The 139,345-nt window shown below is 51.9% G+C and overlaps 4 protein-coding genes and 1 long non-coding RNA gene across 6 annotated transcripts; 1 reads left to right on the forward strand and 4 right to left on the reverse strand.

Annotated features, from left to right (window-relative positions):
* Window positions 1–11,517: 11,517 nt before the first annotated feature.
* Window positions 11,518–12,498, reverse strand: GPR174 (G protein-coupled receptor 174). Its single transcript, XM_064158989.1, has one exon. It carries the CDS (start codon window positions 12,496–12,498, stop codon window positions 11,518–11,520), a length of 981 nt encoding a protein of 326 aa, XP_064015059.1.
* Window positions 12,499–27,651: 15,153 nt separating this feature from the next.
* On the reverse strand, window positions 27,652–33,319 carry LOC135183783 (putative P2Y purinoceptor 10). The gene is made up of 2 exons (XM_064158985.1): window positions 33,264–33,319; window positions 27,652–29,055 (listed from the first exon to the last, which is right to left on the reverse strand). The coding sequence occupies exon 2, from the start codon at window positions 29,003–29,005 to the stop codon at window positions 27,890–27,892; it is 1,116 nt and encodes a 371-aa protein (XP_064015055.1). The 5' UTR covers window positions 29,006–29,055; window positions 33,264–33,319; the 3' UTR covers window positions 27,652–27,889.
* A 5,926-nt stretch (window positions 33,320–39,245) lies between these two features.
* Window positions 39,246–48,727, reverse strand: LOC135183785 (putative P2Y purinoceptor 10). Its single transcript, XM_064158988.1, has 2 exons — window positions 48,642–48,727; window positions 39,246–41,749 (listed from the first exon to the last, which is right to left on the reverse strand). The coding sequence occupies exon 2, from the start codon at window positions 41,745–41,747 to the stop codon at window positions 40,731–40,733; it is 1,017 nt and encodes a 338-aa protein (XP_064015058.1). The 5' UTR covers window positions 41,748–41,749; window positions 48,642–48,727; the 3' UTR covers window positions 39,246–40,730.
* Window positions 48,728–65,814: 17,087 nt separating this feature from the next.
* On the forward strand, window positions 65,815–106,777 carry LOC135183787 (uncharacterized). Its single transcript, XR_010305720.1, has 3 exons — window positions 65,815–65,871; window positions 95,893–95,995; window positions 106,312–106,777. It is a non-coding gene; the product is annotated as an uncharacterized LOC135183787 (long non-coding RNA).
* LPAR4 (lysophosphatidic acid receptor 4) lies at window positions 90,837–109,999 on the reverse strand. Of its 2 annotated transcripts, none has more exons than XM_064158986.1 (2): window positions 109,597–109,999; window positions 90,837–92,502 (listed from the first exon to the last, which is right to left on the reverse strand). In XM_064158986.1, the coding sequence occupies exon 2, from the start codon at window positions 92,347–92,349 to the stop codon at window positions 91,303–91,305; it is 1,047 nt and encodes a 348-aa protein (XP_064015056.1). In that variant the 5' UTR covers window positions 92,350–92,502; window positions 109,597–109,999; the 3' UTR covers window positions 90,837–91,302. The 2 variants fall into 2 exon arrangements, with proteins under 2 accessions (XP_064015056.1, XP_064015057.1); XM_064158987.1 differs by lacking the exon at window positions 109,597–109,999 and adding an exon at window positions 108,590–109,006.
* Between the last annotated feature and the right edge of the window lie 29,346 nt (window positions 110,000–139,345).

Consider the following 139,345-nt stretch of genomic DNA (forward strand, 5'->3'; position numbering starts at 1 on the left):
AGCTTGCAAAGCCCAGTTTCCTCTGCCTGGTGCTGTGTGGTGCAAAACCAACTTGGAGAAAGGGGAAGAGGGGACACCTCACTTCAAACCTGATCCTCCAGTGGGCAGTGTGTCAGTGATGTGTGCTGCTGTAAACAGAACCCGCCGAGTGCAGCTCTGGTGCATGGGATGGTAACTGGCAGCTGTGATGCAGCACAGGAAGGATGTGTGCTGTAATTCAGCCATTTGATAGCTGTCTTGATGAGGCTGCTGATAAAAAGTTTTTGTGTGTCTGAATGCATGGGAGTGTTGATGGGAAGTCTTTTTAGCAGATCACAATTGACCAGGGGGACTCTATTGATCCAAAGGTATCTTATTAGTCTCCAAAGGGTGGACATTAAGGGGATGGGGCCAGACTTCAGTGGTGCCTGGTGACAGAAAAGGCTGTGGGCAGAAGCTGGAATGTGGGCTGTTCCACCTAAACATAAGGAAAAACTTCGTTGTGAGGGTGCCACAGCCCTGGCCAAGGCTGCCCTGGAGTAGTGGGAGTCTCCTTCCTTGGAGAGGTTCCAAATCTGCCTGGATATGATCTTGAGCAGCCTGCTGTGGGTGACCCTACTTCAGCAGAGGAGTTGGATTGGAGGATCTCCAGAGATCCTTTCCAACTCCCACTGTGCTGGGATTCTGTGAAGGCAACAGCAGGTTAATAACAGCTTGTTGTAAGAGCTTTCAGCCTGTACCTTCGGGCTTTGCTGTGCTTTGAGCTCAGAGCTGTGAGTGCTCCGCAGTGAGATCTGTATGGCTGGGCTGCTCAAAGAGCTGAAATGTGTTAGACCCTCTTGGCATTCCTGGAAAGTGCCTTGGATTGTACAGCTGGAAGTGAAACAGTAAGCAGGCTTTCTGTGCTGGGAACTAGAGGGTGACTGTAGGAGTAGCTGCTCTCAGTCATTGTTTATGAAACTGCAGAGGCAGGGAGTAGAGCACAGTAGGAATTCTGCTGCCTTATCTTGAAAACTGAAGCAGCTCTTCTGAGATATATGGCCACGTAGTATACATGTTCTGAAATGAGCTGTGGTCTGCTTGGCTCCAAAATAGCAAGTGGAGGGGGAGTACTTAATTCTGCATGTGGATAGCTCTAATCGCTGTCACTGAGAGCTGGTATGGCACAGGTCTGTGGTACTGGGGAAATAGCTGCACTGACAAGTTCCTTCTACAGCCTTGCAATGTGCTTGGGCAAGTTACTGTCACTGATCTCCTCCTCTGGATTGAGAGGACAACAAGGGTGGGTTGGCTGACTCAGTTGTTCTGGTAATCGTGGGCGGAAGCATTTAGAAGTGCTAGGCACAGAGAGCAAAAAACATCTGCTTGCAGAGGTTTGGTTTTGAAAGCATAATGTAGGCATCCTTCCCTCTGGCTTTGAGTGACAGACTCTGGCTGGACAAGCCACTAACCCACTGGCTACCATAAGGCATGTAACAGGAATGCTGGACATGGCTTCAGAGAGGCTGAAACGGTTTCTCTTGTCTGGTAAAGATTATAGAGAAGAAATTAAGTCAGTTCTTTATGAGCTTATTAGATGTTCTAGGCAGCAAGCCAGGACACACAAAGGAACAGATTGTTCTTACCTGCTTGATGCTCTTGTGCTGAGAGAGCAGCTGAAGCTGCAGGCGTGTGTGCTGGGTTTATGATCTGTCCCTAATCCGTTTATGCTGAGGGTAAATTTCAAGCCAAAGCACTGCAGTTTTGGGGCTGTTTCAGTATTCCTAGGGTCTCCTAAAGCAGTTTCTTGATTTGCCCAGTTCTGGCCTGTCAGAAGCAGGAGTGTGAGTCCTTTACACCAGTAGATGGCACAGGTAGCAAGTCCTTGCATATGTAACTGGTTAAAAACTTGGGGTATTCGTCCTGACCTGCAGATTGCTGGGTGTTTTGTCAAAATTAGACCTAAAAATGGTTTGCTGAGAGCTTCCTCTAGGTGGTGTGTAGTATCTTTGCTTAGTTTTTAGTGAAGCACGTTTTTGTAACACAACTGGGACCTGTGTAAAACCCCTATTAGATAGCTGAGTGTGCTTCCAGCATGGGTGTGGTAGCTGATGGGGTAACCTCAGCAAGATGCAAAAGCAGACTTAATCACCAGAGTTGCTTCTGTTTATGTAGTGTTCACTGCAAAAGCAGCCAGTGTCCACAAGACCATCAGCAGCACTTGACTGACAAGTTGTCTCTAGGCTAGCTTGCAGGCGACTATCCTGACCCAGTATATTTAGATATAGGTTTTGAATACCTTTATGAATGGTAAGTTGACAGTGCTTTGGATGAGTTCCTCTTACAGTGCTACAGGTGAGGGGTTTTTGCACATTTAAATAATCAGACACATGCCCCAGTGAGGCCACAGTTGGAGTACTGGGTCCACTTCTGGGTTCCTCCAGTTGAAGAAAGACAAGGAACTACTGGAGAAAGCCCAACAGAGGTTGCAAGGATGCTGAGGGGCTGGAGAGCATCTCTCTAATGAGGAAAGGTTGAGGGGCCTGGGAATGCTTGGCCTGGAGAAGAGCAGCCTGAGAGAGCATCTTCTCAATGCTGATCAATGGCTAAAGGGCAGGGGGCAACAGGTGCAAACTGTAACCTAGGATGTTCCATTTGAACAGAAGGAAACATCTTTGCTGTGAGGGTGCTAGGGCCCTGGGAGCAGGCTGCTCAGAGAGGTTGTGGAGTCATTCTTTGGAGAGATTCCAAACCCACCTGGATGCTGTGATCCTGGGGAGCCTGCTTTGGGTGGTGATGCTGTAGCAGAGGGCTTGGATCTCCAGATGTCCCTTCCAACTCCCACCATGCTGGCATTCTGTGAATAATTATTATTAGAACAGACTTTGATTTGTGATTTGAAGGAGATGCTGTTGACCTTTGTAAGAGCCTGTTGGCTTTTTGTCTGAGGGTGACTGGTAAGATGTGGGCTGCTGATGGTGTGTGTTCCATTAGAGCAGGTGCTGCTTTATGCACAACTTCAGTGTTCTCCAGCCAGATTTTGTGAAAAGCCATAGAAATTGAACTGTTGCTTGCATATATAAATACTTTGAGGTGAAGATCCAGGGAACTAAAAATGGGGAGAGTGTGAAGACCTTTGAAGGAAGGGGGTACTTTTGGATGTACTGGTATAGTAGGCTGAACATGAGCCAGCAGTGTGCTCAGGTGGGCAGGAGTGCCAGTGGCATCCTGGCCTGGCTCAGGAACAGTGTGGCCAGCAGGACAAGGGAGGTTCTTCTGCCTCTGTACTCGGCACTGGTTAGGTGCTGTGTCCTGTACTCAGTGCTGTGCCAGTCAGTGCTGTGTCCAGTTCTGGGCTCCTCAATTCAAGAGAGATGTTTTGCTAGTGGAACGTGTCCAGAGAAGGGCAATGAAGCTGGTGAGAGGCCTCAGCCCTATGAGGAGAGGCTGAGGGAGCTGGGGGTGTGCAGCCTGCAGAAGAGGAGGCTCAGGGCAGACCTCATTGCTGTTTGCAACTATCTGAAGGGAGGCTGTATCCAGGTGGAGTTGGGGTCTGTTGCCAGGCAAGCAGCAACAGAACAAGTCTCCAGTTGTGGCAGGGGAGGTCCAGGCTGGATGTTAGGAAGAAGTTGTTGTCAGAGAGAGTGATTGGCATTGGAATGGGCTGCCCAGGGAGGTGGTGGAGTCACTGTCCCTGGAGGTGTTGAAGCCAAGCCTGGCTGGGGCACTTAGTGCCATGGTCTGGTTGATTGGGCAGAGCTAGGTGCTAGGTTGGACTGGATGAGCTTGGAGGTCTTTTCCAACCTGATTGATTCTATGAAATGCTGAGACTTCAGCTTGGTATGAAATAAAGCTTCAGTGTCTTGAACTTGATAACCTGGATGTGGGATTTATTGCAGCAAGCCAGCTTTGTGCTATGGACTGTCGCAGCACAACTGTGCTTAGTGTGGCAGTGACAAGCTCTTAACCTCACGCCCACAGGAGAAGTCATGGTATAGATGTGAATGCCTGGAGGATGAAAAAGCTGCCAAGGGCTTCAGAAAGACTGGAGTGACTTCTGGGGACTTCACTAGTTGCTGGCATTGCAGGGAAGGCCACTAAAATTACAGGCATGCTACCCAGAGTTTATGGTGAGCGAGGGCAGAAATGTCAGAGTGCTGAAATCGGCTCTGAATTTCCCTAAGAAAATTTCTGGCTTACTATTTTTAAAATTCTCCTCCTCTGTCTGGGATTTGTTCTTCCCCAGCTGCCCCAGTGCAGCTTTTGCAGCAGGCTGGGCTGAGCTGGAACAACCCCCTTGATAATGATCAAGCAGCTGCCAGCTTTAGACCTTGTAGGTTGCTGCTTGTTTTCTTGATCTTCTCTGAAGAACTTGAAGGCTACAAAGAATGAGAACATGATGACACCTAACTGAAGACAGCTTCCTCCACCCTGCCACTTCCTTGATCTGTTGCATTGCATCTTATGTTCTCCTGCCATGCCTCACAGTGAAAAACAAACTGTAGTTGAGATGAGGACGATTGTAAGGACAGCTAAATACTGTGCAGTCCACGCAGCCTCTGCAGCAGCGCAATGGATAGTGTGTGGCTGAACTACCACTCTGGGAAGACCAAGCTTGAGGTCAGGCTGGAAAGGATTAGAGCTGCTTTGTCTGTCCTGATTTTGAGCTGTGTGGTGAATGGCTTGGCTGCCAGCTGTGGCACAGAGCCCAAAAGCTGCCATTGATTGGAACTTGCATTGATGCAGCCAAAATAATTATTACATATACAATTAGTCACTTTGTTAGAGCTATTCTTTCATGAGCTGTGTGTAGTTGTGATATTACCTAGGCAATAGGAATGGCTGTGCTTCCTGTCCTGAGAGTAATTAAAGACTCCCCACCTAGCACTCCACCTCCAGAGGAAAGGGTTTCTTACAGCTCAGTTATTCTGTTTAAGCAAGCTTGCTCTCCTGTTGTGCTGTGACACCTCCAAATTCCATGTGAAAGGGAATTCAGTCTTCGAAAGTCATCCTGGCAGTGGATATGGGCATTGTGTGCCTGCTCAGGTTCTCATCAGCTTCCATTTTAGGCCTTGTTGATGTTTGAAGTTGTTCTGGGTTGAGGCTGCGTATGGACATCTGATTCTGGAACAAGGAACTTCTTTCCTTCAAACCTTGGAGTGGAACCAGCTGCTTTTACTCTGGAGTGTGGAACTCTTCAGGAATAGATCCAAAGATAGGTAAAACCCCAACTTCCACTTTGGTGATCAAAAATCCCTTAGGAGGTCAGGGATGCTGAAGGGGTTTTGGTTCTGTCTGTGGTGGTATCAGTGGCAGCTGCACCCTCAACCAGTGGCTTTGGTTTCTCTGTACTTGGTGGTCAGAGCTTCTTTGTCATCCCACGTTCTCAGCTTCTTTCACTAGTTAACCTACCCTACCCTTACTGGTGTGCTCAGTGTGAAGCTGGAAGCAGTCATGGGTTTGTATCCTCACATCATGGTGTGGGTGAATCAGATGTTCACAGCAAGTCAACGGTAGCGCTTCTGTGGTTGCAAGCTGAGCTGTAACTGCTGCTGCCTTTTCATCTAAGTTTGCAGTCTGAAGAGAAATGAAAACACTTTGCTTATCTGATACATCTGTCTGCAGTGCAAACAGCTCTCCTTCAGCTCTTAGCTCTTCCCTCTCTTGTCAAAGCTTTGGTGCTCCTGCTCTTGACAGCTGGCTGACTGACACTGAATCAGGTGGGTATCTGAGTGGCCAAGAAGCAGGAATGATGCTCCAAAGACACAGCCTCCTCCTGTTACTGACTGCCCGAAAGTGTTTTCTGCAGGAGAACTTTGCTTGGGTAGAGGTGGCTGGAAGATGTGTCTATGGGTGGAGGAGAGCTTGTACCTAGAGCTGCTGACTGCTGGTGGATTTCTAAGGCTCTGTTTTCACTGTAGATTGAGACCCTTGATTTTTCAGTAGGGAAATGACTCATACTAGAGGGAAAACAAAGGTTTTGGCAGAGTGCCTTGAGTGTAAAAAGTGTGAGCTCCAGATCTCCACAACATTTGTAATTTCCTTTGTAAATATTCTATTTCCAGATGGACTGGATGGGTGCAGTTATTTGCAAGCTCACAATATTTGTTGTTTCTTAATGGAGCTAATGGTTTCCCACTCCAAAACTCCTCCTCCTGCTTCCTCAGTGTCATTTGGTTTCTACCTCTTCTGTGTTTTCATTTACTCTTTTTTTGAGGATAAAAACAACCAAACAAAACCCACACTTGCCAAAAAACTTCCAGCCCTACGAAGATGGGTGCTGTCTGCAGAGCTGGGATCTACCAGAACACTGGCATTTGGATGAGTTCATTGAATGGTCCTAGGTTGGAAGGGGCCTCGGAGATTACCTACACCAACCTCCCTACCATGGGCAGGGATGTTTCTTGGCTAGACTTGGCTGCTCAAGGCCTCATCCAGCCTTGCCTTGAACACCTCCAGAGAGGAGGCATGTTTCTGTGACTCTGTGAAACTAGAACAGACTGGCAACAAAAGTGATCTTGAGGATCATAGCTCAGCCATTTGCTGACCATAGAGGTATCTAATCTCTGAGTGGCTTCATTGTTCCTCTCCATTTAACTTTGTTTGGCACCTCTGTGTATGCCCAGACAGGGCATTGGTACTGAGTGGGACAAGGACTTTTTTTAAGGTCTGATTTGTGCTGCCACGGACGCTGGGCATGTTGTCAGACCTGCTTTCTTAGAGGTAGTCACCCACACATGGGCAGGATGGAGATTCCTTAAAATGGAGCCCTAGCTGCCACCAAAAAGCCCCACCTAAGCCCTGCTGGCAGCTGGTGATGTTTACAGAGTGTATCCCGTGCTGGTTTGATGTAAGCTACAGAAATAGAGCTGGAAGCAGGAACAAGCACCCAGGTCTCCCCCACTGCGGAGACAGCAATAACCACCAAAAGTCACACTGATGTCTGTTCCCTGTACCCAGGACCTGTGTACTGGGCTGTGATCTTCTTTTTTTCTCCTGCTGAGGGAGGAGCAGAAGGTGGCTGAAAGTCCTGAGTAGACCTCACCTACGTTGAGCCATGATTTGTGTGGAGGAGGTGAAAAGGGAACAGGCTGCTTGTGGTGCAAGAGGAAGGGGAGGTGGAAAGATGGTTCAAAGCTACAGCAGTGAGTTTCCACCAATGCACAAACAGCACTATGCATGCACAAGTAACAAGTGATAGGACCAGAGGAAGTGGCCTCAGCTTGGTCCAGAGGAGGTCTGTGCTGGACACTGGGAGAAATATCTTCCCCAAAAGGGTTGTCAAGCCCTGGAACAGGTGTCCCAAGGAAATGGCAGGAGTCCCCATCTCTGGAGGGATTTAAAAGCTGCTGTGGTAACCTGGCAGTGCTGGGTTAGTTGTTGGAGTTGATGATCTTAAAGGTCTCTTCCAAGCAAAGCTATTCTGTGATTCTAAGATCGTGTCCAGACTGAAGGGATTGGTGCACTCAGGTGTGTGCTGGTTAAGCAGGTTGGAAAAGAGCCTTTTGTGCATCTGCAGACAGCTGTTCCTGGTCAGGATTGCTACCTACAGCCCAGTGTCCCAAAGCTCTCTCCAAGCAGTGATCTGAAAGAGCAACAGCATCTTTGATGGTCTCTGGTATGGCTGAACACAACCATCTCATGAAGGAGGAAAGAGGATAATGTGAAGGTAGGCAGACATGTGCCCTCCCGCCTCTATAGCAGGCTTTGCTTGCAAGTAGGGCTTCAAGTCCCGATGTGTGAAACCAAACAAACCCACCAGCAAGTCTTTTCTCTTGCTGGGTGTGACAAAGGAAGCTTTGAGAAGTGGTGCCTGAAGTGTGATGAAATCAGCTGCAGCTGCTGCAGGCAGTGCTTGCACTTTCCACAGCGCGTGGGTTTGGAGCCGAGCTGCTGTGTGGGAGGCCATGGAAAGGGAGGGCTGTGATGTTTGGAAACACACCAAGGGCTCTGCTTCCACCCAGAGCTGGGTCAGCCTCCTTTGCCTTGTTTCATGTGTGAAGAAGACTTAAAAAGCCCTCAATGCTGCTTCTGAACAGCTTAAGATTCCCTAAGAATCTCAGCATGGTGGGGCTTGGAAGTGACCTCTAGGGGTCGTCTAGTCCAGCCCCCCAGCTGAAGCAGGGTCATCTACAAACGATTGCCCAAAACTCCAGGGGGGTTTGGAATCTCTTCAGAGGAGACTCCACAACTTCTCTGGGCAATCTGAGCAAAGCTTCTCTCACCCTTGCAGTAAAGAAGTTTCTCTTTATGTTCAGATGGAGCTTCCTGGCTTCCAGTTTGTGCCCAGTACCCCTCAGTGGTTTCCAGCAATGGGACAAGAAGTGTCTGGCCCCATCCTCTTCCCCCTGCCATTTTGATATTGATGAACATTGATTAGATCTCCTCTCAGGCTGCTCTTGTCCAGGCTAGACAGCCCCAGGGCTCTCAGCCTTCCCTCCTCACAGAGATGCTCCATCCCCCTCAGCATCTACACAGCCTTTGCTGCGTTCCAGACAACGCTGTCCTCTCCGGATCCACTGCATGCCATGTGCCATCCCCACCTGAGACTTTGCTGGGTGGCAGAAATGCAGCAGAGCCTCTCTCTGCTGGTGTGGGATTGCACCAAGGCTCAAGCATGGGCTGGTGTAAGTAATACTTTGATTCTTCAGATAGCTGTGGCCACGTCAGACTGTGAGGTCTCTCTGACAGGGAGCATGGCCCAAGCAGGTCCAACCTGGAGCAGAAGTGATGTGGCAAGCAGGACAGGCAGGTTTCTCCTGAATTCAATTCATGTGAGCTACCACAACTATTGCACCTGACTTGCTCTAAGGAGAGGCTGTTGATGCTAATGTGAATAACTCACCTTGCTGTGCCAGCTGGGGAAATGGCTCCTGCTGCACACATGTCCTTTTCTAGGTGGGTAAAATGAAGCTTATTGAGGTTTTCCCTCACTGAACAGTTTCTGAACTTCTGATACAACTTTGCCTAACATCTTTTCCCCTCAGAAACTAAAAGTAGCTCTGGGAGGTTTCTCAGGGTCATCCAGCTTCCTTCCCACAGTGGTGGGGGGGCCAGGATGCCCCTGCATACTGCAGAAGGGGTTGGACTAGGTGACCTTTGGAGGTCCCTTTCAACCCAGACCATTCTATGATTCTACTGATGCTGGCCTTCAGCTATGTTCTGGTAAAGCTCTAGGTGGGGGGCAGATGAGCTGCTGCAGTTTGTGCTTTGACCCTTCGCAAACCAGCTGAGTTTTGTTGGGTTTTCTTTGGTTGGTTTGTTGTTGTTTTTTCATCTGCTGCAAGATAGGAATTAAATTAACTTTGAAAAAGCTTATAAAATCTTGCATGAGGCCAAGTGCAAGGTCCTGCACCAGAGGCAGTCCTCACTATCAGCACGGGCTTGGGGATGAAGGGATGGAGAGCAGCCCCTGAAGCTCATAGGGTGTTGGTGGCTGAAAAGCTGGATATGAGCTGGTGATGTGCATTCACACCCCAGAAGCTAAACATGTCCTGGGCTGCATCCCCATCAGTGTGAGCAGCAGGTCAAGGAAGGGGATTCTGCCTCTCTGCCCTGCTGAGACCTCACCTGCAGTTCTGAGTCCAGCTCTGGAGCCCTCACCACAGGAGACACAAGGACCTGTTTGATTGGGACCAAAGGAGGCCACAGAAATAATCCAAGGGCTGGCAGCCCTCTGCTGTTAGGACAGGCTGAGAGAGTTGGGGTTGTTCAGCTTGGAGAGGAGAAGGTTCCAGGGAGACCTTCTTGTGTGGCACTGCAGTACTTAAAGAGACCCATCAGAAAGCTGAGGACAGACCTGTTGTGATGGTTTGAAACTGGATGAGGGGAGATTCAGACTAGATGGAAGGTGTCCCTGCTGAGTGCAGGAGGCTGGACTAGATGGCTCTTAGAGGTCCCTTCTCACCCAAACCATTCCATGATTCTGTGATTGGCAGGGCTTACTCAGCCAACTCACTGTCTCTGACTCCTGGAGGCATGAGGTGGTGGAGTTTTTAAGTTTATTGCCTAGAAAATAAACCCCAAGTTTTTGTGTTCCAGCACTCTGTGGCAGTCACATTTGATTTATCTACAAAATAAAGGGGGTGGGGGAGTCTCGTCATAAATTAAATTTATAAAACAGCATTTCCATTAAATAAACCCAAATATGGTCACAGTATTTTTACAGTTCAAAATGCAACATTTCAGATGCTTACAGGAAAAGGAGTTTTACAAGAAGGTGCAAGTGAAATACTAGACAAGCCCAAAGCTTCTCTCATTTGAGTTTAAAAACCCCAAAATATTGTTTAGGTGCATCCACATTTGAGCCTTTCTTAAATCTCTTGGAGCCTGTTGGTGCCACCTTTGACTCTGCCTGGAGTAACTGAAAGGTTTGATACCTCTGACTGTGTTTTGATCATGCTGTGGTTAAATGAAGAGCAGATGTGATGGGGTAGGGTCAGTTATCAGTGGAAGGGATGTGGCTGAGACCCCATCCTTGGAGATATTCAAGGTCAGACTTGATGTGGTTGGTTGTGGATGCTCCTTCCCTGAAGGTGTTCAAGGCCAGGTTGGATGAGGCCTTGAGTGACCTGTTCTAGTGGGAGGTGTCCCTGTCTATGGCTAGGGGTTGGAACTGGATTAGCTTTGAGGTCCCTTCCAACCTAAACCATTCTCTGATTCTACATAGCCCTGGGTGGCCTGATCCTTGCTGATGTGTGTGTGTTGGGGCGGGGGGGGGGGGGTTGGACAAAGGTCCCTTCCCCAAGGCAGTCTGTGAGTTTGCCCCATCTTTGTGGAGAAGTGGAAGGTTTGATGGATGTCTAACCTGACTGACTGCCCTCAAAACACAGCACTAGGGGTCGAAGCTTCTCCAAGGCAGCAGTGCGGCTTCCGACCAGAGCTGGCTTTTGAGCCAGAAATGGGATGGCAGCAAAATAGTGTCTGGGTGCTTTGGTGGCTGTGTGGTGTGGAGATATGTCAAAATGGAGGGTTGCTGCTTGATTACTTAACTGGCAAGTCCTTTGGGGCCACCTTACACTTCTCTCTCTCTGGTCAGCATGGCTTGAGGTGGGCTCGTGGTGCTCTTCATAGAAATGAGTCACTGCTGCATTGTCTTTTGCTTCAGAAATGTTCCATACTGTGTCACCAACCAATTCTTTCTGCATAGCAAGACCCTAAAGTCTTTGATGCCTCTTGGTGAAACCACAGTGAGAGGCCAGGACATGGCCCAACATCAGCATCACCTCTCACCACAGGTTCACATCTCCCTCGCAGAGGCAAGGCTACCTGCTGCTGGCTGCCCAGCTTAGACGTGAGGCCTGTGGGAGCTGCCCACTCCTCAGGGAGAACTTGTAACCAGAATATTCAATCAAGACAGTTTGGGTCAGCTTTGGGTTCTTGGGAGGGTGATGTTTTGTTTGGTTTTCTCCAACCCTGTCTGAAATCAGCAGAAGTTTGTCTGAGTCAGTACTCTCAAAGTCTTGGTTGGGGCTGGGGGCAGGGGAAAAACCAACTGTGCCAACCCCCAAGATCTAGTGAACACTTAAAGCTCTGGGCACAGGTTGGGGCAGGCCAGCGCTAGCAGCCCACAGCATCCTTCCTGAGCACATCCTTGGAGTTCTTCCTCGTGGAAGCGAGGCTGTGGAGCTGAATGCTGTCTTGCAAGTCCTGCCTGGACAGGCGCCTCCTGAACTCATCTGTAGTAAAGTAGTAGATGACTGGGTCCACGCAGGAGTTCAGGCTGGCCAGGCACAAAGCCACGGCGTGGAAGACGGAGATGACCTTCTGCACGCACTTGTTTCCGATCTGTTCAGTTTTGACAAAGAAATCTAAGGGGAAGCTGATGTGGTAGGGGCCGAAGCAAATCAGGAACACCAGAGCACAGGTGAGAATCATCTTTAAAGCCTTTTTCTTCTCCCCGAGGTCTCGGGAAGCCGAATTCTTTTCTCTCAGTGACAGGACAGTCTTCCAGGAGCAGTAGAGGATGATGAGGAGGGGTGTGACAAAGCCCAGCAGTTCTCCTACGCTCACCATCGCGAGGGAGGTGGAAAGGTCAACTTGTTCTACAGGGAGGTCCACGAAACATGTGTTTGTAGCATCATTTTGGAGCCTGAGGAGCGGGAAGGGCAAGCAGCCCACACAGACCACAAGCCAGCCAGCCACGCTGGCGTAGACGTCGCAGAGGCGCTTGCAGCTGCTGGCTCTGAAGGGGTGCATCAGGAACAGATAGCGCTGCACGCTGATGCAGACCAAGAAGTAGATGCTGGCGTACATGTTGACGTACTTCAGGTAGAAGCAAAGCATGCAGAGACCTCCTCCGAATTCCCACGTGCCTGTCAAGTAGTAGAAGATCCTCAGGGGCAAGGACAAGACCTGTGCTAAGTCAGCAATGGCTAAATTGATCATGAATATGACAGCCCTTTTGGTCTCTTTCATGTAGCCGTAGAAGACCCACAGAGCTAAGGTGTTCCCTATTAGCCCAGGCACCAGGATGCACGTGTAGGTGATGGCGTAGTAGGGCTTGAGGTCTGGTTCAGTGCAGGTCGAGCTGTTGGTCATGGTTGTGTTCTAGACCTGTGCTCAGCCCAGGCATGATACCACAGAATCACAGTATGAGAGACCTCTGGAGACCGTGGAGTCAGTGTTCTTCACTCAGGCGCTGCAGCCAGACTGTCCTCAGGCTGTCGATGCTCAGGTAACAAAGTTCAGCCCTGACTTTGGTGTGTGAGGCTTTGGTTACCCAATCATCGTGTCCAGTCTGGGCAGGAGCTTCATTATGGGCTGAGTTAAGTCAAGTCCTGCTCGTGTGCTCTGCTCATGCTTTGTCAGAAGCTACCAGACCTTACTCTAGTTGTTTGCAGGGTTGGCAGGGAGGAGATCCACATCAAGAAATGCATCATTCTGTGCCAAAGTGGTCAAGTTCATCACTGGAGCTTCACCTCTTTTACTTTTTCAGTGGCACTCCAGCAACTTCTCTCAATGCAGGAGTTTGACAAGTGACATGACCCTGCAGCCAGAAAACAAAGTTAGAACACTGCTGGGAGACACAGATCTTACAAGGCAGAGAGTATGGGAAAGCTTGAAGGAATGGTAGGACACCTCTCCAGCAGAACCCTCTCACTAGTGGTATCTGTGGTGATCAGTTCTTCTGCCCAGTGAAGTGAGTTGTAAACCCACCGAGGGGCGAGTAGAAAATGTGCTTTGTTGCTGCTACCAACCAGCTCCCCATGCTGTGCCACCAAGCAGAGGTCACTCCTGTTCACGGGGTGTATTTAAGTTGGTACTGGATCTCTGCAGCTGCCCCTTCCCAGCTCCAGTTTTTCCATCCAGCTGCATTGGTCTTTTCGTGCCCAAGTGCATGGCAGGCACAGAGATGCCCCAGTCAGCACTGTGCCTGCATCCTTCCTTATCTCTGTGCTGTGGACAGGTGGACACTCTTGCTGTAGCATTCAGGAGTTTAATTCTCCCCTGGTCTTCCCAGAAAAGCCCTTCAGAAACATCCCACCCACACCACTGCTGTAGGCAGTCAAGAGAACAGCACAAAATCTGCTCCTTATGTAAATGAGCCTGATCCTGACACACACACACACCTCAGAATGGAACATTTTTCCACTGCTGCTGCTGAAGCACAGAGTGGAAATCCCAAGTTGGTGGCTTTCAGTGAATTGAGGTCAGCTTCTTCAGTTACCTTTCATAAATAGATTATAAACTGTACTTGCAGCTTGCCCAGGATCACTATGTCCAGGTGGGTTTGGAATCTCTCCAGAGGAGACTCCACAGCCTCTCTGGGCAGCCTGCTCCAGGGTTCCAACACACTCAAAGTAAAGTAGTTTATCATCACGTTTAAAGGTAGCCTCCTGGGTTCCAGTCTGTGCCCCATTGTCCCTTAGCCTGTTGCTGGGTACCACTGAGAAGAGTCTGGCCCTGTTCTCTCACCTCCTGCCCTTGAGATACTGATCAGCATTAAGAAGATCCTTTCTCAGTCTTCTAAGCTGAACAGCCCCAGGGCGCTCAGCCTTTCCTCCTCAGATAGATGCTCCAATGCCCTCAGCATCTTTGTAACCTGTGCTGGACACTCTCCAGTAATTTGTTATCTCTCTTGACCTGCAGAGCACAGGAACTGGACGCAGTACTGCAGTTATGCCTCAGCAGGATGGAGTGGAAAGGGAGGACAATCTTTCTTGATCTGCTGCCCACACTCTTCTTAATGTAACCCAAGTGAATGTTTGCCTCTTGGTCACAAGAGCACATTGCTGTCTCATGGGGAAATAGGTGTCCACCAACACTCCCAGGTCCTTCTCCACAGACCTGCTTTCCAGCAGATCAACCCTAACCTCTGCTGCTGCCCATGTGCAGCAAGGCTGGGGAGTGGCCTGGAGCACAACCCTATGATGAGAGGCTGAGGGAGCTGGGGTTGTTTAGCCTGGAAAAGAGGCGGTTCAGGGCAGACCTCATTGCTGGCTACAGCTACCTGAAGGGAGGCCGTAGCCAGGTGGGGTTGGGCTCTTCTGCCAGGCAAGCAGCAACAGAACAAGAGGACACAGTCTCAAGCTGTGCCAGGGGAGGTCTAGACTGGATGTTAGGAGGAAGTTGTTGGCAGAGAGAGTGATTGGCATTGGAATGGGCTGCCCAGGGAGGTGGTGGAGTGGCTGTGCCTGGAGGTGTTGAAGCCAAGCCTGGCTGGGGCACTTAGTGCCATGGTCTGGTGATTGGCCAGGGCTGTGTGCTAGGTTGGCCTGGCTGAGCTTGGAGGTCTCTTCCAGCCTGGTTGATTCTGTGATTCTGTGACTTTGCACCTGCCCTTGTTGAGTCTCATGAGGTTCCACAAACCTAATATCTCAGTCCTCTCAAGTTTCCTTTTTTCTTTAGCCTGAAGCATTAACCTTAATGGTCTTAAAGGTCTTAAGTGGGAAAACTTTGTAGGTGCCCCCATTGAGAGAGGCAGAATGAGTTCCAGTGCAATCCCTGATGCTTCTTCCTCTGCATTAAAATGTGATCACTTACTCATGAAACTGATGTTCAACACTTGCTAGGGTGATTGCACTGGAACTCCAAAGCAGCTCTGAGTGGAAGGAGAGCATCCTGTACAAAAGGAAATGGTTCAGGGGCAGCTTTTCTGGGTCTCTCTGTGCAGCTTCTGTTGCACACCGTTGTGTAACATAACCAGCCTGGCTGGGAACAGAATCCCGTTACCCTTCAGAGGCAATGATTAATAAGCTGCAGAGTTAATGAGCCTCTTGTTCACAGACTTTCCAATCCTTTTATTATTTCTCCACTTCACTTCTGAGCCACAAACCTGCACGACTAAACCTAGAAAATGTGAGTAATCTCTTTGTCATGCAGGGAAACTAATTGGCACTCACCTACTCGCTAGGTTCTGTCACTGGTTGATAACAGGGGCTGAGCCTTTCCATTTCCAAGCTGGAGCTTGATTAGTACAAGCCGATGGGAGGAGGCTGTGGATGTGGCTGGTCTTTGGCTGTGCCTCTGATGCCCTGGGGCATCAGAGCTCACCCTCTGTGGCTGGTTAACCCCTTTGGGGTCTCCTGACAGTGGTACCCACTTTGGGAGGGTTCCTTCCTTCTCTGCAGTACTGGGATTGAGCCAAACCAGTGGGCCAAAAGCAGTACATCCTTATCAAATGGTCAGAAAGTGCCTTGCTGGGCTTGAAAAAAACTGAGTGTAGGTACAGGCAGAGCAGGCTGTGCTGGGAAAGCATCCAGAGCTGCTTGGCGGGCACTGGCACTTAGAAAGGATGGGAGGGAAGCTCTCTTTTGTCTTGGCTTACATGGCAATGCTGAGGCCCTATGAAGATGTGTCTACTTTTACTGTTACAGCAAACCCCTCAGCATGATGTGTCCAGACTTCCTGTCCAGATCCTGGTCCTGATGAGGTGCCAGAGCTAAACAACAGTGTTGTGGATTCCTGGGCTGTGCCCTGGCAGTGAGACTGGGGTACAGGTGGCCAGGTGTATCCTCTCACAGGATCACAGGATATTAGCGGTTGGAAGGGACCCAAGGAGATCATCAAGTCCAATCCCCTTGCCAGAGCAGGACAACACCATCTAACATCTCTCTCCTGGGAAGCCTCTCTTCCTACTTGGCTTCCTAAACACCAGCGCTGTTCCCTTGGATATGGGCAGCCTGCCTGGCACAGTGAGTGCATCTCACAAGGAGCTGCACAGCTTTTCCTTAGCTTCATTTTCATTTTTCTTTTTTCCACCCTGAACTCTTTCTGAAGTTTGCTCTGCAGTGCCAGCAGTGAGGAGCTGGGGTGACTTTATGATGCCAGCACTTGCTGCCCATCGAGGTGTCCTGCTCCTGCAGAAGCCCATATGCCCAGCTGGCACCACTGCTGAGAATGATGCTTGGGCAGAGCTATGCCTGGGACCACATTCAGGGGTGTTTGTAAGACAAAGTCCTAAGCCTCATCACTCAGCTCTTCCTTCCAGGAGACAAGCTTGTCTCTCATCTCTTGCCCAGGCAGGGAGACTGAATCATGCTCCTTTTCCTCTGGCTGCATTCCCAGCTGGGTAAATCCACCCTACCTCCATCTCTGGGCCATGAGGCACATGAAGAGAATGACAAGATGCAGTCCCAGCCCCTCTGCCTGTCCACAGCCCAGTGCACACACACATCTGCACACCAGCATTTTCCCTGCTGCATTCCCAGTGTCTGAGTTTCTCCACCTCCACTGAGCAGCAGCTTTCCTGCAGTGCCATCCTCTGCTCCCTCCAGCCCAGGCAAGCACTTGCAGCATTTTCTGCCCCTCCCTGGGGCTGCAAACCTGCAGGAGGAGGCATCCCAAAGAGCCCAGCTCAAGCCAGGGAGCAGCGAGGGTGTTCCTGCAGGGCAACCCATAAATACCCCTGTGAGAGCAGCTACCCTCAGAAGAGAGGTAAAAGAACACAGTGAGTTGAGAACTGGCACTTTGGAAACCCCGAGCAGTAAGGCTGCCTGCTTCAGCCAAATGTGCTGTCTGAAAACCAGCAGGCTGCTAAAAAAAGACCTCCAGAAAGAGGAAATTTTGTTTCTCATGCTCTGTGCTCACTTCCCCTCAGCACATGGGGCTGGCTGCCGTGGTAGGTGTGAGACTCTCCCCTTCCTTCTTCCCCTCAGCCACCCCCACCCCTGCTTTACCAAGGAGACCTCAGAGTCAGCCATCAGGGCGCTGGATGGAGGCTTCTCATTTGGACTTAAGAGTCACAGCCACCACAAGGAATCAGGCTCCTCACCTGCCCAGGCCACCCCAGGACCCTCCTTAGCAAATCCTCTGGGTTTTAGGCTAGGAAGGAAAGCCACTGCAGCTCCTAAGACCCAGCCTGGTGGAGGAGAGGCTCCTCAATCAACTCAGGGGAAAGCAGCCCATGGCTGGGCACTGTTTGTAGGTGCTGTAGCATCGTGCCTGGTCCCCTCTGACTTAGTGCCATGGTCTGGTTGATTGGCCAGGGCTGGCTGCTAGGTTGGACTGGATGAGCTTGGAGGTCTCTTCCAACCTGGTTGATTCTATGATTCTCTTGGACCTCAGATCCTTTAGGAGCATAGAATGTTCCTCCTGTAACCAGAGTAAGCTGTGCCCTGCCAGCCTGTGCCCTGCCACCCAGCACCATCCTTGCAAAGCCTGCTGCTGGCCTAGGTGAGCAAGGGGTGCGTGGGCACCAGGCTTTGGGGTGGGGCTGCTACCAGTGCTGTGAAAACACAAATCCTGTGGCAGAGGTGACGTGGGCAGAGCAGCAGCTGACCTGTCACTCTCTTGTCATCTGCTGACTTACCCTTTTGGGGAAGGCTTAGATGAGCTCCTGTCTATTTTTCGCTTCTTCTTGTCCCCAGCCTAAAAGAAGAACATGCCCAAGAATGACTTCAAAGAGAAATTCAGTTTCCTGCTGAGGCTGTGTGAGCAGAGGTGGTGTGGTGGTGGCTTTGTCCCTCCCTCTGAGGGAAGGTGGTGATGTAGGAGCTGGCCCAGGGACCAGAGGTGGGCAGTGATGTCTTGTGCTGAGTTTCTCCACTTGTGTTTTACAACACCTGGAGTGCTGCTGCCCTGTTTTGGCAAAGAGAACTGCTAGCAGCAATGGTTAAAAGGTGTTCACAGAGTCACAGGATGCTAAGGGTGGGAAGGGACCTCAAAAGATCACACAGGACCACCTAGAGCAGGTCACACAGAAATATATCCAGGTGTTTTGAATGTCTCCAGAGAAGGAGACTCCACAACCTCTCTGGGCAGCCTGTTCCAACAAACTGATAATTGTGCATTGCCTTTTAGTTGTTTTAAAAGATGTCTGGAGGGGATAGAGGCAGTGTGGGCAGCAGGACAAGGGAGGTTATTCTGCCCCTGTGCTCAGCACTGCTCAGGCCACACCTTGAGTGCTGTGTCCAGTTCTGGGCTCCTCAATTCAAGAGAGATGTTGAGGTGCTGGAAGGTGTCCAGAGAAGGGCAGCAAGGCTGGGGAGGGGCCTGGAGCACAGCCCTGTGAGGAGAGGCTGAGGGAGCTGGGGGTGTGCAGCCTGCAGAAGAGGAGGCTCAGGGCAGAGCTCATTGCTGGCTACAACTGCCTGAAGGGAGCTGTAGCCAGGTGGGGTTGGGCTCTGCTGCCAGGCAAGCAGCAACAGAAGAAGGGGACACAGCCTCAAACTGTGCCAGGGCAGGTCTAGGCTGGATGTCAGGAGGGAGTTGTTGTCAGAGAGAGTGATTGGCATTGGAATGGGCTGCCCAGGGAGGTGGTGGAGTCGCTGTGCCTGGAGGTGTTGAAGCCAAGCCTGGCTGGGGCACTTAGTGCCATGGTCTGGTTGATTGGCCAGGGCTGTGTGCTAGGTTGGCCTGGCTGAGCTTGGGGGTCTCTTCCAACCTGGTTGATTCTATGACTTTTACCCTTTCTGAGGGCCTCTTCTATGTTGCAACGATTTTCTGGTAGATATTTAGGCTTTGTGTTGTAGAACTGTAGAATGCTTCAGCTTAGAAAGGACCTTTAAAGCTCATCTAGTCTAACTCCCCTGCAGTCAGCAGGCTCATCTTCAACTAGAGCAGAACCCCAAACAACCTGACCTGCAGTGGTTCCAGGAATGCAGCATCTACCACCTCTTTGGGCAGCCTGGGCCAGTGTCTTTGATCACATTGGGTGCTTCTGTGCTCCACAACCTCCCTGGAGGTGTTCAAGGCCAGGTTGGATGAGACCTTGAGCAAGCTGTTCTAGTGGGAGGTGTCCCTGCCTGTGGCAGAGGGGTGGAAATGGATGAGCTTTGAAGTCTTATCCAACCTAAACCACTCCATGGTTCTGTGATAGGAGGATTCTCTTCCATAGAAGTAGTGTTGCCTCTTCCCATCCTTACTGTGGACATTTTTATTTCCTCTAGTAACATTTGCTCACAGAAGCCAGAGGATTTTCATTAGGCATTCCCTGGACCTCTTGTGTCTTGTTGGGCTTGTCCTGATTGAGCAGGAACTCTGACCCTGTGTCATTGCCTTAACCCAGCCTGGGCATCCTCCGCATCCCATCAGCAGCACATCCCAACCTGAGTACCAGTAGAACAGAGTAGAATCAACCAGGTTGGAAGAGACCTCCAAGATCATCTGGTCCAACCTAGCACCCAGTCCTAGCCAATCAACACTAAGTGCCTCATCCACTCTTTTCTTGTTATATTTTTTTCCTTTTCATTAAAATTGTCCTTTGAGTTATTAAACTGCTCTTATCTCTACTCAAAAGTTACACTTCCCCCCCAGTTCTTATCCTCATCTTACTGGGAGGGGGGAGGAGTGAGCCAAGCAACTGTGTAGCCTCCAGAGTACCCTCCTCTTGCCCAGCATCTGTTCTACACCACACACCAGGCATGCTCTGAGCTGCTGGGATCTATGTGCTGCTGCTGTGCAGAGGAACAAGGGTGGGAGCAGTGCTTTGATTGTGACTGGGTTGTGAAGCACAGAGCCGTTTCCTGTTCATCCCATCCATTTCTGTAGTTGCCTGAAAGGTGAGTCATTAAAGGTGGTGGATGTTTGCTCCAGGCAAAAACGCAGTGAAACAGGCAGGTTAGGGCTGTGAGGCGTTGGCACAGTGGGATGAAAAGGTTTATTTCTGTTCCTTATTTCGTTCATTTCTCATTTGCTCATTACTGAGAGAGTGTTTCCCTGCCATTCCCACCCTCTGCCCTGTCCATGTGTTCTGCCGTTCTGCTCATGCACATGCTGGGAGCTGCTGGAATCTACTTGAGGGATACTCCCACTCTGGCACTGAAATTTTGGGAAGGAGCTGTGGGGCTGGAATCCTGAGCAGCTCCCAGGCAAGAAGGACTAGTCTGTGCTGGGGGGTAGTGAGTCAGGCAGACAGAGCAGGGACATCAGTGGGGGGATTTTGGCTGGGTAAATTCCAAGAATATGCAGGAAAAAAATAAACCCTCTGATTTAATGCCATGGGGAAAAACACTGCTTGGCCTTTTAATCCTCTGCAAAAGCTCTTGTCCTCCCTTCTTAACATTTATCCTGGTTAGAAAGGGAGAATAAACCCAGAGCAGGGATGTTGTGCAGTAACCTAATCCTTAACTCCTCTTCTCCCTTCCCAGTACACCCTGGCATGCCTGGTAGATGTGCGTGGTGAGAAGTACCAAAGCTGTGTGTTTCCCACCCAAACTGTCAGCACACACCCCAGCTGCTGCCTGCCAGGCTCTGAGCAGTGCTGGTGCTGGCACAGCTAATCCTGCCTCCTCCCTCCTAGGTCTGGCAAACCAGTGGCAAATTGCTGGTGGCAATTCCTCCAGCTGCCTCTTGGGAGGAACCAGGCCCTTTAGGAAAACCCTCTGGGCAAACAGAGTGAGAGGAACCCAAAAGAGACTTGGAGTATGGAGTAAATCGGACCAGTTATCCCCATGCTTGTGGGGATGGGGCTGTGTGGCCTCAAAGTCCACTTGCAAGCCCATTCACAAAGCAGCTGTGGGGTTTTCAGAGGTTGAAAACCACTGCAGTTGGTGTTATTCTTAAACACAGCTTCTTGATACTCACCTAATAGTAAGAGAAAGTAGGGCTTGACTCTTCAGGGCTGCCTATTTTGTCTTGAGCTGACCCCTTCCTCTCCCTTGGATGTGCAGAGCATCTCATGAGCACTCATAGCAGCTCACTCTGCTGATCAACAGAGGTGTCAGCTCCTTGCCCAGACCTGGGCTCAGCCTGCATCTGCTCACCACTACTCATTTACTTATGGAGATGCTCAGGGGTCGGTGGTTAAGGCTGCGCCCTCCTGACTCTTCTCTGAGGTGCCCCCACCCTCTCGCAGGAAGAGTCACCAAGTCGTGGTTGTAATAACAACAAAACCCAGTACCATTTCAACCCAACAGCCCAACCCAAAGAGGAGCAGGGATAAAAGAAGCCCAGTCCTACCTTTGCTGTCTGGAAGGGCTCCTCTGGTGTGTCCCTGTGGGTGCTGGCAGCGTGTCCCCACCCCTCGCCATGCGCAAAGCAAAAGTGCAACTGCAGCCGCCTGCGCCCGCGCAGGAGGGGAACAAATGAGGCCCTCCCCAGCCAGCACCACTTTCCATGCTGCTCCTCCTGCCCCTGGGCCCGAGCTGGGCTGGACCCTCTCTCCTTTTTCCTGTGGTTACCCCCGTGTCTGTGTGTGAAGGCTCTGCTGGGCTTGGAGGTTTTTGGAAGCTGCCACTGCAGCGTGGCCGTGGCTGTTTGCTGCAAGGCTGCTGCCCATGATGGACTCCTGGGGGAGTTTGGTGCTCTGGCAGCACCCTGCTGAAGCAGCACAAGTTCCTGTGGGTGGCACCCTGTTTGAAGGGCTCCCTGTTGCTAAGCATATCAATCTAACAAGTCTAAGGAAGCCAAAGGCTTCATCCAATGTTTTCTTCTCCCTTTCCCAGCTCTCTGGGCAAGGTTCCTTCATTCTCATCAGGATGTTTTTACCTTCATGCTTTGGAGTGGCTTCAAAAAAGTCACTCTAAAGTTTATCAGGGTCTGATCTGAGCTTCTCCAAGCCCAGGAACTTCTCCGTGGTCCTTATTTTCTTCCTCGTGGATTTCTTGCACAGAACAAACCCGGGCAAGAGCTGAAGACTCTTCTTATGCAGCTGAATGCTTGTGCCATGAAGCGGTGATGCTCATCACCAGGTTCCTGAGCCACCAGGGCCTCTGGCTCTGCTCTGCTCAGCTGGCGGTGGCCATCAGCAGAGGGCAGTGGTGGCCATGGCACAGGCTGCTCGCTTGCAGCTTCCCGACTTTGTGAAGTAGCACTTCTGTGCTTGTCCATCGGGCGAGTCAAGATCAAGAGGGTTGGTGATGTAGTGGATTAGTTATCTTGAAGTGGCTCTGGGTTTTAACCATTTCCATTACAAATCGTTCCAGGCTGAAATTTTGCTTTTTAATTTGCATTTATTCCCTTTTTTCTTGCGTGCCTGCTCAGGAGAATAGGACTTTTGCAGCATCACTTGAAGAGAGGGTTGCAGCTCTGCAGAGGGGTCATAGAAGTGCCCAAGGTTTGGGTAGAGTGCTCCTGTGCCATGTCCCCCACCACAGCAGTAGGTACCAGGGGCTCAGTAATATCAAAACATTATTGGTTTACTCATATTACAATCCCAGGGGGTTGTAGCTGTATGGACTTTGTGGTTTATAAGAAGTTAACCTCTTGGGCACACTGTGGCCTTTAATAGCCTCACTGCATGCCAGGTTTGTCACCCCTGTCGTGGCACAGCTTCTTGCTGAGGCTTTGCAGCTCCCACCTCCCAAAACACAGGCACTTGCCTGTTTCAGCAGCTAATGCTCCTACTGAATAAAGCTTGTTTGAAGCCTGCTGCATGTTTAATGTGCCTTAATTAATCTCGTGTGGGAGCTGGAGCTTGCAGCACTGTGGGATCCTCACCGCAGAGTTGCCCCTCGAGTGCAGGGATGGATTAATCTGCTGATGCTTTGGGAGCGGAAGCGGAGGGCTGGGGGTTATTGCTCAAACAGGGCTTGTTGCTGCTGCAGAGTCTCCTGGGACCTGTACAGAGCTCTCTGTGGAGGATGCAGGCTCGGTTCACATTAGTCCTGGAGTGTTCCCGTAATTGCAGTGGGATCTGGGATGCAGTGGGATACCCAGGGTCTCTAAAGTGGTGCTGCCCCACTGAACACCAGTGCCTTGGGTGTTGCAGGGTGTTTCTGACTGAGGCATGGATAAAATCCTGGCCCTGGGTCCAATGAAATCATGGCTGTCTGGAAAACCGCTTCCTGGCTTGGCTTGGTTCGAAGCAGCAGAATTTGCTTTCTGTGCAGTTAGGCTGCACTCAGAACTGGAGTTGTTGGTGTCTGTTCCTGTGCCAGCACTTTCCCCTCTCTTCAGTGCGAGGTGGGTGGATGGAGAAGCTCATTGCCAGCAATGGTGGCTGCCAGTGCTGTGCCAGAAATCATCTGAGCCTGACTCTTGCTACAGAGTTGGTGGTGTGAGCTCTGCAGAGAGCTGAGTGGTTTTCCAGAGGCAAAGTCTTTTTGCCAAGGCTGGGCGGGAAGCAGGCAGTCATGGAGGGAGGCAAAAGGTATTTTTAGCAAAGAGAAAGGCAACCTTCCCTCCTTCCTTGTGGTGCATTAGAAAGTATTGTGTGCATAGATGGCTGCTGGGATATTCCAAACAGCTGTGCACAGAGAGGGCTGCTTGGACATCCCAAAGTGCTGTGCACAGAGAGGGCTGCTTGGACATCCCAAAGTGCTATGCACAGAGAGGGCTGCTTGGACATCCCAAAGTGCTGTGCACAGAGAGGGCTGCTTGGACATCCCAAAGTGCTGTGCACAGAGAGGGCTGCTTGGACATCCCAAAGTGCTGTGCACAGAGAGGGCTGCTTGGACATCCCAAAGTGCTGTGCACAGAGAGGGCTGCTTGGATATCTCAAAGTGTTGTGCACAGAGAGGGCTGCTTGGGTACTCCAAAGTGCTGCATAATTTGGGGTACAGGTGAGGGTTATCTGTGCATGTGTACATGCATGAACACATCTATAAACCATTGACCTGTTGGAGTGGGTCCAGAGGAACCCACAACAATGATATGAGTAACAGAAGCCCTCTGCTGTGAGGGCAGGCTGATAGGATTGGGGTTGTGCATCCTGAGGAGAAGATTCCAGAGAGACCACCTTGTAGCCTTGCAGTGCTGGATGGGGCCTCTAAGAAAGATGAGAAGAGATGTTTTAGCAGGGCCTGTTGTGATAGGACAAGAGTAATGGGTTTAAACTGAATGAGAGAGAGATAGAAGGAAGACATTGTTGACACTGAGGGTGGTGAGACACTGGCCCAGGTTATCTAGAGAAGGGGTAGATGCCCCATCCCTGGTACCAGTCCAGGTCAGATTGTATGGGACTCTTAGCAGTCTGCTCTGGTTGAAGATGTCCCTTCTGACTGCAGGGAGAGAGGACTAGATGGTCTTTAAAGGTTCTTTCCCACTCAAACCTCACTGTGGTCCTGTGTCATTGGTGCTGCTGGAGGTCTGGCTGAGCAGCCTGATTTGCTGCTCTCCCTGCAACCTCTTGTCCTTCTCAGGAGGCTATTTCTGGAGCCCTCCTGCAGCACACCATTGGACATTGCCATAGCTTATCTGTCTGAGCTCTTGTGCTGGCTGAGGCTACACCAATCCCAGAGCATTGTGCCATATGAAGAGAGGCTGGTACACAGGGCTGAGAGAGCCCTGGCTAAAGGATGTGCTTTTGGTGCTTCTGCCACTGGAGCTGCTTGTGAGAGCATGGGCAGAGTCTGTACTCACCTGGAAACTTCCCTGACCTGAGCATTAATGAGGCTAAAGCACAGCACTGGGGTTGTGACTGCCTGATTTTGTCACGTGAATAAAAGGTTTAATGCCTGCAGCTCATGGCTTTGAGAGACATGAAAACCACTTTGCTCAGCCTGCTCTATCTTCTCCCACACATCAACCCCCAGTGCCTTGCTGCTCTTTCTCTTCAGCCTCGAGCTTTCCCCATGTAAGAAGTCAGCTCACACCTCAGCCTCAGCAAAGCAAAGCCTCAAAGCAGCTGCTTTTTAGTTAAACCTTCTTACATCTGGCAGAGCTGGACATCCCCCAGCCTGCTCTGACCTGCTGCTTCCCACAACCCCTCAGCTGTCACATCTCTGTACTGGGGACCAGCAGCATCTCTCTCTCTCTGTCCCTCTCTCAGTGACACCAAGTCCTTGCAGTTTGAGTCCCACCACCCAGGTGGGTTATCTGTAGTGCTGAGCTGTGATGAATTGGGAAGGCTGGCAGGAATCTTGTGGCATCTGAAGGGCAGAGAGCACTGGTTTGCACTGGAAAAGATTGTTTCCCCAATGTCTGAGGGTCTGGTCCTTGCTCTCCAGTGCTTCTAGCCCAGAGAGGGATTTTTCTGCTGCATTTCCAACACAACCTGCAGTGCAGGTGAGCCCAAGGGGCAGCCTCAGCAAGGGTTGCTCTTGGGTATCCAGCTGACAGGTTAGTGAGAGTTTTGGGGCTGCTTTTTCCTGTTTTCTCTTTGGAAGGGAAAGCTGCCCTGCAGACTTCAGAACAGCTAGCAAAGTCCCCGTGGTGACTGGAGCTACTTGAGTATTGTCTCCCACACCTTGAGTACTCTGTCCAGTTCTGGGCCACTCAATTCAACAGAGGTGCTGGAAGGTGTCCAGAGAAGGGCAATGAAGCTGGTGAGGGGCCTGGAGCACAGCCCTGTGAGGAGAGGCTGAGGGAGCTGGGGGTGTGCAGCCTGCAGAAGAGGAGGCTCAGGGCAGAGCTCATTGCTGTTGACAACTCCCTGAAGGGAGGCTGTAGCCAGGTGGGGTTGGGCTCTTCTGCCAGGCAAGCAGCAATAGAACAAGGGGACACAGTCCTAAGCTGTACCAGGGGAGGTCTAGACTGGATGTTAGGAGGAAGTTGTTGGCAGAGAGAGTGATTGGCATTGGAATGGGCTGCCCAGGGAGGTGGTGGAGTCGCTGTGCCTGGAGGTGTTGAAGCCAAGCCTGTCTGGAGCACTTAGTGCCATGGTCTGGTTGATTGGCCAGGGCTGGGTGCTAGGTTGGAGTGGATGAGCTTGGAGGTCTCTTCCAACCTGGTTGATTCTATGATTCTATGATACTGGGGACTGTGGAGCTGGTGCTGCAGTGTGGGCTTTATGGGCAGTCAGCAGGACATACAAATACCTTTCTGTGGTTGTTGAGGGCTACCTGAGTGTCCACCTCAGTTACTCAGGGTTGTACTGTTCCCAAAAGACACTCCCAGGCTAAAACCGCACTCCCAGTTAAGGTGCTGGTGGTGTGACTGGTCCTGTCTGTGGAGGCTGCTGGAGCTGGCTCTTGCCAGTCCCAGCATCAGTGAGGTTTTGCTTGGGTTTCCTGTTTGCCTGCTCGCTGCTGGCTTTCTGCCCTCTGGAGCAGCTTTTTTCAGTACCAAGCAAAGGAGGAAAACATCTCCTTCTGGAGGCTTGGGTTGGGTTTGTTGTATTGTAATATGAGAGGAGGAGGAGGAGATCTGGGGTGCAGCACACTGCAGGGCAGTCTGGGTTTTGCCTCTCTTCGGTGTTTTCTGCCTGTCTTTGGTGTACTGTAAGTACTAAAGCAATTTTCTCCAGCTTGTCTGGATCTCCCCTTGTCTTTGGCAGCATGAGGAGTAAGCCACAGCCCACTCTGTGCTTCCCAGAAACTCTGCACGGGTTGGAAATGTGCAGCCAGTCATCAGCAGAGATGTTTTCTCTCACCCTCTCCTCTGCCTACGTTTACTTGTACAGTGCCCCGAGGGTTTTATGGCATTACAGTCGCCGATGCCTTGGCCCACAAGGAAGGAAACCTCGCAGCCCCCATGCTGGCTGCTGTGCAAAGAGCTGTGGTGGCAATAGAACCTCTCTGAGCCCCAGATTGGGGCTTGTCATCTCTGCAGATTGTCTGGTTGCTCTGAGAGCAGGCTTGGGGCATAATGAGACTATTTACAAGCACTTAAAATAATACCCAGGATGCTGAAATGTTTGCGGAGAGAGTTTTATTTCCTCCCAAGTCTGAAGGCTTTAGGAACAAATTTGAGTCAGTTTTGTGAACTTTCCTCAGTACCCAGCCAGGGCCAGGACCTTTCCTGGGCTTTAAAGCAAAACTGAGAGGCTTGGATAACATCTTAATCTGCAGCCACAGGCCTTAGCAAAATGCCAAATAACACAAGACTCCTAATAACACAAGAGACAGCAACGTCAACTCCCTTCTGCAGCTCGTGCTGGGGCCCTGGGAATGAATGTGCCCTGGCCTTCATCCTTCCTCCTCTTTGCTTGTGGCGTATCCAGCCACAGTCTGTCTTCCTGCTATTCATCACCCATTATGAGTTGGGCAGCCCAGAGCCCACCCTGAGCCAGGAAGACTTCCTTGGTCAGCTTCTGGGCTGAGTGAGCTGAGCCCAGTTCATTTGAAACCCCCCTTTCAACACTGGTGTGGTTAGTGGTTAATAACCTTTGCTTGATACATGTTGGTAAGGTCTTGCAGTCTGGATTAGGTTGGACTTTATAGTGGGAAGAGGCTCACTTGACCTGGAGATAATGAGCTGTCCCAGTCTAAAGCCTCACACAAGCCCAGTGGATGCTCTGAGTCATCGTGGGCCACAGGTAGCTGTGGTCAGGACTGAGCTCCCACCCCCACCATGATGCTACCTCCGTGAGCTGTGCTGAGGCTGAGCCACCTGCTTACAGCTTGGGATCCAGAATGAGTTCTGCAGCTGACCAATCTGTAGAAGCACTGAAAGAACAGGAAGAAGAGGGACCTGAACCCATCTGCAGCACTGAAACAGAAAGAGCTACTTCAGCTGTTTCACCCACATCACGATGGAGAACACTGAAAGGAAACAGTCCCCAGCAGCACCACCACCACAACCAGCAAGTCTCTCTGCATCAAAATGTCCTTCTAGGCCAGATCCTGACATCTGCTGCACACAAGAGTAACTCAAGATGTACTTGGAACCCTAACACGATCTTCACTCCAGCTGGGAGAAGCACCTACGCGGACAGAAGCGCCTAGCTTCAAGAGATGGACTCCAACAGCAGCTCGTCGGGCGGCACGGGGGGCATTTCCATGCTGTTTATCCTGCTGAAGAACTTGGGAAGGGACCAGAACTTGAAGCGCCGAAGGCTCCTCCTCTTCACACGGATGCTGTGCCCGATTTCGGCGACGGAGAGGCTGCTCCCCCGGCGTGTGATGCGAGCGCACAGGGCCGCGCAGCTGTGGCGCAGCAGCTGGTCCTGGAACTCGGAGGTCATAAAGTAGTAGAGGACAGGATCCAGGCAGGAGTTGAGGCTGGCCAGGCAGAGGGAGATGGGGTGGAAGCGCAGCGCGCTGCTGTGCACGGCACAGTCCTGGATGATGTTCTCGATCACCATCATGAAGAAGGGGAAGTTGATGTGGTAGGGAGTGAAGCAGATGAAGAAGACAGCCGCGCACATCAAGACCATGCGCAGAGCCTTCTGCTTCTCGTTGGTGTTCTGCAGCTGCCTGGGGCACTCCCGCAGCGACTGCCACATCTTCCATGTGCAGCAGGCAATGATGCCGAAGGGGATGACGAACCCAAACAGCTCCGCCACCGTCACCAGTGCGATGGAAGCTCCTGGGCTCAGCTGCTTCACTCCCAGGTCTGAGAAGCAGGTGTTGGTGCTGTTGGACAGGGCTGGGCTCCTCACCACGAGCAGGGGCAAGCAGGCTGCCCCCACAAAGAGCCAGACGGCAGCGCTGATGGCCGCGTCGTACCGCCGCTTCCAGTCCTTGGCTCTGAAGGGGTGGAGGAGGAAGAGGTACCGCTGGATGCTGATGCAGGTGAGGAAGCAGATGCTGGCGTACATGTTGAGGTACTTCAGGTAGAAGCACACCTGGCAGAGGAAACTTCCGAAGGGCCAGCTGTGGTTGATGTAGTAATACATCCGTAGGGGCAGCGAGAGGACGTGAGCCAGGTCGGCCACGGCCAGGTTGATCATGAAGATGATGGCTTTGCTCTTCTTGCTGATGAAGCGGCACAGCACCCAGAGGGCAGCGCTGTTGGCCAGCAGGCCAGGGATGAAGATGAGGGTGTACGTGGTGGCATACAGGGTGGACTGGAAGGACATCTGAGGACCAGTACAGTTCCTGGAGGACACATTGCTCTCCATCTTGGCTGAGCCTCTTCACTCATGGGGCAGTTCAGGTGGATGGAGGGTTCCTGCAGGGAGTGAACATAAGCTGTAAAGCTAACACCTCTCCAGTATTGCCCCACGTGGAGAAAATCATAGAATCAGGAAATCTGTCAGAGTTGGAGGGGACCATCTAGTTCCAGCCCCCTGCCATGGCCAGGGACGCCTCACACTAGAGCAGGCTGGCCACAGCCTCATCCAGCCTGGCCTTAAACACCTCCAGGAATGAGGCTTCCACCACCTCTCTGGGCAACCAATTCCAGGCTCTCACCGCCCTCATGCTGAACAACTTCTTCCTAACATCCACTCTCAATCTACCCATTTCCAGCTTTGTTCCATTTCCCCCAGTCCTATCCCTACCTGACAGCCTACAAAGTCCCTCTCCAGCTTTCTTGTAGCCCCCCTTAAGATCCTGAAAGGCCACAATAAGGTCCCCTCAGAGGCTTCTCCTCTGCAGACTGAGCATGCCCTTCAGTACAGAGAAGTCATGTGTAGGTGTGTGTAGAGCATATGTGCAGGTTTATGTGCAAGACTGTGTGTTGGGAAGGTCATAGAGCCAGACCGCCCCCACCCCAGGCAGCAGTCCTGAGCATCTTCCACAGAGTTCTGCAGCATTTCCTACCCTGCTATCAAAATTCAGCTCTGGAGCATTAATCTCTTCATTGCTTCTCTAGCTCCCTGAGGTTTTTCAGGCCCACTATTATTGGAAGCAGTTTTCTGTTGCACTCCTGTCAGATTGATGCTCTCTGATACGTAAATAAATAGAGACTTCAAGTGGGTGTGGACACTGCCTGCTCAGATCCATGCAGAGACCTGACACGAAACCAGCAGCGAGGGCAATAATTAACAGCAGCAAACGACGGCGCTGGTGGGCAGCTGACCAGAGCAGAGGCCAGAGGGAGAGGTGCAGACAGATCTATCAGAGCTCTGGCTCCAGATTTAAGGCTGGATTTATAAGCTAATAGCTGGCCAAGCACACGCCAGTTGCTCTGCTGATCCTGCTAACTCAATTCCAGCATTCAGAGCACATTGTGCAGGCATATGTGGTAGCAACAGAAACGATCCTCCAGTAACAGTTCAGGACATGAAAGAAGATAAATACATCTGCATTTTAGTTAGAGGAGAAATCCTCTTCATCCATTTACCCATTTCACCTCAGCCAGCCGGCACAGAGGGTATTAGTGGGTCACAGGGAGTTCACAGGTGCTGGGGCAGCTCTCCAGAGGGGTGATGGATTTTGCCACTGGAGAGCAGAGCCTGCAGGGAGATGGCTGCTCTTGTGGGAAGAGGCAGTTTGGCAGCAGCAGGTTACACACCCAGGGCTTGATCAACAAAACAATGCCTCTTTCCCCTTGGAAACAGAGCCTGTAGCTGCCTGCAAGGTGTCAGGCAGCCAGTCCTGCCCTTCCAAGAGACCAGAGCCTGATCTGGCAGAGCCCTCAGCACCTCTTGCCACTGAGCCCCTCAACAGTGGTATTTAATTAAGCAGCAGGCAGCAGTGCTGTTTGCAGAGCCCTGAGCCTGCTGTTTGGCACAGGGGTGGATTTCTGAAAGCTGATTGCTCCTGCACAGAACCTGGCATTGCTTTGAGATGCAGGGCAAAGGCTCCTCCACCCTGCTCCTCATCTAGGCAGCTCTTCAGAGGGGTTGCCATATCTTCAGTTTCAGGAGGAAGGTTACACATTTATGCACACATCTATATTCTATTCTGCACATGCATCAAACACAGCCAGCAGCTTCTCAGCTGCCTGCCCTCTGCCTGCACCCCTGTGAGAGGAGCTGCTGCCTTTACACCCCTTTCTGAGCACCCTGCTTGCCAAACTGAGCCCTTACCAAACTGCCTTCTCATCTTTGCTTATTTCTCCAGGGTTTGGCTGCAAAAAAGCAAAACAAGGCTGAAGTGAAACCCCAGCTGCAGGCAGGCTCCTGGATTAGTGCAGCTTTGGCTGCCGACTGTGCTTTTAGCTGCTAGCCTCAGGTCGTAGAATCATAGGGTGAGGTGGGAAGGGACTTTTAAAGGACATCTAGTCCAACTCTCTGCAGTCAGAGCAGGTTGCTCAGAGCCCCAGATAACCTGATCTGGAATGGTTTCAGGGATGGGGACACATCTACCACATCTCTGGGCAACCTGGGACAGTATCTCCCCACCCTCAGCATCAAAAGTTTCTTCCTTAGATCTGGTACAAATCTCCCCTCTTTTAATTTTAAACCATCACCCCTTGTCTCTTCCAACCTGATGCCATCTCTGAATCTGACCTGTCACAACAGGACCTGCTAAGAAGTCTGTCTTCATCTTTTTTTCTAGTCTCCCTTTAAGTACTCAAATACCACAATGAGGTCTCTGTGAGGCCTTCTCCAGGCTGAAGAGCCCCAACTCTCAGCCTGTCCTCACAGTACAGGGTGGGTTCCAGCCCTTGCATCATTTCTGTGGCATCCTCTGAACTCATTGCAGTTGGAGGTTTCTGATTTCCCCACTGAGCCAAGACAAGGCAGGGGACCAGGGACATGAAGGGACAGTGTGAAACAAACCTCTTTGGTCCCTGCAGTGTTCCCAAGTGCTCATCACCTGCCTGAAAACCCATGATGGGCTTCTGCTCCGTGCTGACCCCATTCTCAGCCAGCGCCCTTTGCACTGAGTCTATTTCACCGTGGAAACAGGGCATCAGGACACTTTGTCTGCACATCCCTGCTGCACATCAAGGGGAAAGGCTGCCAGGGAGCGTGCAGAATGCAGCTGTTCTCAGCTCCTGTCACAGCCTTCCAGCAACAGAGGTGACATTTGCTGATCAGGGCTTGTGAAGAGGACTATAGAGTGTCCGGTGTCCCTGTCCAGCCATGTGTCTCAGCCCAAATCCTAAACCTTACCCCTGCAGTCATGGTTGTGGGGAGCCTCTTTGCTGCTTTTCTCCATGCTTTGGCTTTCTCTGGGAGAAAGGAGGAGGGCTGGTACCTGGTATGTCAGCGTTTAGGTGACAGCGCTTGCCAGGGCACCTGGCAAGATTGCAGCAGGGAGCTCCTTACCAAGGCTGGGCTCAGGGCAGTGCTTATTCACTGCCACACTTCCTGAAAGGGAAGTTTTTCAGTTTCTTATTGTTTTGCAGTGTTCAGCTTCCCTCCCACTTGCACCTTGCCTCCAGCCCCTCCAGCCCTCTCCACTCGATGTCGGTGTCGGGACAGGGATGCTCCCATGGGCTTTGGCAGGGCTTTTGTTCAGTGCCTTTATAAAGCTTCTACAAAGTACTTCCTGCCATTCCTTGATCGTTTCCCTACTTCATCCACACATCCTAGGCAGGAGTGGGGCAGGGGGTGCATTTTTAAGTGGCAAAGCCGAGTTTTATCCAGCTGCACATCGACACTGTGGAGGAGAGACCAGTACCAGTGCTAGAGCACAGGTTGTGGGCACAGCACTGCAATTCATTAAACACCCAGTAACTTTGTAATGAATTAGGAGGTGAGGGCAGCAATTAACCCCATCGTCTATCTGTTTCTGAGTGTGTTAACAGCCTCTGCTCCTGGAGGCATACGTGGCTGTCACTGTTGGAAATCTCCTGGTGGCTCTGAATCACCCTGACCCCACCCAGCCCTGCATCGGCTGCGGTTGCTCTGCTTACTACTCCCAGATTATATGGCAAACTTGCCCTCATCTTTTCCATGGGTTGGTTGGACAAAGCAAGCTAAAGTTGTGTTCCTGGTGTGGCTTCAGGAGCCCCAGAGCTGGGGGGATGGGGGCAGAACTGCCTTCCTTCAGCCCTGCTCAAAGCCAGGGATGGTGGAGGAAAAACAGCCTAGGGAAAAAAAAAAACCCAAATCAACCCAGATAAATCCGCTTTGGGCTTGAACTAAGCTCCCAAGTTGGAGCAGCGGAGTTTCTGGCACTTCTCTTCGAGGCAAACGTTTTGTTTGTTTAATCTGGGCACTAACAGGAAACAAATAAACAGAGCTGGGTCAGCTGCCATAAGCTGGGTCAGTTAGGGCAGCTTCTGGCAATAGCACCAAAGCCGAAGGATCTGGGGTAAAACCAGTACTGTCACACACAGCAACCTGCTCGAACGCACGGAGATTCACTCACCCACCCCTCGGCGCTGAGCAAGACACAAACACATGGGCAGAGGCAGAGGCTGCTGAGGATGTTGCCCGATAAGAATCTCTTGAAGAAGAACCACAAAGCGAGAACATTGCTCAAAGCTGTGGCAGCCGCAGCCTACTGAAGCAAGCAGGCAGCAGAAATCAAGCTTACCTGGCTGTGACTCCCATCCTTTGGAGGGGTAACATCCATGCTAAGGAGCAGGAGAAGAGAGCTTTCTACTTTTCCTTCCTACGGATTTGCTCAGCAATCCCAGCCCCAGCAGCTCCTTGTTAAACTTCCACATGGTTTGGGAGCGCTGGAAGCCTGCCGGCATCTGCAGCCCAGTAGAGCGGCTGCAGAGCAGGAAATCCTGTATTTTCTTTCTCCTGGCCACACAAAACGTGTGCAGCTAATGACGTTAAAACAACTGGGAAGGCGATGACGTTGGTGGAGGAGCACAACTGCCCCTCTGACAGGCACCCTCCAGGCAGGGATTTCTTCCCTTCTGTTTTTTTGCGGGGAGGTTGTGCGAGGTGGCGATGCCCTGCCTGGAGCTGCTTCTGCTTTTACCCACAGTCACTCACCCTTCCCTTGCTAAAAATGTGAAATACAGAAGCAAAAACCTTCCCAGTCAATGCTTGCTAAAGGAAAACTGAAAACAGTCCAACGTACGTTACTGGAAGGCAGGAATTTTCCTGCCTTGCCTCGGATGCTTGGTTGGCCTCAGATCGTCAAGGCTATAGGCTGAGGGTTGGGATGTGATTGCTGGCATGATCTGATGGTTTAAGGTGGAGGCTTTCTCTAAATACTGAGCTTTAAAAACTACCATAATGTGCATTGCTCCCCATTTCTTCCTTTTCTTTTTGCCTCCTTTACCTTCTTTCCCATGTGTATATATGTATATACGTGTGCTTTAAGGGCTACAAAGATGCTGAGGGGCCCAGAGCATCTCTCTGAGGAGGAAAGGCTGAGAGAACTGGGGGTGTTGAGCCTGAAAAGCAGACTGAAAGGGGATCTGATCAATGCTGATCAATAGCTAAAGGGAGCAGGGTTCAAGAGGATGGGGCCAGACTCTTCTCAGTGGTGCTCAGTGATAGGACAAGGGGCAGCAGGTTCAAACTGGAACCCAAGAAGTCCCGTTTGAACATGAGGAGAAAGTTCCTTCCTGTGAGGTTGCCAGAGTGCTGGCCCAGGCTGCCCAAAGAGACTGTGGAGCCTCCTTCTCTGGAAAACAAGCACCAATCCAGGCTTGGGCAGTGCCAGGCTGGAGAGCAGCGCTGAGGAGAGGGACTTGGGGGTGCTGCTGGACAAGAAGCTCAGCATGAGCCAGCAGTGTGCACTTGCAGCCCAGAAAGCCAAGCAGAGCCTGGGCTGCATCAGAAGAAGTGCGGCCAGCAGGGTGAGGAAGGTGATTCTCCCCCTCTACTCCACTCTGCTGAGACCCCACCTGGAGTACTGCATCCAGCTCTGGAGCCTCTGTTACAGGAGGGATGTGGAGATACTGGAGAGTGTCCAGAGCAGGGCCAGGAGGATGCTCAGAGGGCTGCAGCAGCTCTGCTGTGAGCACAGACTGAAAGAGTTGGGGCTGTGCAGGCTGGAGAAGAGGAGGCTCCCAGGTGACCTTCTTGTGGCCTTCCAGGATCTGAAGGGGGCTACAAAAAAGCTGGGGATGGACTTTTTAGGCTGTCAGGGAGTGACAGGACTGGGGAGAATGAAGCAAAGCTGGAGGTGGGGAGAGTGAGGCTGGAGGTGAGGAGGAAGTTGTTGAGCATGAGAGTGGTGAGAGGCTGGACTGGGTTGCCCAGGAAGGTGGTTGAGGCCCCATGGCTGGAGGTGTTTAAGGCCAGGCTGCTCTAGGGTAGAGTGTCCATGCCCATGGCAGGGTGGTTGGAACTGGTCCCTTCCAACCCTGATTTTGTGATTCTGTGAATGAGTCCATGCCTGCCTGGACATGATCCTTGGCAACCTGCTGTAGATGACCCTGCTTTAGTAGGAGAATTGAGCTAGGTGATCTCCAGAGGTCCCTTCCAACCTCCATCATGCTGGCATTAGGTGAGACTTCCCCCCCAGCATTGCAGTCTGCTGGCTCTCAGTTGCAGAGTTTCCCTGTGCTGGCAGCAGTGCTGCCTGTGGAGCAATCAGTGCACTCCCATCCAGAGCTTCACTTCATGTAGTCTAGAGAGCAGCAAAGTATCCTGTGGAGATGCAAGTACCTAAATCTGATGGGCAACATCCTCATGAAGGCAAAGGCAAGGGCAGTTTCTGTCCCAGCCTTTATAGACTTACCTATGGGCTTCAGTACCACTTCCATGGATGAGGATCACTTCCTGATCCATGGAATCATGGAATCATTGTGTTTGGAAAAAGATCTTCAGGATCATTAACTCCCACCATCAACATGACAGAGACAGGTCTCCACTAAACCATGTTGCTCAGCACTGCATCTACACAGCTTTTACATCCTCCCAGGAGTGGGGACTCCACCACTTCCCTAACATAAATGCAGTAAGTACCTGTGAAGCCTCTTGCCTCTCATCTCAGCTGAGAGCAAAGGGATTTGGAAGGTGCCAGAGCTGCTTAGCATTCCAGGTTTTCAGCAGCTGGACCAAAGAGCAGTGCTGGTGTAGCTGCAAGATGTTGAAGGATTTTCAGCCAAGGAGGCTGGCACTGTGCCCTGTCCCTCTCCAGAGGTTAAAGTTTGATCCCAAAGTGAAGTGACTGTTTTATCAGGATATCCTGCCTAGGACATCCTACTTCTGTAGCCACAGCCCACATCCAGCCCCACATCCAGCTGTCTCTGAGCCCTATTTTTAGGTAATGTGTTTACTGCAGTGCTGCTGGGGAAGGAGAGGTCAGTGGGTGTCAGACCACAGCGGGGGCCAGGCTCACCACCTCAGGGTTCATAGCCACATTCAGTCCTTCCTCTGCTCACTGCCTTTTTGGAGTACTTCTGCAGACCTTTGTGGCCATGAGAAAAGGCTGATGGATTGACAAGCCTCAAGCCTCATCCTTCCACGGACATTAATCAACCTCTCCCTTCTCCTTTCAACTGCATCCTTTTTGTCCAGCATTTCTGCTCCTCTGGCTGGAGACTGATCCTAACTGTGCTGCTGTGCAACGTTCTGCTTTCTAAGGCACAAAGGAACTTGGAAATAACTGTGAGACTTTATCTGAGGCCTCCAGATAAAGGTTGTCTTTGCCTTTAGCCTGGCATCCTGTGGGCAGAAGGCCAAATGCATACGATCAGCATCTCTTTAAGCACTCAGCATTTGGAAATATCTGACAGGATGCACCTGAAGGATGTATGAAAAACACTGAGCCATTCAAGAGGAGGAGGTCTCAGGCAGACAAAGCAACTCACCCCTGTGCAAAGGCTTTGCTATGGCTTGACTGGAACCATCAGCACATGGCATATGGGGCTGGGTGAGTCCCCGGTGCCCTGTGGCACATCTGTCCCTCTCACCCCTGCATGGTGGCACCTACAAAAGCAGCCCTTTTAGAAAGCTTTGATGTATTTTTACAGCAGATTATTGTCAGACACTCCCTGCCTCCTTGGACTAAGCCCTTGTGTAATCCACAGACCCAGCATCATCGGTCCAAACGTACCAGTGACAGCCCCAAGATTTGTGCAGTGAAGGACTTTCATGTTTTTGAGCTGGCTCCTGGTTGGGATCCAGCACTTACAGCATGGTTTGGGCTTCTTCTGCATGCACAGCTGGTAATTCCATCTGAGGGAAAAAATGAAGCTGAGGTACCTCCTCTTTTCCAGGGTTGTTTAGCCTGCAGAAGAGGAGGCTCAGGGCAGAGCTCATTGCTGGCTACAACTACCTGAAGGGAGGCTGTAGCCAGGTGGGGTTGGGCTCTGCTGCCAGGCAAGCAGCAACAGAAGAAGGGGACAGAGTCTGAAGTTGTGCCAGGGCAGGTCTAGGCTGGATGTGAGGAGGAAGTTGTTGGCAGAGAGAGTGATTGGCATTGGAATGGGCTGCCCAGGGAGGTGGTGGAGTGGCTGTGCCAGGAGGTGTTGAAGCCAAGCCTGGCTGGGGCACTTAGTGCCATGGTCTGGTTGACTGGATAGGGCTGGGTGCTAGGTTGGACTGGCTGAGCTTGGAGGTCTCTTCCAGCCTGGTTGATTCTATGATTCTGTGATCATGCAGATCAGAACATGAGGGTGCAGAAAGCCATGAAGTGCTGTGGGGCTTCTTCCCAAATCTGCTGTCTAGCACAGGAGGGCCTCTTCTCATGCTGGAGAGGCATTACCAGAGCTCTGATACTCTCTAAGGTGAGGTGGCCATTTGCTGGCACGGCAAAAGAAACAGTTTCTTTTGCTAAGCAGTGAGTGGCTGATGGCCTAGAGAAGGAGAAGATGTCCTAGGGAAGGAGAACATGTCCTGACCTGGCTTTGCCCAGAGCTGTGCTGTCAGAGGACATGCACTGCCATCAGCGTAGGTGGCTTGGAGACCTCACCCTGCTTCCCTTCTGGGTGCTGCAGCACCAGGGACCAGTGGGAGCTTTTCAGAGCCATCCTTCACAAACCTGAATAGCTCTACCCCATCTCTTGGGTTAACTTCAGCCTTTCTGTGGCACCTGTGTGGAAATCCCTTCTTTTGGTGTCTGCCCAAGAAGGATGAAGGCGGCTTCTCTTTATAACTAGTGAGACTGAGCAGTGGGACCAGAAAGAGAAGGAGGCTTCTCTTTATAACTAGTGGGAGTGGGCACAAGAGATAATCCAGGAGCAACATCATGAAATTCTATTTCCTCTTGTCAAAATAACAAACATGCTTTACAGTCAGAGGAAGCAGGGTGAATTACAGGAACCGGAGCTGGGCACGGCGTGCTCTGAAAGCAGCAGAGCACTGGCAGGCACAGCCAGCAGCTGCAGCCCCAGCTCTTGTGTCACCTGCAATCTTGTCCTCCTTGGCAGAGCCACTGGATTCATCTGCTCTTCTCCTCAGGCACACTGCTGAGCTTTTGGAGGGACATGAACCAAAGGCTTTGAGTTTCATGGAAGGGTTTGTAGAGGCCAGGCCGATGGTCGTTGACTTCCTGCCTGATTTCAGGCTTTGCTTTTCTCTTTTGCTCCCAGTTGTTGCTGTCTAGGCTAGCTCACCATCGTTACCATCTTGGCTAATTTTCTGGCCCACCCAGCAGCCCAAAACCATGCATCTAATGTAACTTTACCCCAGACAACACCAGCATGCTTTCTTCCACACCAGAATCATAGAATCAACCAGGTTGGAAACTCCAAGCTCATCCACTCCAAACTAGCACCCAGCCCTAGACAATCAACCAGACCATGGCACTAAGTGCCCCAGCCAGGCTTTGCTTCAGCACCTCCAGGCACAGTGACTCCACCACCTCCCTGGGCAGGCCATTCCAATGCCAATCACTCTCCCTGGCAACAATTTCCTCCTAATATCCAGCCTAGATCTCTCCTGCCACAACTTGAGGCTCTGCCCCTTGTTCTGTTGCTGCTTGCCTGGCAGCAGAGCCCAACCCCACCTGGCTACAGCCTCCCTTCAGGTAGTTGTAGCCAGCAATGAGCTCTGCCCTGAGCCTCCTCTTCTGCAGGCTGCACATGCCCAGTTCAGAACCCCAGAGTTCAGGAGGGCTGAGAGATAAAGGGGCAGAGAACAGTGGGATTGCAATGGGAACACCTTGTATTGATGCTCCCTAGGACAAGACTGGGCTACAGATGGGCTGTTTGCCCCAGCTCCCTCAGCCTCTCCTCACAGGCCCCTCACCAGCTGTGGCGCCCTTCTCTGGACACCTTCCAGCACCTCAACATCTCTCTTGAATTGAGGAGCCCAGAGCTGGACGCATCACTCAAGGTGTGGCCTGAGCAGTGCTGAGCACAGATCTGCAAAACTACCATTGGATGAGGCAGGAGAGAGGGTTTCAATGGTCCTGCCTGCACGTAAGGACAGTAGCAGCCACACCTCACCCATCACACACCACACTGTTCTCATGGAGGACCTTTGTCTGAAATAAACACCAGTCATGGTAGAGTTTTCTATGGAGAAGCAAGCAATGTGATTAAGAACAGTAATAGTTGCACTCCATCATTTGAACTCTGATTCAAGGAGGAGCTCATCCCACTTGGCTTTTTTTCCAGCCATGACTATGAAACTCAGCTTATGTTGGAAAAATGCATTTATTCTTTTTTTAAGCATCAGTTTCTGGGAAGAAGAACATAGGACAAGCTGCCTAGTTACTATAACAGTGCCTTCAGCTCGTGTTCACCTGATAAACAGAGAATTGTGTGAAAGGGAAACCACAGGAAACAGCTCCTGGCCACAGGTCCATAAAAATCCCAGAATCTCAGCATGGTGGGGACTGGAAAGGACACCTGGGGACCATCTAGGTCCATAAAAATGCCTGAATCTCAGCATGGTGGGGGTTAGAAGGGACACCTGGGAACCATCTAGTCCAAGTCCCCTGCTAAAGCAGGGTCACCCACAGCAGGTTGCCCAGGATTACATCCAGGTGGGTTTTGAAAGTCTTCGTGGGAGACTTTGGGTTCCACAAACATCACCAAAACTCCAAAGCCCCTGCAGTCTCCTTGGCTGACAGTGCTGCACCATCTTTAGCTCATGAGAAAGCTGCTACGTGGTCAGCAGTCCTCTAGCCGATAATGAAACTCTTAACCATGAGAGGACAGAAGATCACTGTCAGTGAAATCACCTTGGCAGGGACACCTCTTTTTCCTAATGGATGTGTCAGTTGAACTGTTGAGCCAAGGTTTCGTGAGGCAGATCCACTGCAGGTGCCAGAGCAGGTACCTCTGCAGGGCCCAAGAAGCCAAAGCAGAAAGGAGTGAGGATCTGCATGGTACCAGCAGCATGTTCGAACCGAGTGGCACCGACGCCGAGCCAGCAGCAGTGGTCCCGGCGGTCATGCCCTCCGGGGTCACATCACATCCTGATGTCTCCCTTGCCAATGAGGGCAGCTCAAAGGGGAGAGAAGTCACTTGGAGCAAGGGACGGTCCCATTTTATGGAGTGTGGAGTTGTTTTCTTGCAGAGGGTGTTGGACCAGCTGCAGGTGCAAAGGTATGAGATCTGTCAGCGGTTGAGGGGCAAACTTAGACCTGGGTGAAGAGAGAATAATGAGAGCAAGTGAGGAGTGTAGGGAAGCTGAGGCAGAGGCAAATGCGGTGACCAGTGGGGTGCACTCAAAGCCAGGAGTGGGCAGTGGCAAGCTGGGGCTGCTGTGTTGAAGCAAGCTTCCAACCTTCACGTGCCTGCAGCCTCTTTCAGGTTCTCGGACGCGTGGTGGGTTTTTGGCAGAGAAGACACTTCACCAGGTGGCACTGCAGGGGTGTAGCACTGTCTCTGGCTTCACCACAGAGCCAGGAGTTGGGAAAACAGAAGGAAAGCTCCTGGGGCATTTCCACCACTTCCAAGCAAAAGGTTTGTCACTCCCTCCTGTGGCTTTTTACTCCAGCTAGGCCAGGCACGGCCAGCAGTAGGTGTTGGCACTGCAGCTTCCAACACACTGGTCTGAAACAGAGTTTTTCATCTTCTGTCTGTCAAAAGATTTCACTGCCAGAAAACTCTCCTGAGCAAACTTGCAAGGTCTTCCCTGGCGGAGCACAGCAGCCCCAGATACCACATCTTCAGCTTTCCAGCTGGGTTTCTCCTCACTCCTTCACTGATGAGCCACTCTCTTTGCTCATCAGCCGACTCCTGATGGCCAAGCTGCTGTGCCTTGTTATCTGGTCCTGAAACTCTGAAGTCATAAAGAAATACAGGATGGGATCCAAGCAGCAGTCCAGACTGGCGAGACTTAAGCAGAAGGGCTGGGTGTAGAGCGTGATGGCTGTTAGGAAGCAGTCCGTGATGACGTTTTCTTTCACCAACATGTAGAAGAAGAAGTTGATGTGGTACGGTGCAAAACAGACACAGAAGACGATGGCACACATGGAAACCATCCTCAGGGCTTTGCGCCGCTCCCTGCTGCTCTGCATGGGGATCTGGAAGTCCCTAAGGGAGTCTTTGGTTTTCCAAGTGCAGAACAAAATGATGGCGAGCGGGCCCACGAAGGCGAAGAGCTCCGCCGTGCCCATCATCACCACGGTGGCCACCTTGTTGCTGATCTGAGAGACCTGAAGGTCAGCAAAGCAGAGCTCCTTGTCCTGTGCCCCGCTGCGCATGATGGGGAAGGGCAAGCAGGCCAAGCCGACGACGAGCCACACCGCGGCGCTGATGGCCACGTCGTACCGCCGCTTCCAGCCCTTGGCTCTGAAGGGCTGGTAGAGGAAGAAGTACCGCTGGATGCTGATGCAGGTGAGGAAGCAGATGCTGGCGTACATGTTGAGGTACTTCAGGTAGAAGCACAGCAAGCAGAGGGACACCCCAAAAGGCCAGGTGTGGCTGATGTAGTAGTATATGCGCAGCGGCAGCGAGAGGACGTGAGCCAGGTCGGCCACGGCCAGGTTGATCATGAAGATGATGGCTTTGTTCTTCTTGCTGATGAAGCGGCACAGCACCCAGAGGGCAGCGCTGTTGGCCAGCAGGCCAGGGATGAAGATGAGGGTGTAGGTGGTGGCATAGAGGCTGCTTTTGAACGTTATGGTGTAACTGGAGCAGGTCTGGTTGCTCTGAGTCATGACTGGGTTGCTGGAAGCGTTTGTCGTGGTGTACGGCAGGGAGGTCATTCCTGCAGAGAACAAAAAGGGGTTGTGAAGGCAAAGGCACTGCCAGAGCTGTTGACATCCACATTTTTACTGCCTGACTGCTGAGCACAAAGTAGAGGGTTGGAAATGTCTTCTGTATAAAACACTCTGCTGTCTTCTTCAAAGCTGCCCTTTCGGCGGCCTCCCACTACTCACACACAGTTGGGGATCATTCACGCTGCGTCAGTCCCCTTGCTGGTCTGTTCAAGTGCCATAAGCACGGGTGAAGCCGTGCCATACTGAAAACACAGGAGCAGGAGAAGCTGCCTGTCCTTTTGGCAGTTCAGGGTCACAGGATGTTAGGGGTTGGAAGGGACACAAAAGATCATTGAGTCCACCCCCCCTGGCAGATCAGGACCATCCAATCTAGCTCAGTCACACAGTAACACATCCAGACAGGCCTTGAAAGGCTCCAGAGAAGGAAACTCAGCCTCCCTGGGGAGCCTGTGCCAGTGCTCTGGGACCCTGGTGAGCTGTGGTCTGCTCTGTGGACAGCAGGGGAGGAATACATGGAAGGAAGGTGAGATACTGGAGGTGTTCAAAAAAAGCCTGGATGAGGCACTGAGTGCTGGGTGCTAGGTTGGGCTGGATGAGCTTGGAGGTGCTAGGTTGGGCTGGATGAGCTTGGAGGTGTCTTCCAATCTGGCTGATTCTATGATTCTGTGGTCCTGTACAGCCCAGCTTCTGCACATGAGCAAGCAGCAAACAAGCACCATGTAGGTGCCAGCCACTGAGTCGTGCCTGCCACTTAGTCGTATGTTAGGCACTGCAGGGGTGATCCCATCAGTGGACCTCATGGGCCCACCTTCTCAGGCTGGGTGGAAAGTAGACTCATAGATTGGTTTGGGTTGAAAGAGACCTTAAAGATCATCTAGTCTAGTGAGCAGGGAAATCTTCAACTAGCTCAGGCTACTCAGAGCCCCATCCACCCTGACCTTGCACACTTCCAGGGGTAGGACATCTGCCACCTGTGTCTGGGCAACCAGTTCCAGTGCCTCAGCACTCTGACAGTGAAGATCACCAACTTCCATCTTTCAGCAGCCCAGCAGCCTCACTTTAATGCTTTTTTTCCCCATCAGATAGTTTTGTTTTTAGTGACTCCCAATTTCTGTCTCAGTTGAACTGCTGGGCCATCTTTTGTCAGCTTTTGTAGCAGGGACTTGGCTTCAGTAAGAACACACAGGCAGGAGGGTCTGGGTTTATTGGGTATTTCCCCCTAGGGTTCTAGTTCTCACCTCAGTGATTCCCAATAGATCAGTTAACGCTGACTATCAGCTCCCCAGTTCATGTGGCGCTGCAGGCACTGATTCACTCCTCATGACTCATTTCCTGCACCACTGGCAAGGGGCATTTGCCAGAAGAAGTGTCTCTGTAGGTAGATATTAGTAACTCAGACCCTGGTACTAAGATTATCTTTCTTTCATCTAACCAAGGAAAGATTAAAAGGCAGCATCTGGAGCTGCCAAGTGACAGAGGACACAAAGAGCTGAGTTTTTTCAGCTTGTTAATTGTTGTAGCACATGAAGTTGGCAGCTTCTGTAAGACACTGGCCAAGGCTGCTGTGGAAGGGTTGTAATTCAGGCCCCAGAAATGCCCAGACATGGCAAAGTCCCATCAGGGGACACAGGCCATGCTCACTGTAGGCGCAGTGGCTCTGACCCACTCACTGTGGGGTGCAGTGGCCCAACACATGGACCTGCTGGAGTGGGTCCAAAGAAGGGCCACAAAGATGATCAGAGGGTTGGAGCACCTCTGCTATGAAGACAGGCTGGAAGAATTGGGGCTGTTCAGCCTGGAGAAGAGAAGGCTCTGGGGAGATCTCAGAGCTGCATTTCATATCTGAAAAGGAAGGCTGAGGAGGGACTGTTCAGAAGGACTTGGAGTGATAGGATGAGTGGCAGTGGTTTGAAACTGGAGCAGGGGAGACTGAGATTGGACATCAGTAGAGAGTTCTGCACAATGAGGGTGGTGAAATACTGGAACAAGCTGCTCAGGGATGTGGTTGAAGTCCTGTCCCTGGGGTCATGAGACAATGGCACAGGTTGCCAAGGGATCTTGTGGCTGTTCCCTCCCTGGAGGTTTCCAAGGCCAGGCTGGATGAGGCCTTGAGTGACCTGTTACAGTGGGAGATGTCCCTGCCTATGACAGGGGGTTGGAACTGGATGTGCTTTGAGGTCCCTTCCAACCTAAACCATTCTATGATGCTATGATTCTGTGATTCTCTGAAGATCAGGTTTGATGTGGCCCTGTGCAGCCAGCTCTAGTTGGAGGTGTCCCTGCTGCCTGCAGGGGGGTGTCGGACAAGATGATCTTTGAGGGTCCCTTCCAACCCAATGCAATCTGTGACTGGTGCTGAAGGTGAGCACAGCCCCCAACCACTGCTCCTCCCTCAGCAGATGCTGCTGCTAACTTTCTTGCTCTTCTTTATTTAAAGTAGCCTTTCATTGTCTTGTGATCTTCAAAAGCCAAGGTCTGCACGTTTATCCCCTGCAGCACCTTCAGCTCTAGCAGCTGGGCTGCATCCTTCAGCTGCACCAACCATCACAGAAATGCTGCAGCTGAGAAACCCTGTCTGATCCCCTGCCTTCAGCACAGCAGCACAGAGGACAGAACAGGCTGGCTTTGGCCCACCAGGGCAACCCTTCCAGGCTGCAGTAGCCCTCACCCCAAGGCAGCTCTGGGGTGGGGTGCTCTGTTCCCCAGTGTCCCCAGCTCCCCCTACCCCCATCTCAGCACACCACAGCCTCGCTCCTGTTGCAAGGACACAGCATGCCCATGAGGAGCAAAGAAGGTTCAAAGGGTGCTTAAGCAGGAAAGATGCTTCTGGCTATGGCCTTATCTCCACTGCTATGAAAATCAGTGTTGGAGGCTTCTCCCTCTCCTTTCTGCTGCTCTTTAGAGCACCAACACGGAGTGGACAGGACATGCAGCTGAGCACTCAGGGTGTGGTTTCTCAGAGCAGTAAATTGCTTCACAGCATGGTAAATTTGGGTTACATCTCATTTCTTCTGAGTGCTGTGGATTTCTGCTGCTCTGGAGCCTTGTGTTCCCTTTCCACATAGTTTGTCAGCCCTAGCTGGTCATGCTGTCTGCTCCCCTTGTCCCCAGTGAGAGCACTGCTCACTACACTCAATTTCTGTCCCTTCTGGTGACCTCCCACTTTGCAAGGAAGCCATGAAAGAGCTCTTTTAAAGGGCCTTGCTGCCTGGTTTCCTTTGGATGCCAAGGTTAGCATGCCTGCCTGGTGCTCCTCCAAGATGCAAGTACTGGATGGTCACTGGAACCACAGAGGACGAGGTACACTGGCAAATTGTCCTATTTGAACATGTTCTCACATGCTGGCCAGTAGGCACATGATGTTCACTTCAAATGAGTCATAGCAGTCATGACAGTGCCTAGATACAGTTAGCCCTCATTCACATTTTGTGTGACAGCTCAGGACCAGACCACACCATCAGCAATCAGAAGAATCAAGTTCAGGCTGTTGACTCAAACCAGCCTCTAAATGCACCCATTAAAGGCAAACCAATGTGCCCAGGAGGTGTCTGCTGTGACCTGAAGGTGATGCTTGGTATCAGCATTCAGCCTGCACTTTCTGGTTGCATCAGGCTGTGCCCAGGCCTGCAGATGAGTGCAGGGCTGGGCTGCAAGGGCTGCAGTATGGCTGAGACCACGAGTGAGACAAGGAAGACGTTTTTTTACACTGAAGGTGGTGGGGCACTGGCACAAATTGCAGACAGAGAGGTGGTAGATCATAGAACCATAGAATCATAGAATTAGCCAGGTTGGAAGAGAGCTCCAAGCTCAGCCAGCCCAACCTACCACCCAGCCCTGGCCAACCACCCAGACCATGGCACTAAGTGCCCCAGCCAGGTTTGGCTTCAACACCTCCAGGCACAGCAACTCCACCACCTCCCTGGGCAGCCCATTCCAATGCCAATCACTCTCTCTGACAACAACTTCCTCCTAACATCCAGGCACAGCAACTCCTCTGCCTCCCTGGGCAGCCCATTCCAATGCCAGTCACTCTCTCTGCCAACAACTTCCTCAGAACATCCAGCCTAGACCTGCCCCTGGCACGACTTGAGACTGTGTCCCCTTGTTCTGTTGCTGCTTGCCTGGCAGAAGAGCCCAACCCCACCTGGCTACAGCCTCCCTTCAGGTAGTTGTAGCCAGCCATGAGCTCTGTCCTGAGCCTCCTCTTCTGCAGGCTGCACACCCCCAGCTCCCTCAGCCTCTCCTCACAGGGCTGTGCTCCAGGCCCCTCCCCAGCTTTATTGCCCTTCTCTGGACACCTTCCAGTACCTCAACATCTCTCGACAATTGAGGAGCCCAGAACTGGACACAGTACTCAAGGGGTGGCCTGAGCAGTGCTGAGCACAGGGGCAGAAGAACCTCCCTTGTCCTGCTGCCCACACTGCTCCTGAGCCAGCCCAGGATGCCATTGGCTCTCCTGCCCACTTCAGCCTCTCCTTACAGGGCTTGTGTGTTGATGTCCTGTCCCTGCAAACATTCCAGGTTGGACTCGGCAACTTGCTGTAGTTGAAGATGTCCCTGCTCACTACAGGTGGTTGGACTAGATGATTTGTAAAGGTCCCTAAGCCATTCTGTGTTCTATGATGCAACCCACAGCACAGAGATGTTCCCCTTTGGCCTTCATCTGCTAATTGTCCACAAGGTGTCAGAGTTAATCAAGACTTCATTTCCTTGCCCTCCTCGTTAAGATATCTTTCTAACCCCAAGGGACTTAGGCAGTGGTGTGACTACATTCTCATGAGTTTATCTTGTCATCTTCTGGGATGATCTCAAACTGAAAGTGATGCTGAATAACTGATATTGGAGGGGGGAAACGCTTCCAGTAATCCTTATTGCTGGTATTTACAGGTAGAAGAATCAAGGCTCATTTACACATTGCAGGGAGACAGCTCCCACTGCAGCATTGTTTTCAGAACATGGGATGTCCAAAAATGGGCAGTAAAGAAATATTTCATTATCTGACTACTGCCTTTCCACAATTTTATTAGGATTTGTGCTTCTGAAGCTGTTGCAATGGCATAATTAAGTGTGCACATTATTACTTGTAGCAGGAAAAAGATGCTGCTCTTGCTAGGCCTAAAGAATGACTGAAGCACAAAGAGACTCATAGAGTCAACCAGGTTGGAAGGACCTCCAAGCTCAGCCAGTCCAACCTAGCACCCAGCCCTGCCCAATCAACTAGACCATAGTATCATAGAATCAACCAGGTTGGAAGAAACCTCCAAGCTCATCCAGTCCAGCCTAGCACCCAGCCCTGTCCAGTCAACTAGACCACGGCACTAAATGCCTGATCCAGTCTTTCTGAACACCTCCAGGGATGGTGACTCCACCACCTCCCTGACTCCTGGATCTTTCTGGCATGCCCATCAGCAAGTAGGTTTCACTGGTTTAAAAGGCATCTGGATGAGGAGTTTAGGGACATGGTCTAAGAGCTGTCTACAGGGAGATGTTAGGTCATGGTTGGACTCGATGACCTTAAGATCTTCTCCAGCCAGGCACTGAGTCTATGACTTAAGTCACAAGTGCCTCTGCACTCTGCCCTGCTGGCATGGCCAGTAACATCTCCCACCATGGCACTTCCACTGGGGTATGAAACCTCTGCAGTCAGAAGTGGAAAGTTCTGCAGTTAAGGGTGCTACTTCTGCTTTTCCTCTTCCGCACACACAAAACACACCCCAAAAGGCAGCTCTGGGTTGTCTGATCTCTTGTGATAAGTCGTTTTCATTTGGCAATACCAGCCTCGGTTTTGCTTCTGCGGCTCAGGTTGCTGAAGCAGCAGGTCATGCATGTGTGGCAGGACACCAGCAGCCTCACTGCAGCACTTATGAGGTGGGCTTCCATCACAGGTTCCATTCCCATGGTTGCTGACGTTCCCACTGGAGCCAAGGTCCCAGCACTTTCACTTGGCACCCAGAACAAAACCCACCCTCTTACTTCCCACCTCCTGCTGCTGAAGTCCTCTCCTCCAGAGCTCTGCAGCAAGGCAGACCTGACACACTGCCTCACCTCTGGTGCCCTTCCCTTTAGATTTACTGCAAGAGATGGCAGATTCAGGGGCCACCCACTCTAAATCCTCTCTCCCAGCACCAAGCTGCATACTGCTGGGCTACCATCAGAGCCAAGCTGCTGTCACAGGCAAACACAAGCCCATTGGCAGCCCACCTTGGACAAAGCGCAGCTTAGAAGCTTCAGCCTGTGGAGTAAGTTAAGTTTTAATCCAGATCAGTGCCCACAGTCTGAGTTATGACTTCAGGCTGTGTTAGGATTCTCATTAGCAAGCACAAGTCCAAGCAGTTTTGCTATTTCTGCCCTCCTGACCAGTGTTAATTTCCTCCTCTTACAAACTCAGATCGCCCTGGAGGGCACAAAGACAGGCAGTGTGCAAAAAAAAAAACCACCTCTGGAGGGGGTTTTGTGTTTAGGCAAAGTAAAGGACAACACCAACCAGGTTTGCGAATTGCTTGAGTAGGAGTTTAAAGGCAAAGATATTCCCTGAGATAGCACAAGCCAAAGAGAAGCGCCGTGCCCGATGCTGACGCTGGGGAGCAGCTGGAGAGCCGCTGACTGCCCAGGCTGGGACAGTTTGGCTTTCTCCGGCCAACCGGCGCCGCAGCTCTTTGACCTCCTCCATGTGTTCATAGAGGGAGGATTGCCGCCCAAGGAGGAGAGCTGCTGCTGCTGCTGCTTTTGCAAGGCTCAACGTGCCCCAAATCCTTCCCGGGATAAACCAACCCCTAGGGAAAAAGCCCGAGGAGCGCAGCGTTTTCATAGGAGACCACACCTAGAGCCTCGTTGAGGCTGGTTCTAGGTCGCAAAGAGAGAGTTGAAAAGCAGCCTTACCTTACCAGGCAGCAAGCCGGCTAAGTGCAGCTGTGCTGGCAGGAGGAAGTGAATGTGGCGGCTGCACCGCACCAGCCTTGTGTACAAGAGCACAGCGACCTGAGTGACATCACAGCGGGCCGCAAGGTGCTGCTCTGCCTGCGGCTCGGCGCTGGGGCTGCGCCGCGCTCCCAGCGCCTGCCTGCTCCTGCGGGGCTGGCTGCGCCCCCAGCGCCTGCCTGCTGCTGCGGGGCTGCGCTGCGCTCCCAGCGCCTGCCTGCTCCTGCGGGGCTGCGCTGCGCTCCCAGCGCCTGCCTGCTCCTGCGGGGCTGGCTGCGCCCCCAGCGCCTGCCTGCTGCTGCGGGGCTGCGCCGCGCTCCCAGCGCCTGCCTGCTCCTGCGGGGCTGCGCTCCCAGCGCCTGCCTGCTGCTGCGGGGCTGCGCCCCCAGCGCCTGCCTGCTGCTGCGGGGCTGCGCCTTGCTCCCAGCGCCTGCCTGCTCCTGCGGGGCTGCGCCTTGCTCCCAGCGCCTGCCTGCTCCTGCGGGGCTGCGCTGCGCTCCCAGCGCCTGCCTGCTCCTGCGGGGCTGGCTGCGCCCCCAGCGCCTGCCTGCTGCTGCGGGGCTGCGCCGCGCTCCCAGCGCCTGCCTGCTCCTGCGGGGCTGCGCTCCCAGCGCCTGCCTGCTCCTGCGGGGCTGCGCCGCGCTCCCAGCGCCTGCCTGCTCCTGCGGGGCTGCGCCGCGCTCCCAGCGCCTGCCTGCTCCTGCGGGGCTGCGCCGCGCTCCCAGCGCCTGCCTGCTCCTGCGGGGCTGCGCCGCGCTCCCAGCGCCTGCCTGCTCCTGCGGGGCTGGCTGCGCCCCCAGCGCCTGCCTGCTGCTGCGGGGCTGCGCTGCGCTCCCAGCGCCTGCCTGCTCCTGCGGGGCTGCGCTGCGCTCCCAGCGCCTGCCTGCTCCTGCGGGGCTGGCTGCGCCCCCAGCGCCTGCCTGCTGCTGCGGGGCTGCGCTGCGCTCCCAGCGCCTGCCTGCTCCTGCGGGGCTGCGCTCCCAGCGCCTGCCTGCTCCTGCGGGGCTGCGCCGCGCTCCCAGCGCCTGCCTGCTCCTGCGGGGCTGGCTGCGCCCACACGCCGGGTTTGTGCGCCGCTGTCCCTGGTGTTTTCTCTGCTGCTGCTCCACCGGGATTGCTCAGCACCCCGTGGGCTGCTAGGGCGAAGGTGTGCGTGGAGCTGGGTGCTGCTGTCTGCGGGACACCCCCTCCTCCTCTCCCACTCTTCCTCCTTTCCAAGTGCAGCCCCAAGCCGATGAGCACGGAGCTGTTTGGGGGGTTTTGCTTGTTCCTCTCGGGAAGTTCAGCTTTGCCCATGTCCCCTGATGTTAAGGCTGCAGTGGGTCATTGCTTTGCGTGACCCTCAGCTCTGTTTCACCTAGCGCTAAGCCCTCCTGTTGGTGAGGCCCGACCTGCCAGTGCCTTTTAAGCTCTCTTGTGAGCCTTGCTTGGCGTTTCTCTTGCGCTAAACAAGCAGGCAGCTCAGTTTACAGCTGCTGGAGCTGCTGCCAGCGATGTCTCAAGTTGTGCCAGGGTAGGTATAGGCTGGATATTAGGAAGAAGTTCTTCACAGAGAGAGTGATTTCCCATTGGAATGGGCTGCCCAGGGAGGTGGTGGAGGCACCGTCCCTGGGGGTGTTCAAGAAAAGACTGGATGAGGCACTTAGTGCCATGGTCTGGTTGATTGGTTAGGGCTGGGTGCTAGGTTGGACTGGATGAGCTTGGAGGTCTCTTCCAACCTGGTTAATTCTATGATTCTATGTGGACGGGTGGCACTTCAGGAGCTGTTTAAGGCAGCGGGATGAAATCCAGCCTCACCTTTATGCCGGGGGTGGATGCATTAGCAAGGTGAGGGCTTCATCCACTCAGATCTAATCGTTTGGCTTTTCAGAGAGCCAGCAGGAGTCTGACCCGTTTAGCCTCTTCGGGGTCAGCCTCTGGCTTGCAGCACATGACTGCCCCTTAGCTCAGCAGCTAAACCCCTCTGCTTTGCTGTGGTTTAGAAGTGTGAAGTAGAACATCTCTGCAGCTACCACCTGGCTTGGGGACAGTAGAGACATTGATGTCAGACTGCTCAGAAACCCAAACCTGGTGGCTCTGATTCAAATGAGAACATCCTGAAATGAACACCCCCTAAACCACTACACTGTGCTGGTTCTGCTTCCATGAATTGTCCAAGGAGGTTGGTAGAAGCTGGAGATTGTCAGCTGTTTATTTCAGAACTATTTATATGGGCTTCATGAAAAGCCATAGTGAGCTTTTGGCTGATGGTTGCAGTGTTTATCAGTACATCCTGTCTGGCTGATCTTTTAACGTGTTCATCAGCAATGGGAATTTATTTGCTGGAACCTATCCAGTCACAAAGTGCTCTCTAAGATTCAATCACCACACAAGAATACTCTGCAGCCCAACAAGCAAAGCAGAGCCTCACTGGGGAGCAGCAATTCAGAAGTTCAGGATCAGTTCTGAATTCCAGAACAGTTTGTGGATTGCCTCAGATGGCATTTATGGAAAACAAACGTTAGTGGCTCCTCTGCAGATGCTCTCTGACCTCTATGAACTTCCATCTCTAGGCTTTCATTCCTCACTCAGTTGTCACCAATAGCCCTCAGTGATTTGATTCCTTTGTGGAAAGGAGAGATGGAGTGAATAGGAGCTGTGCTTTTAGACATACATAAGTGAAACATTAACTGGCTAAAAATGACCACAGCAAGAAGGGTGCTTGTGAAAACACCCTGCATGCTTCAGAGCACAGCTTACAGAAGAGATGAAGCTGCTGAAAACGATCAGGGGGCTGGAACACCTCTGCTGTGACAGGCTGAGGGAGCTGGGCTTGTTCAACCTGGAGAAGAGAAAGCTCTGGGGAGACCTAATAGCAGCCTGCCAGTGCCTGAAAGAGGCTACAAGAAGGCTGCAGAGGGACTGATTGCAAAGGCTGAGGGACAATGGTTTGAAATTAGAGAAGAGGAGATTTAGATTGGGTGTTATGAACAAGTTCTGCACCATAAGGCTGGTGGAACACTGCAACAGGTTGCCCAGGGAGGTAGTTGAGGGCCACATCCCTGGAGATAGTCAAGGTCAGGGTGGGCAAGGCTCTGAGTAACCTGTTCTAGTGGGAGATGTCCCTTCAGCAAGGGGTTGAATTAGATGACCTGTGGAAGTCCCTTCCAACCCAAACCACTCTGTGATTCTGTAACTCCATGGTGCTGTGAGTCTGTGCTCGTACACATGAATTGCTCTGGCAGCCTGGCTTAGGACAGGTTGTTACTGAAGAAGCGTGGGAGCAAGAGAGACTTAAAGGCACAGGTCATTAAAAACTTGTGGGGAACATTGCATTCCTGGAGTTGTTCAAGGCCAGACTGGATGTGGCATGGAGCAACTGGCTCTGGTTGAAGTTATCCCTGCCCATGGCAGAGAGATTGGAACTAGATGCTCTTTAATGCTATACCTGGCACAAGCCAGTCTGTGATTCCATGGGAACCTAGGGAATTGGTTCATAGACTCATAGAATGGTTTAGGTTAGAAGGGAGTTAAAAACTGTCTAGTTTTAGCCCCCTTGCCGTGGGCAGGGACACCTTCCACTAGACCAGACCTCTCAAGGCCTCATCCACCTTAGCCTTGAACACCTCAAGGGAGGGGGCATCCATGACCTTCCTGGACAACCTGTTCCAATGTCTCCCCAGCCTCACTCTAGAGAACAGTTCTGCTGAATTTCTTCAGTCACAAAGTGGGGCTAAAGTTTTCCTGTCTGCAACTGAAGGGTGTTTGCTTTTGTAAGACTCAGCTAGAAGATTACACCCACTAAAAAAACTTCTCAGTGAGTTTTCCAGCACCGTGCATGCTTGGTGAGTGGCTGGACAGCAGCCCTGAGGAGGGGGACTTGGATATGCTGGACAAGAAGCTCAGCATGAGCCAGCAGTGTACAGAAAGCAAAGCAGAGCCTGGGCTGCAGCAGGAGAAGTGTGGCCAGCAGGGCCAGGGAGGTGATTCTCCCCCTCTGCTCCACTCTGTTGAGACCCCACCTGGAGCACTGCATCCAGCTCTGGAGCCTCTGTTACAGGAGGGATGTGGAGATGCTGGAGTGTGTCCAGAGCAGGGCCAGGAGGATGCTCAGAGGCTGCAGCAGCTCTGCTGTGAACACAGACTGAAAGAGTTGGGGCTGTGCAGGCTGGAGAAGAGGAGGCTCCCAGGTGACCTTCTTGTGGCCTTCCAGCATCTGAAGGGGCCTACAGAAAAGCTGGGGAGGGACTTTTTAGGCTGTCAGGGAGTGCCAGGACTGGGGGGAATGGAGCAAAGCTGGAGGTGAGGAGAGTGAGGCTGGAGGTGAAGAGGAAGTTCTTTAGCATGAGAGTGGTGAGAGGCTGGAATGGGTTACCCAGGGAGGTGGTTGAGGCCCCATGGCTGGAGGTGTTTCAGGCCAGGCTGGCTGAGGCTGTGTGCAGCCTGCTCTAGTGTGAGGTGTCCCTGGGCATGTCAGGGGGTTGGAACTGGCTGCTCCTTGTGGTCCCTTCCAGCCCTGACTGATTCTATGATTCTATGATTCTATGACTGTGGTATAGTCAGCCTGGAGGGCTTGGACCTAGCTGGTCAGCATTGCCTATCAGTTATCCTGCAGGCAAGGAGTGAGGAAGTAGCTTTTTCTGCTGAGGAAATAGAAGTTGCTGTAGGGGCTGTGGAGTTTTACTGGTCACAGCTGTGCTTTCCCTGTAGATTCTCACTCTAATTACCTAGGTAAAATTTGGATTTGCATAGCAAATGCTGCCCTTGGTTTTTGCTTACCAGAATAAGGAGCTTGCTAGAATTACTCACTGCCATCATTACACACATGAGAGGAGAGCCTGGCTCCTGGGGACAGCACTGGCCATGCTTCCTGAAGCTCTGGGAAAGGGCTGGACCATGTCTGTGCTGTGCTGGGTTGGTCACTGCTGGGCTGACTTGTGGAGCAAACTACCCAGAGTGGTTGTGGAGTCTCCTCCTCTGGAGACTTTCAAAACCTGCCTGCTTGTGTTTCTGTGTGACCTGCCCTAGGTGATCCTGCTTGGGCAGAGGGGTTGCACTCAATGACCTCTGGAGGTCACTTTCCAATCCCTGACGTTCTGTGGTTCCTCTGCAGCATGAGTTTGTGTTGTTCACTGTGTAGAGGAGAAGCCTGTGTGGAGCAGCCTCCCTGGGAAGAGGATGCAGCCCACAGAGCTGCCTCCAGTTTGGGAAGTGTGAAGCTCCACCAGAGCAGCAGCCTGAATGTTGTGTAGGGAATAGGTTCATAGGTTCATCAAGGTTGGAAAAGACCTTAAAGCTCATCCAGTTCCAACTCCCTGCCATGGGCAGGGACACCTCCCTCCAGCCCAGGTTGCTCAAGGGCTCATCCAGCCTGGTCTTGAACACCTCCAGGGAGAGAGCATCCACAACCTCCCTGGGCAACCTGTGCCAGTGTCTCCTCACCCTCACTCTCAAGAATTTCTTCTTAATCTCCAGCCTAAATATGCCCTCCTTAAGCTTCAGCTCATTTCCTCACATCCTATTATTTATCTCTTGTGTCTGCTGGCTGAAACCTCTCAACATCCATCATTGTCACCTCTGAAAAGCAGAAAATATCAAAGCCCAGATCAATGCCTTATCAACTCTCCTCTTATCTGCTGCAGCCTCTACTCATGCACATTGCAACCCAAAATCTCACTTCACTAAGGGGGGCTGGGGAGGGACTATGGACAAGGGCTTGCAATGCCAGGATGAGGAGGAATGGGTTTGAACTGGCAGAGGGGAGATTGAAAGCAGATGTTAGGAAGAAGTTGTTTGCAGTGAGGGTGGTGAGACAATGGCACAGGTTGCCCAGGGTGGTTGTGGAGCACAGAAGCACCCAGTGTGATCTTTGATCACATTGGGTGCTTCTGTGCTCCACAACCACCCTGGAGGTGTTCAAGGCCAGGTTGGATGAGGCTTTGAGCGACCTGTTCTAGTGGGAGGTGTCCTTGTCTATGGCAGGGGATTGGAACTGGCTGAGCTTTGAGCTCCCTTCCAACCTAAACCATTCTATGAGTCTGTGATTCTGCTCTGGACTGAGTGGGTGCAGAAGCAGAGCTCATAATTGAGCAATACTCAACTCCCATGGCTTCAGTGCAAGAAAAGAACCAGCTCCACATTTCCCTGTTTGTCCTGCTCAGAAGCCTGTTGGAACATGCAAGACTGAACATAAGTAGAGACAAGTTGCTGTGCCTTTGTCATGCTTCTCTTTCCTTTCTGGGTTCTTTTCCAGCACCCACTCTTAAGTTGCTGCCATGCATCATGCCAGGCCCTGAAAGCAGCAGTGCACTTCAGTTCAGAGAGAATTTGGAGCAGTGTTTTTCAGGTATGTGAATGAATAGGGAGGGAAACACTAAAGCAAAATGAGAGTGCAGAGGGTTGTGGTGAGTGGGACAGAGTACAGTTGGAGGTCTGTAGCTCACAGTATTCTCCAGAGCTCAGGATTGTATCTAGTCCTGTGTCCAGTTCTGGGCTCCTCAATTCAAAAGAGATGTTGAGATGCTGGAAGGTGTTGAGAGAAGGGCAGCAAGGCTGGGGAGGGGCCTGGAGCACAGCCCTGTGAGGAGAGGCTGAGGGAGCTGGGGGTGTGCAGCCTGCAGCAGAGGAGGCTCAGGGCAGAGCTCATTGCTGCCTGCAGCTACCTGAAGGGAGGCTGTAGCCAGCTGGGGTTGGGCTCTGCTGCCAGGCAAGCAGCAACAGAAGAAGGGGACACAGTCTCAAGCTGTGCCAGGGGAGGTCTAGGCTGGATGTGAGGAGGAAGTTGTTGGCAGAGAGAGTGATTGGCATTGGAATGGGCTGCCCAGGGAGATGGTGGAGTTGCTGTGCCTGGAGGTGTTGAAGCCAAGCCTGGCTGGGGCACTTAGTGCCATGGTCTGGTTGGTTGTCTAGGGCTGGGTGCTAGGTTGGGCTGGCTGAGCTTGGAGGTCTCTTCCAACCTGGTTGATTCTCTGATTCTATTATCATTCCTTTTGCCAAAACAAACAGCCAAACACAAAGGAACAAGGGAAGGCAGGTGAAAGCTGGGGGTAGTGTGAGGAGTCATTCCTGATGACCTGTCTGCATCTTTACAGCAGCTGAAATCTCATTGCTCGTTAGTGACTCTTTGGCTGTTTCAGAGCTATGATTCCATGGCCTCATTAAATCATGCAGCTCACCATTTCCTCTGCTCCCAGTGCAGGCACTCACATTACTCCTGCCCAAAATCCTGTTTGAAATAGATAGGGGTTTAATTCAAAACAGGAGCCTCGGTTCATCGCTGACTCTGTGCCACCAGCCCTGCTCCCTTCAGCAGGCTCTTGAAGCTCTGAGTAGGTAATGAAGTGAAAACATTCCTGTCAGAGTGTTCTCACAGTCACCCAAGTGCGTCTCTCTCAGCAGAAAGGAAAAGGAAGTCTTAGAATGCTGTAGGGTTTGGGGGAACCCAAAACCTTGGAAGCTCAGCCCAGATTTCATTCAGACCAGCTGAGAACCTTGAATTCCAGAATCCCAACCTGGTAAGGGTTGGAAGAGACCTCTGGAGATTATCCAGTCCACCCCTCTGCTGAAAGCAGAGTCACCCACAGCAGGTTGCCCAGGATGGCATTTGGGTGGGTTTGGAATCTCTCTAGAGGAGGTTTCACAACTAGATCCTGGGCTGCAGCAAGAGAAGTGTGGCCAGCAGGGCCAGGGAGGTGATTCTCCCACTCTGCTCTCTCTGCTGAGGCCCCACCTGGAGCACTGCATCCAGCTCTGGAGCCTCTGTTACAAGAGGGATGTGGAGATGCTGGAGTGTGTCCAGAGCAGGGCCAGGAGGATGCTCAGAGGGCTGCAGCAGCTCTGCTGTGAGCACAGACTGAAAGAGTTGGGGCTATGCAGGCTGGAGCAGAGGAGGCTCCCAGGTGACCTTCTTGTGGCCTTCCAGGAGCTGAAGAGGGCCTTCAAAAAATCTGGGGAGGGACTTTTGAGGCTGTCAGGGAGTGACAGGACTGGGGGGAATGGAGCAAAGCTGGAGGTGGGGAGATTCAGCCTGGAGGTGAGGAGGAAGTTGTTGAGCATGAGAGTGGTGAGAGGCTGGAATGGGTTGCCCAGGGAGGTGGTTGAGGCCCCATGGCTGGAGGTGTTTAAGGCCAGGCTGGCTGAGGCTGTGTGCAGCCTGCCCTAGGGTAGGGTGTCCCTGGGCATGGCAGGGGGTTGGAACTGGCTGCTCCTTGTGGTCCCTTCCAACCCTGCCTGATTCTGTGATTCTTTGGGCAGCTTGGTCCATCCCTGTTCTAGTGGGAGATGTCCCTGCCTATGGTGGGGGGTTGGAACTGGATGAACTTTGAGATCCCTTCCAACCTAACCCATTCTATGATTCTATCATCTCTGTGACTGGGTGAAACTCTGAGAGGGTTTTCTCATGGGAGACCTGGGGCTTGCTAGCACCAGCAGCCAAGCAGTCACCACAGAACTCTTTTGTTATTGTTGTTGAGTTCCCAAGTTCTGCTTTTCATCAGAAGCTGAAAAGGAGGAAATATGTCTTCTACTGGAGCACAGCAGAGCCTCTGAGAAGTATTTTCCATGCAGCTGACACTAAAAATAACCTCATCAGCTGTCTTTGCTAAGGCTGTTTTGCCATCCTTGGCAGATCAGAATCTCTTGACATGAAGAATCCAGTAAGTTAGCAGCCCTTTGGAGGAGCTGAAAGGAAATGCAGGGGAGCAGCACCTGAGGGAGCACACATTTATGTTTGGTGGTGGTGATTTAGCTTCTCTTCCCAGCCTGTTCAAGAAGTTTTTAGAAGTTCTCTTTCCAAGAGGTCCATATAGAATCATGGAATGGTTTAGGCTGGAAGGGAGCTCAAAGCTCAGCCAGTTCCAACCCCCTGCCATAGGCAGGGACACCTCCCACTAGAACAGGTTGCTCAAGGCCTCATCCAGCCTGGTCCTGAGCACCTCCAGGGAGGTTGTGGAGCACAGAAGCACCCAATGTGATCAGAGATCAAAGATCGCGTTCGGTGCTTCTGTGCTCCACAACCTCCCTGGGCAACCTGTGCCAGTGTCTCACCACCCTCACTGCAAACAACTTCTTCCTAACAGCCACTTTCAATCTCCCCTCTGCCAGTTCAAACCCATTCCTCCTCATCCTGTCATTACAAGACCTTGTCAACAGTCCCTCCCCAGCCCTCCTGTAGCCCCCTTCAGATCCTGCAAGGCCACTCCAAGGTCCCCTCCAAGCCTTCTCTTCTCCAGGCTGCACAGCCCCAACTCTCTCAGCCTGTCCTCACAGCAGAGCTGCTGCAGCCCTCTCAGCATCTTGGTGGCCTCCTCTGGACTGGCTCCAACACTTCCATGTCCTGCTTGTGCTGGAGGCTCCAGAACTGTACCCAGGACTGCAGGTGGGGTCTGAGGAGAGCAGAGCCAAGGGGCAGAATCCCCTCCCTTGCCCTGTGCCCACACTGCTCTTGCTGCAGCCCAGCACAGGGTTGTGACTGGGCTGCACTCACACTGCAGGCTCCTGTTGAGCTTTGCACCAGCCCAGACCCCCAGGGCCTGTTCCTCAGGTTCTTTTCCTCAGGTCTCCCACCCAAGACAGTGGGTTCCATAACTGTGAAGTGCTTGTGGCTGGGTCTGCAGGGCAGAGCTGGCAGCACTGCTGTGGGAAGAGCCATGGCTGAGAGTTCAGGTACTGATGTGTTTGCAGACCTTCCTCTCAACACAGCCTAGGAGGTCCCATCTGTTATGTGACCAGCACAGGAGTGCACAAGGTGATGTAATGCACATGGAGAGGTGGAGAAGTGGGCATGAGGAAGGCTGAAAAGAACAGGAGGGCACTTCAAAAGCCATCAGAGTGCATTGTCCTAGATGTCATCTGTGATGCTGCAAGCTGCAAAAGCAAAGGGCAAACAGCTTCATGGGAACTGGAACACAGAAAGCAGTGAATTCCACGGTGGGGGAGGGGGGGGATTCCCAAGACTGGAAACACCCTCCTAAAATGAGAAGCTTCACCATGTTCTTCGTCACATTTGCTTCATGATGCAGAGCTTCCCCTTTCACTTCATCTGAGTGGACAGCAAGCAAAGGTTCCAGCAGAACATGACACTGAAAAATGGGAACCCCCTGAATAGAAGGAGGTCAGGCATGCAAATGAGAGCAGTGCAGACACCAAACCACAGGAGAGCAAAGGTCAGAGAATCAGAGAATAGAATCACAGAGTGGGTAGGGCTGGAAGAGAGCTTTAGAGGTCACCTAGTGCAGTCTGCCTTTGTCTTTACTAGATCTTAAACTACATCGGGTCAAAGCAACTCAACTCAACTCAGTACATCCTTGACACTAAAGCCCTGCAAGCCTCTTTCTGATCTTCTGCCCTAAACCAAAGCCAGCTGCAGCTGAAGCAAGATGAAATCCTTCACAACTTCACTGGCTGTCCTTCAAAGTAATAATCAAGTATGTGCAGCCAGCAGGGCCTGGGCTAGGAGCCAGGCAGCCATACAGGCTGAGCAGGAATCCAGGCTGGAAAGATCTCCCCTGCATCCAGGCAGAATGGAGACCAAGAGGTCATAGAATCATAGAGTCAGCCAGAGCCCTCCAAGCTCCTCCAGTCCAACCTAGCACCCAGCCCTGGCCAAGCAACCAGACCATGGCACTAAGTGCCCCAGCCAGGCTTGGCTTCAACACCTCCAGCCACGGCCACTCCACCACCTCCCTGGGCAGCCCATTCCAATGCCAATCACTCTCTCTGCCAGGAGCTTCCTCCTAACATCCAGCCTAGACCTGCCCTGGCACAACTTCACACTGTGTCCCCTTGTTCTGTTGCTGGTTGCCTGGCAGAAGAGCCCAACCCCGCCTGGCTACAGCCTCCCTTCAGGTAGTTGTAGCCAGCAATGAGGTCTGCCCTGAGCCTCCTCTTCTGCAGGCTGCACACCCCAGTTCAGAACCCCAGAGTTCAGGAGGGCTGAGAGATAGAGGGGCAGAGAGCAGTGGGGTTGCAATGGGAACACCTTGCATTGATGCTCCCTAGGACAAGACTGGGCTACAATGGGCTGTTTGCCTCAGCATCTGTCTGCCACCCCAGAAACTCTGCAGAGCTGGCAGTGCCATGCTGGGCTGCTGTGCTGAAAGGCCTCCCAGGTGCTGTGTGGGACAGTGTGTCTCAGCAGCAAGAACACAGGGCTGGGAGTGCACCTCGTGTCCCAGTTTGGGGCCATGAGCTACCTGGGACTGGAGGACAGAAATGACTCAGCCCTTTGCAAGAGTAAGAATGAGGACACTGCACACTGAGTTATCAAGATGTAAACCTGTTCAGAAAGCAACTAAGCAAAAAAACCTCTTCAATGACACCAACAACTACCAACAAGACACCAACAGTAAAAAGAAGTCATCTTTCAGGTCTACTCTGAGCATCTCTAAGGAGTTATAGAATCATAGAATCAGTCAGGGTTGGAAGGGACCACAAGGGTCAGCCAGTTCCAACCCCCCTGCCATGCCCAGGGACACCTCACACTAGATCAGGCTGGCCAGAGCCTCATCCAGCCTGGCCTTAAACACCTCCAGGGATGAGGCTTCCACCACCTTCCTGGGCAACCCCTTCCAGGCTCTCACCACCCTGATGCTGAAGAACTTCTTCCTAACATCCAGTCTGAACCTACCCATTTCCAGCTTTGTTCCATCCCCCCACTCCTATCACTACCTGACAGCCTAAAAAGTTCTTTCTTCATGGAAGAAAACAGGCTCAAGAAATGATCCTTTTATCACTTCACTGAGATCAGAGTCACAGCACCTGCCACAGTGTCACTGGCAGACTGCAGGCTTGGCTCCTGTCACTACTTCCCATGCTTCCAACAGCAAGGAACTGGCTTCAATTCCCAGCACAAAGGGATGCTTGCACATGAAGATGGAGCAGCTGTATTCAGCACTCCCTGAAAAACAGTAGCTGAGATAACTGTGTGGGGAGTGGTTTGGGTTTTTTTGCTGGTAAAGATCCTTTGTGAGCTTTCATTTTTGCACCAAGTGCCTACCAGTACTTGGGCTCCACAGAAGCTGAGCAGTTAGGAACACCAGACTTGCACATTCCTGTGGCTATGCACAGAGCCACAGCTGAAGGTCTGCAGCACTCCAGGTGCTGGGCAAAAAGGCAAAGGAGAGCAGGGAAGAGGCACGGGAAGGAGCTGTGGCATCCCACAACGAGATGGATTTGGTCTTCTGAAAGTGATGGGAGGAAGCAGAGCAGGAGCCAACAGGACTGCATGTCAGACCTGGTGCCTGCTCCCCAGCTTGGAGAATGCTGTCCTGTGCTTGCATCCCAGGAGGACTGTCAAATCCAGCTGTGTGCTGGAAGGAGTGAGTAAGCCTTTACTGTTACAGGCAGCTCGTTTGGAAAGAGGAGTCAACATTTCCTTGGCAGTAAGAACTCATTATTTCAGCCACTGCTTCTCCTCCTGATCATTGCTGCAGTGTTTAGCTTGTCTCCTTTTCTCCCCCTGTTTTCTTTTTCACCCATTCCAATGCCAATCACTCTCCCTGACAACAACTTCCTCCTCACATCCTGCCTAGACCTACCCTGACACAACTTGAGACTGTGTCCTCTTGTTCTGTTGCTGCTTGCCTGGCAGCAGAGCCCAACCCCACCTGGCTACAGCCTCCCTTCAGGTAGTTGCAGACAGCAATGAGCTCTGCCCTGAGCCTCCTCTGCTGCAGGCTGCACACCCCCAGCTCCCTCAGCCTCTCCTCACAGGGCTCTGCTCCAGGCCCCTCCCCAGCCTTGCTGCCCTTCTCAAAACACCTTCCAGCACCTCAACATCTCTCTTGAACTGAGGGGCCCAGAGCTGCACACAGCACTCCAGGAGTGGCCTGAGCAGTACTGTGCACAGGGGCAGAAGAACCTCCCTTGTCCTGCTGGCCTCACTGCTCCTGATGCTGGGGGACTTGGCCTGGATGACCTTTGAAGGTCCCTTGCAGCCCAAAGCACTCAGTGATTCTGTAACTTATGGCTGACATTGCCCTGCTGGGCAGCCTGGTCTCTTTCAACCACCAGGCTGGGATTATGGGATTCTAGGATCCCAGTTTGTGCTGGGCTGTGATTGAGAAACTGTGGTTGAACTGGAACCAGCCTCTACACTTCCTCATTTCAGGCTGGGTTGTTGGATCTTGGGCTTTTCTGTCTGGGGTTTTGGTGTGTTTTTAGCTTGCTGAGCTTTCAAAAAACACTTTGGGGTTTTTTCCCTTCTGCTTACCCTCTGTAAGCAGCACACAGATGTTCCCCAGACCTGTCTAATTCTCAGGTTCCCCTTCCACACTGGTATCAGCCCCATCACTGCTTTTCCCAGGACACCTCAGCAGCTCTGCATCTAGATAAGAATCGCTTTCAGCCACAGTGAATGCTAAAAACGCTGTTGGGGATAGCTGCAGCTCATCAATTCGCAGTGCAGTCACTGAATTCTGAGAACTCTGCTACCCTTAAAGACAGACAGAAGCCACTGCTCTGTGGTCAAGGCAAGCTCAGACAGGGGAGAGCTTTCTGCAGCTGGAGAGTGGTGTCAGGGTGCAGAGATCAGCAATGGTAGATCCTCTTTCTCTCTCTCTTTCTCACTCTTTCTTTCTCTCTCTCTTTTTTCTTTCTTTCTCACTCTTTCTTTCTTTCTTTCTTTCTTTCTTTTTTTTTTTTTCTTCCTTTCTCTGTTTCTTTTTATCTTTCTTTCTTTCTTTCTTTCTTTCTTTCTTTCTTTCTTTCTTTCTTTCTTTCTTTCTCACTCTTTCTTTCCCTCTCTTTTTTTCTTTCTCTTTCTTACTCTCTTTCTTTCTCTATTTCTCTATCTTTCTCTCTCTCTCTCTCTTTTTCTTTTTCTCCCTTTCTGTTTCTCTTTTTCTCTCTCACTCTTTCTCTTTCTTTCTCACTCTTTCTTTCTCTCTTTCTTTTTCTCTCTTTCTCTTTCTTTCTTTCTCTCTCTCTTTCTCTCTTTCTTTCTCTTACTGTCTTTCTCTCTCTCTCTTTCTCTTTTACTTTGTCTCTCTCTTTCTCTCTCTTTCTCTGTTTCTCTCTTTCTCTTACTCTGTTTCTCTCTCTCATTCTCTGTTTCCCTCTCTCTTACTCTCTTTCTCTCCTCCCCTCTCTCTCTCTTTCTCTCTCATTCTCTCCTCCTCTCTTTCTCTGTCCCTCTTTTTCTCTCTCTCTCTGTCTCTTTCTCTCTCCTTTCTGTCTTTCCCCTGGGAATGAGCACTAGCCTCTGGAAGAAGCACCGAGCAGTCACTGTACCAGGGATTTCAAGTTAGCTCTGTTAACATGGACTTATTAGATTGCTGCAGAGCAAAAGCCACCAGGCTTCATCAAAGCAACATCCTGCCTCTTGTCAGCAGTCTGGACAGATGCTTTGAAGGAAGGAAAGATTTGCCATCCCCTGTGCATGTGGCAGTGAGACAGCAAGGATCAGAGCAGGAGGGGAATTCCAGAGGGGGCATGTGAGGGCTGTGGTGAGGGCTGAGCAGCGTCCAGCTGCTCTTGCTTACTGCGGTTCTGCTGTGGCTGCTGCGTGCTCAGGCAGCTCAGGCAAGGAAGAAGTGCCTGTGCCCTGAGAGGTGCTTTCATGGAGGAGGTGTAGGGAATAGCAAGGGCTAAACGTGTCCTGAGCAGCCCATGGAGTAGCTGGCAGGAGGAGGAAGGCATAGTGACCATGTCCAGCCTGGCACTCGGCTGGTGTCACCTCTGACCAGTCTTCTGCAGAGCAGTGGGACAGAAAGAGGGCTGGTTTCACATGAAGCCAGGCTGGCTCTGCAAGCAGGAGCTGTTCTTTATTTGCTGGCAGTGTGGTTTCTTGTTGAAGCTGGCAAAAGCAATCAGTGCTATTCTCGTGGGGAGTGGATGAGCGATGGCAGCAGAATCCCTTTTTGCTTCCTAAAGCACAGATAAAGCCAAGGCAGAAGGGAGAAGAGCTCTGCAGCTGAGGAACTCGTTGCTTTTCTGTCCTCACTCAGTCCTCTCTGTTGAGAAAAGATAACCCAAAGATGGAGGGAAGGTCTTTCAGTCCTATTGTGCTGTGTAAGGGGCACCCCTTTCACACTGGGGTGCAAACTCATCACATTCCTCAGCAGCCTCTTCTGTTGCAGCTCCATTTCCAAACTCACATGTTTAAGCCTAAAACTCAGCTGCCCTTCCCCTTATAGCTTCTTCTTCAGACAAGGCTGCAGATAACTTTCAGTCCAGAGCATTGCATGGCTGCTTTCTGCTCATATTTGCTGGGGCTGGACCCACTGCATCTGCATATCCTTGAACCAGCTGCACTCTTCTGCCTGGTGTTTGGAAACTTAAGCAGCTGGAGAGGCTTTACGTGGCTCATGGGTTTCTCCCTCGGGGAGAGTGGGTGCTGCAAACAGGGAGCTCAGAGGAGAAGCTGAGCAGATGGGTTCCTGACTGTTCCCTCCATCTCTTGGCTCAGTAAGTCTTGAATTCTTGGCTGCACAAATGGAAGAAGTGAGAAAGGAAGGGTGGAAAGGCACCCTGCCTTCTTAGCAGCAGTGATTGCCAGGAGCAGTACTCAGGGCAGTCTCCCTTGAGGTGTTTGAGGTGGGTGGGAACCCACCTTGAAAGCCAGCAGTGAGCTGAGCAGGTGCTGCAGCCACATCACAGGCTCACAGGACATCAGGGGTGGAAGGGACTTGCTGGCATGGCCTTTGCTCAGAGCACAGCCACAGTGCAGAGCAAGGTGGCTGAGAGGAAGCAAGGCAGACAGGTGAACCACAGACCTTGCACTTTCCTTTGTCTCACAAACCTCACAGATGTTTCAGAAGCTGTTGGGGCCTTGGCTTCAGGCTCTTGCCTCTGCCTAAGGCAGGGTTGATGACTTCTGTGGTGTAAATTTGTGTTCCTCAAAGCCTCTGCCTGCTCTGCAGGGTCCTTCCTTCAACAAGGCCAAGTGCAGGGTTCTACACTTTGGCCACAACAACCCCAAGCAGCACTACAGGCTGGGGACAGAGTGGCTGAGAGCAGCCAGAAAGAAAGGTTCTGAGGGTGCTGGTAGAGAGGAGCTGAAGATGAGGCAGCAGTGCCCAGGTGGGCAGCAGAGCCAATGGCATCCTGGGCTGGCTCAGGAGCAGTGTGGGCAGCAGGACAAGGGAGGTTCTTCTGCCTCTGTGCTCAGCACTGCTCAGGCCACACCTTGAGTGCTGTGTCCAGTTCTGGGCTCCTTCATTCAAGAGAGATGTTGAGGTGCTGGAAGGTGTTTTGAGAAGGGCAGCAAGGCTGGGGAGGGGCCTGGAGCAGAGCCCTGTGAGGAGAGGCTGAGGGAGCTGGGGGTGTGCAGCCTGCAGCAGAGGAGGCTCAGGGCAGAGCTCATTGATGTCTGCAACTACCTGAAGGGAGGCTGTAGCCAGGTGGGGTTGGGCTCTGCTGCCAGGCAAGCAGCAATAGAACAAGGGGATACAGTCTCAAGTTGTGCCAGGGCAGGTCTAGGCAGGATGTGAGGAGGAAGTTGTTGTCAGAGAGAGTGATTGGCATTGGAATGGGCTGCCCAGGGAGGTGGTGGAGTGGCTGTGCCTGGAGGTGTTGAAGCCAAGCCTGGCTGGACCACTTAGTGCCATGGTCTGGTTGACTGGCTAGGGCTGGGTGCTAGGTTGGACTGGCTGAGCTTGGAGGTCTCTTCCAACCTGACTGATTCTATGATTCTATGATTCCTTGGAGCCATGTGGCAGGGAAGGCTCTACTACAGCATGCAGGTATGATGCAGAGCAGGAAGGATGGGAAGTGAAGACCATCACCTGCCTTCTGCACAGGCACATCTGCCTTTGTGTGAGGAGGAGGCCAGCAGGGATCTGCTGAGAGGAACAGACCAATCCTGGCTGCCTGAGAGCAGGTCCTCACAATGTGCTCAGTGGTACAGTGGTGGTGCAGAGAGGGAAGAGACTGCTGCTGTGCTGCTGTTGTGCAGAGAGGGCACTGAAAAGGGAAGGGCTGCTGAAAGGAAGCTGGTGTGAGGCTGACTTTGTGCCTTACTGTAGAAAAGTCTGGAAGGCTGCAGGGCTCCACAGGCAATCATCTCACAGTCATGCTCAGCAGGTGCACCCAGCTGCAAAATCATCTCTAGGCTCAATGCCCCTTAGTTATCCTGAGCATCCACACCTGGGGCTCCTCACAGCTGCCAGGGCTCTATTTAAGGTCAGTGTGGGGCCCTCCTCTCCTTTGTCTCTCCGAGGTGTGGGTGTGCCCTGGGCTGGCTCTGCCTCCGCCATGGATCTCGGCCATGCAGGTAGTGTGTCTCTGGGGTGGGCTTTTGGGGGCACACTGCACTTTGTTTCCAGCCTGTGCTTTGGTCTTGGTTCTTGGTGGGAAGCATTTGGGGCTGTGTTGCAGCCTGGTCTCCAGCACTGCCTCTGGATCTGCTTCCCTTTGCTTCTGCCTGGAAGGGCTGGGTGGATTCTGGACCCAGCTCTGGCTGGGACTGCTGATAGGATGAGCTGCCTGCCTTGGGGGGGGTTGTACCCAATGGGTGGGAGCACTGCCTGAGCTGGGGTCACCCTCAGCTTAGTAGTCCCCTGATGCTCCCTGATAGCTTCTTGGACAGTCTGAGCTTGGACTGGATGATCTTGGAGGTCTCTTCCAATCTGGCTGATTCTATGTGTAGCCTCCTGAGAATGCCTGAATAGCTGTTTCCTCTCAGACAAGGGAGTTAAAGCCACTAAGGGACTTGTAGGCTTCCAGGTTGGTGGTACAGTGACTACTTTTAGGTTTTGGAGTGGATGCAGAACTCTGCAAGGTGTTGGTGCTCCCCATATGTTCCTAAGGGAAAATGAAAACGCCTTAAAATGGGATCTGGAGCAGGCAGCATTCTGTGCAGGGAGCAGCCTGAGCTGAACTCGTTAAAAGCAGAGCCCAGGCACCCGTTTTTATGTATCTGATTAAAGGAAATGCTGCCTGTGGTGGAGCTCTGATAGCTCTTGCCATCAGGAGGGGGCAGACAGGGGCTGTCTGTTGGGCTCAGCTTCTCCAGAGAGCCTGTGGGTACCTTAGGTGACAAGCAAAGCTGTGAACTGCTCGTCCTGGGCTCCTCCTCCACTTACCAAGAAGAAATGGGAATGCTTAGGGTGTGATTGGTTTGGACACCTGTCCTGGGGGAAGCTAAGTGCTGTTATTGCAAGCACCTGGTTTTGTCCAGCGGCTAAAGAGAAGTGGAGATGACTAAATAGCGTCTAAGGTTATGCAAGTTGGGTCCCCTGCCCAGTGTCTAGAGCCATGAAAAGATGGTGGCATCCAGCTCTGGAGCCCCTGTGACAAAAGGGATGTGGAGATTCTGGAGTGTGTCCAGAGCAGGGCCAGGAGGATGCTCAGAGGCTGCAGCAGCTCTGCTGTGAGCACAGACTGAAAGAGTTGGGGATGTGGAGGAGAAGGCTCCCAGGTGACCTTCTTATGGCCTGCCAGGATCTGAAGTGGGCTACAAAAAAGCTGGGGAGGGACTTCTTAGGCTGTCAGGGAGTGGCAGGACTTGGGGGGATGGAGCAAAGCTGGAGGTGGGGAGAGTCAGCCTGGAGGTGAGGAGGAAGTTGTTGAGCAGGAGAGTGGTGAGAGGCTGGAATGGGTTGCCCAGGGAGGTGGTTGAGGCCCCATGGCTGGAGGTGTTTAAGGCCAGGCTGGCTGAGGCTGTGTGCAGCCTGCCCTAGGGTAGGGTGTCCCTGGGCATGGCAGGGGGTTGGAACTGGCTGATCCTTGTGGTCCCTTCCCACCCTGACTGATTCTATGTGGGAGAAAAATGAGACCTGCCCTGCAGAGCTCAGACAGAAACAGGAGGAACTGTGGAGTGTCAGCCTGGGATTTGAGTTTATAGACTTCACTTATGGGAGCTGCAGAAATCTGTCTTGGACCAAGCCTAGCACACCTGGTGTGAAGGTCAGAGCAGCAGCTGGGCCCCCTTCTTGTTCACCCCAGTGCCTCTCCAGCTGCTGAGTTGCTTTTCCTTCCTTCCAACAACGAGCCCTCTGCTAATGGAGCCATGCAGACCCCTTCTTGCCTGCCAGCCTCTGTGACCCACTTCTTTCTCTCTGGCAGCCATGGAATTCACTTCAGACAATTGTGTTTGCAGGGTAGATGATTTTCTAACTGTGCCTTAGGAGCTGCTTGGGCTTACTTGCTATTTTAGGCTTATTTTTCAGCTTCAAGTTTTGGCTCAATGGACTTTCCCTTGCTGTAAATGTGCTTTCAAAGCAGGAAGGAACTTGGCTTTGTGAAGATTTATGTCCCTTTTAACCTAATTATGTGACTATTTGTAACAATAAGCTTCAGTTTCACTTCAGAGAGTAAAATTTCTGTAAGCAGGGGGATTATTTTGTGTGTGTGTGTCTGTGCCCCAGGCTGCAAGGTAGCTGCTGCTGAAATGCAATGAACTGAAGGGATTTATGCATGTAAAGCACTGGAAATGGCTCATTGATCTCTGGACCCTGGACTTAATTGCTTGTGCAGAAGGCAGGGGCTGTGGGGAAGCAGAGGGGAAGATGATGGTTCTGTCTGAAGAAGATTGAAGGTAATTGAAAATGTTTTCTGGCTGAAGTGAGGAGCAAAATTTCTGTGGGTGTAGGGAGAAGTTTGGGAGGGCATTGAGGAAAGGTGATGAGGAAAAGATGTTTCACTGCAGAGAATTTTGATTCCAAGTGCTTTAACTACTTCTGGTCTGATGTTTTCCTTCAAGACTAACTCTGAGCAGTAAATCTGTTCCTAGTGATGGTTTAAAGGGAAGGATCACCTCAGCAAGCACTTTGTCTTCCTCCTGCTTCATCCTCCCCCTCACTTCTCAATCTGTGCAGCTGCTGTGTGTTTGCCTTTAACAGTAGAGTTAAATGGGCACAAATCACAATGTCTGCCTCGTTGATAGTGCAGCACAGGGCTTCCATCAAACCTGGGCAGCCTGTCCATGGGGATGCCCTGCACAGGCCAAGAAGGGCTGTTAGCTTTGAGCACAGGTGAAACAGTGGCAGAGGGGCTGCCTCCAGCACTGAGAGATGAGCCAGACTCCATCACAAGTCTGCCTCATCATAGAGGCCTGGGCTGATGAAAAGCTCAGCATGAGCCTGAGTGTGAGTGCAGCCCAGACAGCAACCCTGTGCTGTGCTGCAGGGCAAGGGAGGGGATTCTGCCCCTTGGCTCTGCTCTCCTCAGACCCCACCTGCAGTCCTAACATCCAGTTTGCATCTCTCCTCTGCCAGTTCAAACCCATTCCTCCTCATCCTGCCACTACAAGCCCTTGTCAATAGTCCCTCCCCAGCCCTTCTGTAGCCCCCTTCAGATACTGCAAGGCCACTCCAAGGTCTCCTCCAAGCCTTCTCTTCTCCAGGCTGCACAGCCCCAACTCTCTCAGCCTGTCCTCACAGCAGAGCTGCTGCAGCCCTCTCAGCATCTTGGTGGCCTCCTCTGGACTGGCTCCAACACTTCCATGTCCTGCTTGTGCTGGGAGCTCCAGAACTGCTCACAGTAGTCCAGGTGGGGTGTGAGGAGAGCAGAGCCAAGGGGCAGAATCCCCTCCCTTGCCCTGCTGCCCACACTGCTCTGGCTGCAGCCCAGCACAGGATTGTGTCTGGGCTGCACTCACACTGCAGGCTCCTGTGGAGCTTTTCATCAGCCCAGACCCCCAGGGGCTGTTCCTCAGGGCTGCTCTCAGCCATTCCCCACCCAGCCTGGATCTGTGCTTGGGATTGCACCCACCCAGGTGCAGGACCTTACGCTTGGCCTTGTTGAATGTCTTGGGGTTGGCCTGGGCACAGCTCTGCAGCCTGTCCAGGTCCCTCTGGATGGATCTCTGCCCCTCTAGCAAGTCGACTGTGCCACACAGCTTGGTGCCATCTGTGCACACTTGCTGACGGTGCTACAGGCAGGGACATCAACTGGATCATGCTGATGCCAATGACTGCCCTCTCTCCAAATATCATTGACAGAAGTTATCTCCCAGACTCAAACGTCCACCTTTGGTAACAAAAAAGCCTTTAGGCTGCTGGCATTTAGCTGCTGCTTCCCTGGCTAGAGCCATGCCAGCTGATTTTGTCCTTCAGAGCTTCCAGTAAAGTGCAGAAGCACCTGGATGTGTGCCTGAGTAGAGCAGCAGGAAGGAAGTGAGTTGGGTCAGTGCTCAGAGATGCTCTGGGCTTCATGTCAAAGGCTGAAAGGAAATCTGCCCTCCAGCAGCATGGTGTTCTAGGGGGGTCCAAGCAAAGTGCTGCTGCTTTCAGCTGGGAAGCAAAGGAGTTGGTAGGAGCAAAAAGAGCTTTGTTCTGCTCAATCTCCACGGAGCAGTAACTCTCATACCTTGGCTTGTCTTCACACTGCAACAGGTGGTTCTTTTTTGGGGGTAGTTCTTTTCAGTGTTGAGCACTTCATCTGTGCCAGTTTCACACTGACTGTTCAAGAGGGGCTGGGGTCTTGCTCTTCCAGATTGTCTCTGCTAGCAGTGTCCCTGAGCAGCTATGCAGATACACAGATGTTGGCAGCTTGAGTGTAGAGTGATTGGGCTTGGAAGGGACCTCCAAAGGTCACCCAGTCCAAACCCCCTGCACTCAGCAGGGGCATTCTCCACTAGAGCAGGCTGCCCAGAGCCTTGTCAAGCCTGATCTTGAACAGGTCCAGGGACGGGGCCTCAACTACCTCCCTGACAACCTGCTGCAGTGTTCCAGCACCTTCCTGGTGCAGAACTTGTTCCTGACATCCAGCCTAAATCTGCTCCTCTTGTTTCAAACCATTGCCTCTCCTCTTGTCACTGCAGGCTTTTGCAAACAGCTCCCCTGCAGCCACCTTGTGGTCCCCTGTTAGATTTAGACTGTTCTAAAGGTCTTCTCTTAGTCTCACCACCTCCATACTTATCTGAGGGCAGTGTTCTGTTGCACACCAGTTATGTACCTTCAAGAAGTACATGCAGGCTCCTTAGGAAGAAACTTTGTTTTGCCAGAGGTGTTTTAGAGCTTGTTTGGGCTGCTTGGAGCAGGAACTGGAACACTCACAGAATCATGGAATCAGTCAGGGTTGGAAGGGACCACAAGGATCAGCCAGTTCCAAACCTCCTGACAAGGGCAGGGACACCCTACCCTAGAGCAGGCTGGACACAGCCTCATCCAGCCTGGCCTTAAACACCTCCAGGGATGAGGCTTCCACCATCTCCTTGGGCAACCCATTCCAGGGTCTCACCACAGTCATGCTGAAGAACTTCCACTCGTGCCTAGGAGCAGCTGATGTTGAGTGATGGCTAGAAGATGGTGCAGAGCAGAGGTGTTCTCACCACCTACTTTGCTGCTTAGGTCAATCCAGTTTCTCGTTTCTCTTCCTGAACACATGATGGCACTACATGCCTTAAGCACTGGTCACAGTCCTTAGCCGTGAAAGCAGCTGAATGCAAAGGTCTACTCCTTTGCAACAGCTTAAGAATCACAGAACAAACCAGGTTGGAAAAGACCTTCCAGATCTTCTTCACCATGAGCATGGTGAGAGCCTGGAACGGGTTGCTCAGGGAGGTGGTGAAAGCCTCATCCCTGGAGTTGTTTGAGGCCAGGCTGGCTGAGGCTGTGGCCAGGCTGCTCTAGTGTGAGGTGTCTGCCCATGGCATGGGGTTGGAACTGGCTGATGCTTGTGGTCCCTTCCAACTCTGACTGATTCTATGATTCTGTGTCTCTTCCAACCCCTAACATCCTGTGAGCAGGGAAAGAAGCCTCTGAGAAACTTGCTGACTTTTCAAGCCTTGACTATCTCTAACAGTTTCTTTAACCCAGCCATAAGGAAGACTTTGGTGAAGGTGGTGAGACACTGACACAGGCTGCCTGGAGAGGTGCTCACACCTTGAGTACTATGTTCAGTTATGGGCCTCTTGCTCCCAGAAGGACATGGAGGTCCTGGAGTGGGTCAAGAGAAGGGCAACAAAGCTGGCAAAGGGTCTAGAGGAGAGGTCTGGTGAGGGGTGGCTGAGGGAACTGGGGGTGTTTAGTATGGGGAAAAGAAGGCTGAGGAAGGGGGTAAGTGTTGGAGCCTCCATCCCTGGAGATGTTCAAGCAGCCTGTGGACCTGGTGCTTAGGGACATGGATTAGTGTTGACCCTTCAGTGCTGGGTTGAAGGTTGGAGTGGATAAGCTTAGATCTGTTCCAACCAGGCATGTTCTGTGGCTCAGGGGTCAGACCACCTTAAACAACAGCAGGCCAGAAGAGCCCTGAGGGTTGTCCTCTGGGAGGAACTTGTTAGCTCTGCCTTTGGGAGAGGCAGGTGGAGACTCAAGGGTGTTGGAAACGAGTCCTAGCAAAGGCATTTCAGCCCTGAAGAGGTTAATTGAAGAGGCCCCAGTCCTAATGGCAGCCAAGTGCAAGACAAGCCATTCCCAGCTTCCTGTGGAGTGTATTGACACAGTGTCCCTGCAGCAGGAGCATCCAGAGAGGAGACAAGGCCCTTCTGCCTTCTGAGAACGAAGGCAAACAAAGCAGCAGTGCTCCCAGTAGCTTTGGCCAACTTCCAGGTCTCCTTGGTGGGAAAGAAGTGTTAATTTAAAACTTGCCAAAGACTTCTTACTGGCACTGCTGAAAGGAGGCTCTGAAACAAGTCCTGGGTTCTAAGGGCTGGTCTTGGGTTTTCATCTCTGTTAACTTCTATCTAATCACCTGCAGTTTAGATGGCAGTGGACACAGTTTGGAGAGCAGGAGCTGGTGCCCTGAAAATCCCTAGTCTTCAAAATCCAGGATTGGTTCACATCTCATCTGCAGACTGCAGAATGCAGGCTTGGGGTCTGGGGGTTGGAATCTCATCTGTCTTTGAAAGAAGAAATTGTGACTTGTCACCTACTGAAGCTTTGCAGAGCAGAAAGCAGCAAGGAAGAAGGTTATTAGGAAGATATCAGAAAGGCTATTTTTTATTGGGATTACTAGGAGTATATTGGGCAGAAACTCTTTACAGTGAGGGTGGTGATGCACTAGAACAGATTGCCCAGGGAGGTTGTGGATGCTTCCTCCTTGGAGGCATTCCAGGCCAGGTTACAACATGTCCAGAGAAGGGTAACAAAGCTGGTGAGGGGCCTGGAGGAGCACAGCCCTGTGAGGAGAGGCTGAGGGAGCTGGGGGTGTGCAGCCTGCAGCAGAGGAGGCTCAGGGCAGAGCTCATTGCTGTCTGCAACTACCTGAAGGGAGGCTGTAGCCAGGTGGGGTTGGGCTCTGCTGCCAGGCAAGCAGCAACAGGGGACACAGTCTCAAGCTGTGCCAGGGGAGGTCTAGGCTGGATGTTAGGAGGAAGTTTCTGGCAGAGAGAGTGATTGGCATTGGAATGGGCTGCCCAGGGAGGTGGTGGAGTGGCCGTGCCTGGAGGTGTTGAAGCCAAACCTGGCTGGGGCACTTAGTGCCATGGTCTGGTTGATTGGCCAGGGCTGGGTGCTAGGTTGGGCTGGATGAGCTTGGAGGTCTCTTGTAACCTGGTTGATTCTATGAGACCTTGAGCACTTTGGGCTAGCAGAAGGTGTTCCTGCCTGTGGCAGGGAGGTTGGAACTGGATGATCTTTAAGGCAGAGGTCAGAACTTCAGGATCTTTAAGGTCCCTTCCAACCAAAACTATTCGATGAATCAAGCCTTAGAGGTAGGACTGGCAGAAGCTGGGTACTGGGAGGCTGTAAAGTAGTGGCTCATGCTGATTTCCAACTTCATGATAGCAGAGGGCTAGCTCAGCAGAGACCCTTAAGGTTTCAGGGGATGGTGTCAGGATGGTATGGATACAGGTTGTGCTTGGGGCCTGCATCAGTCCTACCTGTGCCACAGCTGGCTCTGAGCTGAAGCTGATGAGGGAGTGCCAGCTGAAGGTGTGCAGCAGGCTGGGCAGCCTCCTTCTTTCTGGTGCAAACAGTGCAAGTGTCACTGCTTCAGCTGGCAGAGAAAATCTAGACTGCTTCAAGGGAAGTTGCCCAGGGAGGTGGTTGAGGTCCCATCCCTGGAGATATTCAAGGTGAGGCTCGACAGTCCTCAGAGCAACCTGATCTAGCTGAGGATGTCCCTGCTGAGTGCAGGGCAGGGTTGGACTGGATGATCTTTGGAGATCCCTTTCAACCCAGACCATTCCATGACTTTCTGTCAGCAGTCTTCTGCCTCTTCCTCTGTCAGTTATGTGACTACAAGACAATTGCTTCCTCATCAGGGTCTACAGCAGAGAAAACCTACTTAAAGTGCTTGTGTGATTCTCCAGGGTGTACACCCCTGAAAACAAAGCCTCTTTGGCTCTCCTGTCCTACACCTTCACCAGCAAGCTTGCCTCTTCCTTTAGGAAGCAGTGATTTAAGTGATGTATGGGCCACACAGTGAGAGCAGAGCAAGACTGTGCAGATCCTCCAATGTGAAAATCCTTCAGTTTTGGAATTTCTACTTTTAAATGGGTCAAGCTTAAAAATAAGTATGGTTCTTGTGCTTGGCATCAGGTTTCCCGTGGAAGTAGTAGTAATAAGGTATTTAAACACTGATCTGCCCCCCTTGCCAGCTTTCTCTCCTGCCCTGAAGCTAGCTTAGAAAGACTTGTGTGGAAATTCAAACTTGCCAGGCCATATGCATAGGATTAGATCTTGACTAGGAATCAAGAAACAAAAGGGAGGGGATGAAAAGTCTCTTTATCTGAATACACATCTTCAGCAGTGATCAGCTGTAATCAAAATTCCTTCCCTGGTTTCCTGCTGGAGACGGCAGGCTGCAAGCCTGGCTGCAGTACAAGAGCAGCTAACACGAACCTAGGTTTTGTCGCTATGGTGCTGGGAATAAATAGCCTGCTTTAGGATGGCCTCCAAAATACCACTGGGGCTTGCTTAGCTAACAGCCCTTCAACTCCTGCATTATCTGCACCCCTTTGTGCTTCAGGTTAGCCTTTGTGTCAGTTAAAGCACTTGACAAGATGGAGCTTTTCCCCTTCCTCCCTTCTTGTGCCCAGTGCAAACAGGAGAGCATGCATCAGAAACCTGCTCCCTACCACCGGCTTGCCTGAGACCGTAAGTGGCAGCCCCTGCGACGGCTGCTTTGGAGCCGCCTGTGGCTGGAGGGCTGCAGCGTTGTGCAGCGCTGAGACACAGCTTCACCATCACGCTGCAGGGCTTGGGAGTGTGACTTTTCCTCTAGTCCTCTGCAGTAAGGCAAGGGGGCTGTTGTCATGGTGGGAGGTTGCACTTGGACTGTGCTGTTTGTGACCTTGAGCTGCACAGGCTGACTGGATTCGATAAGCACCTCCCAGCTGTGGCTCAGAGTGGCTATGAAGCCGAGACACATCAGCTCTGTAAGGTGCCTTCAGGCCTCTGGCAGAGCCCCTGGCTCTGCATGCAGGGCCATGCACGCTGCAAATGAGCTGTGCGAGCTGTTGCTGTGAACGTGTCCTTCACCCTGCCTCTGCAGCTTCATGGTGTGGCTCAGCCTAGCGGGAGCAGTGTCAGTGATGCAGACAGACAGCAGCCCCTGGCTCTGCTCTTTATCCAGAGCAGTCATGCATAGGCTGCTGCAGAAAGCAAGCAGTGGGGGGTGGGGGGAAAACAGGCTTGACGTCTTTTCATGAGAGCACTGTGGAATATGCTCCTTTGCTTTTAAACTGCAAGAGTAGGAAGTGAATTTGATCTCTGCTCCTTGCTTAGCCCGAAGGTATCTTTCTATAGCAGTCAGCTGAGACAAAGCCAGTAAAAATATCGCCTGTGCAAGCCGTTGGGCTCACCCTGCTCCAGCTGCAACTGTCTGGCCTCACCAGATGAAGTTTTACTGCTGGAGCTTAGGCTGTGAAACTGGGTAGGTTTTATGAGGAGCTGTTTTAAATCTGTGCTACCCATCTGCCCCTGGTGAAGCCTTTAGCAGAAGAGCCAAGGGAAGAGCAGCCCAGGAGAGAGGTGTGAAAACACTCCCAGCAACTGCTGCTGGAAAGGCCACTGCTGGCCCGCAGAGCCCTGCCTGCTGCTTGCTCACTTCGCCTGTTTGAAGCACAAGAGATGACTCTGGTGCTCCTCACTGGGAGCAGATAAAGATCTCTCTTAATGGTGAGACCATAGCTGAGTGGCACTGCGTGAGCCAGGACAACTCTGGCCTTCCAGTGTCTGAAAGGGGCTACAGGAAAGCTGCTGAGGGACTTTATAGGCTGTCAGGTAGTGATAAGACTGGGGGGAATGGAACAAATTTGGAAATGGGTAGATTGAGACTGGATGTGAGGAAGAAGTTGTTCAGCATGAGGGCGGTGAGAGTCTGGAATGGGATGCCCAGAGAGGTGGTGGAAACCTCATCTCTGGAGGTGTTTAAGGCCAGGCTGGATGAGGGTCTGAGTAACCTGATCAAGTGTGAGGTGTCCCTGCCTGTGGCAGGGGAGTTGGAACAAGATGATCTTTGAGGTTCCCTTCCAGCCCTGACAATTCTGTGATTCTATTATTCTATATAGGTTGCTGCTTGTGTGGAGGGAAATTCTAAGCACCCCTATTAGCAGCAGAGGCCACATCCTTCTGCTCTGCAAAGCATCCAGAGGGCACCTTTGAGACTGAGACCCTTCACAGCTCTTATATCCCAAAGGAAACTCAGGATAGGAACTCCTAAATACAGACAGATGCTGGGCACTCCTGAGAGCTTCCCCCACAGGATCACAGCAACATGCAGGCTGCTAAAGCCTCTCGGGATCACCAAGTCCAACCTGGGACTCTACAAGATGCACCCTAAACCACAGCCCCGAGCACCACATCCAAACCACCCTTACACACACCCAGGGTGGCTGACTCCACCACCCCCCTGGGCAGCTCATTGCAGTCCCTGACCACTCTCTCTGTGAAAAACCTTTTTCCTAATGTCCAATCTGAACCTCCCCAGCCTCAGCTTGAGGCCATTCCCCCTTGTTCTGTCTCCAGTTCCCTATGAGCAGAGCCCAGCAGCAGCCTCTCAACAATGTCCCCTCAGGCAGCTGTAGACAGCAATGAGGTCTGCCCTCAGCCTCCTGTTTCACACTAACCATCCCCTGCTCCCTCAGTTGCTCCTCATCAGATTTACTCTCCAGGCCCCTCCTCAGCTTTGTTGCCCTCCTCTGGACCCACTCCAGCACCTCCACATCTCTCTTGCATTGCAGTGCCCAAGACTGAACACAGCACTCGAGGTGTGGCCTCACCAAAGCTGAGTCCAAGGAGACAATCACCTCCCTGCTTCTGCTGGACACAGCATCTTTAATACAAGCCAGGATGCCAATGGCCTTCTTGGATGCCTGGGCACACTGCTGGCTCATATTCAGCTCCCATTTCTTACAGCCCCCAGATCCCTTTCTGCCAGGCAGCTCTCCAGCTACACTGTCCCAAGCCTGTAGCATTGCTTGGGGTTGTTGTGCCCCAGGTGCAGGACCTGGCATTTGGCCTTGTTGTCCCATTGACCCAGCCTGTCCAATTCCCTCTGAAGAGCCTCTCTACCCTCATCCAAACTGGATGAGGCACTTAGTGCCATGGTCTGGTTGACTGGCTAGGGCTGGGTGCTAGGTTGGACTGGATGAGCTTGGAGGTCTTTTCCAACCTGCTTGATTCTGTGATTCCTTGCGTGAGCTGCCTGCACATGGACGCAGCCTCGTGGGCACAGTTGTGTGCAGCTGTGGTTAGGCTGTTGCTAGTTCCCCAAGCAGCATGTCTGAGCCTCTGAGCTCGGAGATGAACCATAGGCAATTGTGTGTGCATTTACATCACTGCCCTGGTTAACTGGCTGCCCGCTGTCTTGTGGCCATTCGCCAAGTGGGCCTTGCCCCGCAGGGCGAGTCCAGCTGTAGCTGTGCCTGCCTCGCACTGCGGATGTCTTTGCATCCTGAGGAGCTCGGTCCCTGCATCTCCGGCAAGTGGCAGACAGCGTTCGCCCTTCGCCTGCCGCCTGCGTTCCGTTCCGCGCTGCCCTTCGCCTGCCGCCTGCGTTCCGTTCCGCGCTGCCCTTCGCCTGCCGCCTGCGTTCCGTTCCGCGCTGCCCTTCGCCAGCCGCCTGCGTTGCGTTCCGTGCCGCGGAGCCCTTCGCCAGCCGCCTGCGTTGCGTTCCGTGCCGCGCTGCCCTTCGCCCGCCGCCTGCGTTGCGTTCCGTGCCGCGGAGCCCTTCGCCGTCCCTGCAGCGCATCTCCCCAGCGCTGGGCAGCCGGGCTTTTGGGGCGCTCTGAAATCCCTGCCAGCTGCAATCTGCAGCTCAAGCGACTTGGCACTCCTTCCCCGCAGGGGCTCTTTGGTACCCCACACCTCCGTGCACGCCCGAGATGCTTTGTATTTATCTTTGCTTGATTAGGGCTCATCTGCTGCCGAGTTCGTGCAGATGTTTCTTTATTTAAAGCAGACTTTATGACGGGAAGGAAAAGGGAGCCACATGCAGAGGAAGGAGGTGTTTCACAGCCTTGCTTGCTCTGAAGTGAATCCCGTGCCAGGAAAATGTGCACATCGCTTGTAATTCTTTTTGTCTCGTTTTGTTCTTCCCTCCTTTCCCCCCCTCCCCCGCCCCGAACCACCTCCTCAAAGCCACCAACAGGAATTCCTTACTTCCTCGCTGAGAGATTTAATTAGCGTCTACAATAAACCAAGCAGGTCTATCGAGGAGGCAGTGTGTGGTTAAATGCTGGCTGGGACAGCTGGGCAGGAAAGCTGGGAGGGAAATAGGAGCTGAGCAGCTTAGCAGGGCTGTGTTTTTAGGGCGGGTGAGCTGGTTTGGCTGGGAGATGCACACTGCCAGGTCTCTGCTGCTGTCAGATGGCTGCTGGCCCACCAGCCTGACTCACACGTGGTGACTCACGGGCGAGGAGGAATCTCTTTGGCAAAGCACTCTGATTTTTCTTCCCTCCTCCAGTCAAAGATGTTGTTGATGATAAAACCTACATCTGAAGATGATGGACTGTGTGCTGGGCTGCAGCAGGGCAAGGGAGGGGATTCTGCCCCTTGGCTCTGCTCTCCTCACACCCCACCTGCAGTCCTGGGTGCAGCTCTGGAGCCCCCAGCACAAGCAGGACATGGAAGTGTTGGAGCCAGTCCAGAGGAGGCCACCAAGGTGCTGAGAGGGCTACAGCAGCTCTGCTGTGAGGACAGGCTGAGAGAGTTGGGGCTGTGCAGCCTGGAGAAGAGAAGGCTTGGAGGAGACCTTGGAGTGGCCTTGCAGGATCTGAAGGGGGCTACAGAAGGGCTGTGGAGGGACTATTGACAAGGTCTTGTAATGGCAGGATGAGGAGGAATGGGTTTAAACTGGCAGAGAGGAGATTGAAAGTGGCTGTTAGGAAGAAGTTGTTTGCAGTGAGGGTGGTGAGACACAGGCACAGGTTGCCCAGGGAGGTTGTGGAGCACAGAAGCACAGATCAAAGATCACATTCTGTGCTCCACAACCTCCCTGGAGGTGTTCAAGGCCAGGTTGGATGAGGCCTTGAGTGACCTGTTCTAGTGGGAGGTGTCCCTGCCTATGGCAGGGGGTTGGAGCTGGCTGAGCTTTGAGCTCCCTTCCAACCTGAACCGTTCTATGATTCTCTAACCAAACCTCCATCCTGAGATGCTAGAACTTGCTTGCCAAGCTAGTTTCCAGCTTGCTCTGATTTAAAAAACAAACCAAAACATCTCTTTGCCCTGCAGAAGTGTTTGAGGAGCACCTGATGTCTTGGTGCCTTTGCTGTCCCTGCTCCTGCTCTGGGCTGCCCAGGTGTCAGCCGAGCCCTGAACAGAAACAGCAGGGATGTGTTAGCTCAGCCTTGTCCCTCAGCCAGCAGCCCCCACAGAGAGCCAGGCTTTATTAAACTGCACTGCACTGTTGTGCTGAGGCAGGGACAAGGGTTTCAGGTGTGAGCTGCCTGGCATCTGGCCAGCTTGGCAAGTGGCTGTAAATGCTGTGGGAGATCCAAGCTCTTAACGTTCTTTGGGGACAAACCTCTGTGTGATTTTCTTCAAGTCCCAAAACAGCCAAAATGCCCAGGCCTGCAGTTTTCACATCAAAGTCTGTCTCAAGGCCGTGAGTCTGACACATACAAGGACTCCTCAAGAACTCAGGCAGTGGTTTTTCTGATTTCTTTTCCTCTTTGGCCTTGTGTCTAATCCACAGCCTCAAACGGTCCTGCTTTGTCTAGCAGGAATGAAGTGAGAACTGTGTCTCCTCAGCTGCAGGCTCCTTGATAACTGCAAGTGATGCTTTTAGCTGTGTTTACTTTTTGCCAGGGGCATGTCTCTGCATCAACAGAAGGAGCTCTGGTGTTGGGAGGGCTGGAGTGCAAACCCAGCCAGGTTCAGGTGATCCAATAAAAAACAGAGGAAGCATCAGGCTGGTTAAGGCAGGGGATTGCTTGCTGCGAGATGCCTGCAGAAGCTAAGCTGTGCAGCGGGCTCGTTTCTGTATTGAGCAGTGAAATAGTGCTTTAATTGCCCTTGGTAATCCTGTCTAGGCTGTGTGGTCTGTTGTGCTGACCTCTGAGGATAAGCTCAGCATAAAGTGTAGTAATTCTGATGATTCACTTCCATGTGGAACCTTAAATACAGCACCTGAACATTTAAACTCTCTGATAAGTCTGCCACCTCACATTGCCAGTGTGGTGGGGACTGGAAAAGGATCTCTGGGGATCATCTAGTCCAACCCCTCTGCTAAAACAGGGTCACCCACAGCAGGCTGCCCAGGATTGCAATGTCCAGGCGGGTTTTGAATCTCCAGAGAAGGAGACTTCATAGCCTCTCAGAGCAGCCTGGTCCAGGAAGCTTTTCCTTGTCTTTAGGTGGAAGCTTCTGGGCTGCAGTTTGTGCCCTTGCTCTTTGTCCTGTTGCTGGGTGCCACTGAGAAGAGTCTGGTCCCATCCTCTTGCCCCTTGGCCTTCAGCTAGTGGTAAACATTGAAAAGACCTCTCGGGCTGCTCTTTACCAGGTCAGACAGCCCCAGGGCTCTGTCTCTCTTCAGCAGAGATGTTCCAGGCCCCACAGCATCTTTGTAGGCTCTGCTGGACTCTCTCCAGTAGTTCCTTCTCTCTGGAACTAGGGAGGCCTCATTCAAACTCTGTTAAGTGGTGTGGATTGTACTGTTTACACCAGAAAACATTCTCCTGCTAAAGTGTCTGCAGTGCCTTGCCTGGGGCAGCATGCTCAGCAGCTGAATCACAGAACTAACCAGGGTGGAAGAGACCTCTAGGATCATCAAGTCCAACCTATCACCTAACCCTTCTAATTCACTAAACCATGGCACTAAGTGTCTCTTCCAGAATCCTCTTAAACACCTCCTCCTAACATCCAGCCTAGACCTGCCCTGGCACAGCTTGAGACTGTGTCCTCTTGTTCTGTTGCTGCTTGCCTGGCAGCAGAGCCCAACCCCAGCTGGCTACAGCCTCCCTGCAGGTAATTGTAGACAGCAGGACAAGGAACAACAGATACAAACCAGATAGGGCTGGGTACTAGGTTGGGCTGGATGATCTTGGAGGTCTCTTCCAACCTGGTTGATTCTGTGATTCTATGGAACACCAGAGGTTCTGCCTCAGCATGAGGAGAGACTTCTTTGTGGTGAGGGTGGTGGAGCCCTGGAGCAGGCTGTCCAGAGATTCTTTCTCTGGAGACTTTCAGGTCCCACCTGGATGCATTCTTGTGCAGCCTGCCCTGGGTGATCCTGCATTGGCAAGGAGGTTGGCCTTGATCTCTGGAGATGCCTTCCAACCCTTACCATGCTGTGATTCTGTGTAGTATTCCATGGGTGACCTCACTGCTGTCTACCACTACTTGAAGGGACATTGTAGCCAGGTGGGGTTGGGCTCTTCTGCCAGGCAAGCAGCAACAGAACAAGGGGACACAGTCTCAAGCTGTGCCAGGGCAGGTCTAGGCTGGATGTGAGGAGGAAGTTGTTGGCAGAGAGAGTGATTGGCATTGAAATGGGCTGCCCAGGGTGGTGGTGGAGTCTGTGTGCCTGGAAGTGTTCAAGAAAAGACTGGATGAGGAACTTAGTGCCATGGTCTGGTTGACTGGATAGGGCTGGGGGATAGGTTGGACTGGATGATCTTCAAGGTCTCTTCTAACCTGCTTGATTTTATGATTCTATGACTGCAGAGGTCACTGAGGTTAATGATGCACTACCTCAGCAGAAGCTGGGGGAGTTGTATAAGGCAACACAAAAGTTTCCCATCCTTAGGGTTTCCAGCAAATCTCCTGTGTGTGTGTGCTGGATGTACTCAGAGGTTCTACAGGGCTGCTTTTTCTCCTGTAAACTCCTTACATTGCAATATTCTTCCAGTTGCTGTGCATGTTTGTGGAAGTTCAGGGTAAATGAGCACACTCACACATGCTGCTTTTCCAGGAAAAAGCTTTCCTTTTTTTTTTTTCCCCCACTGTCCTCACACAGAGACCCAGAAAAGAGCACACAGTGCAAAACATGCATGTTATTAACTGCTGTACAATATTTACACTGGGCAAAATCCCCTCCCCGGGGGGGGAGCAAAGCTAGCACAGGGTTTTCTGGGCATCTGGGCAGCTGAGTGTTCTGGGAAAACATGTGAGCAGCACTCCTGAAGAGAAACCACCCAGCTCCTTGCTGGGCCCACTGCTCTAGGGCTGGCAGCCTCCTGTTGGGCTTCAGTTGGGAGCTGAAGTGAAAATGAAAAGAGAGAGCTGCCAGCGCTGGGAGGTATTGAAGTGGCAGTTCCAGAGAGAAAAGCAGGGACAGTGCTGTGAGATGTGCCTGGCTTATGGGGACTAAAATCACTCTCTTCCCTGACAAGCTTGGCCTCCCAGGATCTGAAGTGGGCTACAAAAAAGCTGGGGAGGGACTTCTTAGGCTGTCAGGGAGTGACAGGACTGGGGGGAATGGAGCAAAGCTGGAGGTGGGGAGAGTCAGCCTGGCTGTGAGGAGGAAGTTGTTGAGCATGAGAGTGGTGAGAGGCTGGAATGGGTTGCCCAGGGAGGTGGTTGAGGCCCCATGGCTGGAGGTGTTTTAGTCCAGGCTGGATGAGGCTCTGGACAGACTGATCTAGTGTGAGGTGTCCCTGGGCATGGCAGGAGGGTTGGAACTGGCTGCTCCTTGTGGTCCCTTCCAACCCTGACTGATTCTGTGGTCTTGGTGACTTGCCCTAGAGAACCTGTGACAGCTCTGGAATGAACATCTTGGAGAGGGCAAGCTGGAGGTTATGGCATAGGAGGTTCCATGTGAACCTGAGGAAGAATTCTTCCCCTGTGAGGGTGACAGAACACAGGCTGCCCAGGGAGGTTGTGGAGTCTCCCTCTCTGGAGACATTCAAGAACTGTCTGGGTGCACCCTGGAGGTGTGTAAGGCCAGGCTGGGTGGACAGCCTGATACAGGGTAGGCTGTCCCTGCCAATGGCAGGGGGGTTGAAACTAGATGATCCTTGTGGTCCCTTCCCACCCTTCAGTCTAAGCTGAAGACTGTCCATCTTCTGTCTTCCTCTTCCCTCACCCCAGCAGGCTCCAAATTTCCCTCTTTTTCATAGAATCACAGAATCAGCCAGGTTGGAAGAGACCTCCAGGCTCATCCAGTCCAACCTAGCACCCAGCCCTGTCCAATAAACAAGACCAAGGCACTAAGTGCCTCATCCAGGCTTTCCTTGAACGTGGCTTTTCTTGTCCCCATGAGGAACCCCACAGCATGCTCAGCCCTTCACACATGTCCACATTAGTTCCATCTGTGGCCCTGGCAACTTTTCAGGCTTCTGTTGGTGTAAACTCAATTTCATATCTACAAACCCTTAGTAATATGCTCAGACACTAAACATGAGATAAAGAAGATTCTGGCAGCTGAAATCAGTACACTGAGAGAAAAAGATTTTTGCCCACTGCTGTGGGAAGAAAAAAGTGTTCTGAGTGGATCTTCCTCACTTTCTAAGCTTCCCTGAGTTTATCATTTTGACTTTCCTACAAACTGAGCATTCTAAACAAGGTAACTCTCTAGCATGGCATCTTGGGGCTAATTTGAGTTCTGGTCCTTAGGAGCTCCTGCCCAGGCAGGATGCTTGGGGTAAGCTTGAGGTCAGCACTCAGAAGTTAAAACTGCAGCTTTTCTGGCATTAGGAGGGGACCAGGGCTTGGACTTCTAATCTTCTGAAGAATAGCTCTGCCTCTTTCTTCAATTGATGCTGAGCAGCATAATCTGCTTACTCAAATGAGGGCTGCTTTGTTTCTGCTCTTAAATCCTTCCCAAAGAACTGTTTGCAGTCTGTTCTGCAGGCAGCAGAGGTTTGGGGTTAGCCTGTGCTGGCACACTGAGACCCAGCCTGGCTTTTGGTGCCCTATGCCAGAGGAGGACAGCCAGAGAGGCTCTCCTGATCCTCTCTGCAAGCTGATCAGCTAGCTGCTAAGTGAAGCTGGGCCCAGAAAAAGCCCTAGGGGTGCTTGTCAACAGCCAGATGAGTGAGTCAGCATTATGGCTGAGCTGGCCAAGGAGGCTAACAGCATCCTGGTTTAGATCACCAATAATGTGGCCAGCAGGGTTGGAGGAAGCATTGCCCCCTCTGCTTGGCACTGGTGAAGCCACATCTCAAATACTGGGTTGAGTTTTGGGCCCTTCACTACAAGAAGGCTATTGTGAGGTTCTAGGGTGGGTCTAGAGAAGGGCAATGAGGCTGGTGAAGGGTCTACAGAATGAGTGCTGTGAGAAGTGGCTGAGGGAGCCTGGAGGAGAGGAGGCTGAGGCATGAGCTTGTCCCTCCCTACAACTTGAAGGGAAATTGGAGCAAGGTAGGGGTTGGTCTCTTCTGCCAAGTAGCAAGTGATAGCACAAGAGGAAATGACCTCAAGCTGCACCAAGGAGGTTTAGGTTGGACATTGGGAACAATTTCTTCCCCAAGAGGGCCAAGCCCTGGAACAGGCTGCCCAGGAAAGTGGTAAGGTCACCATGCCAGGAGGGATATAAAAGCTGTGTCGCTGTGGTGCTAAGGGACATGGTTTAGCAGTGACCTTGTGATGCTCAGCAAAGGGTTGAGCTTGATGATCCTAAAGGTCTCTTCCAAGCAAAACAATTCTTTGACTCCATACAGGACCCAGCAGTGTTGCTCCTGGCACACACTGCTCTGTCTCTTTTGCTTGGACTCTGCAGCCTGGGTTGATGATCGTTTGAACATATTATCCCTGTGCTCCATGGTGTCCTTTGGAAACAGCCTCAGCTTCTCTTCTCAGTTCCCTCACACCTATTTCTGCTTTCCCCAGACCCAGCACTGTGTAGTCCAAGCTTTGACAGGGACCGTTTTTGTCTGTTGCTGTTCTCTGTTCTGAGACAGCTTTTCCAGGTGGTAATTTCTTGCCCATTTTCCAGCACTGGGAATGACACAGAGTGTTACTGGGCAGCTCTGCAGGGACACCAGGCTTTGAGAAGATTGATAAGTGCCTAACCAGTGTGACAGGTCTCACTTTGCTTCACCAGCTGGTTGTCAGAGGGAAGTCCTCTCTGTGTTATACAAGAGGGCAGGGAGAGCAGACAGTTCCAGTCCATCACTCCTGCAGCACCACAGGCACAGCTTCCCAGAAATGTATTTTTAGAGGTTTGTTTAGGGTGCTCTAGCACTGAATCCTTCCCCAGCCTTGCTGCCCTTCTCTGGGCACCTTCCAGCACCTCAACATCTCTCTTGAATTGAGGGACCCACAACTGGACACAGCACTCAAGGTGAGGCCTGAGCAGTGCTGAGCACAGGGGCAGAAGAACCTCCCTTGTCCTGCTGCCCACACTGCTCCTGAGCCAGCCCAGGATGCCATTGGCTCTGCTGCCCACCTGGGCACTGCTGCCTCATCTTCAGCTCCTCTCTCCCAGCACCCCCAGATCCCTTTCTTCCTGGCTGCTCTCAGCCACTCTGTCCCCAGCCTGTAGTGCTGCTTGGGGTTGTCTCTCTCAGCATCCAACCATTCCCTCCTGTCCTGTCTCTGGACATCACTCTGAAAAGTCCCTCTGCAGCTTTTCAAGTACTGGAGGGCAGCTCCCAGGTCCTTGATGAATGCTGTGCTTAGCATCCAAGAGAACTGCAGGATGCTGTCTCTCAGTTTTGGTGAGAGGCATGGAGCCCTCATTGGTGTGATGTTTGCTGTGGCACTGCTAGCTCTGGTGTGCTGTCTGACAATAACCCTTTGTCAAGGAGCAGTAGTGCTCAGCCAGGCAAACCATGAACCCACTTTTACCACCACTGCTCCTCCTGCTCTACCAACAGCTGAAAAATGACTTTTCCTCTTCTCTGAATGTATAATTGGTTATTTATACCCAAAGCAGAGAGCATTTACTGGGTGTACCTGACCTAGAGTTAAACTAGAGGCGAGTCAAGGGCTGCCCTAGCAGATGTGAGTGTCAGTCAGCATATGATCTCAATAGAATTTAGAAGGTATTCAATTACCAAATAATGAATCTTTTCAGTTAGCCTTTTGGCACATGATGATAGTATTACATTTTATGTGAGAATATCAACCACAGCTCTTGCCCCATAAAACTGCAAACAGAAATTTGTAAGCATTGGCACAAGCTTTGCTTAGGAGGAAAAAAAAAAGAGACAGCCATTATGCTCAGGTTACAGTCAAGCTGTGTACCTACAGCCTGGAGCCTGGCCAGCTGCAGGCACTTCTTTCCCTTCTCTCTTTTAACATTTCCTTCAAGAAGCATGGACAGTGGTTTCCAGGGTAGATTTTCCTGGGGTTTGGGTGGGTTTTTTTTCCTTCCCTTCTCTTGGATTTAAGTAGAAGAAGGCCTCTGCAGCTCAGAGCAGAAGGTCTTCCAGGATTCCTGCCCTGGTGAGGCCACATCTGGAGTAATGTGTCCAGTTCTGGGCCCCCCCAGTTCAAGAGGGACATAGAACTGCTTGAGAGAGTCCAGTGCAGTTCAAGAGGGACATAGAACTGCTTGAGAGAGTCCAGTGCAGTTCAAGAGGGACATAGAACTGCTTGAGAGAGTCCAGTGCAGTTCAAGAGGGACATAGAACTGCTTGAGAGAGTCCAGTGCAGTTCAAGAGGGACATAGAACTGCTTGAGAGAGTCCAGTGCAGTTCAAGAGGGACATAGAACTGCTTGAGAGAGTCCAGTGCAGTTCAAGAGGGACATAGAACTGCTTGAGAGAGTCCAGTGCAGTTCAAGAGGGACATGTGTCCAGTTCTGCCCCCCCCCACACACACAGTTCAAGAGGGACATAGAACTGCTTGAGAGCCCAGAGCAGTTCAAGAGGGACATAGAACTGCTTGAGAGAGTCCAGCACAGAGCCACAAAGATGCTGAAGGAAATGGAACATCTCTGTTACAAGGAGACCCTGAGGGAGCTGGAGCTGTGCTGCTGGGAGAAGAGGAGACTGAGAGGTGACCTCAGCAATGTTGATAAATGTGCAGGGTGAGTACCAGGAGGCTGGACCCAGGCTCTGCTGGGTGATGCCCAATGACAAGGGGCAGTGGGTGGAAACTGAGGCAGAGGTAGTTTCATTTAAACATTAGGAGGAATTATCTCCCTGTAAGGGTGGCAGAACCCTGGAACTGACTGCCCAGGGGCATTGTGGAGTCTCCCTCTCTGGAAATATTCAGAACCCACCTGGATGTGTTCCTGTGTGATCTGGTCTAGGTGTTCCTACTCTGGCAGGGGGTTGGACTGGATGAGCTTTCCAGGTCCTTTCCAACCCCTGTCATTCTGTGAAAAAGAAATTCCTCTACTGCTAAGCTCTGAGGCTGAATTCTGCTCTTGCTTGCCTCTGGGAGAGAGAGAAGCTCTGGCCCCTGAGTCTCCCAAGCCCCATGTAACTCAGGAGTTTTATCTTGCTGCTGCTTGCAAGTGGAAAGAAGCAGCTTTGAAGTAAGACTCACAAGCTGGCAGTTCCACGTTAGCCACTGAGGGCAAGCTGGCATCCAACGCTGAAATAAAGAAGGGATTTGGCTCAGAGAAGAGCATTTATGTACCACATGTTTTTGTTGCAACTTATAGACTGCTTTGGGTTGGAAGAGCTCTTTAAAGCTCATCTAGTCCAACCTCCCTGCACTCAGGAGGGATATCTTCAACTAGAGCTAGTTGCTCAGAGCCCCACGCACCCTGACCTGGAATGATTCCAGGGCTGGAGCATCTACCACCCCTCCAGGCAGCCTGGGCCAGTGTCTCATCATCCTCAGCTTAAAAACACTCCTCCTTCTATCTAGTCTTCACCTCCCTCTTAATATAAACCCATCACCTCTTGTCTTGTCACAGCAGGCCCTGCTAAAAAGTCTGCTCCCAGCTTTCTGACAGGTCCCTTTTAGTACAGGGAGGCTACAGGAAGCCCTGGTGGAGCCCTGTTTTCTGCAGGCTGCACACCCCAAACACTCAGCCTTAGGGAGGTGGTTTTAAATGCTGTTCAGTGAACTCCTCCCACTGTCATTCCATCTTTCTCCCGTCCTAAACCAGTGCTCTTGTCTGATTAAGCACAATTTTTACCAACCACTTAATGGTAGGGTAGTGGAATGGGGGATGTCCAACCTCTCTGGAACAAGGTGGGGTGTGTCAGAGCTGTTGATGGTTTCACAACCCCTCCTTCATCACCTGACAGTGCTGTGGGGTGAAGGGCAGTTTGCTGCACGCCAAAAGCTCTGCCTGTGAAACCCCTCTTGCATTTCGAGCTGAAGGTAGGGAAGCAACATCTTTGAAGTAGAAGCATTTTAAGGCAGGTGTTGAAAGGAACTCATCAGCCAAAGGAAACATGAGTCTGAAGAGCTCTGTTGAGGCCTGCAGGGGAAGGGAAGGAGCATGGCAATGCTTTTCTTTGTGTGCTGTTAAATGACAGTGATGCTTCTTCAAACACAGCTTCTTGCTGCTGCTTGAGCTAAACTTTTCCTAACTGCTGAAAAATTCACTCTTAATTCTGCCCTGGTCCTGCCCCATCCAACTCATTTCTCAGTGATGTCTGAACGATCTCTCCTCGTTTTCATTCTTTTTCTGCTCCAACCTGCTGCTGTCTGAGCAAAAAAAATCTACCAAGCCAATCTTGTGTGCAAGCTTCTAGTAGACATAGCTGGAACTGAGAGCTGAGATGCGTTTGGCTGCTCTCATACTCTCTGCATATACTGAGTCAATCAAATCATTGACTGCAGCAAAAGCCAAAACCTAGAGGCTCTGGATAATGAATGGTCATTTTAGGACTAAAATAAAATGATCTCTGGGGTCTGTCTTAGCCTTGGTAAGCAGCTGACTTTGAATAAAAGTGAATGTAATGCTAAATAAATATTCCCTTCAAAGCAGCAACCTTTCCCCCCCCCCCTTGCAGCTGAATTCTTTTCACACTTTAAAAGTCTCTGGTTGCTTTAAGTAGTAATCTCATCCAATCCGTAGCTCTCACTATCTCATGAGGCTTGATCTGAGAGACTTAAGACAAATAGCTGAGTGGAAAACAGCTGTTCAATTAATGCTTTGTCCTTCTTGGCAGCTTGCTGGGCTATGGAAAATGTAATTACTGATCTAACAAGTAATGCCATACTGCTTTGGCTGAAATTGTTCTCCTCATTCCTGCGTCTTACACTTAGCCTGTCAAGTCAACAGACCTTCAAATGTGAAACAAGGGCAAGAAGTGAATCATGCAGTGAGATGCAGAGAGCTGACCTGGCAACAGTGTGCTCAGGTGGCCAAGAGGACCAACAGCAGCCTGGCCTATATCAGCAACAGTGTGACCAGAAGGGCCAGGGAAGTGATTGTGCCCTTGTACTTGGCACTGGTGAGGCCACACCTCAAGCACTGTGTTCAGTTTTTAGGAGCCTCATTTCCAGAAGGGCATTGAGGTCCTGGAGTAGGTGCAGGGAAGAGCAAGATGGAGAAGGGTCTGGAGAACAGGAGTGTCTGGGGAGCTGGGGTTGTTTAGTCTGGAGAAAAGGAGGCTGAGGAGGAACCTTCTTGCTCTCTACAGCTCCCTGAAAGAAGGTGGCAGCAACATGAGGGTTGGTATCTTCTGCCAAGTTACAAGTGATAGGATGAAAGCAAATGGCCTCAAGCTGTGCCAAGGGAGGTTTAGGTTGGAAACTTTGCCATAGAATGGGTTATCAACCACTGAAACAGGCCCCCCAGGAAGGTGGTTGAATCACCATCCCTGGATGCAGAGAAGGTGCTGAGGGATATGACTTAGCCCCGGACCTGGCGGAGTTAGGTAATGGTTGGCCTAGGTTGTAAAGGCTTTTTTCCAAGTGAAACAGTTCTATGATTACATATTTCTATGCCTATAAAAGGCAGGGTCTGTAATAGATGAATTGAGAAACAAGCAAACAGTGCTGTCACAACTAAGACAAGAGTGTGGCTGACTTGAGTTACTCTATTTTGAAGTTACTTTGAGACCACCTAATTAGTTGGCTGTAGAGCAAAACCCAGCAAGCAATCACTTACAAGATCTTCTCTTAATTGGATGTCTGTGTCCAAACACACTCCTTAGTAGGGCTGCTTGACATAACAATCTGCTCATGCACAAGAAATGTAAGCAGCTCAAGGTCAGCACTTGGTGGTTCTTCAGCCTTTCGGCTGCACTCAATGCCCCAACCAGAGATTTGCTCTTGCAGGAGCTTTAGGGTTTCAGACCTTTTCTTTCAGCTGACTTCATACTTTGGCCCTTAGCAGAAGTACTGCATCCAGCTCTGGAGCCTCTATTACCAAAGGGATGTGGAGATGCTGGAGTGTGTCCAGAGCAGGGCCAGGAGGATGCTCAGAGGGCTGCAGCAGCTCTGCTGTGAGCACAGACTGAAAGAGTTGGGGCTGTGCAGGCTGGAGCAGAGGAGGCTCCCAGGTGACCTTCTTATGGCCTTCCAGCATCTGAAGGGGAGCTACAAAAATCTGGGGAGGGACTTTTGAGGCAGTGAGGGAGTGCCAGGACTGGGGGGAATGGAGCAAAGCTGGAGGTGGGGTAGGTTCAGGCTGGATGTGAGGAGGAAGTTGTTGAGCATGAGAGTGGTGAGAGGCTGGAATGGGTTGCCCAGGGAGGTGGTTGAGGCCTCGTGGCTGGAGGTGTTTGAGGCCAGGCTGGCTGAGGCTGTGTGCAGCCTGCTCTAGGGTAGGGTGTCCCTGGGCATGGCAAGGGGTTGGAACTGGCTGCTCCTTGTGGTCCCTTCCAACCCTGACTGATTCTGTGAAATAGTCACACACAGCCTCTTGTGATGACAAAGCCCAGGTGCAGCAGAGCTTTTTACCTCTCCCTAGGGGCTGCAGTTAAATTAAAAGACAGCTTCATCTGACAAGAATGGAACTTCTCCTTTTGGAACTGCCTGATTCATCCTTCTTTTTCTCATTACTTTTCTATCAGCCAGCAGCTGTTTTGCCTACCTTCACACCAGTTATTCCCCCTCCTTGCCATCAGTCCAGCGTGCCTGTATCTAGCCAAACTCTTGCAGTGAAATAAGGAAAAGCCAAAAGCTTTTATTTATGCTTTTTTAAGCAAACATACATATTGTGGGAAGTTACTGAGTTAACATATGCTGAGGCATCTCCAGAAGGCAATGAAATATTGGTAGGTATCTCTAAGAAAATTAGAATTTTCTATTTTCCAACTGGTCCCACATCAGCTGCTGGGGTGGGGTGGGGGAAATAATTGCCAAATGTTGGCATCTTCAGATGAAAGAAGCTGTTCTGTTCCCTCTAGCTGGTGCATGCATTGTTACCTATCTCCCAGAGGAGACCCAGCAGGATTTTTATCTCATGTTCACCTGTTGGGACTATCCCAGTGTGAGAATTACTCTACCTGTCTCGTTATTCCCCCATAGCTTCACAGACACCACACTTAAACCCATGTACTCTGAAAGAGCTTTCTCACACGGTGTTACTCAAAAGCCAGTGGGAAATAACTCCAGGTGTAAACATCTCACTTAGAAATGCGACTCAGAGGTTGGGTCTCCTCCATTTGTGATAGCCTGGTCACTTATTTCATCCTGCGGCGCTGGTAGCGCAGTCTTTGTCAGAGGGGTCTCAGTCTTGAAAAGAGAATCCATTTTAATCTGGGGTTTTATGTTGAAGGACTTCTGGAAGGACTCTGATGTAAAGTAGTAGATGAATGGGTCGAAGCAGCAGTTCATCGTGGCGATGCACAGGGTGATGGGGTACATTGTCCTGGCAAACCTCTCCAGAGAGCAGTTCGCTATTGCTTGGGACCGTACAAGGGCATACAAGAAAAGTATGGAGTTGTATGGCACGAAGCAGACAACGAAGATGGCCACGTGCACAATGATCATTTTCAGCACCTTCTCTTTGTTTGTCCCGATTTGAGACAAGGTGGCAGGTTTCCGGAGCGTCCTGAGAACTAGAGAAGAGCAGGTCAAGTTGAGTAGCAAAGGAATGATGAAGCCTACCACTTCAATAAATATAGTGATCTTGGACAGGTAGGTCTTCCAGATACGCTTGGAAAACCCTTCGAAACAGGTGGTGCTGCTGTTGGAAACGTTGGTGGTGGAGAACAAGGAAGCCGAGATGCCACCGCTGAGGACCAGGATCCAAACGCCGGCGCAGACGACGGCGGAGTTCCTCCTGGTGCGGATGGTGCGAGAGCGGAAGGGGTAGACGATGGCGAGGAAGCGGTCCACGCTGATGCAGGTGAGGAACAGCATGCTCCCGTAGATGTTGGTGAGGAAGGCCGTGCCCGAGATCTTGCACAGGCTGTCTCCAAAGGGCCAGTGCCTGTTGAAGTTGTAGAAGATCTTAAAAGGCAAGGTGAAGACGAAGAGCAGGTCCGACACGGCCAGGTTGGTCATGAAGATGGCAGTCTCGCTGCGCATCCGCATGCGAAAGCAGAAGACGAAGAGGGAGGCGCAGTTAGTGATCAAACCCAGGATGAAGACCACGCTGTACACGGCTCCGTACAAGTTGTACTTAAAGGAATCATCTGTCAAACAGGTATGGTTGTTGCTGTGGTTTCCCATGCCAAGCTTGTGATGTGCTCCCGAAGAACTTCAAAGTCTACTTCAGTGACATCCATAAAATCGGGCAGCGACCTCTTCTCTTCCCGAGGAAACGCCTTCCAGGAAGGCTGCTTGGAGCCTCGCTACCACATCTCTGTTGGGAATCCTTTCATCCTAAAGGGGAGAGAAACAGATGCCATCAGTCCTGCAACCTGCTGTCACCTCAAGTGGCTGTGCAAGACAACACAGACACTTCCTGGAATCCCAGCACGGTAGCATCACAGGCTCACAGGATGGCAGGGGTGGGAAGGGACACAAAGACATCACTGAGTCCAACCCCTCTGCCACAGCAGGACCATGCAATCTAGCTCAGGTCACACAGCAACACATCCAGACAGGCCTGGAAAGGCTCCAGAGAAGGAGACTCCACAACCTCTCTGGGCAGCCTGTGCCAGGGCTCTGGGACCCTTACAGTAAAGAAGTTCCCCCTTGTGTTGATCTGGAACCTCCTGTGCTGCAGCTTCCATCCATTGCTGCTTGTCCTACCCCAGGGAGCAGTGAGCAGAGCCTGTCCCCCCGCCCCTGACTCTGACCCCTCAGATATTTATAGACATTAGATCCCTTCTCAGTCTTCTCCAGATTCAACAGCTCCAGGTCCCTCAGCCTCTCCTCCTCAAGCAGTGCTCCAGTCCCCTCATCATCCTCATAGCCCTCTGCTGGACCCTCTCTAGCAGATCTCTGTCCCTCTTAAACTGGGGAGCCCAAAACTGAACGCAGTACAGTTTGGGTTTGGAAGGGACTTCTGGAGATCATCCAGTCCAATCCCCCCGGCTATAAGAGAGCCACCCCAAAGCAGGCTGCCCAGGATCGCAATGTCCAGATGGGTTTGGAATCTCTCCAGAGAAGGAGACTCCACAACCCCCCTGGGCAGCCTGCTTCATGGCTCCAGCACCCTCACAGGAAAGAACTTTTTTCCTTCCCCAATGAATAGATGTGCAAACAAAACCAGTAATTAGTTTTCAAGGTAGTCTTTATACATTCCACTATTGGGGGTTTCCAAAGTTGAACACAGCAGCTACTGTACTCAAGCCTTTCCTTCCCTCATCATCCCTCATCCTCCCATTAGGAAGGAGAGTCCATAGCTGATTCCAACTTTCCACCTGGAAAGGGTTTTCTTTAAACTTCGAGATGGAATTGGCTCAGTGTGTTTGGAAAGAAATTAAATCATGGACCCATGGTATTACCAAGGCATAGAGTCAGCCAAAAATGTTCACTTCAACTGGTAATGAGAGGGGAAAGGAACCGAAAGGTTTAGTGCTGGCTTTTAGCTGTGCAGAAAAGGAATGGGCTGCCCAGGGAGGTGGTTGAGGCCCCATCCCTGGAGGTGTTTAAGGCCAGAATGGATGAGGCTGTGGGCAGCCTGCTCTAGGGGAGGGTGTCCCTGCCCATGGCAGGGGGGGGTTGGAGCTAGATGATCCTTGTGGTCCCTTCCAACCCTGACTGACTCTATGATTCGATGGAAGCTCTCTTGGTTTTTGTCCTTCTTTTGGTTGCAGAACTATTAGAAAAGCTCCAAACCTTTGATAAAGTATTTAAAGAATCATCAACCTATGTTAGCAAAGTGTCAGGAGGGAGTTGTTGGCAGAGAGAGTGATTGGCATTGGAATGGGCTGCCCAGGGAGGTGGTGGAGTCTGTATGCCTGGAGGTGCTGAAGCCAAGCCTGGCTGGGGCACTTAGTGCCATGGTCTGGTTGATTGGCCAGGGCTGGGTGCTAGGTTGGACTGGATGAGCTTGGAGCTCTCTTCCAACCTGCCTGATTTTATGATTCCATGGTTAAAAAAAAGCCAAAAGCATGTTAATCACTTGGGATCCAGTGCACTCCTCAGCAAGTGTGCAAGTGACACTGAGCTAGAGGTGCAGTTGACACACCTGAGGGACAGCAGCCACACAAGAGGACCTGGCTAAGTGGGGCTCTGTTATGAGGTTCTGCATCTCAGTTGGCCTGGCTCCCACTGTCCCCCGTGGGCTGGGGCATGAAAGGATGGAGAGCAGCCAAGCAGAGAAGACTTGGGGGTGCCAGTGGGTGAAAAGCTGGACATGAGCCATTGATGTGCACTCACAGCCCAGAGATCAGCCATGTTCTGGGCTGCAGGTCAAGGGAGGGGATTCTGCCCCTCTGCTCCACTCTGCTGAACCCTCACCTGCAGTGCTGGGGCCAGCTCTGGTGCCCTCAGCACAGCAGAGACAGGGACCTGCTGGGGTGGGTCCAGAGGGGCTGCAGCAATGACAGGAGGGCTGGCAGCTGCCTGCTGGGAGGGCAGCCTGGGGTTGCTCAGCCTGCAGAAGGCCTCTCTGCAGCCTTGGGTTACAGAGCGCAGGCTGTGAGCACGCTGGGGACAGCAGGGCCTGAGTGAGAGGACAGGGGCTGCTGGGCTGGAGGTAAACCAGAAAGACTCAGACCAGACAACAGCAACACTTTCTTTTTCACTGTTCTGTTGCTGCTTGTCTGGCAGCAGAGCCCAACCCCACCTGGCTACAGCCTCCCTTCAGGTAGTTGTAGCCAGCAATGAGCTCTGCCCTGAGCCTCCTCTGCTGCAGGCTGCACACCCCCAGCTCCCTCAGCCTCTCCTCACAGGGCTCTGCTCCAGGCCCCTCCCCAGCCTTGATGCCCTTCTCTGGACACCTTCCAGCACCTCAGCATCTCTCTTGAATGGAGGAGCCCAGAACTGGACACAGCACTCAAGGGGTGGCCTGAGCAGTGCTGAGCACAGAGGCACAAGAACCTCCCTTGTCCTGCTGCCCACACTGCTCCTGAGCCAGCCCAGGATGCCATTGGCTCTGCTGCCCACCTGGGCACTGCTGCCTCCTCATCTCCAGCTCCTCTCTACCAGCACCCCCAGCTCCCTCTCTGTCTGGCTGCTCTCAGCCACTCTGTTCCAAGCCTGTAGTGCTGCTTGGGGTTGTTGTGGCCAAAGTGTAGAACCCTACACTTGGCCTTGTTCAATCTCATCCCCTTGGCCTCTGCCCACCCATGCAGCCTGGCCGGGTCCCTCTGCAGAGCTCTCCTACCCTCCAACAGCTCCACACCTGCTCCTAGCTTGGTGTCATCTGCAAACTCACTGATGCTGGACTCAATCTCCTGCTCCAGATGATCAGTAAAGAGATTGAACAGGATTGGGCCCATCTCTGATCCCTGGGGCACACCACTGGTGCCAGCTGGCTGTGGCACCATTGACCACCACTCTCTGGGCTTGGCCCTCCAGCCAGTTCTTGACCCATATCAGAGTGAGGGTCTGTGTCCAACTTGAGGCATTCTGTGATTCTCTCCTGGAAGACAGATGCATCCTCACACCTCTTTTTCCAAGGGAAACCAACCCAAACAGTGATGTACTTCAGCAGTGTATTTCGAAGCTCCTGTTGGACCTCTGGCAAGTGCTGCAACTTCTTCCCCTTGAATTTCTGCCATAAAATAAAGGCATTTCTTCCAAGAGAAAGTAAATAAGAAATGCTCAGAGGAGAGGCCTCTCTGTAAAGCTGCACTGACACCTTCATTTCTTTTCTAGCCTTCACAAAGGATCAGAACCTGGAATCTGGGAGACCTCATGAACCTCATTCCCATGAGACTTGGCCCCCAAGCAGCAGGCAGCAGAGAAGTGCAGGGCAGAGGTAAGTGTGCTGCTGGTTAGAAATGAAATCAGCCTTCTGAGCTATCCTGGTGTTCTCCTGGCTGTTTGAAGTACTGTTTGCAGTGCCTGGGGCAATAAGGAGTTGGAAAGTCTCCGTCACCAGAGCGAGGCAGGTTTGAGTTGCAATGCTGGAGGGGGTCCAGAGGAGAGCAGTGAGACTGGGGAGAGGGCTGGAGGGAAGGTCGTGTCAGGAGAGGCTTGAGGGAGCTGGGGGTGTTCAGTCTGGAGAAGAGGAGGCTTAGAGGGGACCTGATCACTCTCTACAACTGCCTAAAAGGAAGTTGTAGTTAGGTGAGGTTTGGGCACTGCAATACAAGAGAGATATGGAGGTGCTGGAGCAGGTCCAGAGGAGGGCAATGAAGCTGAGGAGGGGCCTGGAGAATGAACCTGATGAGGAGCAACTGAAGGAGCTGGGGATGGTTAGTGTGAAACAGAGGAGGCTGAGGGCAGACCTCATTGCTATCTACAGCTACCTGAAGGGACATTGTGGAGAGGCTGCTGCTGGGCTCTGCTCACAGGGAATTGGGGACAGAACAAGGGGGAATGGCCTCAAGCTGAGGCTGGGTGGGTTTAGATTGGACACTAGGAGAAAGTTTTTCACTGAGAGAGTGGTCAGGGACTGGAATGAGCTGCCCAGGGGGGTGGTGGAGTCACCCAGGCTGGCTGTGTGTAAGGGTGGTTTGGATGTGGTGCTTGGGGCTGTGGTTTAAGGTGACTCTTGCAGAGCAGGGTTCTAGGCTGGCCTTGGTGATCCTGAGGGGCTTTGGCAGCCTGCATGGTTCTGTGGGGGTCAAGCTCTTCTCCCAGGCAACTTGTGACAGGGCAAGAGGGCATGGTCTGAAACTGCACCAAGGAGGTTTAGGCTGCAAATTAGGATGCACTTCCTCATGGAAAGGGTAATTAGGCACTGGAACAGACTGCCCAGGGAGGTGGTGGAGTTAATGTCCCTGGAGATGTCTAAGGAAAGATTGGAAGTTCTTTGTAGTGAGGGTGGTGAGACACTGGCACAGGCTGCCCAAGGAGGTCGTGGATGTTCCCTCCCCAGAGGTGTTCAAGGCCAGGCTGGATGAGGCCTTGAGTGACCTGTTCTAGTGGGAGGTGTCCCTGCCTACAGGGGGGGTTGGGACTGGCTGAGCTTTGAGGTCCCTTCCAACCTAAACTGTTCTCTGAGGCACTTAGAGTCACAGTCTCGTTGGTGTGGTGGTGTTGGGTGGTAGGCTGGACTTGATGTTCTCAGAGGTCTGTTCCAGTCCCAATGGTTCTGTGACTCATCCCCCAGCCTGGACTGATTACTGGGGAGTCCCTGCTCCAGCTGCAGGAGCTCCTTCTACCTTGTCTTTCATTTTAGTTTTTTAACAGTACATCTGTGATGGTTTCCTTCATTAGCAAATGTTCAGACCAGCAGTAGAGAAGCCCTTATTTGATCACTGCTGATTAGGTGGCAATGAGAGAGGAGGCAAATCTCATGCTGGGGCTTTCTCCACAGCACCTGTGGGTGGAAACTCATGGTGCAAACTGTACAGGGCTTTGGGGACAGATGGGCAGAGCAAAACATTCCTTGCACCCCTTTGTGTTTTGCACTTAACACAGTGTTCTTCCAACAAAATTCATGGTTAAGTGAACGTGACTGACAAATTGCCTCAGAAAGACACCAAACATTTAGACTGGTCAAGCCAGGTGGGGTTGGGCTCTTCTCCCAGGCAAACAGCAATAGAACAAGGGGACACAGTCTCAAGCTGTGCCAGGGGAGGTCTAGGCTGGATGTGAGGAGGAAGCTGTTGGCAGAGAGAGTGATTGGCATTGGAATGGGCTGCCCAGGGAGGTGGTGGAGTCTCTGTGCCTGGAGGTGTTGAAGCCAAGCCTGGCTGGGGCACTTAGTGCCATGGTCTGGTTGACTGGCCAGGGCTGGGTGCTAGGTTGGGCTGGATGAGCTTGGAGGTCTCTTCCTACCTGGCTGGTTGTAAGATTCTATGATAAGATGTCCTAGTTAAATCTCCAAGGTACACTTTGAGTACCTGATAATCTAAATAATCTCCCAGTTGAGTTGTCTTTAAACAAGAGCTTAATTGGACTCAAAAGCACACATGAGCTTTAACAGGAGTAGCTGTGCCTCTTGGCTTAACCCTCAGCCTGATGCAGTCGTTTCTTGGCTGGGAACTGCCCTTCAGTAGAGAAAGAGGCTTCATGCTATCTCCATCAGCATGAAATGTAGCCCCCATAAGCAGATCCTTTTGCAGAGTGTAAATAACAGGTGTGCCAGGCTCTCCCTGGCCAGGCTTCACGTCTGGAGCCAGACTTTGAGAGGGATTAGGTGTCCTTCAGAACCTCAGAGGGCTGAGTGCCTCGGAGGCAGATGGAAACCCCACTTTCCAGTCCATGCCCAGGATTTTGGCTGTGTCTCAAAACACAGCCTGACACTGCAGCTTTGAAATGCTCACCTTGACTGCTGCCAGCAGCCTGACCCAGATACTGGTTACACAGGAGAAAAGGTGCTGCATCACTTCATTCTTCTTTTGCCCTGCTCAGCAGCAGACAACCACGTGGTAAAATCCCCAGTTCGCTGTCAGGGCTGAATGAGAATTGCCTGCCAGCAACTGCCTAATGAAGTCATAGTTATTAAAACGCAGGCTCAAGTTGTTTACCTTCCAACACTGAGGTGTTTAAACAAGCTGACAAGTTGCTTTGAAACTCAGCCACATCCTTTACTCTGCAGCTTGAGTTTATAGCCTGAGTTTTCTGAATGTAAAAGTCACTTTCTTTCCTTTCCACTAAGGATTAAAGCAGCAGGATGCTCTTTGTGCACACCACCTTCACCATTGCTAGTGACTGGCTGTGAAAAGGAAATCTCTACCAATGCACTTCATAGAATGAAGCAGGTTGGAGGAGACCTCCAAGCTCAGCCAGTCCAACCTAGCACCCAGCCCTGCCCAAGCAACCAGACCATGGCACTAAGTGCCCCAGCCAGGCTTGGCTTCAACACGTCCAGGCACGGCCACTCCACCACCTCCCTGGGCAGCCCATTCCAATGCCAATCACTCTCTCTGACAACAACTTCCTCCTAACATCCAGCCTAGACCTCCCCTGGCACACCTTGAGACTCTGTCTCCTTCTTCTGTTGTTGCTTGCCTGGCAGCAGAGCCCAACCCCACCTGGCTACAGCCTCCCTTCAGGGAGCTGCAGACAGCAATGAGCTCTGCCCTGAGCCTCCTCTGCTGCAGGCTGCACACCCCCAGCTCCCTCAGCCTCTCCTCACAGGGCTCTGCTCCAGGCCCCTCCCCAGCCTTGCTGCCCTTCTCCAAACACCTTCCAGCACCTCAATATTTCTCTGCAATGGAGGAGCCCAGAACTGGACACAGCACTCAAGGTGTGGCCTGAGCAGTGCTGAACACAGGGGCAGAAGAACCTCCCTTGTCCTGCTGCCCACACTGCTCCTGAGCCAGCCCAGGATGCCATTGGCTCTGCTGCCCACCTGGGCACTGCTGCCTCAGCTTCTCTCTACCAACACCCCCAGGTCCCTCTCTGTCTGGCTGCTCTCAGCCACTCTGTCCCCAGCCTGTAGTGCTGCTTGGGGTTGTTGTGGCCAAAGTGTAGAACCCTGCACTTGGCCTTGTTCAGTCTCATTCCATTGGCCTCTGCCCATCCAGCCTGGCGAGGTTCCTGTGCAGGGCTCTCCTACCCTCCAACAGCTCCACAGCTGCTCCTATAGCTTGGTGTCATCTGCAAAGTTACTCAGTCCCCTGCTCCAGATCATCAATGAAGATATTGAACAGGACTGGGCCCATACAATGCTCATGTATATTGGTTCCATACTGGGCTTGGTGCAGTTTAAGGCCATTGAGTCCATCCATTATCTAAAGTTTTTTTTCCCCAACCAAAATGATTCTATGATTTTAAAATGCTAAATTTAATCTAAGGGAGAAAACCTTTATCAGGCAGGAAAAAGCTTGACATCCTGTATCTAAAATAAGGGGGAGGAAATGAGGGGAGGAGTATTATAGAATCTTAGAGTGGTTTGAGTGGGAAGGAACCACAAAGATCATCTGAGCTGATTGAGTGGGTCCAGAAGAAAATGATCAGGGGGCTGGAACACCTCTGCTATGAGGACAGGGTGAGGGAGCTGGGGTTGTTCAGCCTGGAGAAGAGAATGCTCCAGGGATACCTAATAGCAGCTTGCCAGTACCTGAAGGGGCTACAAGAAGGCTACAGAGGGACTGTTTGCAAAGGTCTGCAGGGATAGGATGAGGGGCAAAGGCTTCAAATTAGAGAAGAGTAGATTTAAATTGGATGTTAGGAGGAAAGTCTTTACCATGAGCATAGTGGAACACTGGAACAGGTTGCCCAGGGAGATGGTTGAGGCCTCATCCCTGGAGATATTCAATGTGAGGCTGGACAGAGCTCTGGGCAACCCAATGTAGTTGAGGAGATCCCTGCTGAGTGCTAAGAGGTGGGGGCAAGAAGATGGGACCAGACTTATTTTGGCCATGCCCAGTGATGTGAGAAGGGGCAGCAGGCACAAACTGGAACCCAGGAGGTTCCATCTGAATGTAAGGAGAAACTTCTTTCCTGTGAGGGCTCTGGAACGCTGGAGCAGGCTGCCCAGAGAGCTCATGGAGTCCCCTTCTCTGGAGAGACATTGAACCCACCTAGACATTGTGATCCTGGGCAGGCTGCTGTGGGTGGGCCTGCTTTAGCAGGGGGGCTGGCCTGGATGATGCCCACAGGTGTCTTCCAACCCCCATCGTGCTGGGATTCTGTGTAAAGAGCAGACTTGAAAATCTGATTCTGTCATTCTACAAAATCCTTTCTTTCTGCCTCCTACACATCCCATCCTCTCCAAGGCCATCAAACCTAGTCAAGAAAAAAAGAAGTGTGAAGTTTGGGACTGACATTTTTGCCTCCTCAGGTTGTTTTTCATGAGAGGTGTAACCATATCAAGTCTGAATACATAGGATATCCTGTGTGCCTTCACTGAAGTAATTCAGCACTGCTCAGCCTTCTCTGCTGAGATCTGATACAAACCAAATGTGAAAAGCTCTCCAATCTGAAGGATCTCTTTCTAGGTTATCACTCTGTGTACTCAGGTCAGCTCTTGTAAGCCAGAGGTTGTGAAGCTAGAGAAGCCCAAAGCTGATGCCTCGCAGGATGGGGTTGCTGGGGCTCAGGGGGTTCACCTGGACTTTGGCCAGCAGTGGCTCTAGCTTATGGCAGCACTTGTTGAGTGTTGTTGAGCTCTGATCCTGACTTTGGAAATAACTATTTTCCCTGCTTTATGCCTTCTCTTGATAAGAGCTACATTCATTTTGCTTCCCTGTTACTCGCCCACTTGTTGCAGTGATCATACAGTTCACCCCCAGCACTGAGTTCACAAGGCTGTGGCTTCACAGCCTTCACAAACTTCATTGTTTCTTCGATTTCTCAGGGCATGTTTCCCTCCTTCATTCCACTTTATGCAGAAGGCTCAACACAGATAGTGGTGGAGGAGTTGTCTGGGGAGGAATTTTGCATAGGTCTTTCTATGTGAGGCTACAGGAGTTGGAATCTTCTGGGCTAAACACTACAGGCAGGTGCAGACTGACTACAGCTGTTGGAACCCATATTCTTAATGGATAAATGTACTTGACAGATCAGCAAGGAACTTTTCCTCTCTGTAAATTTTTCTGCCAATTGTCACTTGTTCAGCTCTCACTTGAGGGAAGGGATGCCACCCAGAAAGGTCCTGGCAGGCTACAAAGATGCTGAGAGCCCTGGGGCTGTTTGGCCTGGAGAAGATCAGCCTGAGAGGGGATCTGAGCAGTGATGATCGATAACTAAAGGGAGCAGGGGTCAAGAAGACAGTGCTAGGCTGTTTTCAGTGGTGCCCAGTTACAAGACAAGGGGCAATGGGCACAAAGTGAAATCAGGAGATTGCATCTGAACAGAAGGAAAAATGTTGTTCCTGTGAGTGTGCTGGAGCCTTGGAATGGGTGCTGCTCAGAGAGGTGGTGGGGTCTTCTCTGGAGAGACTGCAAATCCACTTGGCAAGCTCCTGTAGGTGACCCTGCTTTATCATAGAATCAAGCAGGTTGGAAGAGACCCCCAGGCTCAGCCAGTCCAACCCAGCCCTATCCAATCAACCAGACCATGGCACTTAGTGCCCCAGCCAAGCTTTACTTGAACATCTCCAGGGATGGTGACTCCACCACCTCCCTGGGCAGCCCATTCCAATACCAATCACTCTCTCTGCCAACAACTTCCTCAGAACATCCAGCCTAGACCTCCCCTGGCACAATTTCACACTGTGTCCCCTTCTTCTGTTGCTGCTTGCCTGGCAGAAGAGCCCAACCCCACCTGGCTACAGCCTCCCTTCAGGGAGCACAGACAGCAATGAGGTCAGCCCTGAGCCTCCTCTGCTGCAGGCTGCACACCCCCAGCTCCCTCAGCCTCTCCTTACAGGGCTGTGCTCTGGGCCCCTCCCCAGCCTTGCTGCTCTTCTCTGGACACCTTCCAGCACCTCAACATCTCTCTTGAATTGAAGGACCCAGAACTGGACACAGCACTCAAGGTGTGGCCTGAGCAGTGCTGAGCACAGGGGCAGAATAACCTCCCTTGTCCTACTGGCCACACTGTTCCTGATCTAGGCCAGGATGCCATTGGGCATTTAGCAGGCAGGGTTGGCCTGGATGATCCCCAGAGGTGCCTTCCAACCCCCATCATGCTGGGTTTCTGTGGTTTGGCTGTGTTTCTTCCCCGGTGTGGCAGGAGCAGGAGAAAGGGAGGGATTAGACAGTGGGAAACGAAGCAGCTGGCTGTAAACAAAGCACTATTGATGATATGAAGCTATGGCCAGCAGAAATGCTTTAGTCTCTTTCATTTACTAATCCTAAGTGATGTATTTGAGAACAGTAAGGGGAAAAAAAGAAAAAATAAGTAGACAGAAGTGAGACTTTGAAGTCCAGCAAAGGTTTCTGTCGCTTCAAAGAGCCATTCTTCCCTGGGTTTTATCAGAGTGAATGCCTAGTTGGTATGCTGGGCAAAAGGGGGACGCTCTCTGGTGATTAGCATAGGAGCCAAGGCAGGAAGCTCCTATTCATGGCTTTGACACTTATTGTGCAAGGCTCCTCCTTAGCCTTGCGACTTTCCTTTCCCACTCTTTGCTGTGCTGTAGTAGCATCTGACCACACCTGGTGGGAAGGTGAAATCCTTGGTTACTTTCAGTCAGGTTTCACTCTCTGCTCTTCAAATCCTCTTTGAGAGAAGCAAAACAAAACAAGGGAGCTTATGAGGCATCTCCCTTCACTCAGCCGTCAGGAGTGACCCCAAGAACCTGCTGGGACAAGGTAGGACTGCTCCTTTTCCTTCTTAGGCGAGGTAGCTTTGATTGTCCAGGAGCCTTGCAGACCCTCCAGCTACTTTCTGTGGCTTTGATTGTCCAGGAGCCTTGCAGACCCTCCAGCTACTTTCTGTGGCTTTGATTGTCCAGGAGCCTTGCAGACCCTCCAGCTACTTTCTGTGGCTTTGATTGTCCAGGAACCTTGCAGATCCTCCAGCTACTTTCTGTGGCTTTGATTGTCCAGGAGCCTTGCAGACCCTCCAGCTACTTTCTGTGGCTTTGATTGTCCAGGAGCCTTGCAGACCCTCCAGCTACTTTCTGCTGCTTGGAACTCAGTGCGGGAATTTCTGCAGAACCCCAATTTAATCATTCTCTAAGACGAAGTGGGGAGGTGGAAACCGGAGCCTATGGGACCTAATCCTAAAGGCATTGTTGTCCTTTTTTCTCCTTTTCTTTTAATTGGTCAGCACTGCCGTTGTCTCTTAACTGTCCTCTGAGACTTACAAAGCATTTCCTGCTCGTGGTGACTCCTCTGTGCTGTATCTGTTTTGTATTGAGCTAATTAAAATGTTTCCTTCTGAAGAGAATAGTGAACCGACTTACCCCAGATTCAGACACTGATCCTCAGGGCATGACTCTCTTTTTGTTTTCACTGGGAATGTCTCTCTCCTTTTACATCATCCCTTTAACCCTTGATGTGCTTTGGCCTTCCTCATGCACTGCTGCTTTCAGAGGGTCTGCTCCACAGCCCAGAAGTGACAGAATTCACTCCGAAGGTTGCATTATTTTACTCTCTTAACTAGGGACTTTTTTGCTTGCAGAGAAACTCGCTGTGATGATGGAGGGCTATAGGAATGCTGGAATGATTTTAACCTCAGGTCTCTCACTAAAAGCAGATCACTTTTATAATAGAGAAGAGCTGGATGCAAAGAGAAAGAGCTGCCAAAAAGCTGAGTTAGACCCTTTGACTAGGCAGTTTTCAGTCAGGAGGAGAAGCTGGTGATGGAGGTGGCTGTGTCTTTGTAGTCCTGCTTATTTACAAAGCATGGCTGGGAAAAAAAAATACAAACTAAGAGACTCCTGTTTCCCTGAATCCAACAACAAGACTCAGTTTATTTGCTTACAGTTCCAAAGCTCTCTCCAGGCAGCATTCTGCCCAGAAAGCTTCCTTTCTTTCCTTGCTCTGACACCATTTCCAGTGGTTCCTTGGTGACTGCTTGGCTTTTTGGCTCCTTATTGCCATTACACTAGGTGCCTGCTGCTGCATGAAGCTCTCCTTTCACTCAAGCATCGTCTCCGGGCCGGTTCCTCTGCAAACCCTTTGCTGAAGCACAGCTGAACTTTCACCTCTGTTTATCCAAAAGAAAATTGTAAGCTTTTTATTTTCCCCTTTGCATACATTAGCACCAAGGAGCTGCCAGCCAGCCGGCACCGCAGCACAAACACCCATTTCAGCTTCTGAAAGCTCCGTTGGGCACAGGGATCTACAACAGGTTTCCTTGTGGGTGCTGAGCATGGTTTTTCAGTGGGGCAAGAGGTGTTCAGGACAAAACTCATTGAAGAATCCATAATCATGGGGCTAAACGAGCCTCCAAGGAAGATAGCATTATAGAAGATAACCTAAATTAACTCTTACTCACAATAAACTGATAAATCTCAGTCACAGAGCCATAAATCAGGGATTAATGTCTCCCAGCAGCTCTGAAGGGGCTCAAACATGCAGCAGGCACCCAGCTCAGAGTGCAGACTGCACTTTTGGCAGAAAGAAAGGAAGGAAAGTTCATATAAACAGAGTAATGAAATACAAAGAGAAGTGAGCCTAAAGATGACCACAGGTTTTGGAGAGGCAATTCTTGCCTCATCGGCCCATTAGAGTCCTCCCAAGCATAGGCAAGTGATGGTGCTGCTTGTCACAAGGAATTCTTGTGCTCTGCATTTACTTACTGGCAGAAGTTGACAAAATAGAGCTTTCTTCACTCGGATTGGTTTTTAGGTTGCTGGTTTTGTTGTTGTTTTTTTCCTGGGAAGAGGAAAAGGAAAGGCTTGAGGACTCCCTTCTGCCAACCCAGCATGGACTGGGTAGGTATTGTCAGCCTTAGGCTCATGCAATTTGAGTGCTGGAGATGGATGGATGGTCACTTTCTGAGGCTGCTGGGCTCCTGCTTCACCTTGGTGCACATACCTCAGCAAGAAGTCTGAAGGCACAACTAGGGTTTTCATACCATCTCCATCCCCTCCCCTCTGGGGAAAACCATGAAGATCCTGGCAAATATTCCATGGTGTATGACGAAAGAAGGCATGAGGATGCACGGCATGAGGCTATGCTGCTTTTCAGTAGCCCTTTTCAGAGGGCACATTTGCACTAATGCTTTAAAGTAAGAAATCACTTCACAATACAAAAATAACCAAATCAGAGCCAGTGAATGAAGTTTCTTAGAAATTAGATCCCTAAAAATGAGAGGATTAGAATGACACTGGGACACTGTGTAAGGGATGCTGCTTTTACTGCTGAGCGTGGTCATTTCCAATCACCATCTAAAAGGCAGTGGGTTCTGGAGCAGAAGATGCCTTATCTGCAGATTCAAGAAACTAAAATGGGACTATTATTAGATGAAAATAAGAGCTTCTGTCTGTTTATAGGCGTAATAGGTACTCAAAATATGATGACATCATGTTATGTACAGAGAAAGCAATCTGGTCTCTTGCTAGCATGCACCTTTGTCTCACGGCTTAGAGCCTGATGAATGTCCCTCAGTTTCCCTGGCCAAGATAAAGAGACTTTCCTTTTTGCTACAAAACCAAACCAAACTGTTGCAAATAATTCAGAGAACTTTCCTTGCAGCTGGGGTCAGCTGAGGCTAGCTTGGCTCCAAAGCAGTGTGGATCTTTACCCCCTTTTATAGGGCTGAATTGAGAAGATGATGCATTAGAGGAAGTCTTGCAGAGCCACTGTCTGTTCTCATTAATAAAGAGCTCCTCTTTTCCAGGAAAGAATTTGCCTTTTGTGAAAGGTGGTGGCTCCCCTTCCCTGAGATTAAACTGGATCCTTATTTACAAAGGAGGAGCAATGTGTGAAGTAGCAGAGTGAGTCTCTGCACGCACGCTTGACCTGGAAAGACCTACTGAGGCTGGAGATCGTGCTCCAGGAGCTATCCTCACCCAGCTCAGCATTCTGGTGTCTCATTTGTGATCCAGGAACACTGAGTCATTAGACTGGGACCATCACATCATCTGTGGTGCCCAGCACCACTCAGACCAGTAAATAGAGCCCTGGTACTCAAATAAGCTTTAACCAGGGTGACCTGCAGCCTGCACAGATGCATCACAGACATTGGCATAAACACATATGGCTGCAAGCGGCCATGCTCTAAGTGCTATGGCACAATAACCAAGTCCCACATTGTCCAGATACATTGTTCTCTCCCCAGGGGGCAATCTTCTCTCACCCTCTATTTCAGATGTAACATCCTTTCCTACAGGACATCCTTTCCCCAGGATCTGGCCCAAAGTTTGAGTAAAATCACTTGAATTCCTGCTCTTGTGCTCCAGCCATGAGGTGCCAGGCTGGAGGAGAGCAACCAACTTACAACCGAGAGCGCATCCTCTCTCTGGTAGGGTTCAGGCACAGAGAGTGTTTAAACTTCACATTTTCACAGCTTTTCATTGAATCAGCCAGGTTGGAAGAGACCTCCAAGCTCAGCCAGGCCAACCTAGCACCCAGTGCTGGCCAATCAACCAGACCATGGCACTAAGTGCCTCATCCAGGCTTTGCTTCAACACCTCCAGGGATGGCGACTCCGCTACCTCCCTGGGCAGCCCATTCCAATGCCAATCACTCTCTCTGCCAACAACTTCCTCCTAACATCCAGCCTAGACCTCCTCTGGCATAACTTGAGACTCCTTGTTCTGTTGTCTTGTTACTCTGAACCAAAGTGAGCAGGTAGCTGTGCCCGGCTGTTAGTTCTGTTTGTCCGTCAGCTCCAGAAGTCAGAATACACTGATGCTGACCTACCTTCAGCTAAGGAGGAGCCTCATTTCAAACCTCAAAGGATAAAAGTGAAATATATGCTCAGCCTCCCCCACCCTTCCCCTCCTTCTCATCTTTTCCAGTACTTTCTCTTAAAATCCAGAGGCTCTGAACCCCTCAAAGTACCAAGTTTAGTTCCCTACCCATTTCAGAATGCTAGGAAGGGAAAGAAGATGGAAAAGTCCTGTGAGGAAGGAATATCCTTATCACCGACCCGTGAACTTTGCACTTAACCATCCTCTGAGCTTTTCTGTTCTGTCTCTATGGGGAAACAATACCAAACCACACAATTGTCTCCCCTCAGACAAGAGCTTAAGGAGTGTCATGTAAAAAAAACCCCAAGCTTCTCTTCCAAATTCTTCTGCCGTGGGTTGCATTGTGTAAAATCCTATTTCTTCCAAGCAGCTGCCCCTCTAGATTAAGTCTATTGCTCATCATTCATTTTCACTTCTGACGCCAGTTTTTCTGCCTCCTCAGAGCTATGTTTGATTTTTTTAAGTTGTTTCGTGGGTTTTTTTTCTCCTCTCAAGGAATTTTGCCCCTGAGCTTTAAAAGGAGTCGATTTTAGCCACAAGTGAAAGCCAAAGTGATAAATAGAAGTTTCGCAGCATAGCATATGTAACTTAACTGCTAATTGTTAACGCCGTTTGTGGCACCAGATCTCGTATTACATGAGGCCGAAAGCATGTAACCATTGTAAGCCGAAAAGCCTGCGTTTAAGTCACATTTACACACAACCCCGTCTTCAGCTTACCTTAAAGTGTCTTTATGACACCGGCTTCAAACGCACACACAAAAGAAGCCCTAACCGAGAACGTTTTTGGCAAGCCTGAAGCACACAGAGACACAAAAGTCCTGAACTCGTCAGCTGCGGTGGCACAATGAGGATTACCATGTGAACTGTAACCATTTCCACAGCAACAGTTTGGAGCAGCAGCTCGCACCGCGATGCCTTCCCACAACCCTGGCGCTCGTCTTTTCTCGCTCGCAACAGAACCGTACCCCTCTCCCATCCCATCCCCGCCGCCGCACAGCTCCAGCCAGAGGCAGGAGAGCTGCCCCCGTAGTAAAAACGCTGCTAATCTCCATTGAAACGGACAAGCCCAGCCCAGCCCCGGCCGCTTTCCTCCCACAGATTGGCCTGAGCCTTCAGAAAGCCTCACGCTGCTTCGCGCAGAGCCGAGGTGAAATCCGGATGCGCCTCTGCCGCCTGGGGAAGGGAGGGGACGGGGACTTACCGCGGCGGAGCGGCCGGGGCCGGCTCATGCCCGCGGCTCGGCGGTCGCAGCCCGAGTGCCCCCTGACAGCCCCCATGTCGCCGTTCCGTGCTCGGTGCCGCACCGAAGAGCTTCCCCGCTTCGGCTTCCTACGCGCTTAACTCCTTCATCTTTAAAGCCGAAAGCAACCGGTAGAGATCCCCTTCCCTTTGTTCGGAGAGGAAACAGAACTGCTCAGCGCCGCAGCCATCGCGTCTCGGGAAACGGGACGCCAGCAAGGGCCCTGTGTCTGGGCAGGGTCTGTGGGCTGCGGCAGCTCCTGGGGGTCTCCACGGGAATCGCTTTCCATTGGACCGGGGCTGTATTATTAGTTCCTGAGCCCGCCCCGCGCCCGGGTCTCAGCCGGGGCTGTATTCCCTTCCAGAGCACTCTTCCCTCCCAGAGCACTGCCCGGGCCAGCCAGCAGCTCCCCGTTCAGAATTAGCAGCTTAAGGACAGCCCGACAATAGGGAACGCGGATTTCCTGAGCAATTAGCTGGCGGACACAGCCCGCCAGAGCCTCCATGCCGGGGATGGGAACGAGCAGGGGGGAAAGCTGGTTACATCTAGGGTTTTCCTTCCAATAACAAAGTGAGGAGGAGGAGGAGAGGGGGGAGCTGGGAATCAGGAAAGCACTGAGTAAAGACTAGGAAGCTGCAAACCAAAGCTGGCCAGAAAAGTGTCTTTCTGCACGGATTTAGAAATGGCTCTTGGGTTAGGCTGAGAGTTGTTGTTTGTCTTAAATCTTCTCAGAGGAGCTGGCTGGAACTGTCTGGACTCGTGTGCCCCAGCAGTTTGCTCTGAAAGCCTCGGGTTCCTGCTGGAAAAGCTGGAGGCTTTCAAAGGTCCAGGGACATCACTCCAAAGACCCCGGGGAAGTGGCTGCTCCTCCTGTGCAGCTCTCCTCCCCGAGAGCTGCCGCTGCCGCCTGCCTGCCTGCCAGCCCAGCCACTCAAACCCGCTAAAAGCTCGTTACTTTTATCTCTTACCTTTAACATCAGCCCTTCGGCTAGGGACGAGGCTCTTCTGGCAGCAGGAGTCATGCACAGATGGCTTGTTTGCCTCAGCCTGTGTACGCTGCGGAGCAGCCGGTGCCCTTCTGTTCCTTTTCCAGCCCTCTCCAGGTCCATAGGTTTCACCTCCTGAGCGAGCTGTTAGAGCCCAGCCTCCCACCTAACGCCTCTCGCTCGCATTGTGTTTGTCTCTCCTTTTCCTCCGCTCTTCTCGGCTGTTCCCACAGGCAGCCAAGGCCAGTAAACAACTCATTGTGAAGCTGGAACTAATGCTATTCCTTGGGCTGGTGGCCGATCCAGCGGGCTCTGACTCGCTTGTGCAGCACGCCCAGCTGCCGCAGGCTTTTATCCAGCCCATGCAAATAACTTCCTGAGCATCTCATGTAACAGCTAACCCCTCCGAGGGCTCACGGCTTAATGAAACCCATCAGAACGCGAGCACGGATTGGGATCGCAAGTGGGGAGGGTGCAGATTTTGCCTGCTCCTCCTGGTCAAAGGTCTCTTTGCCCCTTTTCAGCTGGCGAAGGTGACAGACGGTCTGAGTAAACTGTGAAAGGGGCTGCTGAAGTCGCTCGTGTGTTAAGTGTGGGGGTGAGTATGGGGGCCGGCAGAAGGCTCGGGATGCAAAATCCACCCAGAAAACTCGCTTAGAGAAATCGGGCTTGGCCCCTCGTGCCTTGTGGGCATTTTTAGGCTGGCTGCCTGGAAATCCTGGTCGCTCGGGTATTGTGGAAGAGCTTTTCACCACCGCCCCCGGGGGCTCATTCTTATGCGAGTGAGTGCTCTCAGTCGGGACCGATTAAACACCACCTCTGCATTTCAAATCGCCCCTTTTGGGAGAGAAGAATGGTTTGGATGGTTTGAAACTGGGTATTCTGATACAGGTTAGAAGGAGCACACCGGAAACCTTTTGCAGATTAGCATCTCGTGTCTCACCCTCCAAAACTACCAGGCGCTGGGCAAAGCCATCAGAGAGCAGACTGAGTCCTCCTTCAAGATTAAATGCAGCGTAAATCTTGGAAGGAAAACTAATCTGCTGTGTTGCTTAAGTGTTTAGCCAGAATGTCACACCTGTACCACCTTCGATGCTGTTGGCATCCAAGCAGGCAGCTGGACCTATCTGGGATGTCTGCCTTCTCTCTTGTTTTAATTAAACACTCCTAACAAAAGTCTTCAGCTATGGAAAACTTTAAGGACTTCCAGGAACTCCTCTTTATAATGTTAGCTCTAACCTAACAGGATACTGAGGGTGGTATATTTTACCACCGTGGATTCCTTCTTTCCAAACCTTCTTTCTTTTGGACTGGCTTATCCTGGTGGTCCTTTCCAACCACAGCGATTCACAGTGATTAGATGTTGTGCTGAGGGATTTGGTTTAGCCAAGGACTTGTCAGTGTGAAACTAATGATTGGACTTGATGAGCTTGAAGGGCTGTTCCAATCCAAGAAATTCTGTGATTCTGTAAGCCATGGTAGTGGTTCCAACCCATCTGTGGTTGCTGCTGAATTCAAAGCATCTCCAGTGAGCAGGTTACTCAGTCACCTGTTAATCTGGGGCTTTTCTTTCTAAAAAGGTGCATCCTTTTCTGCTGGCTGTAGCCAAAATTAGAAGCTGGACAAGTACAACCTCTTAAATTGAGCCACGATGCTACTCTCCAGCCTCTAGAGAGCATAACAACAACAATCTCCCGTGGGACAAAAAAAGGTTTTGTTATCAACAAGAAAGAAAATATCCCCAGAGCAATATATTCCTGCTCCCCACCAAGGCACATTTCATACAGCAATACATGGAAGCCTTTACCCTTCCCCACACCAGCTTAAAGAGGCCAAATGCTGCCCTATCAATGTATTTTGTGTGGTTTTGTAGATCAAGTACAAACATTTCCAGCAAAGTCCCCTTAGCATTGGTTTATTTGCCAAGCACACACAAGCAGAAGGAGGTGGCTGCCTCTCTCGTTGGTTACAGCTACAGGCAAGTGTTTTCTTTCTAATGGAAAAACATCGAATAGACTCCTGGGCTCTTCATCTCTCCTCCCTGCACAATGAATTTGCTGTCCCCACCCTGATCCCGTGGTGCTCGTCTCAGACTTGGGACAGGGTGGGATGGAGTGAGCTCTCCTTATTCAAACACTGGCAGAACATCAATAATCTCCAGTTATTTGGGAAAACAAGGGGGACTGGATTGTTAGCACATTGGAAACCAGGGCTGCTGAGAAGGCATAACATGTTGGAGCAAAAGTTTGACCCCCTGTTTGCAGTGCTCAGATTTTCTGCCTGTGCACAGCAGCCCTACTGATACCTCACTCCTGTTGTGTTGTGGCTTCTCTCTGTGTCAGTGGTCTGCTGGATTTTGGACTGCATTCTTCAGCTCTGCTCTTGTCTAGTGAGACCTCCCTTAGAATACTGTGTCCAGCTCTGGAGTCCTCAGCACAAGAGAGACATGGACCTGTTGGAGCAGGTCCAGAGGAGGCCTGAAGCAATCCAAGAGGCCAGAATTGATCCAAAGGCAGGAACTCCTCTGCTCTGAGGACAGGCTGAGAGAGTTGGAGTTCTTCAGCCAAGAGAAGAGAAAGTTCCAGGGAGACCTTCTTGTGGCCTTTCCGTACCTAGAGTGGCCTGCAAAAAAGATAGGGACAGATTTTTTAGCAGGGCCTGTTGTGACAGCACAGGGGTGATGGGTTTGAACTGATACTGGGACGTGTCCAGAGAGGGGCAACGAAGCTGGGGAGGGGCCTGGAGCACAGCCCTGTGAGGAGAGGCTGAGGGAGCTGGGGGTGTGCAGCCTGCAGCAGAGGAGGCTCAGGGCAGAGCTCATTGCTGTCTGCAGCTCCCTGCAGGGAGGCTGTAGCCAGGTGGGGTTGGGCTCTGCTGCCAGGCAAGCAGCAACAGAAGAAGGGGACACAGTGTGAAGTTGTGGCAGGGGAGGTCTAGGCTGGATGTTAGGAGGAAGTTGTTGTCAGAGAGAGTGATTGGCATTGGAATGGGCTGCCCAGGGAGGTGGTGGAGTTGCTGTGCCTGGAGGTGTTGAAGCCAAGCCTGGCTGGGGCACTTAGTGCCATGGTCTGGTTGATTGGCCAGGGCTGGGTGCTAGGTTGGGCTGGCTGAGCTTGGAGCTCTCTTCCAACCTGGGTGATTCTATGATTCTATGAAAAAGAGGGAAATTTAGACTAGATGCACAGAAGACTTCTTTTACACTGAGAGTGGTGAGACATTGGCCCAGGTTACCCAAAGAATGCTTCATGCCTGGAACCATTCCAGGTCAGGTTATTTGGGGTTGTGAGCAACCTGATCTAGTTGAAGACATCCCTGTTCACTGCAGGAGAGTTGGGCTAGATGAGCTTTAAAGGTCTCTTCCAGTCTAAAGCATTCTGTGCTTGTACATGAAATTTCCATTGACCTCAGGCAGGCAGCAATAACTGAACTGAAGGCAGAGGTTTGCCCAGAAGACCAGCACATTGCAGTTCCATATGATTAAAGCTCAATTCTTCTGCTGTCAAACATTATGTTTTCATTCAATTGATGGCTTTGTTGTGTCAAAATTCCTACTTCAGGACACTTTTGAGTACTTAAAAGGAGCCAGGGAGCAGAAAGCAAATCAAAACAGCATTGTAAAAGCCACAAGAATACATATGATAGAGACACCAGACATCAGCTTTTCCCTTTCCTCCTATATTCATTGGCAAGGCTTGCTTCCTTCCTCTGCTTCCCTGCAACAGCAGGCTTCATTTGTCATTGCATAGCTAAATATTGCATGGTATGAGTTCATCCCCATCTAATAGCACACGTTGGATGGTCTGAGGTTCCCAGCAGACCTCTCTCCTGTAGAGAAGGGCCAGTGGACAAGCTACTGTCAACCTGCAGCAGTTGAAATGGACTATCCAGGAGTGGCTTCACAGCACCAGAATGCTTCAGGGGCCCTGCTTGGAGAAATGGGTGACTGCATGCTGCCAAAATGATGACCCAAAATGGGAAGCAGTGGCTGATGCGTGCCAGGGTGTTCTGCCATTCGTTGAGACCTGGACAGGCTGGAGAGCTGGGGAAGAAGAAGAAGCTCATGAAGTTGAACAGGGACAAGTGTAGAGCTCTCATTTGGCAAGGAACAATCCCTTGCACCAGTACAGGTTAGGAGCTGACCTGGTGTAATACAGATTTGTAGAGAAGGGCCTGGAAGTGGACCTGGACAATTAGTTCTCTATGAGCCAGCAATGTGCCCTTGGAAGCAAGAGGGCAAATGATGCCCTTAGGAAAAGTGTGGCCATGAAAGGTTCTTCTCCCCATCTACACTGCCCTAATGAGGCCACATCTGGAGTACTGGGCCCTCTTCTGGGCTCTCCAGTCTGAGAAAGACAGGGAACTACTGGAGGGAGCCCAGCAAAGGCTACAGAGGTGCTGAAGGGCCTGGAACATCTCTGTGAGGAGGGAAGACTGCGAGACCTGGGGATGTTTAGCCTGGAGAAGAGCAGCTTGAGAGGGAATCTGACCAATGTTGATGAATATCTTAAGACTAGAGAGCAAGAGGATGTGGCCAAACTCTTTTCAGTGGTGCCCAGTGACAGGACAAGAGACAATGGGCACAAACTGGAACCCAGGAGGTTATGCTTAAACATGAGGAAAAACTCCTTTGATGTGAGGGTGCTGGAGCCCTGGAGAAGGCTGCCCAGAGAGGTTATGGAGTCTGCTTGCCCAGAGAGATTCCAACCCTGACCCTGGTTGAGCAGGGGGTTTGTTCAAGCTGATTTCCAGAGGTTCCACCATGCTGAGAGTCTGTAAAAATGCCCACCCCTTGAGCTGACAGACTCAGCTGTGTTTAGAAACCATGGCTGGCTGCAATACATCCACGTGATGTTCTCTCCCATTTGCTCACCCACAGCTCTCTAAGGTCCCCCACCTTTTAAACACCAGCTTTAGCATTACAGCTCTTGTGGAATATGCTTCATGCCTGGGTGACCCCAAAGGAAACATAGGATCATAGAGTCACTCAGGTTGGAAGAGACCTCCAAGCTCATCCACTCCAACCTAGCACCCAGCCCTGGCCAAGCAACCAGACCATGGCACTAAGTGCCCCAGCCAGGCTTGGCTGCAACACCTCCAGGGACAGCAACTCCACCACCTCCCTGGGCAGCCCATTCCAATGCCAATCACTCTCTCTGACAACAGCTTCCTCCTAACATCCAGCCCAGACCTCCCCTGGCACAGCTTGAGACTGTGTCAGCTACTTCTGTTGCTGCTTGCCTGGCAGCAGAGCCCAACCCCACCTGGCTACAGCCTCCCTTCAGGGAGCTGCAGACAGCAATGAGCTCTGCCCTGAGCCTCCTCTGCTGCAGGCTGCACACCCCCAGCTCCCTCAGCCTCTCCTCACAGTGCTCTGCTCCAGGCCCCTCCCCAGCCTTGCTGCCCTTCTCTCAACACCTTCCAGCACCTCAAAACCTCTCTTGAATTGAGGGACCCAGAACTGGACACAGCACTCAAGGTGTGGCCTGAGCAGTGTTGAGTACAAGGGAAGAATAACCTCCCATGTTCTGCTGCCCACACTGCTCCTGATCCAGGCCAGGATGCCACCAGTCAGGTTAGAATGGGGTATTTCACTTAGATGTTCCCCAGGAAAGATAAAGGGGAACAAAAAATCAGCAATAGTGACATTTCCCTGGAGGGAAAAAAAATAAGTCAGTTTAAACAGAAAACACAATCTCTGCTGGGAAAGATTTAAAGGCAAATTGCTGAGCAGATGTAGCAGAGCCCTTCAGGAGCTCAGTGATGCCACAGTGGTTGCTAATGCTTGAGGGTTTCTCAGTGCTTCCAGTCAAAACCCTTTCTGGAGATTTTTATAGCAAAGCCATTAAAAGTAACTTTAAAGTGAAATAGGAATCTGAAGCCTCACTCCATATTTTTTTCTTAGCTTGACTACACAATTAGAAAGACCTTTTCTTAGTTATTTTCAGTGCTGCAGAGAGATGGGGGAATAAATAAAAGAGCAGGTGCCCTTTTGCCTCAGCATCCTTGCAATGTCACGAAAGCCTGGGCTGCAGGCTCTGCTGTGTTAACTTAGCAGCACTTCAAGTTCCATTACTTTCCAATCCTTTTTGCTCCCAAATGACAGGATGTTTTTCCTACATCTTTTTAGTCAAATGGAAGCTTTTTAGGAGTAAGGGAAAGTGCTGCTGGTGCCAGTGGAATGACTGAGTGTGCAAAAAGTCCCTGCTGCTCCCCCCAGTGCTGACAGGTTTGTGGTGAACACAGTCATAGAATCATAGCATGGTTTGAGATGGAAGGCACCTCCAAAAGTCGTCCAGTCCAACCCCCTCTGCAGTCAGCAAGGACATCCTCAACTAGATCAGGTTGTCCTGTCGAGCCTTACCTTGAATATCTCTGGGGAATGGAGCCCCAACCACCTCCCTGGGCAACCTGTTCCAGTGTTCCACCACCTTCATGATGCAGAATTTGTTCCTACCATCCAAACTAAACCTCCTCTTCTCTAGTTTGAAACCATTGCTCTGTGACTGCAGGCCTTTGGAAACAGTCTGCTGAAACACTACTAGCATCCATCTGGGTAAGGAGTGGATTCATCCATTAGCCTGTGATTGGGGTTTCTGTTGTTTAGACTCATCCTACAGCAGCCATCTGCTCCTCAGGAGTCAGGAGGGCCTGCCTTTAGCAAGTGCACTTAACTCAAAGCAAAAGTGTTTGCTTCTGAGCTGCTGAAGTATGTAGCATGGTGTAAAAGCCCAAACAACAGCTCCTAACGTTTGCTAAGTCAGGCAGATGGTGGCACCAATGGCCTGGACCTGAATATTCCTCCAAACCATGCATTTTTCCCAAACCTTTGCTTTTCTTTGCTGTGTGCCATCACCAGTAAGCTGGAGAAACAGCCATCCTTTGGGCACTGTCCTCTCCATGCCTGAAGCCATACCTCTCCCTTTGCTTTCCATGTTTTGCACTCATGGGGCTCTTCCAAGTGTTGTCTCAGTCATTTCAGAGTCCATTTCTCTTGTCAGTGGAGAAGAGATTAACTTTGCAGACTCAGCACTCATTGGCCATTTTCCCTACAACATGGAACAATTCCCAGTTTTCCCTCACCAAATCTATCCCCCAATGTCCTCCCTTCAGAAATTGCATCCAGGAGTTACTTGAGGCAAAAAAAAAAACCTCCAAGAAAACAAATCTCTGATTATTCTCTCTTCCAGAAGGAGCTCAGAAACTCTTTCTCTCTCTCTCTCCCCTAATTTGCTGTGGGGTCTGGGCTCGTTGATGCTTTTTGTGGAGTTCAAAGGGATTTCTTTTGAGTTCTGCAAGCTTCAGAGCCCCTGCTTTAGTAAACAGGTGGTAACCTAGAGCAGTGTTTTGACAAGAGGCAGCAGTTATGCTGAAATCCTATCCCCTGGAAAAGGGAGCAGGTGTTTTCCAGCAAAGCTGCTGGGCTGCCAGCACCAGCTGATGGGGAGCCTGGTGTCAGAGTGAAGTGGCATTGCTCCTGTCGCTGCAGAGGCTGATATTTGAATGTGCCCACAGAGGAACTGAAAGCCTGCTTTGATCTTCCTGTGGTGGGGAGCAGAGCAGGTTTTAATGGAAAGCAGAGGGAATGGAGTCGCAGAATTGGTTTGGTTGGAAGAGACCTTTAAGGTCATCAAGATATTAACCCAGCACTGCCAGGTCACCACTAAACCGTGGTCCTCAAGACCACATCTGTGTGGTTTTTGAATCCCACGTGGTTTTAAATCCCACCAGGGACGGGCACCAGTGGAGTGTGGAGTGGTGGAGTCCCTGGGCAGACTGAAAGGCTTGACAGCCCTTTCAGTGAGGAAATTGACCTTGTGTCCAACCTAAACCTCACTTGGCGCAACTTGAGGCCATTTCCTCCTGTTCTATTCTTGGGAGAACAGACTGATACCCACCTGGCTCCAACTTCCTTTCAGAGAGTGAGAAGGTCTCTTCTCAGCCTCCTTTACTCCAGGCTAAACAACCCGAGTGCTTCAGCTGCTCCTCACAGGACTTGTGCTCCAGACCCTTCACCATCTTCATTGCCCTTCTCTGGTCATCAACCCAGACTGCAGAGTCCAAGCAAAAGAGACAGAGCAGTGTGTGCCAGGAGCAGCACTGCTGGGTCCTGTATGGAGTCAAAGAATTGTTTTGCTTGGAAGAGACCTTTAGGATCATCAAGCTCAACCCTTTGCTGAGCATCACAAGGTCACTGCTAAACCATGTCCCTTAGCACCACAGCTACACAGCTTTTATATCCCTCCTGGCATGGTGACCTTACCACTTTCCTGGGCAGCCTGTTCCAGGGCTTGGCCCTCTTGGGGAAGAAATTGTTCCCAATGTCCAACCTAAGCCTCCCTGGTGCAGCTTGAGGTCATTTCCTCTTGTGCTATCACTTGCTACTTGGCAGTAAAGACCAACCCCTACCTTGCTCCAATTTCCTCAGGGTCATGCCTCGGCTTCCTTTTCCCTAGGCTCACCCCCAGTTCCCTCAGCCACTTCTCACAGCACTCATTCTGTAGGCCCTTCACCAGCCTCATTGCCCTTCTCTGGACCTGCTCCAGAACTTCAATGGCCTTCTTCTAGTGAGGGGCCCACAGCTGCCCACAGTATTCAAGGTGGAGCCTCCTCAGCGCTGAGCACAGGGAGACAATTGCTGTCCTGGTCCTGCTGGCCACGCTGTGGCTGGTACAAGCAGAGCAGAGTTTTTTACTCTTCTTGGAATAGGCTGCCCAGGGAGGTGGTGGAGTCACCATCCCTGGAGGTGTTGAAGCCAAGCCTGGCTGGGGCACTTAGTGCCATGGTCTGGTTGACTGGCCAGGGCTGGGTGCTAGGTTGGGCTGGCTGAGCTTGGAGGTCTCTTCCAACCTGGCTGATTCTATGAAATGTATTGGTAGGGATATTTTTTTCACAGCCAGGCAATAGCAGTGGTGAAGGTGGTGTGCACAAAGAGCATCCTGCTGCTTTAATCCCTAAACCTGTTTTAACAAAGTATTAGGAGGTAGTTCTTGGATAGGGCTGGCTGCTAGGCTGGGCTGGATGGCTTGGAGGTGTCTTCCAACTTGGTTGATTCTTCCCCTGTGCTCAGCACTGGTCAGACCACACCTTGAGTACTGTGTCCAGTTCTGGGCCCCTCAATTCAAGAAGGATGTTGAGGTGCTGTAGCATGTCCAGAGAAGGGCAACAAAGCTGGTGAGGGGCCTGGAGCACAAATCCTATGAGGAGAGGCTGAGGGAGCTGGGGGTGTTTAGCCTGGAGAAGAGGCTCAGGGGTGATCTTATTACTGTCTACAACTACCTGAAGGGACATTGTAGCCAGGTGGGGGTGGCCTCTTCTGCCAGGCAACCAGCAATAGAACAAGGGGACACAGTCTCAAGTTGTGCCAGGGTAGGTATAGGCTGGATATTAGGAAGAAGTTCTTCACAGAGAGAGTGATTGGCATTGGAATGGGCTGCCCAGGGAGGTGGTGGAGGCACCGTCCCTGGAGGTGTTGCAGCCAAGCCTGGCTGAGGCACTTAGTGCCATGGTCTGGTTGACTGGCTAGGGCTGGGTGCTAGGTTGGACTGGATGAGCTTGGAGGTCTCTTCCAACCTGGTTGATTCTATGACTCTATGATTCTATGATTCTATCTAAGGGCTCCTGTTCCAGGCCCCTTCCCCCAGCAGGGGCAGCCCTGCGTGAGCGGTGTGGGGGCCCTGCAGCAGCTGTCGGTGCCGGCAGGAGGTACCGGGACCCTGCTTCACCCGGCGCAGGCTGGCGTGCGGCTGTGGGGCTGCTGTAGTCAGAGCAGAAGGCGGCGTTGGGAAGCGCTGGTGTTTTACTGGAGGAAGCCCTGTTTCCCACATGGACTGGGCAGGACAGAGAGCTCTGATGCCAGGAAGAGCCGCGGCAGAGCAGTTAACCGAGCGAGCGGGGAGCGCCGGGCACCGCCGGCTGGCTTCTCTGCGCAGCAGCGGGGACAGCAGCTCGGGGCAGGGCAGCGGAGGGGCACCGAGCTTGGAAAACCAAACCCGAGAGTGCCGAGAAGGCAGTGAACGCAGGCTGAGCTCGGCTGGCCCCCAGTCGGTTTGAAAGGAGCCTGAAGCACCTCGAACAATCGAAGGCGCAGGCAGGCGGGAGCTGGCGATTCTGCTGCGCTTGAATAGAAGGAAGAGGCAGCTGAATATCAGGAAACGTTTTCCAACAATGTGGAGCATTAGGCTGCAGTGGAGGCTCCCGAGGGAAGTGGTAAAAGCCCACACGGGCTGAATAAAAGAAAAAGTAGGCAAAATCCCAGCAGAGGCAGCCTGGGAGGACATCCTGCACTCTGCTGACCGACGCTTGCCAAGCGCTGGCGAGCACAGTGCGGCTGTTCGCTGCTGCATCTACTTGAAGATGCATTTTGGGGTGCAGAGATTGAGAGCAGCTCTGTGAGCTTCCACAGGACGCTGGAATCCCAGAATCGTTTAGGATGGAAAAGAGCTCTAAGATCATCAGGTCCGAGTGTTAGCCAAGCACTGCCAGGTCACCACTAAACTGTGTGCCTCAGCACCACATCTACACAGTGTTTAGAGCCCTCCAGGGATGCTGGCTCCACCACTTGCCTGAGCAGCTGGTTTCAGGTTTTGACAACCCTTATGAGGAGGAAATTGTTTCTCGTGTCCAACCTAAATCTCCCCTGTCATAACTTGATGCTATTTCCTTCTCTCCTGTCACTTCTTGGAGAACAGACCAAGCCCTACCTTACTGCAACCTCCTTTCAGGCACTTGTAGAGAGCAAGAAGGTCCTCTCTCAGCCTCCTGTTCTCCTGGCTAAACAACCACATTTCCTTCAGCTGCTCCTTTGAGGACTTGTGCTCTATACCCTTCAGCAGCTTCAATGCCCTGCTTTGGATACACTCCAGCACCTCAGTGTCCTTGTTGTAGTGAGGGGCCCCAAACTGAACCCAGTATTTGAGGTGCAGCTTCACCGGTGTTGATCTGTGTCCTAGCTGGCATAGATGAAAATATAAACACTTCCAGTCTTCCTCCACAGAACCCCAGCACGGTGAGGACTGGAAGGGACCTCTGGAGATCATCCAGCCCAAACCCACTGTTAAAGCAGGGTCAACCACAGCAGCTTGCCCAGGACCACAATGTCCAGGCAGATTTTGAATCTCTCCACAGAAGGATCACAGGCTCACAGGATGGCAGGGGATGGAAGGGACCCAGAGAGATCACTGAGTCCAACCCCCCTGCCACAGCAGGACCATGCAATCTAGCTCAGGTCACACAGCAACACATCCAGACAGGCCTTGGAAGGCTCCAGAGAAGGAGACTCCACAACCTCTCTGGGCAGCCTGTGCCAGTGCTCTGGGACCCTGACAGTAAAGAAGTTCCCCCTTGTGCTGAGCTGGAACCTTCTGTGCTGCAGCTTCCATCCATTGCTGCTTGTCCTATCCCAGGGAGCAGTGAGCAGAGCCTGTCCCCCCTCCTGTTGTCCTCCCCCCACCCCCACACTTCAGAGATTCATAAATATTTATTAGATGCCCTCTAGGTTTTCTCCAGTCTAAACAGCCCCAGGTCCCTCAGCCTCTCCTCACCAGGCAGTGCTCCAGTGCCCTCATCATCCTCTTAGCCCTCTGCTGGACCCTCTCCAGCAGATCCCTGTTCCTCTTTAAAGGATACTCCACAACCTCTCTGGGCAGCCTTGGCCAGGAGAAAGAAGTTTTAACTCATGTTCAGATGGAACCTCTTGGGTTTCAGTTTGTGTCCATTGCTGGGCACCACTGAAAAGAGTCTGGTCCCATCCTCTTGCCCTTTAGGGAATGCTAAGCACTGAGAAGACCTCTCTGTCTTCTCCAAGCCACCACGGAGTTGCTACAGCCTGCAGTTCCCCTCTGCCTTCTCAGTACATGACCCATTTGGGTAGCTTAACCCAGATGAAGGCTGTTTGAGCACCACAAGCACCCAGCTTCACAGTCCACCCCCCTCATGCTGTACCCCTAGGGATGGTGTTGGCAAAGCCTATTAAGGGAGCTAATCTTGCCAAGCCCTCTGCTTTTCTGTTGCACAAACTTACAGTCGGGCAGTGTTATGCAAATCAAAGCAGGATTATTCGTGTTGCACCACCACTTAACTCCTGCTCTCCACCAGCCCATTGTCCAGAGGGCTTTGGCATGGCCTCCATCTGATTGCAGTTAAGCTCTTCACAAAGCATGGCTCAAGGCTGGCTGCTCTGGTTTGGTTTGGTGGTGCTCTGAAGGGTTCTCCACAAGGGATGAGGTAGGGAATACCTCACGAGCTCTCTGGGCAGTGCCCCTGCCTGGGAAGTTTTGGTCATCATGTTTTGAGTTCATGGAGGGGATTTTTGGTACTGATTTGTTTGGTTTCTGACTGGAAACTGGTTTTAGAGGAGAGAAATATTTAATCATGGAATTAATCAGGTTGGAAGAGAGCTCCAAGCTCAGCCAGTCCAACCTAGCACCCAGCCCTGCCCAACCAACCAGACCATGGCACTAAGTGCCCCAGCCAGGCTTGGCTTCAACACCTCCAGGGACGGCAACTCCACCACCTCCCTGGGCAGCCCATTCCAATGCCAATCACTCTCTCTGACAACAACTTCCTCCTAACATCCAACCTAGACCTGCCCTGGCACAGCTTGAGACTGTGTCAGCTACTTCTTATGTTGCTGCTTGCCTGGCAGCAGAGCCCAACCCCACCTGGCTACAACCTCCCTGCAGGGAGCTGCAGACAGCAATGAGCTCTGCCCTGAGCCTCCTCTGCTGCAGGCTGCACACCCCCAGCTCCCTCAGCCTCTCCTCACAGGGCTCTGCTCCAGGCCCCTCCCCAGCCTTGCTGCCCTTCTCTGGGCTCCTTCCAGCACCTCAACATCTCTCTTGCATTGAGGAGCCCAGAACTGGGCACAGCACTCAAGGTGTGGCCTGAGCAGTGCTGAGCACAGGGGTGGGCAGAAGAACCTCCCTTGTCCTGCTGCCCACACTGCTCCTGAGCCAGCCCAAGATGCCATTGGCTCTGCTGCCCACCTGGGCACTGCTGCCTCAGCTTCAGCTCCTCTCTCCCAGCACCCCCAGGTCCCTCTCTGCCTGGCTGCTCTCAGCCACTCTGTCCCCAGCCTGTAGTGCTGCTTGGGGTTGTTGTGGCCAAAGTGTAGAACCCTGCACTTGGCCCTGTTCCATCTCCTCCCATTGGCCTCTGCCCACCCATGCAGCCTGTCCAGGTCCCTCTGCAGGGCTCTCCTACCCTCCAACAGCTCCACAGCTGCTCCTAGCTTGGTGTCATCTGCAAACATACTGATGCTGGACTCAATCTCCTCATCCAGCTCATCAATAAATATATAATGGCCTAGGATTATGCATATTTTTCCCTGAAGCCTTTTTTCTATGTTTTTAAGACTTCTTAAGGTTTCTTCTACCAGAGACTCAAAAAAAACCCCTGAAAGACTGTGTTCCTGCCAGAAGTAGGATACTATGTGTAAAAGAGCAGTGAGGAGGAAAGACTTTAGGAATAAGTTCTGCCCCATGAGGGTGGTGGAACACTGCAACAGGTTACCCAGGGAGGTGGTGGAGACCCCATCCCTGGAGATATTCAGAGTGAGGCTCGACAGGCCTCTGGGCAGCCTGCTCTAGTTGAGGATGCTCCTGCTAACTTCACAAGAGGTTGGACTGGATGACCTTTGGAGGTTCCTTCCAACCCAGACCATTCTATGATCCTCTTAGGCCATCAAGCCCTAAGTGTTGCTGTGTGGACGTCATAGGCTGTGTCCACCTGAAACTGGCTGCCTTGGTTCAGCAGAGTCAGCACTAAAGCAGCTGTCACTGTTTAGTGAGAAGCAGCAGAGAGTCTCTGTGAGCAAAGTGGCTGTCTTGTTTGGAGTAGATCTGTACCTTGGAGTCCTCCCTCCTCATGGAGAGGCAGGCTGTTTGTTAGGTTTAAACTTGGGAGGCTTTATTTTCCTTTCCATCCCTTCATCCTTTTGTCTCAGGACATTATTCTTGCATTCAGGGGTGTGTGTTTTTAAAATGAGCTCAACGTGCAGGAATTGGGCTGGGCAAGTCTTTATTTTACATCAGCTTATAGAGAACTCACAAACTTTCTCTCTGCTGTGCTCTCTGCTGTCCAGTCCTTGTAGCCCACCTAACCCAGGAGCAGCAGGAAAGGAGATGTTGCTTTAGTGTTCATCTGGAGTTGCCTATTCCAGACTCTCTCCAGCATTTATTTCTCTCCATTTTTCCCTAGACCACTACACTTCACTCCATAAATCCAGGAACTTCTATTGGCATCTGTGCATAAAACAAACATTGAGGGTGCAGCTAAAGCCATTAGCCAATTTCCTTTTGTTTTAAGCTAAAGGCAACTTGCAGTAGTTTAGTGTGAGTTGAGCACCCTGAGGTGAGAGTAAACCCCTGCTCCCTTTGGTTTAAAAGCTTCACCTACAAAGGGCCAGGACCCATCTCCCATCTGACAGTACTTGATCCAAATGGAAGCCTGCCACTAAATGCTTCCCAAGCTCCCATCAGGGAGGTCTCAAGACCCCCTCCTAGTGCACCAGAACCTGACCTTCTTCCTACTGACTCTTCCTCCAGCATCACAACAGCCTATAGCAGACACTTGGCACCCACTGGATGTCCAGCCTGAAGTTACAAATTAAGCTCATAGCTTCTAGTTCCCAACCCAGGACTGATGCCTGGACTGCAGACTCATGTCTCACAGAAGATCTGATGAATGCTTCATGTCTCCAGATGTCCTCTAGAAAGTGAAGTCAACCACTTTTTCATGGAGTCACCTGGAGAGAAGTTATTCATGGGCCAAACCCCTCCTCAGTGATAGCTTCACCAGCAAGGAGGCCAAGGCCAGTGTCTGCTAACACACCACTGGCATGCTGATGGGGCTTAGCTTAACAGTGGCCACTGATACAGCACAGGCTGTGCAGCCTCTGAGGGTCAGAGGCAAAGATGAGGCCAAATGCAGAGTTTTGAACTTCACCTCCCCATGGCCCTGGGGAGCTCTGGACATCTCAGCCCATAACACCTCAGAAGTGGTGTAACCAGTGCTAGGGTTTAAGATGCCAAGGAGCAGGGTAGGAACAGCTGGTCTCTGCTTGGAGTGCCAAGGAGGGCTGCAGAGAGGCTCAGGGTGTGACACCTGGACATCACTCAGCTGATGCTAACAGGTTGTGGCACAGAGAGCACAGATCTTGGCCCCTGTCATGCTCCAAGATGTGACTGCAGTGCTTGGGGGTGCCTGTTGTGATGAATATTGCAGTCTCTGGTACAAAGCAGCCGTGGGCAGCTCCATCACAAGAGGAGAATTTGTTCCAGTACTGCTGACTTTCAGAGCTACATTTGCAGCTCTCAGCTGCTCACCACGTGGCAAGACCTAGTACCCAAGTTAGAGTGGCTGAGACCCAGAGGTCCCTTCAGAGGAGATGACTGCCTTAAGAGGAGGTGACTATTTCAGTGAGAGGCTGAGGGCTTGGGAAACTTTGATGTCAGTGGTAACAGGAACATGAAATAGACACAAACTGGTATCAAACCCAGCCCCTGGTGGCAATGCCTTCACTGGCACCACTGATGCTGTGGCAGACACTGGAGAAGTCCCAGATTGGATTCAGCAGCAAATGGGAGCCAGATTCAGGAACTGGAATCTGCAGCTGGATTTGTGAACACATGCATTGGGATTGAAGGCACAACAGGCAGAGACTTCCTCAGACATTGGTCATTGAAGAAGAGGTTTGACCCTGTTGATGCCTCAGCTTCACACTGACTATGCCATACATGGGATGGAATCCCTTGTTGGCACTTTAGGGTCACCCGAGCTGTCAGCTCCACCCTGCAGGTGCTGCCTTTTGCTTACTGCACTCCAGTGTGGCACAGAGTTTTTAGCAGTGACCTTGGTCTGCACCCCAGCCTTTGGTACTGACTCCAACCATCAGCAGCATCACTGCTAGGAGTAGCCACAGTGAAAACATGCCCTGAGAAGAGACTGAGCTGGGAAGTGAAATCCCTGAACAGAATCAGCTCTGCTCTAACTCAGGGCAGGACACCCATAAAGGCTGGGCTGGCTGAGGAGTGTTCTGGATTTCACCCTGCAGGTTCGTTTTTCCTATGTCCAAAAGGCCATGTTTAATGTGGAATCCAAAGAGCCTTCCCATCCCAACAACATCCTGATGGTTGGCACCAGTGTGGGAAATTTCATGCTGTAAACTTCCCCAGGGCTGATCCCTTCCCTGCATGCCCAGCTGAGCTCCTGCAGCAGCACGAGGCACTGCAGCCCCACTGCACACCCACTGCACTGCTCTAGAGAAAGCTCCCCGTGAAACATGAGACCCTCACTCATAATTCATGGACTTCCTATGTTATCATCACTAAGTGAGCAGGCAAGGACAAATGGATCTCCTGTGACTCAGAGCAAAACACAGGACTTACTCTTGGGTTTATTGCTTCCCTCCTTTCCTATCCTCTGTCTCCTACAGGAGAGAATTTACTCCAAGCAAGGGTTTTACTTAAGATTTAATGGTGAGTGTTAGTGACTGATGTGAACAGGCCAAACCAACCCCCTATTGTCTTACAGGGTCTGAGTGAAAGCCTTTCCTGCTGATTGCTGAGAGGTCTCTTGTTTCTTGGGCTGCACTTTCACTGATTAGTGATTGTCACAGACTCCTCCAAGGATTCCTTGAATATTGTCTTCAGTTTGGGGCCATTCACTACAAGAAGAACATTAAGGTGCTGGAGCAGGTCCAGAGGAAGGCAATGAAGCTGGTGAAGAATCTACAGAATAAGTCTTATGACAAGCAGCTGAGGGAACTGGGGTGGTTTAGCCTCGAATAAAAGAGGCTGAGGGGAGTCTCTTTACACCTCCCTGAGAGCACAGGCAGCTGGGGGTTGGTTTCCTCTCTCTAGTAACAAGCAATAGGACAAGAGGAAATGGCCTCAAGTTGCAGCAGGGGAGGTTTAGATTGGACATGAGGAACAATTTCTACTCAGAGAGGGTTGTCAAGACCTGGAACAGGCTGCCCAGAGTGGTGGTGAAATCACCATTCCAGGAGGGGTTTCAAAGCCCTGTAGATCATAGAAACATAAAAGGGTTTAGGTTGGAAGAGACCTCAAAGATCATCCAGAGGCAGGGACATCTCCCACTAGAACAAGGCTCAAGGTTTCATCCAACCTGGCCTTGAAAACCTCCAGGGAGGTTGTGGAGCACAGAAGCACCCAATGTGATCAAAGATCACATTGGGTGCATCTGTGCTCCACAACCTCCCTGGGCAACCTGTGCCAGTGTCTCACCACCCTCACTGTCAAGAACTTCTTCCTAACATCCAGTTTCAACCTCCCCTCTGCCAGATTAAACCCACTCCTTCTCCTCCTGTCATTACAAGCCCTTGTCAGTAGCCCTTCTCCAACCCTCCTGTAGCCCCCTTCAGATACTGGAAGGTCACTGGACATGGTGCTGAGGGACATGGTTTAGTGGTGTCCCAGCAGTGCTAGGCTAAGTGTTCAGTTTTGGGCTCCCCAGTTGAAGAGGGACAGGGATCTGCTGGAGAGGGTCCAGTGGAGGGCTAAGAGGATGATGAGGGGAGTGGAGGGCATGGCTGATGAGGAGAGGCTGAGGGACCTGGGGCTGCTTAGTCTAGAGAAGAGAAGACTGAGAGGGGGTTTGATAAATGTTTGTAAGTATCTGAAGGCTGCCAGGAGGGGGGGACAGGCTCTGCTCACTGCTCCCTGGGATAGGACAAGCAGCAATGGGTGTAAGTTGCAGCAAAAGAGGTTCTGCCTTAACACAAGAGGGAACTTCTTGACTGGAAGGGTCCCAGAGCCCTGCCACAGGCTGCCCAGAGAGGCTGTGGAGTCTCCTTCTCTGGAGCCTTTCCAGGCCTGTCTGGATGTGTTGCTGTGTGCCCTGAGCTAGATTGTATGGTCCTGCTCTGGCAGAGGATTTGGACTCGATGATCTCCTTGGGTCCCTTCCAACCCCTAACATCCTGTGAGCCTGTGATCTTAAAGGCTTTTTCCAACCACAACGATTCTGTGATAAGCGACTCTCTGATTTTTGTGGTGCTCCAAGTGCACATCACCCGACCCGTTCCGCTGCAGACAATCTTCCTGGGGAAGACAAAAGGTCTTAATCCTCCTCCCTTCTCCCTGAGCTTGCTGCGGGCAGTTTCTCTGCTTGCAGTGAAGTTGCTTTTGCAGTGCAGCGAGGAGCTGGGCTGCAAGGAGCAGAGCTTGCAAGGCAGCCCCGGGCAGAGGCAGTTCTGCTGCAGGAGCTGCAGATGCACTTCCCTCGCAGGGCTGGTAAAGAAGTTGTTTTCCTTCAAGCCAGCATCTTCCCGCAGGCTCTCAGCTCCCTGCCTGGGGGGATGCAGCTCCAGCTGAGCTGTGCTGTGAGTCAGGGCAGGAGGCAGAACGCAGCACGCCCGAGGGGAAGCGCCGGAGGAGTTCAGGGAGACCGAGAGCAGTTAAATAGCCTGGAATGCGTCCGGGTCTTTGGGGCTGTCACCCCATCTCCTCCAACACTTCAACGAGCGCGGGTGGCCGGGGGCTCTGCTGTACGTCTCCGCTGAAAGGCAAGGCTGCAGGGCTGGAGCAGGGTGCTCCTCAGGACTGCTTTCAGCCCAACTCCAGCTCCAGCTGTTGCAGAGCAGCTTTCACAAGGAGGTTTTGCTTCGGGAGCTCTCCCTGCGGCTGTCTCCTGGCTGGACCTGCCGAGGCTGGTGGTAAATGTTCTCATGTGGATCCGAGGTGACTTGCGGGTCCCTGACTAGCGGCTGCTATATTTATCCTGATGCTGACACATCTTTAAATAGCCCAGGTCCATCACAAGCTCCCTGTTTAGAGAGTTCACCACTATCGCTCCGGCTGAGTGAGCTCCATTCACAGCAGCTTGAAAAGGAGCAGAGCCTCCCGCCGAGCCCCTTTGATCCTACCAACGTCTTCCTGACCAGAAACACTTGCCAGAGTCTCTCCCTTCTACATCAAGCCGTTGTTACACCTCCTCTGTAAACATTCTTTCCCCTCTCTTTTTGTTTTCTTTAGCTTTCCCAAACCACCTCTCCTGCCATCTTCCCAATCCCACTGAACTGCTTCCAAGTTCCTCAGGGCTGCCTCTCTCAGCACAGCCGCCCCTGCCCGCCAAGCACAGGCTCCTCTGCTCCACCTTGGAGCACAGGGCTGATTTCTCAGCGTCCCCTGAGGAGGATGATTTCACCTCTTTGGCTGGAGTGCCCTGCTCCAGAACCGGGGAGACATCTGTTTGCAATGGGAGTGATAGAAAACCGCAGGCTTCTCTTTTTCAACTTCTCCTCCTTGTTGGCTTTTCACGCTAAAACCTGGCTCCTGCTCGTTTGTAACGGTGATGGAGGCAGCTTTAATCACGGGAGCACTTTGCATGTACCCCTGCCAGCTGCTGGCTCTGACACTGTGCCTGTGGAGCTGCTGCCAAGGCAGAGCGACAGCTGCTGCCCCGGCTGGCGGCGAGCACAGCCCAGGGTGCAGTGCACTGCTCCTGCCTCACAGTCTCTTCACTTAGAATCATAGAATCAACCAGGTTGGAAGAGACCTCCAAGCTCAGCCAGCCCAACCTAGCACCCAGCCCTCAACAATCAACCAGACCATGGCACTGAGTGCCCCAGCCAGGCTTGGCTTCAACACCTCCAGGCACAGCCACTCCACCACCTCCCTGGGCAGCCCATTCCAATGCCAATCACTCTCTCTGCCAACAACTCCCTCCTAACATCCAGCCTAGACCTGCCCTGGCGCAACTTCACACTGTGTCCCCTTGTTCTGTTGCTGGGTGCCTGGCAGCAGAGCCCAACCCCACCTGGCTACAGCCTCCCTTCAGGGAGCTGCAGACAGCAATGAGCTCTGCCCTGAGCCTCCTCTGCTGCAGGCTGCACACCCCCAGCTCCCTCAGCCTCTCCTCACAGGGCTGTGCTCCAGGCCCCTCCCCAGCCTTGCTGCCCTTCTCCAAACACCTTCCAGCACCTCAACATCTCCCTTCAATTCAGGAGCCCAGAACTGGACACAGTAATCAAGATGTGTCCTGAGCAGTGCTGAGCACAGAGGCAGAAGAACCTCCCTTGTCCTACTGCCCACACTGCTCCTGAGCCAGCCCAGGATGCCATTGGCTCTGCTGCCCACCTGGGCACTGCTGCCTCAGCTTCAGCTCCTCTCTCCCAGCACCCCCAGGTCCCTCTCTGCCTGGCTGCTCTCAGCCACTCTGGCCCCAGCCTGTAGCACTGCTTGGGGTTGCTGTGGCCAAAGTGCAGGACCCTGCACTTGGCCTTGTTCAATCTCATCCCTTTGGCCTCTGCCCACCCATCCAGCCCTGCCCATGGTGGGGAGGTTGGAGTAGATGATGTGAAGGGAGGCTGTAGCCAGGTGGGGTTAGGCTCTTCTGCCAGGCAAGCAGCAACAGAACAAGGGGACACAGTGTGAAGTTGTGCCAGGGGAGGTCTAGGCTGGATGTTAGGAGGAAGTTGTTGTCAGAGAGAGTGATTGGCATTGGAATGGGCTGCCCAGGGAGGTGGTGGAGTCTCTGTCCCTGGAGGTGTTGAAGCCAAGCCTGGCTGGGGCACTTAGTGCCATAGTCTGGTTGATTGGCCAGGGCTGGGTGCTAGGTTGGGCTGGCTGAGCTTGGAGGTCTCTTCCAACCTGGTTGATTCTGTGATTCTATGGTGAGCTCCTTTCCAGCCTGAGCTGTTGTATGGGTCCATGATCCTATCCCCCATTCTTCAGCCCACATTGCCATGGGTGTATCTATGGCCAAGTGCACACATCCTCTCCATCTTCAGGGAGGGCTGGAACCCACCTTTTGCTTTATTCCAAGCTGCAGTTCAGTTTTGCTCTTCTACTCTCTGGGTGTCTTTTGCTTGGCCCTTTTCTGTTCAGGTTTGCTGCAAGCACAAGCTCTGGCCCTAGCTCTGCCTTAGCACAGCACTGGAGTTCAACTTTCCCCTTGTTTTAGAGCAACACATGGTTTTGCTTAGCACTAGCTGAGGAATTACAAGCCCTGTGCCTTGAATGTGTATCTGCCAAGGTAAGTAATGTCTGCTGTGAAGTCGAGCACTCAAAGCTGGGGGTTATTTGTTTTCCTATGTATAGATTTACCAGCTGCTGCTCTCTGACACTGGGTGATGTTTTCTTTGTGCTAACCAAGACGTCACTGCCACGTTTGCCTAGGCTGCCTGTCATCTGCTGGGCACTGGCTAGCTGGGTGTGCTGCCTGGGGCAGGCATGCTGGCAGCAGGCTGGGGCAGGGTGAAGCAAGGAATCTCAGTTTACTGTTTCTGCCAAAGCTACTGGTGGGGGAACAGGTACAAGCAGTGTTTTAGACAGCTCTCAGCCCTCCACAGGCAGCCCCCCCCCCCTCCCAGAAAAGGACTTACTGAAAATTGAATACAGGCTGTTCACAATGGCAGAGGGTCCTGGGTGAAGTGATGCATGGTTTGTGTCAACCAGCCTGAGATATGCAGGAGGGGAGGGGAGAGGAGAGGAGAGGAGAGGAGAGGAGAGGAGAGGAGAGGAGAGGAGAGGAGAGGAGAGGAGAGGAGAGGAGAGGAGAGGAGAGGAGAGGAGAGGAGAGGAGAGGAGAGGAGAGGAGAGGAGAGGAGAGGAGAGGAGAGGAGAGGAGAGGAGAGGAGAGGAGAGGAGAGGAGAGGAGAGGAGAGGAGAGGAGAGGAGAGGAGAGGAGATTGAAATAGTGTCCAAGTCTTTGCAAAGAAATCTTTTATCTAGCTCAGAGGTCTTTTCCTTGCCAGATTTCAAAGGCTTCCTCAAACCATGACAGCAACAGAAATTCTTGGGACAGCTTTGGAGAACGTTTTCAAGTGCAATTTGGGAGCTGTTGTAGTACAGAGGAACAATGTTTGAGATGTGGGCACTCAGATAATCTACTGATTTAAATGACAGTTGCTTGACATCTATGCAGGCATAGAGCACTTCCAAGCTCTCTCCAGCCCCAGGGAAAATATCTGGCACAGCCCAAGGCTCAGCCAGCCCAGCACCTTGCCTGGAAAAGCTCAACCTGTGCTCCTGGCACACATCCTTTTTTGGACTAGAGGCCAAAAAGCAGCTGGCACCAAGCCTGGTGTAGCTGAGTGTGGTGAAAGCAGAGCCAGAGCCCAGCAAAAGCCCCTTCAAGGAGCAGAGCTGGGGGAGGCATGGGGCTGTGCTTCAGTTCAGAGGGGCACAAAGTAATGGCACTTCTCATGGCTGGGAGCAGAACTGCCTTCAATCCATCAGGAGCACTGAGCACAGTGCCTGTGTCCCCATCCTCTAAAGGAAGGTTTGAAACTAAGGAGGGAGAAAGAAAGGTCCCTTCTGCCCCAGGGAGGAGCTGGTGCTCCTGGGGAGCAAGCAGAAGGGAATGCTGCACTAACTTGCTACACAAATGGGACAAATGATACAAAAAACACATCAATTGCCCCAGAATGAGCATGGGGAGGCAGGCACAGCAAAATCTCTGCTCACCAGAGCTTCTGAGGAAGCTGGGGATGGTTAGTTTGAAAAAGAAGAGGCTGAGGGCAGACTTCACTGCTGTCTGCAGCTGCCTGAAGGGACATTGTGGAGAGGCTGCTGCTGGGCTCTGCTCACAGGGAACTGGAGACAGAACAAGGGGGAATGACCTCAAGCTGAGGCTGGGGAGGGTTAGACTGGACACTAGGAAAAGTGGTCAGGGACTGGAATGAGCTGCCCAGGGAGGTGGTGGAGTCACCCAGGCTGGCTGTGTGTAAGGGTGGTTTGGATGTGGTGCTTGGGGCTGTGGTTTCAGGTGAATCTTGTGGAACAGGGTTCTAGGTTGGACTTGGTGATGCTGAGGGGCTTTGGCAGCCTGCATGGTTCTGTGATTCTCATGCTGTGACCAGGGAGCTTTTTGCCCATCTGTCCCAAGGCTTTGCCAGTCACCATTTGGGTTTGTTTACTTCTGTGGGTTTCTCTCCATCTACCTGGAGCTGCATCAATTCAGAGCTCTTGACCAAGGACAGAACAAGAGAGCTTTTGACCAACAGCAGATCAAGGGAGGTTCTCCTCCCCCTCTACTCTGCCTTGGTGAGACTCTATCTTGAGTACTGGGTTCAGTTTGGGCCTCCCCAGATTAAGAGGAACAGGGATCTGCTGGAGAGGGTCCAGCAGAGGGCTAAGAGGATGATGAGGGGACTGGAGCACTGCCTGGTGAGGAGAAGCTGAGGGACCTGGGGCTGTTTAGACTGGAGAAAACCTAGAGGGCATCTAATATCTGAGGGCTGGGGGTCAGGAGGGGGGGACAGGCTCTGCTCACTGCTCCCTGGCATAAGACAAGCAGCAATGGATGGAAGCTGCAGCACAGGAGGTTCCAGCTCAACACAAGGGGGAACTTCTTTGTTGTAGGGGTCCCAGAGCACTGGCACAGGCTGCCCAGAGAGGTTGTGGAGTCTCCTTCTCTGGAGCCTTTCCAGGCCTGTCTGGATGTGTTGCTGTGTGCCCTGAGCTAGATTGTATGGTCCTGCTGTGACAGGGGGGTTGGACTGGAGGATCTCTCTGGGTCCCTTCCAGCCCCTGCCATCCTGTGAGCCTGTGATCCTTCTCTGGAGAGGTTCAAAATCTGCCTGGACATTGTGGTCCTGGGCAAGCTGCTGTGGTTGACCCTGACTTAGCAGTGGGTTTGGACTGGATGAGCTCTTTGTGTCCCTTCCAACCCCTGACATCCTGTGAGCCTGTGTGACCCTGTGGCACTGCTGGGTGTTGGAGTCTCCCTGGCTCTCAGCTGAGCAGGTCTCATATGCACACAAGGTCGCAGGCACAGCTAACCCAGCAGCAGCTGCCTGGGTGCAACGCTTGAACCTGATGTTTAAAAATAGCCTGGAGGGAGGCTGAGAGATGAAAGGAGCCCACAGCAGCGTCCACCAAACACAAACCCTTTAAGCCAGCCGAGGGACTGGGGCTGGCCCAGCAGCTCTGCCAGCAGAGGGAGAGCCAGCAGGCAGTGTCCCCATGAATGGAGTGCTTGTGGAAAGGCTGCCCTGCCATTTGCACAAGCGGGGAGGCTGCGAGAGGCAAAACAACATTCAATGAGGTCTTTTTAAAAGCTCGACTTTCTCAGCCCACATTTAACATTGAAGCTGCTGTGAAGCTGATACCTCCCCAGTCAAACCTCTGCCATTAAAGCAGCACAGAGAAGCAGGGAGAGAAAAACTTGTTTGGCTGGATTTTCAGGTGAACTTGGACTTCTCGGGGAGCTTTTCTTCCTGGCTCTGGGCAGCAGTGGGAAGCAGCTGATTGAACACCTCACAGCAGCACAGCAGTGTCAGAGTTTTGCCTAGCAGCAGGTCTGTGGCTAACTCAGAGAAGAAACCTCGTTTTCTGGGTTTTGAAGAAGCAGAGAACAAAGCTCAGTTTCTCAGTGTTGAAGGAGTAGCCACCTGTGTCATAAACAAGCCCACACCTCTGGTTCAGAGTGGGATGGTCTACGGGGCAGGAAGGTGGTAGAAGAGCTGTGGGGGAGTCTCCACCTGTAGGGTTTCAGGCTGTCTGGTCCACTGTGATGGGTTTAGGTGTTCCCTGCCCTCCCCACGCTTAAGAAAATCACCCAGACTAGACTCAGCCACTGGAAATGGAATGAAGCTTTATAGAATCATAGAATAGAATCATAGAATCATAGAATCATAGAATCATAGAATCATAGAATCATAGAATCAACCAAGTTGGAAGAGACCTCCAAGATCATCCAGTCCAACCTAGCACCCAGCCCTAACCAATCAACTAGACCATGGCACTAAGTGCCTCATCCAGTCTTTTCTTGAAGGCTTACAGCTTAGCACAATAGACAAGCAGAGAGTCACAATCTGTACAGCTGTAGGCAGTCATATACAAGTTAAAAGTAAATCAGAATCACAGCAGCCCTCCCAGAAACCTGAGTGCCCAGGAGGGGCTCCCAACCACCCTTCCACCTTCTCCCCACCCCTCTACCTTGCCCCAGACTTTGCCTTACGTTCAAGGTGAGTTTGGAGGGTCAGCCAGGGGCGTTAGGAAACAGAAGGATTAGTCACACAGATGGCAGGTTAGGTTAGAGAGAAGTTCATGCAGCCCCAAGAGACAGAGAGTGACTCCCTTATCTGTGTTTGTGTTCTTGTTCTTATACATCTCAGCAAGCCTGTGAGTGCAGCAGACATCAGCATTGTTTCCTTTGCACAGCCTATCATCTAATTCTGCTCACCAAAATAGCCCAGCTAGGCTCAAACCAGCACAGCCACCCACCAGCAGCCCCCTGCAACAGCATGGTGAGAGGAGGAGAGGAAGGGGGAGAAGCTGGGGAGGGGCCTGGAGCACAGCCCTGTGAGGAGAGGCTGAGGGAGCTGGGGGGGTGCAGCCTGCAGCAGAGGAGGCTCAGGGCAGAGCTCATTGCTGGCTACAACTACCTGAAGGGAGGCTGTAGCCAGGTGGGGTTGGGCTCTTCTGCCAGGCACCCAGCAACAGAAGAAGGGGACACAGTCTCAAGTTGTGCCAGGGGAGGTCTAGGCTGGATGTTCTGAGGAAGTTGTTGTCAGAGAGAGTGATTGGCACTGGAATGGGCTGCCCAGGGAGGTGGTGGAGTGGCTGTGCCTGGAGGTGTTGAAGCCAAGCCTGGCTGGGGCACTTAGTGCCATGATCTGGTTGGTTGGCCAGGGCTGGGTGCTAGGTTGGACTGGATGAGCTTGGAGGTCTCTTCCAACCTGACTGATTCTACTCTATTCAAGGAAAGGGAAGAAGATCTCAGCTGGAAGGGACCTACAATGGTCATCCAGTCCAACTGCCTGAGAGGAACCACTGCTCTATGTGTTTAGCTGTGCTAGGACAGTGCAAAGCATCACTTCAGTCTGAAGTGAACTCCTTGAGGAGCCTTTAATGCCAGGCAGTGTGCTAGTTCAGTGAGATGGTGTCTGCATTTGTCAGTGACCCAAGTCAAACTGCTGGATGTCAACCTGTTGCTAGGAGCAAGTTCTTTACCACGAGGGTAGTGGAATAGTGGAACAGGATGCCCAGAGAGGTAGCTGAGGCCCCAGCCCTGGAGATACTCAAAGTGAGGCTGGACAGGGCTCTGGGCAACCTGATCTAGTTGAGGATGCCCCTGCTGAGTGCAGAGGGGGTTGGACTGGATGACCTTTGGAGGTCCTTTCCAACCCAGCCCATTCTGTGATTCTATGGTGTAAAGTTGAGAGCTTTTCTCCTCCAACCAAGTAAACTGGGCTTCTGGAGAAGGTACCTGAAACTGGTGCCAAGTGTGAGCAGGTAGAAATACTAAGAGCCAGTATAGAAATGCTCAAAGCAAGAGCATGAGATCCAAAGCCACAAACTCCGAGGAAGCTCAGCTCTGTTTTATGGCTGCAGAATGAGCGCAGAAGGGTCTGAACATGCCCTGCCTGACCTTTAACTCTTTGGGGACCTGCAGCCTTCTACCATGGCAGCACAAAGCTCCACGCAGCCAGGAAGCCTGTCTGAGCAGAGGGAAATGGCAGAGGCATTTGATGCAGGCTTGATGCCAGCACGGTCTGGGCACAGCTGTGGCTCTGGGTCCCTTCCCCACGCTCTTGGGCTCGTCTCTAATATGCATTTTCCCAGCTGCTCAAAAAAACAAAAGCCCAAAACACTGAACCACAAACTTCATTATTCTTCTTTCCAATATGAGAGAAACTCATCTGAGAAGTGCCCAAGGCTCTTCTCTCACTGCCTTTGTTGAGTAACTCAGCCCTGGAGGCAGCAAATAGAGGACTGAGTTTGATATTCCTCTTCTTTTCTCCTAATGTACTTATTCCCTCAAGTGAAGGATCCAGCCTGGCTGACATTAAGTTTTTAAGGGGCTGTCCTTGCTGCTTTCTCTGTGACCCTGCCTGAACATCCTGTTAGATAGTAAATCTCTGTGCCTCTTGGCACTAATGAGATCAGTAACCTGATATTTTTGTTTCTCTGCCTGCTTTCCTCTTATGAATGAGGCAGCAGCAGCAGCGTCAAGGTCTGTTTGGTCACTTATGTTTGGATTTTGAGTGGGTGATTGCCTGGAATCAGTACCTGGGATGCTCAACACCAGACCTGAAATCTGTACCTGGGATGCTCAACACCAGACCTGAAATCAGTACCTGGGATGCTCACCAGGGGGTTGTGGAGACCAGAAAGCAGATGCTCAGTACTTGAAGGTCAGCTCTTTTGTCAGAGTGGGTGCCCCAAATCACGATGAGTGTTTGTGGGTGTCTTCTGAGTGGGTTTGTGTGCAAACACATCCTATCCTTGCATTAGAAACAAGCACTCCAGATATAGCTGCCTGGGATGGAGGGTCCTGCATCTGTCAATGTGTGCCTATATTACAAGGCAGTGCTGTGCAGAGACTTGAGCTGCTGCTGAAGAGGCAGCTCACCCTGTGCTAATTAACTCTGCCGAGAAACAGATCCTGCCAGCCAGGGAGGACCAGCCTGCTGACAGCCCTGCAGTGTTCCAGGACTGAGGGACTTTGTTCAGCTCAGGTGTTCCTGCACCAAGCACAGCAGCTTGAGCTGCCAGGGAGCTGCAGGCTCCGTTCAAGCTTGCACAGAGACTTAGGTCACACAAAGCAAATCTCTTTGCTCCTGCAGACCTCTGGCAGATCCCCCAGCTCCTAGAGTCTGCTGGATGTTACCATGGAATCATAGAATCACAGAATCACCCAGGTTGGAAGAGACCTCCAAGCTCATCCAGTCCAACCTAGCACCCAGCCCTGGCCAATCAACCAGACCATGGCACTAAGTGCCCCAGCCAGGCTTGGCTTCAACACCTCCAGGCACAGTGACTCCACCACCTCCCTGGGCAGCCCATTCCAATGCCAATCACTCTCTCTGACAACAACTTCCTCCTAACATCCAGCCTAGACCTCCCCTGACACAGCTTGAGGCTGTGTCCTCTTGTTCTGTTGCTGGTTGCCTGGCAGAAGAGCCCAACCCCACCTGGCTACAGCCTCCCTTCAGGCAGCTGCAGCCAGCAATGAGCTCTGCCCTGAGCCTCCTCTGCTGCAGGCTGCACACCCCCAGCTCCCTCAGCCTCTCCTCACAGGGCTGTGCTCCAGGCCCCTCCCCAGCCTTGCTGCCCTGCTCTCAACACCTTCCAGCACCTCAACATCTCTCTTGCATTGAGGAGCCCAGAACTGGACACAGCACTCAAGGTGTGGCCTGAACAGTGCTGAGCACAGGGGCAGAAGAACCTCCCTTGTCCTGCTGCCCACACTGCTCCTGAGCCAGCCCAGGATGCCATTGGCTCTGCTGCCCACCTGGGCACTGCTGCCTCAGCTTCAGCTCCTCTCTCCCAGCACCCCCAGCTCCCTCTCTGCCTGGCTGCTCTCAGTCACTCTGGCCCCAGCCTGTAGTGCTGCTTGGGGTTGTTGTGGCCAAAGTGTAGAACCCTGCACTTGGCCTTGTTCAGTCTCATCCCACTGGCCTCTGCCCACCCATGCATCCTGGCCAGGTCCCTCTGCAGGGCTCTCCTACCTGGAGCAATGGAAGTTATTTCTCTCAGCAGCCAGAGCAGCCAGATTCTTCAGTATCATGATCTGGAGAGGCTGCTTGTGGCTGTCTGTCTCCAGGGTCAGCTTTAAGTAGGAAACCTTTCTTCCAGATCACCTTCTGCTATGTTGCTTCCTATCTGTAGCATCTGGTACTCAGGGTGTTCGTTTCTGTGCCTGTCAGTAATGGGAACCAGTTGGTTAGCTGCTGAGGAGAACACACAGACAAAGCCAAGGGCTTACCCAAATTGCTCTTGCTCTGGAAGTTATTCAGTCATCAGATGCTGATTCCTCCCTTTCTCTGCTGCTCCAATCCAGCGTAGACAGCCCCAGGCAGCATGTCCCTTTGATTTGTCACCTCTTGGCTGAGCGTTTTCACTCAAGGCAGTGTGCAGGACAGCGGCCAGGGGCTGTGCTCTGGCTGATACCTTTTGAAGAGCTGCATAGCAAGAGGCACAGCCATCCACGGGGTGAAATCCAAATGCAGCTCCCTGCTGAACTGGCAGGGACCAAGGCTGTCCCAGCGTGGGCTGCTCAGATCCCACTCCCCATAGCTGCTCCAGTCCCCTAGAAAGAAGGTGTCAGGCATGGCTGAGCTCTGCAATGCCAAGTTAGACTGCACAAGGCAGTTACAGATTGGGCAAGAGTAAACGGACATTGCTTGATTTATGTCCTGAACTGCTTTTTTTTCCCCTCTCCTCTGGTGTCGAGGAAAGACCTTGGTAGGAAGCAGAGATGTTGTGCAGCTGGCTGCGAGCGCTGCTGGGCTCGGTGTCTTTTGCCCTGTTTGATTCCTTGCAGCTGCTCAGGGTTAGTTAATTATCTCCTTAGAAGAGCAGTTTCTATTTTTTCAAGGTGACTCGGAGCCTGATGGAAACAGGCAGGAGAGCAGAAACCCAAATATTTAGGCAGACCCGTGAAAAGCTTCCCCTAGCTGACACCGCAGCTGCAGCGAGCACCGAAAGCTCTCTGTTTGCTTTCTGGGTGATGCATTTCTCCGAAGGGATAAAGTTGCTGGAACAGCCTGGGGTGAGCATCGCCCTGCGCTTCTGCAGCCTCATGCCCCCTGGAGCTGCGCTGAGAACCAGCCAGGGAGTGGCTCCGGGAGGCTGCTGCTGGCCTGGTGCTGGGTGAAGTGTTGCTCTGTGTCGCTGCTGCCTTGGTCCCTCTTGTGACTGTCTAACGTAACCGGGCTCTGTTCTCAGCTTCCCGGCTCAAGAGAGGCAGGGAGCTGCTGGAGAGAGGCCCGGGAAGGCTACAAAGATGCTGAGGGGCCTGGAGCATCTCGGTGAGGAGGA

This window comes from Pogoniulus pusillus, chromosome 19 (assembly GCF_015220805.1).
Source record: "Pogoniulus pusillus isolate bPogPus1 chromosome 19, bPogPus1.pri, whole genome shotgun sequence".
NCBI lineage: Eukaryota > Metazoa > Chordata > Aves > Piciformes > Lybiidae > Pogoniulus > Pogoniulus pusillus.

Coding starts and splice junctions, on each gene's coding strand:
- GPR174 (XM_064158989.1), bottom strand. CDS start 12,498: ATGACCAACAGCTCGACCTGCACTGAACCAGACCTCAAGCCCTACTAC.
- LOC135183783 (XM_064158985.1), bottom strand. CDS start 29,005: ATGGAGAGCAATGTGTCCTCCAGGAACTGTACTGGTCCTCAGATGTCC.
- LOC135183785 (XM_064158988.1), bottom strand. CDS start 41,747: ATGACCTCCCTGCCGTACACCACGACAAACGCTTCCAGCAACCCAGTC.
- LPAR4 (XM_064158986.1), bottom strand. CDS start 92,349: ATGGGAAACCACAGCAACAACCATACCTGTTTGACAGATGATTCCTTT.